The 106,513-nt window shown below is 40.9% G+C and overlaps 4 protein-coding genes and 1 pseudogene across 11 annotated transcripts; 4 read left to right on the forward strand and 1 right to left on the reverse strand.

Annotated features, from left to right (window-relative positions):
• Positions 1-4,812: 4,812 nt before the first annotated feature.
• Bbs5 (Bardet-Biedl syndrome 5) lies at positions 4,813-25,926 on the forward strand. 3 transcript variants are annotated; one of them, XM_052182630.1, is made up of 12 exons: positions 4,813-4,920; positions 6,451-6,533; positions 10,873-10,938; positions 12,244-12,293; positions 12,425-12,552; positions 13,865-14,000; positions 16,118-16,213; positions 20,074-20,136; positions 21,355-21,489; positions 23,213-23,296; positions 25,347-25,370; positions 25,509-25,926. In XM_052182630.1, the coding sequence occupies exons 1-12, from the start codon at positions 4,862-4,864 to the stop codon at positions 25,608-25,610; spliced, it is 1,026 nt and encodes a 341-aa protein (XP_052038590.1). In that variant the 5' UTR covers positions 4,813-4,861; the 3' UTR covers positions 25,611-25,926. The 3 variants fall into 3 exon arrangements, with proteins under 3 accessions (XP_052038590.1, XP_052038592.1, XP_052038591.1); XM_052182632.1 differs by lacking the exon at positions 4,813-4,920 and adding an exon at positions 4,938-5,039; XM_052182631.1 differs by lacking the exon at positions 4,813-4,920 and adding an exon at positions 5,067-5,397.
• LOC127686615 (uncharacterized) lies at positions 16,021-16,227 on the forward strand (annotated as a pseudogene).
• A 2,796-nt stretch (positions 25,927-28,722) lies between the features above and the next one.
• Positions 28,723-42,117, forward strand: Klhl41 (kelch like family member 41). Its single transcript, XM_052181154.1, has 6 exons — positions 28,723-29,832; positions 32,920-33,077; positions 33,184-33,291; positions 36,149-36,334; positions 37,587-37,733; positions 41,614-42,117. Exons 1-6 carry the CDS (start codon positions 28,723-28,725, stop codon positions 41,723-41,725), a joined length of 1,821 nt encoding a protein of 606 aa, XP_052037114.1. The 3' UTR covers positions 41,726-42,117.
• Positions 42,118-44,421: 2,304 nt separating this feature from the next.
• Fastkd1 (FAST kinase domains 1) lies at positions 44,422-68,631 on the reverse strand. Its single transcript, XM_052182633.1, has 14 exons — positions 67,280-68,631; positions 66,826-66,894; positions 64,227-64,352; positions 63,411-63,809; positions 61,688-61,798; positions 60,384-60,515; positions 58,674-59,160; positions 56,866-56,980; positions 53,638-53,766; positions 52,099-52,230; positions 51,475-51,588; positions 48,840-48,969; positions 47,674-47,788; positions 44,422-44,727 (listed from the first exon to the last, which is right to left on the reverse strand). Exons 1-14 carry the CDS (start codon positions 67,612-67,614, stop codon positions 44,632-44,634), a joined length of 2,490 nt encoding a protein of 829 aa, XP_052038593.1. The 5' UTR covers positions 67,615-68,631; the 3' UTR covers positions 44,422-44,631.
• Positions 68,632-74,601: 5,970 nt separating this feature from the next.
• On the forward strand, positions 74,602-99,502 carry Ppig (peptidylprolyl isomerase G). 6 transcript variants are annotated; one of them, XM_052182636.1, is made up of 15 exons: positions 74,616-74,700; positions 76,770-76,829; positions 82,343-82,409; positions 82,795-82,872; positions 82,962-83,036; positions 83,389-83,496; positions 83,758-83,802; positions 84,600-84,687; positions 86,175-86,204; positions 86,296-86,435; positions 91,803-92,010; positions 94,086-94,253; positions 96,330-96,417; positions 97,834-97,970; positions 98,158-99,502. In XM_052182636.1, the coding sequence occupies exons 4-15, from the start codon at positions 82,812-82,814 to the stop codon at positions 99,266-99,268; spliced, it is 2,259 nt and encodes a 752-aa protein (XP_052038596.1). In that variant the 5' UTR covers positions 74,616-74,700; positions 76,770-76,829; positions 82,343-82,409; positions 82,795-82,811; the 3' UTR covers positions 99,269-99,502. The 6 variants fall into 6 exon arrangements, with proteins under 6 accessions (XP_052038594.1, XP_052038599.1, XP_052038596.1 ...); XM_052182637.1 differs by lacking the exon at positions 74,616-74,700 and adding an exon at positions 75,040-75,105; XM_052182634.1 differs by lacking the exon at positions 76,770-76,829 and having other exon boundaries at positions 74,602-74,700.
• Positions 99,503-106,513: the final 7,011 nt, after the last annotated feature.

Below are 106,513 nucleotides of genomic sequence, written 5' to 3' on the forward strand. Positions count from 1 at the left end.
GGCATGGTGCAGGAGGAGCTGAGATCCACATCTTCATCTGAAGGCTGCTAGGAGAAGACTGGCTTCCAGGCAGTTAGGATGAGGGTTTTAAATAAAACCCACCCCCACAATGACATACTTCCTCCAACAAGGCCACACCTCCTCATAGTGCCACTCCTGGAGTCAAGCATATTCAAACCACCACATTTGCTTTCCCCAAGAAACTCGGGATCTACCTCTAGTAACCATGCACCCTTAGGCTAAATCTCAGTTCACGCTGGCAAGGGCGTGTTCATGACCTTGTTCCTACACTCTTCTAAACAATGTATATCGATTGCTGATGAGTTCAGTCAAATGTTAAGATTTTTTTCTGTTTTATTCAGCAACCATTTCTTTTACTTTTTCTTTCTTTTTAAATATGAGTACACTGTCGCTATCTTCAGACACACCAGAAGAGGACATTGGATCCCATTAACAGATGGTTGTGAGCTACCATGTGGTTTCTGGGAATTGAACTTAGGACCTCTGGAAGAGCAGTCAGGGCTCTTAATCACCGAGCCACCTCTCCAGCTCCTCCTTTTACTTTTTAAAAAAATTATTATTTATTGTGTTTAAGTGTTTTGTCAGGATGTGTGTCTATGTACCACATGTGTGCTGGATGCTCTTGGAGTCCAGAAGAGGAGTTACAAACGGTTGCAAGCTGCCATGTGCATGCTGGGAATTGAACCCTGGTCTTCAGAGAACGCAGCTCCTGCTCTTAGCAACCCAGGCACATCCCCAGCTGCAGCACATTCCTTTCTTAGTGAAATAAGACATCATTTGCCAGGTGTAGTGGTACATACCTTTAATTTTGGCATCCGGGCAGGTAGGACAGGTGATCTCTGAATTTCAAGAAAAACAAAATAAAAAACTAAAAAGTCACCATCCCTTTGTCCTGCCCCCATGATACTTGGGAACACGCTCCCACAGAACCTCTTGCATAGGAACTATAATGTTTAATTTTATTTTGCGTCAATTTGATGTTATTACACGGGTACCACTGTGTGTGAGTGCACTAGTGTGATGCTATACAAAAGCTGTATCACTGACCTATGCTGTTTGTGGGTATTCACCGTAGAAGACTGCTCAGACATGGGTTTAAACCAACAGAGATCTCCATTGGCTGGCTAACAACTACACTCACTGGGTGTTCAGGATCCCAGTGTAGCACCAGATCCCATTACAGATGGTTGTGAGCCACCATGTGGTTGTTCAGGTTTGAACTCAGGACCTTCAGAAGAGCAGTCAGTGCTATTAACCCCTGAGCCATCTTTTAAGCATAAAATTCATGTTCTGGGTTCACAGACTTCAGTTATCAAGAACAGCTAGCCAGAAGCAGAATTACAGAAGCTGAAAAGCAAGGTTCGTACGTTTATAGACTTTCCTGGAACTATGGACTTTGATGGATTAGGCCTTTGTTGTAGGTTTGGCAGATGGTGCTGTCTAGGTGATGAGTTTTCCAGCCTAAATGGCACTTCCGTCATGGAGTCGGTTGTACAAAGGCCCAGGGCCCCATTACAATACCTCTAGCCTCCTATATTTTAAACCAATTTGCACTAAGGCATTACTCAGGAATCTGTGATGATTACTCAGGAATCTGTGATGTCTATTTATTGATGTCTATTTATTCCACATAGAAGTTAATGAATATATTGTAGCTAAGACACACATCAAAGACTTCTAACAGTCAAAGTATGTTCCAGAGAGCCTCTGGGCAACACATCACCTGTGCACAACAATAAAGTATCTCTCCCCTCAGACTCGCTGAAGGCATGAATCAGGTGTGCAGCACAATGGTAGCATGCCTGCTGAGCATGTACCCTGGCTCAGTGCCAGCAAGAAAAAGATTTTTGTCATACTCAGTGTTCTTAACACCAAGCAAACTAAACCCACAAAGAGAAACAAGGAAACATTTGGAGATAATGGGGTTTTATTATCTTGATTGTGGTGATGATAACACACACAAGCTCCAATTCACCAAACTGTATTTTCAAACATTATTTTCGATATTTCGATATACCATTTGTCTTAGTCAGGGTTTGTATTCGATATACCATTTGTCTTAGTCAGGTCATGTATTCATGACCAAGAAGCAAGTTGGAGAGGAAAGGGTTTATTCAACTTACACTTCCACACTGCTGTTCATCACCAAAGAAAGTCAGGACTGGAACTCAAGCAGGTCAGGAAGCAGGAGCTGATGCAGAGGCCATGGAGAGATGTTCCTTACTGGCTTGCTTCCCCTGGCTTGCTCAGCCTGCTCTCTTATAGAACCCAAGATTATATATATATATATATACCAGCCCAGGGATGGTACCACCCACAAGGTGCCCTCCCCCCTTGATCACTAATTGAGAAAATGCCTCACAGTTGGATCTCAAGGAGGCACTTCCCCAACTGAAGCTCCTTTCTCTGTGATAACACCAGCCTGTGTCAAGTTGACACAAAACCAGTCAGTACATCATTCATACTTCAATAAAACTAGAAGAAATATATTTCAATCAATATTGACTCACATTACGTTTTTAAAGATTTATTTATTATATGTAAATACACTGTAGCTGTCTTCAGACACCCCAGAAGAGGGCATCAGCTCTCATTATGGATGGTTGTGAGCCATCATGTGGTTGCTGGGATTTGAACTCACAACCTTCAGAAGAGCAGTTGGCACTCTTAACTGTTGAGCCATCTCTCCAGCCCTTGACTCACATTATTAAACAGAGTAAAAAAAAACTATTTCGAGATAGAGTCTTACTCGTAAGACTGCCTAGCCTAGCCCAGAACTTACTATGTAGACCAGGTAAGCTTTGAACTCACAAAGATCTGTCTGCCTCCTCTGCCCAAGTGCTGTATTAAAAGTGTATGCCATTAATTCTAGTAGCATACATAGCCTGTTGAATATTTATATTCTCTAAAATAATCTCAGAATAACACTGATCTACATTCTTGCAAAACTTTGAAAACTTAGCTTTATTGTGTGTGTTTTGCTTGCATGGATGTCTCTGCACCACATGTGTGCCTGGAGCCTGTGGAGCCTGTGACGTTCATAAGAGGGCATCAGATTTCCTGGAGCTGGAGTTACAGTTATGAGCAACCATGCAGATGCTGGAAACCAAACCCAGTTCCTCTGGAAGAGCAGCTATAGCTCTTAACCTCTGAGCCATTGAACTAGCCCGTTACAAAGTTTTTTCATGTCTAGCTTAGTAATAGGCAACTGCAGCCAGCACAGTCACAAGGCTGTGAATCCAGGACTTTGAAGGCAGAATCACAAGGACCATGAGGCCTGCCTAGCCTACAAAGCCAAATCCCCCCCTCTCTCTGTCTCAATCTCTCTCTCTCTCTCTCTCTCTCTCTCTCTCTCTCTCTCTCTCAAGGTGGCCATGGTAGTTCACACTGTAATCCCAGTTCGGAGGCTGAGCAGGAAGATTATCGTTAACAGGATTTGAATGATATAATAAATCCTAAAACCAAACTGCCATAGTGCATTAAACAAATAGCCGGGTAGAATGGCTCACATCTCGATTCCATCACCCCAGAGCTGAGATGGGTATGCTGAAGAGAGTTCAAAACCACTCTGCTCTATAGCAAGCTGCAGGCCGGTTTGGCCCATATGTGAAACCCTGTCTTGGCGTAGAGTGGTCTATGTGCTTACATACTGTTATACATAATGTGCACCCACGGTGCAGTTAGAGCTTAAAAGGCAAATGTTTTCATGTCATTATACTTAAGTAACCATGAGAGGCTCCTGAGTATACCCAGGAGACCCCAGATGACTCTTTGTGAAGCAGTAATTTAAGGTGTTACTCATTTATCGATAATTTTCATGTACTAAAAGAAAGCACTTTGATTCGTTTAAAAAATATAAAGCAGGCAAGATGCATGCTTACATTCCCAGTACTAGGGAAACTGAAGTTGTTCCATTTTGAGGCCAGTCTAGGACCATCTCAAAAAAAAAAAAAAGTATTGGGGGGGGGGGGAGAGAGAGAGAAAGAAAGAGAGAGGAGGAGGAGGAGGAGGAGGAGGAGGAGGAGGAGGAGGAGGAGGAGGAGGAGGAGGAGGAGAGCACGAGAGACAGAGACAGTTTATCCAGTACTCTGTGCTGCGCATTGATCATGAACTTTTTTTTTTTTTTTTTTTTTTTTTTTTTTTTTTTTTTGGTTTTTCGAGACAGGGTTTCTCTGTATAGCCCTGGCTGTCCTGGAACTCACTCTGTAGACCAGGCTGGCTTCGAACTCAGAAATCCGCCTGCCTCTGCCTTCCAGAGTGCTGGAATTAAAGGCGTGCACCTCCACTGCCTGGCTATCCGTGAACTTTAAGGATCAGGTGTCTATGTTTTGTTTGCTCACAATAGAGGGACCCCAGAGCTGATTTGTGAAATAGGACGCAAGGGCTGGCAGTGTGCAAATCTAGGGAAGCAGTGGTCCCGACCACATGGAGTCGGACCTCAACAGGTTTCAAGTCTGAGCCTCGGGCTGGAATGTAGCAGAGATCCAAGCCACCAGGGTATGAGAGGTGGGACGGGCCAGAATCCCATCAAACCAGGAATGTAATTTGATGAAGTTAAGATTTCTAGATGGTGTAGGAAAAGAACAGGAAAGCTAAAATGGCTAAAGTTCTGCTCAGAGATCAGACAGGTGACTCAGAAGTGAAGCACCTTCCCGGCCACCCGCCTCAAAGGGACCAAATGACGCAAACGAGCAGGCAAAAGAGAGCGCGCCGCCGGCAGAAAGCTTGGGCCTCGGCGCCTGCCGTAAATGTCGTGACAAAGCCGGCGCGTTGCCTTGGCGACCATAAGACGCCACAGGGCGGCCACTGTGGATTTACTCGGCGGGTTCCCTCGGTCGCCATGTCTGTGCTGGACGTGTTATGGGAGGACCGCGACGTGCGCTTCGACGTGTCCTCGCAGTGAGTCTCTGGACGCGCCGGGACCCCGTGACTATGGTCCCCTGCGGTCCTCGGCCCTGCCCTGGCTAGCGGCCTATCCAGTGTGCACCCATCAAGGCTGCGACCCTCCGCGTCCAGAGGTGGAGGGGAACATAGGGCAGGGATTCCGGAAAGCAGGGTTCTAGAACAAAATCCGGAATTGCATTGCACATTACGGTCCCCTGCACGTTTGGCGTGTCTGTAAAATGAGGGCGGTGGGAGTGAGAAGTCTCCAAAACTCCCGACCAGGCAGTGCTTGTGTCGAGGCTAAGATTTCATTTGGTCCTTATCTAAATCTTTGAGAGCTTGTTAAAAAGAAGCCCTGCTGGTGGGTGGAAGATGAAATGGTTAAAAGAGGAGGAGTTGGTTAAAAACCTCCCTGCCCGGAAGTGAGAAAGGGGGCGCAGAGATTGTGATGGAAAACATGGAAGCTGAAGTTCTAGGATCAATAACTACAAGGTGCCTCAGCTGCTCCTAATGGTGCTTTATCATGAACAATTACTCCTTAAATGAAAAAATGAAACATTGGTACATTTCTCAGTCTTTGTAGTAACTGGGTGCCAAATATAGTATTCTTTCCTTTAGGAAGTTGAGGGAGGAGGTATTTGTGAAATTACAAAGTACAGGAACTCATTACACATCTTCTATGACTTTCCCTATAGTTCTCGGGGAGGGGGGGGTGGTAACGGAGGGGGGCGTGTCTTAGTCCAAACGAATCCAGTTTTCATGAACATTTTCAGTTTGCAGACAGCTGTCTCAAAATTAAAACATGAAAATAAGAGTGAATGATTATCACACACACTTCCTTATTCTAGTGCAGGAGAGTCGTCACACAGGCAACTCAAATGATCAAAAGAGCCTGTGGAGATAGCTCATAAAGAGTGCTTTCTGTGTGCATCTTTCCTGAGTGGAGGTCAGAAGTTAACCTGGAGAAGTCGATTCTCTCCTCTGACTGTGTGGGTCCCAGGGATGACGCTCAGGTCATCAAACTTGGTGGCAACCACCGTTACCTGCTGAACCCCTCACTCTCCTCCTGCGGATACTTCTCATACAACGCATTTTAAAACCATTCTCTCCATAACTGCCTGATGTCCTTCCTCTACTTAGAAACCTCTACTACTGTCCACAGATTAAGGCCTATACCTGTCATCCTGGAATCCTGGATTCTTTTGACTTTTCTCCACACTTAGCCAACCACACTTCTCTCTCTATCCAGTGCCCTTTCTTCAGAGACACTCCTCTTCCCTTTCTTGTTCCTGTTTTTAAGTCTCTTTGCTCTTTTTCCATTTAGTCACCAGAGACTCTACTTCTGGTCCCTGCTGAGTCCCAAGTGGCCCTGGTCAGTTCAGGCCCCGCTGACTTCCAGAGTCTAGAAGTTAATCTGAAGTGCATGAGCAGACGGGGCTGTGAAGTCACCATGGCTGGCTGTCCTGCTCCTGTGTCTCTCCTCTCTAAGTAGATTGGCAGCAGATGGGGTCGAAATTACACACCTTGCATTTATTCTTATTTTAGACAGATGAAAACGAGACCTGGGGAAGTCCTTATTGATTGTTTAGATTCAATTGAAGACACAAAAGGAAACAATGGAGACAGAGGTGAGTACGTTTGGGTTTTACATTCTGATTTAATTTATAAGTGTTAGTTTGTATTCGCTGGAGAAAAGGCCTTAAATGTAAATGTAATTGTGAGGAGAGAAGAGGTAACCCACAGATTTCTCACAGACAAGAGAAAGGGTAGGTATTAAACTTACAAACAGGGTCAAAAGTGAGTTCATGACATGAGATCTTCTTGCATAATGATTAAAACTCCTGGGGCCCTGTTTGCAAGAATCATAGAATCAATCGTTCCTACCCTTGGATATGCCTCCCTCTAAAATAATACAGCATAGTGAACATTAAATACTCATAGATGTGGTATCTCCAGCCATATTTCACTGTAACCCAGAGCTACTGCACAGTCCTCTCGGGTTGGCCCCTAGAGGTTGGCTTACATGTGGAAGGGGAAAATTTAGTGCTGCACTGAGAAGTCTATTTGTCATCAATTAAGGACCAGAAAGTCCCATAGCATTTTATTAAAACTGCCATTGAGAAACAGCTGCAGCTGACGCTAGCATCCTTCCTAAATCAAATCTGCCTGAAGCTAAAACTTAAAGCAGGTGTCCGAGGAGCTGGGAGTCAGTACACAATCAACAGGGCCTGAGAGCTTCGTTGCTGTTCTTCAGAGGGTGGGGGGAGCGAAGGGAGCTTGGTGTATCCTAAAGTGTCCTTGGAGGTGTCAAGTATGAGGAACCCACCTCACTCAGAGAAGGGGATCAGTGTGTCCTGAGGGAAGAATCAGTAAGCTTACGGCAGAGCAGGCTTAATGCAGCGTTTAGGTGGCTGCTGCTTTTTTTCTGAATTGCTGTACTAAGCCCCCAGCCTCCCTCCCCCCCCCCATTTTCTGTGAGGAAACTGTCTTTACTGCTAGTCACAGGCGGATTCTTAGAGACATGCTTACATCTCTCAATGATCCAGGTGTCAGTCAAGTCAAGGGGAGGGTGACTACGAAGCCCTAGCAGCAAACAAAACGCCCTGGTTTGTCTTTGTAGGACTGAATGATTTTGCTGTTACGATGGCCAAATCTTGGAGAAAAGGGAGTGACCCTGAGGAAGTCAAGAGAAACTTAGGTTTTATATACCCTGATTGACAAGATGGTTCTTGTGACAGACCATCCATCCTCCATAACAAATAGAGACCCTTGATAAGAAAACAGTTTTTATTGAGTACTGAATCCTGTATCAGTTCTTTGGAGTATAGAGAGTGTTCTGGTTAGATTTAATTGACAGCTAGGCACAGCCTAGAGTTGTCTAAAAGGAGAAACCTCAACTGAGGAATTGCCTGAATCAGATTGGCCTGTGTGCATGTCTGTGGGGTCTGTCTGTTTGATGGAGGAGGGCTCAGACTGCTGTGAGCAGTAGCACCCTGGCAGGTGGGCCTGGGCTCTCCCGGAAAAGCCAGCTGGCTGTGAATTAGGAAACCACTGTTGCTCCGTGGTCTCTCCTCCAGGTTCCTGCCTTGGGTTCTCTCCCTGGCTTCCCTCAGTGGTGGATTGTGACCTGGAAACAGAGAGCAAATAAACCCTTTCCTCCCAGATTTCCCTGGGTTAGGGTGTTTTCTCAGAGCAACAGAACCATGGCAGCCGTCGGAGAGGCTCTCTGAGGCTGGGGATGAGCTCAACAGGAGTGTGCTTTCCCAGCCGCACGAAGCCATGAGACCAACTTAAGGTTCTGTCCTCAGCACTGCATGAATCCTCAGTCCTCAGGGCGTGTTGATTGGAAGATCAGACAGTTGAAGCCATCCAGGGTTTGGGGGTTTTGTTTTTGCTTATTTGTTTTGTTTTTCTTTCTCAAAACAAGGGTTTGGGGAAGCCTGGCTAGAAAACAAATAATCCACATTTGGACAGTACTGTTTAAATATGAAGGCTTACGGGAAAGGACAAAGTGTCTGGTTTATCTGGAGGTAGAGAGGAGTTCTGCCTTCAAACCCTCCACATCTCCTTCCAAGCAGTTTCCAAGTGACCAGCTTAAGGCCATGTCCCATTCAGGGCCCCTTGTTTTAAAGTGTTGAGTATCCCAGAAGATTAGCACATTTAATCCACTTCTAAGTACTCTGCCATGAAACCATCAGATTAGAATGGGGCATTGATGCTGTGGAAATGGGGGTACGGAGGTTCAATGATGGGGAGATTAGACGACACAGGGACAGAGGAGTCCAGGCCTGGAAGGATGGGTAGGAGCTGCAGGGAGGGGTCCCTGAGGAGAAAAGAGGCAGCACGAGACTCCTGTAATGTGTAGCAGATAAACAATGAGCAGAAAGCGGTGACGGGAGCACACGCCTCACCTCGTACCTCTCTCTGGGTATGCGAATAGAAATGTGTTAAAGACAAAATATCACCTAAGTGGGACCATTCAAGGAAATCAGCGTGCCTTTGATTTTAAGTAATAAAAATCAGTTTGTAAAGCATTAAAATACTAAGCCAGACTTGAAAATGTACACCTCAAGCCCCAGCTACATGGGTGCTAAGACAGGATCATCTGTGGAATAGCCTATGATAAAGTTACTGTCTAAGCAAGGATGGCCTTAAGGAGCCTCGTATGATAGGGTTTTTCAATCTGAAAGAGCAGGGTATGAAGGGAGGAAAGGAGTGGAGACTGGGGCTAGAGCTCTCGTCTGTCTAGTGTCATGTCCTGGATTCAACCATCAGCCGTCCCCACTTCATAGAAGAAAGGAAAAAATATAACCACTCTTAACACGTTATTAAAATGTTTTAGTTAAAATATAGTTATATTAGGCTGGAGAAATGGCTCAGCAGTTAAGAGCACTGACTACTCTTCTAGAGGTCCTGAGTTCAATTCCTAGCCACCACACGGTGGCTCACAACAATTTGTAATGGGAGCTGATGCCTTCTTCTGGTGTGTCTGAAGACAGCTACAGTGTACTCATATAAATTAAAAAAAATTAAGAAAATATATGTAGTTCTATCATTTGTCCTTCCCTGTCCTTCCTCCAAGCCTTCCGATGTTCCCTCGCTTGCTCTCAACAGTTTTTTAAAGTGTTTATGTTTTGCAACTACTTCTTTCATATTTGAATATGTAATATTATATAATAGTACAAATTTAAAGTAGACTTTCCTTCCATTCTTTTTTGGTTTTTTGGATTTGTTTGTTTGTTTGTTTTGTTTTGTTTTTGTTGTGTTTTTTTTTTTTTTTTTGAGAAAGGGTTTCTCTGTATAGCCATGGCTGTCCTGGAACTCACTCTGTAGACCAGGCTGGCCTCGAACTCAGAAATCTGCCTGCCTCTGTCTCCCAGAGTGTTGGGATCACAGGCGTGCGCCACCACCACCACCGGACTGACTTTTCTAATATTTCATAACTACATGATGAACCAAACTGCATTATGTCCTCCCTCTCTCTCTCTCTCTCCCCCCCCTCTCTCTTTTTGAGACAGGGTCTCTCTCTATGCCATAGTTGCCCTAGAACTCTCTGTATAGACCAGGCTGACCTCAGGCTCACAGAAGTCTAACTGCCTCCCACGTGCTGGGATTAAAGGCGCAGGCCGATGCCAGATCCTCTCCTTTTTTAGCTATGTCTGGTGGCCTAGAACTCATGAAGATCTACCTGCTTTGCTCTGTCCCCAGCCTCCTGAGTGTTGGGTTAATTAACAGCATGCACTACCATATCTGGCTCTTCTTAAATTTGTCCTCCCCAATTTTAAACCAACTCAACTCTATTGCTAGTAGGCCTAACTCTGAATTTCTTGTTCCAGCATCAAAGAACGTCTGCTTTGTTTACAGTCAGTCTTGCCTAGGCCTCTAGCAGAATCGGGAATATACGTCCATGGTTCACTCAAATGAGAGCCGTGGGGCTGGGAAAGTGGCTCAGCCGTTAAGAGTGCTTCCTAGGAAATTATAAGGACCAGGGTGGTCCTGTGTACATGTGGGCTTGCACTAAGGTGGGCTGGGGGCTTGCCACCTCAAAGAAATACTGTGGAGAGTATGGAGGAGGCCACTTGATGTTCTCCTCGTTCTCTGTACACACACACACACACACACACACACATACAGAGTGAGAACTGCTAAGAGAGACTCATATGACAGCATGTATCAATTGCTACCTGACAAAAGAAACTTAAGGAAGGAAGGGTTTATTTTGTCCCACAGTTCTCCAGTAGAGTCCACCACAGCAGGGAAGTCAGAGCAGAAGGAGCTACTTGCCCAGCCCACACATCCCTCAGACTCTCTGTGTAGCTATGGTCCTCCGACTCTACACCTGAACACTTGGATCCCAGGCACGGACAGACGGCAGCTCATGCAGGGCTGGGCGTCCACCCATGCATTGTTCCGGTCTGTGCTGGGAAATGGCCTCAACTAATATGTTCTTGCTTGCTTTGCTTTTAGGTAGACTTTTAGTAACGAACTTAAGAATCATCTGGCATTCCTTGGCATTACCCAGAGTCAATCTTTGTAAGTATCTTCTTAGATAAGATGCTAAGGAAAAAAATGTTCCTTTTTCAGAAAAGTTGGGTGGTGGATTTTGTATTTAAAACAAACAAAAGATCTAAAGTGCTGGGGCAGAGCTCAGTGGTAGAGCACTTACCCGACAGGCTTAAGGACCTAGATTTAACCCCAGTGATGCAAACGAACAGGATAAGCTTTATTTTGAGCAATACCATGAAGAATGTGGAAATATGAAATTGCTATTTAAGAAAACCTTGAGAAATTGAAGACTGATCACAGACTATTTGGTAATGCAAAAGAAATGATCTGTTTTTTTTTTTTCAGTTGGTCAGTTTTGTATCTCGGGCATATGTAGGATTAGTGCTTTTACACAGGATGGCTTTTGTCTTTAAATTTATTAGTGTAATGATGATGATGATGATGATGTGTGTGTGTGTGTGTGTGTGTGTGTGTGTGTGCATGTGCATGTGGCTGGGGTGGGGTTGGTATGCCAAGGGACGACTGTGTGTGTCGGTTTTATCCGTCCACCTTTGCATGCGCTCTGGAGTGGGGTCAGGTCTCCAGGCTTGTGTGGGCGCCCTACCTGTGGGGGCGCCCTACCTGTGGGCGCCCTACCTGTGGGCGCCCTACCTGCCCCGCCCTCTGCTCCTGGCTCTGCTTCTGCTTTCATTGTCTTTGAAAGCATGCCGTATAGTTTGTTGCCTTTTTTTTTTTTTTAAGTGTGACAAATCTAGCCATATTTTTCTTTTGGCATAATAGTGGAAAGGGTTTTGGTGGTCGATGGTGTTGTATGGGTTTTAGACATTTTTATTTCATTCAAAGAAGCACAACTGACCCTCAATTTCTTGAAATCATTTATATATTCTCTCTCTCTCTCTCTCTCTCTCTCTCTCTCTCTCTCTCTCTCTCTTTCTCCTTCTCCTTCTTCTTTCTTTTTTCTTTCTTGAGAGGTGGGTTCCACATATTCCAGGCCAGACTCTAATCTGCTGTGTCACTGAAAATGACTTGCACTTCTGATCTTCAGGCCTCCATCTTCTGAGTTCTGAGGTTCCAAGGGTTGTAGCACTGCTCTCTGCTAAGGCAGGGCTGAGGACCAGGCTCAGGCTCCGGCAGAGACTAAGGGACTCTGCCCTCTGAGCTCCATTCCCAGCCTCAATCTGTATTTACGTCACAAAAACTTGTGAAGAAGTTGTGTTTCTGCTCATGTTTGATTTTTAAAACATTAGCGTTCTGGGTTTTTAATTTACTTTTACAATACTATGTCTCTCAGATATGATCTCATGCTCCATGTTTCCTTTGTCTTTATTTTAGCTATTGGTTACAACTGCATATTGAATATCACCACAAGAACAGCTAACTCCGTAAGTCTGACAGTCCTGGTGAAGTAGGTGTGTCGTGAAGAAACGTTAGATACTTAAGTTAAGGCTTGCTTCCACCTTAAATGGGAACTTGCTCTTTAACTCTGGACTCTGTAATAAATTTGACTTTACAGAAACTACGAGGCCAAACAGAAGCTCTTTATATATTGACAAAATGCAACACCACCCGATTTGAGTTTATATTCACAAATCTGGTTCCCGGGAGCCCCAGACTTTTTACTTCTGTGATCGCAGTGCACAGGTACAAGGCCAAGTTTTGACTGTATCAAGTTACTTTGACGTAATGGTGTAAAGGGTAAAATTTTAGAGATGTCTGATATCACAAAGACATTTAGAATAATACGCTTCATTGTCAGATAAGAAGCACCATGGAAGAGTTTATAAAGCATACCCATAATACCACCACTCTGGAAGATAAAGCCAGGAAGATTGGGGGTCTGGGCTATCCTGGGCTACATAGCACTACCCTCTATAAAAATGTAAGAGTACTGAAAAGATTCTACTAAATATCTAAAAATTTTCAAATAATGAGTTTAAAAGAATTTTATAGCAGATAAACATTCAAATGTTTTACCTAAGTAATTTCTCTTTATAGTTATTCATATAATTGCTGGGATTATTAATACCTTTCTGAACATCTGTGTGCAGGTGTTTGTCTCAGCCTGTGCTTCGGGGGCTTGAGGTCCAGGCTGACACTGAGCGCTCGCCCAGCAGGCTTCAGGCCTTGGATTCCGCCCCAGCACTAGGGCAGCGACATTGGTTTTATTTCCCAGGGTCGTGCACCTGAACCATAGCTCTTTGGTTTGACTGAAGGAATGCTGTGACCAAAACGAGGGAGAGGGGGCACATAGTGATTTCAAGGCCAATATCTAATTTTTAAAAAATACAGTAAAGCCAGGCATGGTGGTACACAACTTTAATCTCAGCATGTGGGAGGCGGAGGCAGGCTGATCTCTGAGTTGTTTGAGGCCAGCCTGGTCTCTGTTACACTGAGAAACCCTGTCAGGGTCACACCATGTCAGATGCCTGCAGTCACCCATCCTTACTGAAAAGGAAACCAATTCTTTGGGATTTTGTTTTTGCTTTTGCTTTTTGAAGCAGTCCCACTCTATAGCCCCGGCTGGCCTAAAACTCAGTATGTTGTCCAGGATGGCCTCAAACTGTCAGCAACTCTCCTGCCTCAGCTTCCCAAGTGATGAGACTACAGGCATGTGCTACCACAATTCAATAAAGAACATTTAGAGCCAGGTGGTGGTGGCGCACACCTGTAATCCCAGCACTCTGGGAGGCAGAGGCAGGCAGATTTCTGAGTTCGAGGCCAGCCTGGTCTACAGAGTAAGTTCCAGGACAGCCAGGGCTACACAGAGAAACCTTGTCTCAGAAAAAAAAAAAAAAAAAAAAAAAAAAAGAAGAAGACATTTAAATTTACCATAACAATAGAGTGATGTCCAGAAGCATTAGCAACGTGGAGTTTAGTAGATGAGTAAACACAGCCTAACAAACCACATTTTCTGTTTCCGAGTGACTGGTGTTTCACTTATTCTTTTTTGTAGAGCATATGAAACTTCTAAAATGTACCGTGATTTTAAGTTGAGAAGTGCAGTCATTCAGAACAAGCAGCTGAGGTTATTACCACAGGAGCATGTGTATGATAAGATCAATGGTGTATGGAATTTGTCCAGCGACCAGGTATCGTATCATGTAGATACAGCCTCTCAGGGTTGTTTCAACAGCCGTTCCCTTCTCATCACTGGGGTTGTGTCATCGTTAGTGTTAGCATTGGCGATCTGAAGAAGTTAGCATTACACTTTAGACATGGATCTCTTTCTTTATTTCCTTCTCATAGTTTTCCTTTCTGGGTTACAGGGTTTACAAGCATGCACCTAGCCCCACAGAGACCATTCATTCATTCATTCATTCATCCTGTGTGTGTGTGTGTATGTGTGTGTGTGTGTGTGTGTGTGTGCTTAGCTTTGAGACAGGGCCTTAAGTAATCTAAGCTTCCCTGAAACTCAACTTTGATCTGAGCACGGGGCTTACAGAGCCCACTCAGGCAGCTCACAGGCACTACTGAGCCCAGCTCCAGGGCGTCCGATGACCTGGCCTCCATGAGCACTAACACTCCCATGTGCATAACCGCACAGAGACACTGAACCCTAATCAAGAGTAGGTGTGCCAGGTAACCCCAGCACTCAGGAGGCGGAGGGAGGCAGATCTCTGTATTTAAAGCCAGCATGGTCTACAGAGTGAGTTCCAGGGCAGCCAAAGCTACCAAATGAGACCCCGTCTCAAAATAAATAAGCTATTTTTTAAATGTTTCATTGTGGGCTGGAGATGATGGCTCAGTGGTTAAGAGCACTGACTGCTCTTCCAGAGGTCATGAGTTCAAATCCCAGCACCCACATGGTGATTCACAACCATCTGTAATGAGATCAGATGCCCTCTTCTGGTATGTCTGAAGACAACTATAGTATACTTATATATAATAAATACAAAATCTTAAAAAAAAAAATAAATGTTTCATTGTTTTTGTTGGTGGTGGTGGTTGTTTTATTTTTATGTGTATAGGTCTCTGGCCTGTGTGTATATCTGTGCACCACATGTGCCTGGTGCCCATAGAGGCCAGAAGAGGTCATTGGCTGCCCTGGGACTGGATTGGACTAGATTGTCGTGAGCTGCCTGTGGGTCTACTGAAAGAGCACCTAGTGCTCTGAACTACTGAGCCATCTCTCCAGACCCAGGGTTTTGTTGTAGCTGCTGCTTGTGTTTTGTTTTGTTTTGTTGTTGTTGACAAAAAGTCTCACTGTGTAGCCCAGGCTAGCTCTAAACTCATGGCCTTCCTGCCTTAGCCTCTCAAATCCTGAGATTATGGACCTGAATCACCACATCTGGCTGTAGTTTTGATCTTGTCAGTATTGAAGAGTCATCAAATATATCTGAGATAGATAGATGGATGGATGGATGGATGGATGGATGGATGGATGGGCAGACAGGCAGATGGACAGACAGACAGGCGGACAGACAGATAGGAGTATAAGGTTTTACTCTGTTACCATAACCCCTTTGCTCAGGCACGTCACAAGTGTTGAATGATAATGATAGAAGATCTAATACTTATAATATTCTATGTGCCAGGCTCTATACTAAAGTCTTAAGTCTGGGAATGAGGAGATTATTTATTCAAATCCCCATTTTATATTTTACAAAATACACCAAGAAGAACTCTATGGGTCAGTGAAATGGCTCAGTGAGTAGAGAGGATTGCATGCAGCCCTGACAGCCCGAGTTTGACTCCTAGATCCCCTAAGGTGGCCAAAGAAAACTCACTCCAGAGAGCTGTTCTCTGACCTCCCATTCATGCACTCGCATGCATGTACAGACACATATACACACATGCACATGCACTCTCTCTCTCTCTCTCTCCCTTCCTCCTTTCCTCTCTCGCTCGCTCTCTCTACTCTCTCTCACACACACATACACATGCACACACACACACACACACTAAATTTTTAACTATGTCCTCAGACAAATACACTAACTTTATTGTTTAACTGTTCTGATGTCCTGTCCTACTGCTTAATGACTCCAGACCCCTGCATTCAGTCATCTAGTTGTGCTAGCTTATAAACAGTGAGTCACTGCTACTCCATAAAGCTAAATTCTTGTGTTAATCTACTGTCATAATTCTGGGTCGTAGGAAACAAAGACTATCACTTCTTGGCCTTTTGGCTAAGATCAAGTGTAGGAAACAAAAACTATGGGTACCAACGAGCAACCATTGATTGACCTCTGTCTGTCTTCTGCAGGGGAATTTAGGAACGTTTTTTATTACCAATGTGAGAATTGTGTGGCATGCCAATATGAATGACAGTTTTAATGTCAGCATTCCATATCTGCAAATTGTAAGTACATGCATGTTGGCTACTTTCTTTAAATGTTGAATAAATAATACAGTTAATAACTGGATATTTGGGGTTATACGAATTTTGGCATTTTTCTTTTTTATGTGATATTAACTAAAAGCATATTCTTGGGGCCAGTAAAAGAGCTCAGCAGGTTAAGGTACTTGCCACCCATTGGATGATCTGGGTTCAATCCCCAGGACCCTCATGATGGAAGGAGAGACCCAACTCCCAAAGGTTGTTCTCTGACATCTATGTTCACTTTGACATACATATGTGTCCCTCCCCCAAATAAATAAATAAATAAATAAATAAATAAATAAATGTAACTAAAGTATACTTTAAACAAACAAATAAATAAATAATAAATAAAACATAGTTTTAAAATGTTGGTTCTGTTGTTTTAACAGAGAAAAGACTTAATGTATTTATAAGTCAGGCATAATGGTACCCACTTTTAATCCTAAAACTGGAGCAATAAAGGCAAGAGGATATATCTACCAGTTCTGGCCTAGTCTGCATAGCAAGTTTTAGACCAGCCAGCCATGGCTACATAGCTAGACTATATCTTTAAAAAAAAAAAGTATTCATAACAGTTACGGACTTGCCTGCATTCTCTCCCCTTTGTGGTGCTAGGAATTGACTTAGAATCTTGCATTTGCTAGGCAAGGAATTTGCCACTGAGCTGAATTCCAACCCTCAACTCTCCCTCAGCTCGCTAGTAAGAACTATGCAGTATGTGATGTGTGCGCATCCTGCCTTCTGCCCCCATCCCCCATCCCTCGCCCTTGCTCTGGGGAGGGCGACAGCTGGATCTTTGTAAGTCTGACACCATAGCAAGTTCCAGACCAACCAAATGTGACATAGTGAGATTATATTTCAAACAAAAAAGAAAAGAAAAAAATTAAGTATCTGAAGGCCTGAGGATGTAACTCACCAGTAGAGGGCCTTGCTGGTTTGTACTTTCCCCAACGCTGAAGGAAAAGGCTTGGCGAGATGGCTCAGTGGTTAAGAGTGCTTGCTGTTCTTCCAGAGGATCCCAGTTCAATTCCTAGCCCCGATATCAGGTAACTCACAAACTTAGGTTTGCTATGTATAGCAATCCTCCTAACTCAAAAGCTCCAGGGAATCTGACACCCTCCAAAGCAATGGTTCTAATAACCTTCCTAATAGTGCAACCCTTTAATACAGTTCCTCATGTTGTGCTGACCCCCAACTATAGAATTATTTTTGTTTCTACTTAGAAACTAATTTTGCTACTGTTATGAATCATAATGTAAATATATGTGTTTTCAGATAGTCTTAGTTGTGAAAGGGTTGTTCAACAACCCCTGAAAAGGGGTCAAACCCCACAGGTTGGGACCCACTGCTCCAAAGGCACATGTGTGGCATACACACAGATAAATAAAGATCATACACATAAATGAACATTGGGAAACAGAAGCAAGCCAGGAAGCCGCAGTCCTCCCTGGCCTCTGCTTCAGCTCCTGCCCTGCCCTCCCGTCATGATGGACTCCGATGAGGACACGTAGGCTGAAATAACCCTTTCCTCCCAAGATTACTTTTGGTCACGGTGTTATAGCAACAGAAGCTCCAAGACAGTATCACTGCACACTCGGTCAACAGTCAAGACAACTGAACCAGCGCACAGCCCTGCTGTTGAGGAGCTTCTTCTGGCAGAGGCGGCAACACATTAAAGGGAAAATCAGAGTGTGATGGGAAGGAAATCTAGGGAAATACAATCATGTGTTTTATTTATGCTATTGGAGATCGAACGCAGGGCCTTGTACAAACTAGGCAAGTACTCTACTGCTGAGCCACCTCTCCAGGCAGAAATAATAGTCTGCATGAGTATTTGACAAATTGTTGTTTATACCTATTGCTTGGTTTGTTTATTTTAGTTTAAAATGTTTTTGAGGCAGGGTCTCTATAGTCCAAACTAATATGGAACTTACCGTGTAGCCCAGACTGGGCTTCAGATTCATAGCAATCCTCTTGCCTCACCCTCCAAGTGTTGGGGTGCAGGGCTAAGCCACCATCAGTGTTCCCTGCTGCTCTGTATTCGTGTATGTGGTCATTGCTCACCCAGCCTGACCCTTGTTATGATGAATAATTACTGAGCGGTAAGCAACCTGTGCTTTCTGGTCTTCAAATAGAATATAGTTTGTTATTTAAGAATAGGGTTGCCAAATGCGGCTTCTGGAATGAATTGAGCCTGACCCAAACAGCCTGCAATGTGATACATCACGGCTTGTCGCTACAGTAGTCATGCTCCATCTTCAGCTCTAGGGTCAGCACTGCCCTGACTCCTCCACCGCCCAAGCCGGGCGTGCGTGTGTTTGTGTATTTATGTGTATATTTGTACATGTGTGTGTGTATTTGTGTCTCCACAGGCACAAACCTTGTGTGTGTGTGTGTGTGTGTGTGTGTGTGTACCCACAGGCCCAAGACAAGCCATGTGAGTGTGTGTTTATATGTGTATTTGTGCATGTGTGTGCGTATTTGTGTCTCCACAGGCATAAGCCATGTGTGTGTGTGTGTGTGTGTGGTGTTTATGTGTGTATTTGTGCATGTGTGTGTGTATTTGTGTCTCCACAGGCACAAACCACGTGTGTATGTGGTGTATGTGTGTTTGTGTGTGTGTGTGTGTGTGTGTGTGTGTGTGTGTGTCCTGACTTACTAGCTTGTGTCAGATAGATAGGTAGAGGTTGATATTTGTCTTAACTTTCTATTGCTGTAAGGGAACTCCAGGATCAAAAGTACCTCAGGAGAAAAGGGTTTATTTCTGTTACACTTCCACATCACAGTTCATCATTGAAGAGACGAATCTGGAGGTGAGAACAGAAGCAGAAGCCATGGAGAAGTGCTGTTTACTGGCTTGATCCACCAAAAAACCAGACCATTAAGCTTTGAGCGCTTAATGGCTTTTCCAACCCAAAGTTCAAAGGCCACAACATTCCTCCCAAAAATACGTGGTCAGATCTGTCCCAGCAGGACCCCATGATCTGCTACAAATTTCTTTCTTAGTTAGGGTTTCTGTTGCTGTGGTAAACATCCTGACCAAAATGGGGAGTGAAGGGTTCCCTTTCTAGGGAACAATCTATCACTGAGGGAAGTCAGGATAAGAACTGAAACTAGACAGGAACCTGGAGGCAGGAGCTGATACAGAGGCCATGGAGGGTGCTGCTGGCTTGCGCCTCATGGCTTGCTCGGCCTGCTCTCTTAGAGAACCCAGGACCACCAGCCCTAGGTAGCACCAACCACGGAACATATGTCATGGATTAAGGAAATGCCAAACAGGCTTGCCTGCAGGCCATGGGTGGAGACATTTTCTCAATTGAGGCACCCTCTTCCCAGATGACCCCAACTGCATCTATTTGACAAAAACATAACCAAGGCAAGATGTGAGAAACAGAATGGACTGCGTAACTTTCATCTTGCTTTAGGAGCCACGAAGGACACTAGTGCCTCATGACTGGAAGAGCGTCAGCCGTTTGTGTGAAAGTCAGAACCCTGATGACTATAGAGTTGGGAGTGTCTGGATATCTGTGTATGGCTCCTTCAGCTTGCCACTTTCTTCATTTTGTCGTTTACTGATTCCTGCAGGAAGAGGGTAGCTGAGCGGCTACTTTAGACTCTGAAGAGTAGCTCTGCAAAAGTGATGTGGTGACTCACACCTGTAGTCCTTACACTCAGAGGCTAAAGCAGGAGGATTGCTCAGAGTTCCAGGCCAGCCTGAGGCACAGACCCTGCTTCAAAGGCCAGGACTTCAGCACAATATGTAACTAAAGGATATATTAAAGAGTTGCCAGTATCAGATAATAAAAATGTTCATTTTCTTCCTCTTTCATTTTATACAGCGTTCAATAAAGATCAGAGATTCAAAATTTGGTTTGGCTCTTGTCATAGAAAGCTCTCAGCAGGTAAGATACTCAACATTTTTTACTAAACTGATAAATTTTTAACTATGTAACTAGGTTTTTGTTGTTCTACAGTAAGTAACCAGTTCACATGCAAGAATATCAGCTATAACATGCAGATCTATGAAGTGTTTGAAGTCTTTTTTTTTTGGGGGGGTTTTTTTTTTTTTTTTTGGATTTGTTTTTTTCGAGACAGGGTTTCTCTGTGTAGCCCTGGCTGTCCTGGAACTCACTCTGCAGACCAGGCTGGCCTCGAACTCAGTAATCCGACTGCCTCTGCTTCCCAGAGTGCTGGGATTACAGGCGTGCGCCACCACCGCCCGGCGTGTTTGAAGTCTTATAGTCACTGTCTCCATAGGAAGAGTCCTACCTACCTGTGTGTTTGCCACCACAGACTCAGGAGCCTCCTGCCTCAGCCTCCTAAGTTCTGGGGTCATAGATGTGAGTCACCACATCACACTCTGCAGTTTGCTCGTTAGATGGGTACCATCATTATCGTTATGCTATTACTGTAATTATGAGGGAGATCACTGTGCTATGTCAACACGTTTCATACATTAGGACCCCCTCCCCGGCTCAAAGCTGCTGGGAATGAGACGATTTTCACCCCTTTTGTCTGATTTGTCTGATTCACACTTGTGAGCAGCAGGGATTCGGACTGAGCGGCATCTGAGGATAACTGCTGTATGCCCAGGATGCCGTAGTGTCTTCGGACACTCGAGAAGTGGGCGTGCCTTGTGAGCCACCATGTGGTTGCTGGGAATCGAACTCAGAACCTCTGGAAGAGCAGTCAGTGCCCTTAATCACTCTCCAGCCCTAAACACTTCTTTCTGCCAGCCTATGCTCAATAATAGTCAAGATTCTTTCCAAACCTTCAGTTCCTTTGGCCATCACTCTCCACTGCGTGTTTCTCACCTGGGAAGATCAGCTTGTGCTTAAATGTGAAGTTTAACTGGACACACGTCCTACTGTGAGAGGGGCAGGGCTCAGGGACGAGTGAGAGGTGAGCTAGTCCTGCGCTCCTGCGCTCCTGTGCTCCCTGGAGGCTCGCTGTGCTCCTCTGCTCTTGTGTTTGGGATTTTCAGAGCAGAGTTCATTTCTGTGGAGCAGCTTAGGCCAGTGTTACAGAACAAGGAAAGTTAGAGTGACTCCATCAGATCCTGAGCGTATGGTTCCTCAGGCTGAGGTTTGGTTTTGGTTTTTTTTGTTTTGTTCTTGCAGAGTGGAGGATACGTTCTTGGCTTTAAAATAGACCCAGTGGAAAAGCTCCAGGAATCAGTTAAGGAGATCAACTCACTTCACAAAGTCTATTCTGCCAGTCCCATATTCGGAGTGAATTATGAAATGGAAGAAAAGGTAATTCATTCAATTGCTTTCACACTACCTGTGTAATGCAAAAGCAAACTCACCATATACAGACTTTAAACATATATGTAGAGCTTGGTCCAGTGAGCACCGCCCCAGACTGGCCATCTCTAATCAGTGGCCATCTGATTGGTTGCTTCGTCTTTCATTCCTCTGTGTCCGTGCTGGTAAGCAGCCTTCCGGTAAGTGTCCGTGTGCATGGCTGTTCTGCCACCACACCCCATTCGCTTGGACAGACCACAAAGGCCTCGTGGATACCCTCCTACTCCCTGTCCCACCCACTGCAGCAGTCCCAGAGTGTGGCCCATCTCATTTTTTGTTTTTTGGTTTGTTTAGCCAGACTGCCCTTCAAGCTCCTGCCTCCTTAGACTCAGCAGCTATAGTGCTGGGAGCTGACACATAGACTGTACCGGCTAGTTTTGCTATGTCTCAACTGTCGTGTCTTCCCATCTGCTCTGGTGGTGGAGCCACTCCCCACTCCCCAGGTAGACCAGCTTTCTGCTGGTCTGCCGCTGTCATCTGATCTGTCACTAGCCCCCACACTGTCTGCACTGGTACCCTCGCCCAGACTCTACCTCTGGTGTGCTCCCTATTTCAGGCCCATGGATGACCACATTGTCACAGGCCCCCCCTCTGCTCAGCCGCTGGGTCCCCAATGCATACCCTAATGTCAGTGTCCTCACTGTCCACCTTCATCAGTACCATGCTGGTGCGCAGATTGCCAAGCCATTTCACAGCCACTGAGTCTCCAATCTCTGCCCTCACACTTCAGCATGTAACCCGAGAAGGCCAGGAAGAAGGCAGGCCACAGGGAAGCTCATGGCCTCTGATTTCGGAGAGGCCCTTCCCCCCTTCTCTTCATCCCCCTCAGTACTAGCTCTGGCTGCCCCCAGATCACCTGTGCTTTTTACTGACTCTCTTTGTGCACGTGTACAATGGCACAGATGGAGGTCGGAGGACAATGTTCGAGAATATGTTCTCTCTTTTCATGACGGTCCAGGGACCCTCATCGGGGTTTCCCTTTCATTTTCTCAGTTATCTTATCTTGCATATTAATTTGATTTTACCAGTCTTCCTTGTGCCAATTCCTTCCTTGCCTTTCAGCCTGTGATTGCTGCTTGAGGAATAGTATAAAATCAGCATCTTTGGAACCTGACTTTGAGTCCCAGATTTCCTGTATCCTAGACACCTTTAGTTCACATTTCACGGTTCTCAGTACTAGATCCAGATAACCCCCTCCTCACCTCCACGTGGACCTGACCTCAGCTGTGTACATCAGTAGCCGCAGGGCGCACTGGCTTCTCCTGGTGGCAGCGTTCCACTTCCTGTCCTCTCCGGCTCTCATTTCTCCTCTTCCTCTTCTTCCTCTCCCCAGCTCCCACCCATCACTAGCGATGGCCACCCACTCTCTCACTTCTTGGACACCCTCTAAGTTCTTCAGGGTGCTTCTCTAACTAGCCTCTTTCTGTCTGAAAGAACAGCAATTGTGTCGAGTGATTTTCATCTAAAAACATCTCTAAATACATTAAATATATACGCATTTCCTGTTTTAATAATTTTTATAACACTAACTTCAGATTTAAAACCTGACACCTTTCCTGTGAGAATATAGGTGACAGAATTACTCGAGTGGTATTTACTGTGTTGCCCTTAACAAACACATTTTTCTAAGATAAAACTTGTTTAATATTGACTCTGACGTCTTAATTTTTAGCCACAGCCCCTTGAAGCTCTGACTGTTGAACAAATTCAAGATGATGTGGAAATAGACTCTGATGACCACACGGATGCTTTTGTGGTGAGCACCAAAAGGAGCTATTACATTTCTTATGATGTGTATCTGAGTCATGTTTAATTAATAATGCTATGACTGTGTAAAACCTGATATTTTTGACATGATTTTGAGGGAAGTTTTTTAAGTGAAAGAATTTCCTTTGTGAAAATATTTTTAAATTCCCAAATCCAGGAAATAGTTTGAGAACAGTTATTTAGAGGATTTGATTTGTGGCATGTTAAATATCAAATTAACTTAAAGTCTTTACAGAGTTCACTTTTATGAAATGATCTTTAATTTAAATTATTTTTAGAAGTATATATATTTGAGTAATATACTTTGCTGTTCCAAACAGATATTATTTAATTAGCCAACATACTAATAATGTTGGGCTGGGTGTGGTAGCTCAAGCCTTTAATCTCAGCATTCAAGTTGTAGAGGCAGGTGGATCTCTGAGTTCAAGGCCAGACAGGCAGACAGGGCTACATAGTGAGACCCCCCAAAAAACAAAAACAAAAAAAAAGCAAAAAACAAAAGAAAAGAAAAACTAATGCCTTTTTTTTTTTTTTTTTTTTTTTTTTTTTAGTTTTTTGGATTTTTGGTTTTTTCAAGACAGGGTTTCTCTGTGTAGCCCCGGCTGTCCTGGAACTCACTCTGTTGACCAGGCTTGAACTCAGAAATCCACCTGCCTCTGCCTCCCAGAGTGCTGGGATCACAGGTGCAGGACACCAAAACTAATGCCTTCCTACTGTCTCATGACTCTTAGCATAACACACACCTTCCTCCGTGTAGTTCCAAATGAAGATGTGTAATTGGCATAAAACAGCTAATTGTGAACTCCTCCCCTCCAGCTGTGTACTGACACATCAAAGTGCTGATTACTTTGGTTTGGTTTGTTTCGGGTTGGTTTTGTTGCCTCTGTTTTTTGTTGTTGTTGTTGTTGTTGTTGTGACTTGGTTTACACTTATCTGTTTTGTGGGGGTTGGTCGGGAGAAGACTTGTGGAGGTCAGAGGTCAGCTTTCAGGCCTCTGTCCTCTCCTTCCACCTTGTGGTCCTGTGGTCACCCACCAGGGGTCACATTCAGGTTGTTCCACTTGGTGGCAAGTGCCTTTTTATCCACCACCTTGGTTTTTTTTTTTAAGATTTGTTATTTTTTAGCCGTGTGTGGTGTGTGTGTGTGTTGTGTGTGTTAGTGTGTGTGGTGTGGGGGGGGGGGCGGAGGGGGGAGAAGGCGTACACAAGTGCTGGTGTTCTCGGGGCCAGAGGCTGAACTCAGATCCCCAGAGCTGGACTTAGAGTTGGTTGTGAACTGCCTGATCAGGGTTTGGGAACTGAACTCAAGGCCTCTGGAAGGACAGTACATGTTCTTGGGTACTGAGCCACCTCTCCACCCTTGAACTCTTGACCCTCCAGCCTCCGAGTGCGTGTGCTGGGTTTGCAGGCACCGTGGCAGCCCTTCATCCTGCCCTACTGTCATCTTCTAAAGCAGAAGCAGAGGAGTCATCTCACAGCGCCAAAAGCCTTCCGTCTCCTTTAGGCCAATGGTGCTCTACGTCAACTAGATGCACTGCTCAGAGCAGTGGTTCTCCACCTTTGGACAGTGACCCCCATGAGGTTGCATATCAGACATTACATTATGATTCATAACAGTAGCAAAATTACAGTTTTGAAGTAGCAGCACAATAATGTCATGGTTGGGGGTCATGCATGACCCCCACATGAGGAACAATATTTATGGGTTGTAGCATTAGGAAGGGTGAGAACCACTGGCTTAGAGCATAAAACACAACAAACATTAATACTGGCATATTTTTTTTAATTGTTGTTATTGTGTTGTGTTGTTTTGTTTAAGACCCAGTATGTAAACTACTCTGGCCCTACACTTGAAAAGTTCCAGCCTGCCTCTCCCTCCCAAGTTCTGGGATTAAGGGCCCATTGGCGGTGGCATTATAGGTAGAGAAACTATTAAACACACAGTAGCCAAATGTGAAATATACATAGTTGATAAATCTTTCTGAAAATTAATTACCTGTTCCTTAGAACATGTAAAATACCATTTTCTTTATCTTATAGGCTTATTTTGCTGATGGAAATAAGGTAAGGACATTTTACCTGTCATTTTTTGTTAAGTTTCAGTGTTCCAGCACTAACAGTCACTAACTTAGTGAAACACTTTTTTTTTCCTCTTCCTTGCCCATCTTCTGTTCCCATCTCATCTCCTTCCCTTCCCTAAAGCAACAAGATCGTGAACCTGTGTTTTCAGAAGAGCTGGGGCTTGCAATAGAGAAACTGAAGGACGGAGTCACACTACAGGGACTCTGGGAAGTGATGAGTTGATCTTGAGTTGAGCTGGATCTCTGTTTAAAGATATCTCAAGATTAAACGATACTGCTTGCCTGCTCCATAGGCATGGGATAGTTTATATATTTATAGCTTTTATATTTTATATTGTAAGAAGTTTTTAATTATTAAGGAAAAACTCCATAATTTTAGAAAACTGTTAGTTTTCTAAAAATTATTATTAAAAATTGTAACTGAAATGTACCTGGCTTATTAATGTTAATATTGTACCTAATACTTGTAAAAATATTGATTTTCAGATATTAAGTCACTGTATCATGTTGGATTTAATAAAGACTTTCATGCAGCACCACTTAATGTTTTGAAAGTATTATTTAAAAAAAAAGATCATTCTTAAAAAGTAATCAAATACTTCTTAACTAGATATCTAGTTTAAATATGTTATCACAGGACTTGAAATGTAAAACTGTAATTCAAATTGTAGTTCTATTTATTTGTTTGTTTGTTTGTCTCTTTTTGAGACAGAATCTTACTATGCAGCTCAAGCTGTCCTAGAACTCACTATTTAGACCAGGCTGGCCTTGAACTCACAAAGATATATTTCTGCCTCTGAGGCCGCCCAAATTACAGTTCTTAAATACATCATTTTTGGGGTTTATTCTTATAAAAACTAAAAATTTTAACTATGGTATATATCGCTACAGAATGTTAATTTATAAATAATGTCATGATGGTTCAGACAAGAATACATTTGCTTTATAAGGAAATTGTTTTGTCCATGTTTGTTGTTTTCCTTGATGATCTCCTTGTGTTATTCACTGAGAGTCCTTTGAAGATTTCTCAGGTAACACTGACAGATCTTTCCAACATCATTCCATTGTTCTGGCTACAGTGACAGTCTGAGGAACATTTATGGAGTCTTTCAACAAATAGTTGTACTTAGCCAAAGGCACCATTTGTCATTAGTCAGAAATGGACAAGCACGTAAATACATTTAAAATAAAATCTAATGCTGTGTCCAACCGCAGCGACAGTGCAGCCTGGTGCTGTCTGGGTTCACTAGAAATCGATGTAGAAACTGTACCTGGGTTTAGTTTCTTCATCGAACTGAGAAAGGATTTCCAATATTTAGAGATTACAAATAAAATGCCTGCTCACTGATAATGAGTGAACGGGACGAAACCATGGCCCACCCACAAGGAACCGGCAGACGACATTCCCGGCTGCTTGCATCTGACCCACTAACCTTTTCAAACATTAGGTGTTCCGTTTGGAGAGGAGTGAATCGTGTATTGTTTACACAGGGAGCCGCTGCTAGCTCCGTCCAGTGTGTTAGAACCTTTAATGGCGTCTATAAATGGAACAGAACTGTTGAGCTCTCCTTCAGCTGTCACCACGGCAGCTGGCAGGGCCATCAGCTCGCTGTGACAGAAGAGAAAAGCGCCCTTCACCCAGAGAGAACCAAAAGCTTGGAAATACACAATTCCCTGAATTTGAGGTGTTTGTTTGTTTAACACATATCTAATGGAACATCCATGAGGCATAGGGACTAAAAAGACTGAACAGAAACCCATAACACACAAGCCACGTCTTCACTGAACTTCTATTTGGGGGGCACATTTAAGAACAGTAGCCAAGGGGCTGGAGAGACGGCTCAGCAGTCATGAGCACCAACTGCTCTTCCAGAGGTCCTGAGTTCAAACCCCAGCAACCACACGGTAGCTCACAACCGTCTGTAATGAGATCGGATGCCCTCTCCTGGTGTGTCTGAAGACAGCTACAGTGTACTTAGATATAATAAATAAACCTTAAAAAAATAAAGAACATCAGTCATTGAAGTTTTAGCATCTTTGTAGCTCGACCGAGTTGAGGATGTGATCCTGGTCCTGTCACAAAGGACCTCATGAAGAAATGTATAATGCCATCTAGACGTAAATGAAGGGACAGTTGGAGAAGTGACAGGGTCTATTCACATAGCCCAGGCTGGCCTTAAACACACTGTGTAGTGGAGAATAAACTTCCTCCCTCCGCCTTACAGGCCCTGGGATTAGAGGTGTGTGCCACTCTGCCTGGCTGAGTTCTTTGAAATCACTGCTTCATTCCATAGGGTGTTCCATTATCAGCAGCATACATATGTCTCCAGAATTACATTTCCTTAAACAAGGCCTGCTGTCTAAATAATACAAATGATAGAACTGCTCACCCTGGTTTTACTGTCTCTGGGGACAGCATTTTTCTCATAGGGTTAAATGTGTTCTATTTTTTAACTTTTTATTTCTTGAAAGGTATGTTTCAGCACAAAATATTCCTAGTTTGTATGTGGGTCTTTTCTTTCCCCAAAGACTTAACTGTTTTTCTCTGGTCTTGATTCTTTTTAAACTTTTGTCTTTTTCTTTTTTGTATTATTGTCACTTCATATCCCTTGTATAGCAAGACAGAATGTAAATGAATTTGATAATTTAGTAGTTATTACAGTTTTCCTACCTAAAAAAGATGATTTAGAATACTTTAGAAAATTAAGTTTCTCTGTATTTGTTACTTCAAGTATGGCAGAGATATCATTTAAAAGATTATATAAAACTAAGAAGTATCTTTACATTTTCTACTTGAAAAAGAAAATTCTATGTACTTTTAGTAGGAAGCAACATTTTTTTTATTTTAAACCATTGGACTCATAACTTATGAGAACTGAACTCACCTCATATTCTTGACCTTGGCATCATTAATTCAGACAGCCAAGTAGCTTGCCAGTAGGTCATTTTTAGAGGAGTGACTCATTTTTATGATTCATTTTTTTTCCTGTTAGTTCAGTGAGCATTTTCTCGCGGCCACCCTTTATCACCGTATGTTTCAAGACTCTCCATGCCTCACAACTTTCTGCTTTACCTGAATGCCTTCACAGTTTCCTTAGTGACCAGAAGTTCCAGTTGTTATTTTCAATCCCAGACAGCTGAACAGCACTCCTTTCCAAACTAGCTCTCCTAAATTCCCGTTGTTAGAGCCGGTGTCTATATTTAGCCGGTGGGATTAAATTGCAAAGGCTTCAGGCTGCGCCGGGCACAGTGATCTGCCTTTTTACAGCTAGACCTGTGTGCAACCAGGAGCGAAGACCCTCAGTGTCCCCTTCCTTACCCAGGTCCCTCAAAGAATGGATTCCCAGCGGGAGCTTGCAGAGGAACTCCGGCTTTACCAATCCACCCTTCTTCAGGATGGTCTAAAAGATCTCCTGGAAGAGAAAAAATTCATCGATTGCACCCTAAAAGCAGGTGACAAAAGTTTTCCTTGCCACAGACTGATACTGTCGGCTTGTAGCCCTTACTTCCGTGAGTATTTTTTATCTGAAATTGAGGAGGAGAAAAAAAAGGAGGTAGTGCTAGATAACGTGGATCCTGCTGTACTTGATTTGATCATCAAATATCTCTACTCTGCCAGTATCGATCTCAATGACGCGAACGTACAAGACATCTTCGCCCTGTCCAGCCGCTTCCAGATCCCGTCGGTGTTCACCGTCTGCGTGTCTTATCTTCAGAAAAGACTGGCTCCCGGTAACTGTCTGGCCATCCTACGATTGGGGCTTCTCCTCGACTGCCCGAGACTTGCCATTTCTGCCCGGGAGTTTGTGTCAGATCGCTTTGTGCAGATTTGTAAGGAAGAGGACTTCATGCAACTGTCCCCACAGGAACTGATCTCCGTCATTTCAAATGACAGCCTCAACGTAGAAAAGGAGGAAGTAGTATTTGAGGCCGTGATGAAATGGGTGCGGACAGACAAAGAAAACAGGGCGAAAAATCTTAGTGAGGTGTTTGACTGTATTCGTTTTCGCCTTATGGCAGAGAAATATTTCAAAGATCATGTCGAGAAAGACGATATAATTAAAGGCAACCCAGAAGTCCAGAAAAAAATCAAAGTTCTAAAAGACGCCTTTGCAGGCAAACTTCCGGAACCCAACAAAAATGCCGAGAAGGGGGGGACAGTCGAGGTGAACGGTGATGTCGGGGATGAAGACTTACTTCCTGGTTACCTGAATGATATCCCCAGGCATGGAATGTTCGTCAAAGATCTCATCCTCTTGGTCAATGACACAGCTGCAGTGGCGTATGACCCCATGGAAAATGAGTGTTACCTCACTGCCCTAGCTGAGCAGATCCCCAGAAATCATTCCAGTATTGTTACCCAACAGAATCAGGTCTACGTGGTCGGGGGACTGTATGTGGACGAAGAGAATAAGGATCAACCCCTGCAATCGTACTTTTTCCAGGTAAGGAAGCACAGGCACCAACTTGTGAGTTATCTGGTGGGGAGGGGCTGCTTACATACTGTTCACGTGGCCATCCCACTGTGCCCTCTTACACTGGGACACTTAAGAGTGTTGGCAGAAATAATTAGACATCATATTTAATAAAAAGGTGTGGTGAAGGAAGTCCTTACACCTAACTGTCATTACTCAATGTTTTCTTCCCACCCTTTCTCCCTAACGGTGTATAGGTAGCTGATGGTCATTATAATCCTTCAAAACTCAGGGTTTGGGTAAAGACTGATTTTATAATCTTTAACACTATTACCTGATAAATAGCTTAGGATGTTGTTCTAAGCGAAGTTATTTGTCTGCACCACGAATACCTTACACACTGCAAGGGAGGGGGCTTAGTCTGATTTTCTCCTTTTAATCGGAGGTTGTGGGGAATAGCTTTTCATTTATTTCTTGTTGCTATAGAAAAGATTTTACTGAAAAAGAAAACTCTTGTGTAATTTGTACACTTTGGATCATAAAATTTAAAAAAAAAACAAGTGTCCCCAGATGTCACCTTTTGACTTAACCTGCACCTTCAGTATTGCCAATCAATGCTTTGCAGCTTGTGATTTGATCAGTAAGAATTTGTTTAGATCATAGCTAATTGTGGCCCGGGGTTTTCAGGCACTTAAACTGGAAAGGCCAGAGATAAGCAAGTGTAGAATGTCATACCACAGTCACTGAATGCTCTCAAAATACACGACATACCATGCATTCACAAAATTCTGCCCATCACCAAGTTGCTCTGTTAGAGAAATAGTCAAAATAATATATACTAATCATGTTTCTTAATTGTCTAAGTTCCCATAAAAGGCACTAGCAAAAGTACTTGAATGTGACCCAAACATTTCCTCAAGCCCTAATTTCAAATTCAGATTAACTTTAGAAAGGGCAAATCCAACGAAAAAGACTGTAAATATATCTGGGAAGTGAAAAAAATAAAATCAAATGGATAGGTAGACAGGCACAGACAGACAGACAGACAGGTCAGACAATATAATCATAGACCCAAGGAACAGTTATAGCACACAGTAATTCTACACACACACACACAGACACACACACACACACACACACACACACACACACACTTTAAAAATATACCCAGAGCCCGCACTCTCTCTATTTTCAAGTCCTCAGCTTTTCTTTATCTTCATTGTATCTCGATTTCCAAGTGAGATTTCCTGACGCTGCAGGAGCCCCCGAGACAGTTATACAGGAAGGGCATTTCCCTTGCTGCTTCCCAAGGGCACAGGTGTAGATCAAGATGCCTGAGTTGAAATAATAAAAGAGAGCTTTGTGTGAGAATTTCAGGCTCTGTATTTTTTCTGCTTGGCTGCATTGTGAGATGTATTAAATTCAGAGTGAACTGACATGTGGCATGTGCTGTAAATAGACGGTGGGAACTTGAGGCCTTATTAAGGTTGATTTCCCCTCCTCCATGGAATTCATGGGTTCATCAAGTTTTAGACCACAGTAAGCAGACCACCCTTTGTGTATTCAAAGTATGAACCCTAATTTTAACAGAGTGGGATCTTGAAGGGTTAGACAGCTTGAGAGTTCGTGCACCAAAGGTGCTGGCTGGCCATCTACTGTCACCTGGAATAGAGTCTGTATGGGAACTGGGCCCTCGGGTTTGAGATGGAGGTAGCTGTTGGTCCATTCAAAATAAAAATGCCAAAGTCACATAATGACACCCTGTCTCAAGCCACAAAATGCCTATAGATTTATTAGACGGCATGGTATTGGAAACCACCTAAAAGCCGTGTGAAGTTGGCAAACATACCTAACCGTGAAGACAAATGAGATTTCTTGTCTGAGTTATTTTGCACAGAACCTTTCAGAGTCAGACTTCCATAAATGTTTATCATTGGTTCTACTTTATCAGCTGGTATTCCCTCCCCCCACGGGTGTGCCAGGAATCAAACCCAGGGGTTTACATAGGTAATCCCAGCCTGGCTGGACTACATACTCTCAGTCCCATGATAACTTTCTTGACCGAAGATTCTTTTTCAAGAATGAAAACATTAGGGTCACAATCTAGATGCTGAAACAAAGTATCTGCAAAGCTAACCCTGCCTGTGCACAAGCTAACCCCACATCTTGGTGTGTCGTTTGGTCTCAGAACTTTAACTGACACTACTAGACCTGAAACAGAAAGGCTTGCAAAGAAGCCCCTCCACATCACCACCAGTCTCTCCCGTTCCTGGCTACACTGGCTTTGAGGTTAATGCATTTCCCTTCACCTGGAAATGCCATGCAGAGGCACAGCTGCACCTCTCAGAAAGAGTTTCCTTGGCAGTGGTGACCTAAAATGCAAAAGAGGAGTATACTAAAATTTTAGCAAGTAGGTGCCAAAATGAATCCCTAGTCAGAGCGAGACCCTGGCAGGTCCATCGTACGGCTGACTGCAAGCCAGACTACTGCTGAGCACAAGCCAGAAAGATGATATTTAAAATGACTCCACCCAAAACACAGGTATTGAAATGAGTATTTTCCTGTACCCAAAACAGTAAAACACAGGGAGCCTAGACACGTTTAAAAGATGGGAAAGCATACTGCCCACCCTCCCAGTAGTCTGTTTACTGAGGGACAAGCCCAGCTGTCCCGGGTGCTGGCTTTGGGAGTGTGTTAAATATAGCACACATGGGTCATTCGCATACTGTGACTCCAACCATAGACACACTGTCTTTCCCCAGTATCCCAAAAGTATTAAGATTCCTTGTTGGAAAACTGAATGAGGCAACTTCAGAGAAGAATTCGACAAGAAACTGCCCGGTTCTAACGATTCTATTTTAGTCTCTGCTCTCTCTTGATGTCATTTTGGGAGTTTTGTGTTTGCTTTTGTTTGAGTATTTTATTTTTATAAGCCAAGTAGATAGTCTCATTCTCTTTAGTAATTCTGAGCTAAAATATAATACTTTAGGATTACAGTCGTACAAGATCTTCATTCATTTCCATAAGTTTTAAACATTACATGAAATATTGAGAATTTCTTAGTTACACCTGGTAATGTGTTTCTACCTATCTCCTTAACTCATTTTTTTCTTCCAGCTGGATAACATAGCATCTGAGTGGGTCGGACTTCCACCTCTCCCATCAGCCCGGTGTCTCTTTGGTCTGGGAGAAGTAGAAGACAAAATCTATGTGGTCGCTGGCAAAGACCTTCAAACAGAGGCTTCCCTGGATTCTGTGCTATGCTACGATCCTGTGTAAGTTGACATAACAGTCCCATAATATTTCTGTTCCATAAGCACGCCTACAACTAATTCGTATTTTTTCAGCTGGAACATGAATTCTATTATCATTTAATTTTAGGGCCGCAAAGTGGAGTGAAGTGAAAAATCTTCCTATTAAAGTTTATGGTCATAATGTGATTTCACATAATGGGATGATATACTGTCTAGGCGGAAAGACAGATGACAAGTAAGTGCCCTAAAGTTTCCTTTTGATTTATATACAAGTGGCTATGGCAAGGGTTTCTTCTTCTTCTTCTTCTTCTTCTTCTTCTTCTTCTTCTTCTTCTTCTTCTTCTTCTTCTTCTTCTTCCTCCTCCTCCTCCTCCTCCTCCATATTGAAATGGGACTTGGGTCTCTAACATCATATTTTGCAGATAAAAACTGCAAATAAAATTTTGAAAAGTTGTGAGAAGAAATTGTAATTATTTTTGAAGAAAAAAAATGAGATTTTAAAGTCACTAGATCAAATAGAGAGGAACATAAGACGCTGCCGTATGAACACAATACCCCAACAATATGCGTTCAGATAGTGGAAGAGCAGCATCTAGGAGCACAGTCGGCCTTTGATTTATCTGCTTTTTATTTTACGGCAAAGACCAGTAAGCTTTCTTACTCAATGAACCATAAGCAGACTGACATTTAGATTTTTCGCTTTGTTATTATATAATGTGGGTGGGGGACACTGGCTGAAGCACACACGCGGATGTCGGAAGACAACAAGGATGAGCCCCTTCCGCCATGCGGGATCTAGGGACTGAACGCAGGTCACCAGGCTGAAGGGACAGGCACCAGTGGATAAAAATCTCCACTCTATTCTTTAACATAACGTCGAAATATATCCATTAGCCAAACAGTACACAGAAAATAATGTGGATTTGTACTTTATGTGCATAAGAGAGAATTATATCTGTTGGAGACTGAAAAGCACAGTAATTGTAGGAGCGCAGTCATTTCTCCAGCGACATGTCGTGACTTAGTCTAGTCCCTCTCAGGTCTCCATTTCACTACTGCTAGCTAGTCCCCTGAGAGAAAACCAGGGTACAGCTCACGTAGAAAGCCATCTTGGCTCCTAGGCCAGCAGTTCTCAGTCTGTGGGTCACCACAATCAACCTTTCACGGGGGTTTCCCAAGACCATTGGAAAACACAGACATTTCATCATGATTCATAACAGTGGTAAAATTAGTTATGAATTAGCAACAAAAATAATTTTTTGGTTGTGGGTTCACCACAACATAAGGAACTGCACGAGGAAAACTGAGATGCACAGTTCTGGGCCATCTGTAGTGAGGACAGATCTTACATCTCAGAGTGCTCCTGAGGTCAGTTACGCCGGCATCCCATCTATCAAATGGCAACCTTTCATTTTCAGTGTGAAGTCTCCCATCCTAGAGAAATATGCCTTATTGGTTATCATTTGTCCAGGCTAATTATTAATAGAGCTGTCCAATCATGGAAAGGGAATAAAATTATGAATTATAAGGGTCCAGTTGGGCACAGTAGCATGCACCCACAGTCCCAGGCTAAGGCCAGAGAATCAGCTGATCCCAGGATTTCCAGACCACCTAGACAACACAGCGAGACTCTATCTCTAAACAAACAACAAAACTCCAAAGTATTCAGGTGTAGCAGGAAGAACGTCAAATATAAACTTCTATGTCAAGTATAGAACTCTGTATTCTGGAGCTAATTAATTTTATTCAACGAAAATGATTTAAAAAATACACCACAGAAAATGCAACTGAACAAGCAATGATTCTTTTTATTCTCTCTCTCCATATTCAAAGATGGTATATCCTGAAATGAAATCCCTTTCTTAATCTTTGTTTTTTCCATCAAATGAATACTTAAGAACGGACATAGTAAATGCACTCTTAATTCGGATTTTTTTTCCTCTGAGTAAATGGAATAAACAATCTCTGTTAAGTCTGTTATGATACTGAGAACATTGGAATTCTGGAATGATTTAAATCGTTTCCTTCAGATAACATTAGAAGCCAGAAAAACCAATACATCAATAAGAAGCATTCATGTCTACCAGAAATAATATTTTAATCTTGAGAATCTTAGTTCCTGGACAGCATTGCCTAGCAAATGTCCAAGACACGAACGTTGAAACAGGGCTGGAGAGATGGCTCAGAGGTTAAGAGCACTGGCTGCTCTTCCAGAGGTCCTGAGTTCAATCACCAGTAACCACATGGTGGCTCACAACCGTCTTTAATGAGATCTGGTGCCCTCTTCTGGCCTGCAGGTGTACATGCAGATAGAACACTGTACATAATAAATAAAGAAAGAAAGGAAGGAAGGAAGGAAGGAAGGAAGGAAGGAAGGAAGGAAGGAAGGAAGGAAGGAAGAAAGAACTCTGAAATAAATCTTTAGCATAAAGTAGGGGCCTGGGGCTGAGGGTGTAACTCAAGAGCACTTTCTGACTATGACAGTCCAATCCCAGATATGGGGGTAGGGGCCGAGGGGACATAATAAAGTGCCCTAGTGAATATGACTTTCCATTCTGCTCTCAAGACCTTCCTTGCCGTAGTCCAATCATAAAGGAAATGTTTATATGACATTTTTTCATATTAAGAAAAAAACTATTCTGAAAAAGAGTTTTTGCTTGTCAGCATTACCAAGCTGGTTACTATTGGGATTCAGGACTATTGATCAGTTATGGAAAACTGTAAGAATCCCTAGGGTCCAACCTGAGAATAATTCAATGAGTCTACATGTTTCTGCTGGCATTTAGCATGTAATCATTAATCAGCCTACATGATTTCTTATATAATCTACGGGCATAATGGTTTTTTAATATAGGATCTTATTTGGACAGGGTTGGCCTCACTGAGAAAAACATCTTTTAGTGTTTGAACACAGAGACTCACACAGGCTTCGCCAGCACTCTGTCACTAAGCTCTATCCCTGGTCCCAAGCAGTTCCAGGTTACTTTAAATAAAGTGTGATGTACTCCATCACAAACAGAACGGAATTATTAAAGCAGCTTTCACCAAAAAAAAGTTCTAAAAGAAGATTTATTTTCTTTTTATGTTCACAGAAAGTGTACGAATAGGGTGTTTATATACAACCCCAAGAAAGGAGACTGGAAGGATCTGGCTCCAATGAAAACCCCTCGTTCTATGTTTGGAGTGGCAATCCATAAAGGCAAAATTGTGATCGCAGGAGGTGTCACTGAAGATGGTCTTTCAGCTTCAGTTGAAGCCTTTGACCTCAAAACCAACAAGTGAGTTGCTTTGCACGTGAATCCTGTACACTTAGTTGTTGTATTTGGGTAGCAACTACACTTTCTCAGGCTCCGGGGAGGGGTGGGGGTGGGGGCGGGGAGGGCGGGTAGCCAGAGAACCTGAGGTTAAAGGGGAAGTATTTCCCACTCCCCATGCCTTGCCATTAGGAATGTGCGACTCATGAGTTAATGTTGATACATTGTCTGCCTGACTCTGCACTAACTGTATACATCTAGTCATTTAGGAAAGTCATTATTACCTCTGAAAAACTGTATAAACTTAGATGGATATGCATGTCTTAGGAACTGGTCGTTTAAGAATTAAAAGGGTTTTTGTTTTGTTTTGTTTTGTTTTTTAGGGAGGAGGATTGTTTGTTTTTTGGTCAGTGTGGTGGTGCACACTTTTAATCCCAGAATTTGAGAGGCAGAAGCAGGCAGATTTCTGAGTTCACAGCCAGCCTGGTCCACACAGAAATACTGCCTCAAAAAACAAACAAAATTTATAAGATTTCTACCTGTTAACAGCTAGCACTCATACACTATAAATGCTTTATACATTCCTTATCTTTTTTAACTTTTGTTTTTATTGGATTAATGTGAAAAAATACTTGACTAATATTTTTGTATGAAGTTGATCTTTGTAAATTTTTAAACTAACATACCTAGGTGAGTACATATGTTTTATACATTCACATATATATTGTGTTTAATACATTATACCTGTAGCATATGTACAATAGCATATTCATTGCCTTAGCAATGATAAATTAGAGAAGTGTTATTACTTTTTTAAGAAACCAAATGTATATGATTACAAAATAATTTACTATCTGCAAATCACAAGACATTTTTACAAAACTAGATTTAAATGATTATTTAAAATGATGTTCTTGAAGACTGGATAGTAAGAGTAAATGCTCCAATGTAAAAAAAAAAAAAAAAAAAAAAAAAAAAAGCTTAAATCTGTAGGACTCGGAGGGTGGGGCATGATTTTGACTGACAGCCATAGGCAGAGGCAGGCAGATCAATGAGTTCCAGGCCAGCCAGAGCCTTGTAGCAAAACCCTGCCTAAAATAAAGACGTGTAAACCATCACACAAAACTATAAACCCTCTGTGTTTCTAGTTTTATACACGCATACAGACACACACACACACATGCACACACATCCTTTAAAAATAACAAAATTACATCAAAATGGTGTGTTTCTGTGCATTTATTGTTGACTGAATTTTTTTCAATAAAATATATAGATGGGAAGTGATGACGGAATTTCCCCAAGAAAGAAGTTCCATTAGCCTGGTCAGCCTGGCGGGATCCCTGTACGCCATTGGTGGCTTTGCAATGATTCAGCTGGAATCTAAAGAGTTCGCACCCACTGAAGTCAATGACATATGGAAGTAAGTTGTCCTCTTTTTCTTTTTTTTTTTCTTTTCTTTTCTTTTTTTTTTTTTTTTTTTTTTTTTTTTTTTTTTTTTTTGGTTTTTTCAAGACAGGGTTTCTCTGTGTAGCCCTGGCTGCCTGGCTGTCCTGGAACTCACTCTGTAGAACAGGCTGGCCTCGAACTCAGAAATCCACCTGCCTCTGCCTCCTAGAGTACGGGGATCACAGGCATGTGCCACCATACCCAGTTTGCCTAATTCTTTAAACAAGTATTAAATCAGATAATTGATAAGCAATATTGTAGTAAATAAGCCAGATTTTCCCATCACACACGATATGTCTCAGTGGTAAGCTACACACTCCAAGTCTAACTGAACTTTCAGATTCGCGACTTGCTGACCAAGTGTTTGTGATTGGCTGTGAGACTGAAGAAAGAAGTCATCCAGACTGGTTTCTTTTTTGTTATTTTAGTTTTTTAAATGTTATTTTATGTATATGGATGTTTTGCCTGCATCTAGAGGCCAGATGCATTTAGAGGCCAGAAGAGGGCACCCGAGTTACAGACATCCGTGAGTCATCATGTGGATTCTGGGAATCAAACCTGGGTCCTCTGGAAAACCAGCCAGTGGTCTTGACTGCTGAGCCACCGCCCCAGCCCTAGACAGGTTTCTTTAATTGTACAATGAGTTAGGAGAGTTAAGCTTTTCTGCCCAGTTCTAGCTTTAAGCGTATAATGCTCCAGCCACCCAGTACGGCAGAGTACTGTATTTCCCCTCAGTTCCTTTCCTAAGGAAACACAGCCCTTGGGGGCTGGAGAGATGGCTCAGTGGTTAAGAGCGCTGCCTGTTCTTCCAGAGGTCTTGGGGCACCTCCCTGGCACTCACACCTGTCTGTGACTCCAGCTCCAGAGGATCTAACACACTCACACAGACATACATGCAGGCAAACACCAATGCACATTTTTAAAAAATCATCATTTTTAAATTATTAAAAAAAAATAAACCACAGCACCGAAGAAATATTTAGCCTTTTGAGTTTTACATGAGCTCATTAAGTATAATTTATTCTTCCAATTGTCTGATGGTTTGATTAGTAAATGTTTTTTTTTTCAGTTTTTTTTCTTTCTTTCTCTTTTTTTTTTTTTAAGACTAGTTTGGGCTCAAATTCAAGAGACCCATCAGCCTCTGCCTCCTGAGTAGAGCACTGGGATTAAAGGTGTGCACCACCAGGACTGGCAGTGAATGCTTAAAAAAAAAAGAAGAAGAAGAAGTGAAAGTGGCTATCCATTTTACCACCCGACAGCTGTGGGGCAATTCTCCCAAGTCCACAGTGGTTACTCAACTGAACTATTTTAGTCCAAGAATGTTTTTTAAAGGGCAGGGAACACTTTTACCATAGTGTCAGATACAGTAAATATGTCCTGGAGGTCACAGGAGCATAAGTTCCATTTGGAGACCACGGTCTTGTTCAGAGCCTCTGGTGACTGATAGGTCTCGACAGGATACTTAGAATGAATGCTTGCTGCTACCCAGGCACTGTGCTTGACATGTGACTTAGAGGAGGGGACTCTTGGGTGCCTAAGTGAGCCCATGCTGCCCACGGCTAGAAACAGCCCCTCTCATGCTCCCCCCATCAGCTTCAACCAGCCCCGCTGCCACGGCTGGAGGTCTTGGAGTGGCGTGTTCTCAGACGGGCTGATGCCCGGCTCCCCAGAGTATGGCTTATAGAACAGCTGCCGCATTAGCATCCCTTGGGGCTGCCTGAAGCCGCAGGATCCCAGGCCCCTCCTCAGAGCTCCTGAATCAGAGGTGGAATTTTAACAAGATTCCTACTTGATTCATTGGCACATTTCATTTATGGCCAATCAGTGATAGCAGGGCATCGCCCCTGAGACCAAACAGTGAATGTTATTCGTTCTGGACCCAAACTTGCAGACGCTTCTTCCCTGCTGCTGAGCCGCAGGGCTCGATACTTCTTGATAGGTAGACGGTTCATGGCAGGGCACAGGGCACCTGGAGCTCTATAATTTAATCCCCCACACATATACAATACACACACACAAGCTTTTAAAAAATCCTTATGTTGTAATAAGTAGTTGTGTTGAGGGAAACGAGACTATAAAACATAGTTCATTGGAATTTCTCTTTCCCTCAAAAAAGTTAAAAACAAAACAAAACAACCCCTAGAAATTTACAAGTACCATGAAGGCTAGAATCGAATCGGCAAGAGGGTGACATACAAAAATATTGGGCTTAACAGAATCAGAATGAATAATGGAACCATTAGAGGTTGTGGAGAACAGGTGCAAGGGTGAGTAGGTAATGAACTCTGACTGCACAGCAATCCCCTGTGACACCTCTAAACTACACCAGAGCCAGGCCTTCACACACAGACTGATTAGGCCCAGATTCTGGAGATGAGACCCGAGCAGCACAATTTCCTAAAACCTCAGGCGATCAGGTGTGCAGATGAATTTGAGAAACACAGATGGGAAGAAACCGTGCCCACAACTAACTGACCTTCACATGAGCCACGAGATTCTGATGTAGTCTGTGCTGCCCCAGCAAGAGGAAGCAGCAGGCAGTAAGGAAAAGGAAAGTGAAAAGTGCAGGGGTTTCTGCTGAACGAACCTCTTCTCGTGGCTACGGAAACCTCAGAGGGGATCCCCTGCCTGGGACTCATCTTCCTGTCTGTGTTCCCAAACTTGCCAGCACGGTGGGATCACGACAGGGCCCCTTGCCTACCCTTGCTGATGGGGTTAGCTGGGTTGGGCTGTGGGCTGGGCTTTGGAGACTTGACCGATCTCCCAAATGCTTTTACATGTGCAGAAGAACTTGAAAACCACTAGATTAGGGTTTGGGGTAGGGCACTGCATCCCTGTCTTGCTTAGTAATGGCAATGCTAATTTGTATGACTCTGTTGTTTTCTAACTTTGGGGTAAGATCTAAAGTGATAATCCTCAAGTTGTATCACAGTACTTTCTGAGGCTTGTTTTTTTTTTTTAAATCCTCAGCCCCAGGTTACATGTCAGACCACACTCTAAACCTCTCAACCCTTCTACTGTGATGTGCAAAATAAATCCCCGTTGTATTTTGAGACAGGATCTCATCCAATATCCCAGGCTGGCCTCCAACTCATTATATACAGGCCAGGAGACCTGAAATTACAGTCAGATATCAAGCACACATTTTTTAAAAGAATTATTTATTTTTATTTATTTTAAGATTTATTTATTATTATATCTAAGTACACTGTAGCTGTCTTCAGATGCACCAGAAGAGGGCATCAGATCTCATTACAGATGGTTGTGAGCCACCATGTGGTTGCTGGGATTTGAACTCAGGACCTTCGGAAGAACAGCAAGTGCTCTTAACCACTGAGCCATCTCTCCAGTCCCAAGCACACATTTTAAGACAATGGAAATTTTACCTTTGTAATTTTGAGTATTCAAATACAAAGACCCCAGTTGGTTCTTAATGAGCGGCAAGGGCATAGTCTAAAAGCAGTCCTCAAAGAACAGAGGGAAAGGGGAACATTTTAGAGTCAGTACTGCATCAGACGCCGCACGAGGCACTAGCAGATAGGCACTATTGAAACTGCAGGCTGAGTCCAGTTTCCTGACTTCTCCCTCTTAAGAGTCTGCTTCCCCTGACATCACCAGCAATCTTCACCAGTCCCAGGGTGGGTGATGAACGGCTCAGCTGTCCACCTCTGGACAGCCCAGTTCCAATACAATAGTTAATTCCAATTCAAGAGCTATTTACTAAGCAGGCACTTTGGGCAGGAAGCAGTGGGACTCCCCCCCCCCAAGATCCTATTTTTATACTAAACACAAACAAATGTACAAAACTCTCTCATTAAAGGCTGTTTATTGTTTTTTGTCTTTTCTTCCATCAGGTATGAAGATGATAAAAAAGAGTGGGCTGGGATGCTGAAGGAAATCCGTTATGCTTCAGGAGCTAGTTGCCTAGCAACACGCTTAAATCTGTTCAAACTGTCTAAACTATAAAGGAGGTGACAAAGACACAGTTTGAGAGGTGTCTTGTTGGGACAAGAGGGCTTTAATTTATTGTCATTCTTTAAGCCTATACAATGATTCATGTAGGGTTACAGGGATTCATGCAGTTTCTATGAGGTAAAACAGTGTAACCGAATCCCAGAGTTTTTCAGTGTGCTGAGTATAAAACCATTTGCTAGGAAGTTTAGTGTTCAGTTGAACAATATATTTTGTTAAACCTTTCTCAAAGAAGCGAGCTTTCTACATCTGAGCTGTTTACTAATCCTTTATATTCTTAAGGTACATTTACACTTGTTTTCTATTATAAATGAAATGCATATGTCTACATTCTTAAGAAGTGTTTGAACAATGGAAACCTTTCCTCATTTTGAGCTACGACAGGAATCTTGTGCATTATAATGAAGATGACTGGAAATGCTGTTTAAGAAGTATAATAAATGTGTCTCCAGTCCTTTCTCCCATTCTTCTTGTGACCCTTGCATATTAGTTATTTCCAATAAAAACTGTATACAATGCTTGCATGTGCCAGTGTGTGTGGAGAGGTCCGAAGACAACATCTGGCGTCCACTTTCATGTTCCACCTTATTAGAGACAGATGTTCTGCTGCTTCTCCACTGTTCAGGATAGTTTGCCTGTCAGCTTCCCTGTGAGTTCCTGTCTGCCGCCCATTTCCCTGTAGGAACCTTCATGCTACATGCCACTGGGGGGTGGGGGTGGGGTGATTCTAGAGATTTCAACTTGGGTTCACAGCTTCTGAGGCAAACATGTTTCCCTGCTGATCCATCTCTCTGGCCACAAATATAAAAGTCTTACATTTAAAACCCAATAAATCGTCATTTTTCACAACATAAAGCACAGCCACAAAAATGAGGCGTGATCTTTAAACTTCCAAGGCAGAAGGTGATATGAAGGAGGGTAGATAGTCACTGGTTCAATTATTTTTAGCTTTAATTCCTTAAAAGGGCCACTTATTTACTAAATTTCCAACAGCAAGGTGTTGCTGAGCCAGGCATGGTAGCCGATGTCTGAAGTCACACTCTTGAGGGGCTTCCCCAATGCACAAGTTGGAGGCCAGCTTGGATAACACAGTAAGACACCAGATGGAGGTATGTAAGGCTCTACACCCAGGTTTTCTTGGTGTATAGACTCTTCAGTCTACCCTGATCACCAGATTCAACCATGTAGGCCATGACCTAGGGACAGTGTGGATCCTGTCATACATCTGTGTATGGATGGAGTGTCACAGCCTCCTCTGCTGGCTCTTTCTTCTGCTTCTTAATGCCAGAGTGCCTGGGGGGACAGCCCCACATCTCCCCTCCATTCACACTCTTCTCCAATTGCACCTGAAGTGATGCCATGTAGTCACATAATATTAAATACCAATGACAAGTTCCACATCTCTTTCTGGAGCTGGGACTTCCCCGTCATCTGCAAACTCACTGAGTGGACTTCCTAGGTGCTGGGAAAGTGTTCCAACACGTCTGAACAAATCCAGGATTGTCATCACACCAGCCCACCACCTACCTTTCTCTTCCCATAGACTCTAATCTTGGTGAAAGGAATATATTTGTGTTATATCCTCTCATCCAAGATTCAGAGAGCATCCCAGATGAGGGGACAGGCTGGAAGAGCCAGAGACTGTCTTCTGGAGCAGCAGGCACTTGCACTCATGAACTCTCAACAGCAACATCTGCCCACACAAGATCAAGCCAGTCAATACTCAAGCATGGATACCGGGGACCCACAAGGCCCAATCCTAGTCCAGAAGCCACAGCACTTGCAGGGGGAGCAAGTGAGCCTTCTTCAGGCCCAGGCCAGGCTACAGTGGACAGCCCTACACCCATGAGTATGCAGCAATGCTACACGGACTCACTTGGGTTACATATTCAAACATTTATAGAGAGAAGAGGAAGGACACAATAGAGAAGGGGGAAGGACCCAGGAGGAGTTAGAGAGGGGAGTGAGAGGTAGATGTGAATTAATCAAAATAAAATCTTCATGCATGAAGGAAAAATATAGGAAAATTATAAATTTTCTTCTTCTTCTTCTTCTTCTTCTTCTTCTTCTTCTTCTTCTTCTTCTTCTTCTTCTTCTTCTTCTTTCTTCTTCTTCTTTCTTCTTCTTCTTTCTTCTTCTTCTTCTTCCTTCTTTTTCCTCCTCTTCTTGGTCAGGTGTTTTGAGACAATGACTCACACCGTTGTCTAGTCTGGCCTAGAACTCACATTGATCTCGGTCTCTCAGCAAGTCTCCTATCACCTCCAGAGTGTGGGGATTAACTCGCTTATTAAAAGGGTGCTTAGCTGGGCATGATGCCATGTACCTCATTGCCTGTAACCCCAGTATTTAGGAGGCAGAGACAGGAGGAATGCCACACGTTTAGACCAGCCAGGTCTACTTAGGATTTAAAAATTAAAATATATAAAATATATGCATACTTAGCATTCCCTGCTAAAACTCTACTATAGCTTCTTGTCTCACTGGGAGGAACCATGAGGTCATATACACGCTACTGGCTTTTTACTGAGCTTCCAACCCACTTCCTACTTGATTTCTTTAACCACAATAGAGCTCTCAATATTCCCCAATACATCAGGCTTTTCTAACTCAGAATATGTACCCTTAGCATTTCTTAATTGAGCTAAGCACCTTAAGTAAATACATACATGATGTGCCATAGTCATTTTATTTTTAAAAAAGATTTATTTACTATGTACACAGTGTTCTGCCTTCATGTATGCCTGCAGGCCAGAAGAGGGTCCCAGATTTCATTACAGATGGTTATGAGCCACCATGTGGGTGCTAGGAATTGAACTTAGGACCCCTGGAAGAGCAGCCAGCGCTCTTATCTTCTGAGCCACCCATCCAGCCCACCGGTCATTTAAAATGAAAACTACAGTTCATGATTTGCCTGCTCCAAATATATGTTCTCTCAGGTAATCCATCCGTGTATCCTTCGTTGACAATGCCATAGAGTTCCATTCAAAGTAGGGGACCTGCAAAGTAAGTGATTCATTTGAATAAAAGTTCCAAAGCAACTAAAGGCTGCTTTTAAAGGTGCTTTTAATTTGATTTTCCCACCATCAGATGGCACTCCCTACTGAGTTAGGGGATATATAAGCTTTTCAATCATAGTTCCAGAGATTTATAAAATGTAAACAGAGCTGTAAAATAAAAATAATCTGAGTAGTCTCTGAGGATCTGCACTGAGAGTGTATAGATGATTTGCTGCTTAGTGTATGTGTGCTAAAACGTGAAGAAAGGTGGACATGGAGGAGGCACCGACTACAGACGGAAACAGGCTCTCCAAAAACAGCACATCTCCTTGGCCTGAGATCTGAAGCTTCTCAGTCTCCAGAGATGTTATAAATAAAAGCATGTTACTGATGAGCGTTCTGACTCACCATCCCCCAAATAGGGAAGAACGCAGGTGTGGCAGTTCACGGCTGTGTCACCAGCACTCCAGAAACCGAGCCAAGAAAAGCACCAAAAGGTGAAGGCCAGACTGGGCTAAACCATGGTGAGTTCTAGACCAGCATGGCTAGAGCATGCTACCATGTCTCAGCCTCACTACATCTCTCCCATTAAAAAAGAAGTGGAGAGACAGATGGGAATAGAGAGATGAATTAGAGGTAAAAACCACTGGCTGTTCTTCCAGTATACCTGGGTCTGATTCCCCTCACCCACATGGTGGCTCACTGCTGTCTACAACTCCAGCTCCAGGAGGCCCAGTGCTGTCTTCTGGCCTCTTTAGGCATCAGACAGGCGTGTGGTATATAGACACACACACAGGCAAGCATCCATATACATAAAATAACATTTAAAGCAAAAGCAAACCAACCAACCAGCCAAGAAACCAGCGTCAACATTTCCTTAACCTCCCAGCTAATCGTAAGCAGTACTTGAGCTAACCTCCCTAGACCCTGGGCATGCATGTGATGTACAGGCCTATAAATAGGCCAAACACTCACTCATAGAAAATAAAAATAAATTAAAAATTTTAAAAGTGAAAGAAGAAAGCCACAGCTTTTATCGCAGACCTGTGACTGGCAAGGGTTTGGGCATTTCTGTTGGGCTCTAACTTGTGAAAGTTTTGTATACTGTGTGCGCATGCATGGGGAGGTAGGGGCTATATAAACATGGAATAAGTGCACTATGTCATTTCTTAGGCTGTCATGCTTTAATGCCTAAGAGGGTAGCCTATTTACACAGTGTTGGTGGGTTGCTCCCCAAACAGTAATGAAATCATTCTGTTGCTGTCTTATAATAAAAGCTGAAAAAAAAATTTTTTTTTTGGTTTTGGTTTTGGTTTTTTCGAAACAGGGTTTCTCTGTGTAGCCCTGGCTGTCCTGGAACTCACTCTGTAAACCAGGTTGGCCTCGAACTCAGAAATCCGCTTGTTTCTGCCTCCCAAGTGCTGGGATTAAAGGTGTGTGCCACCACTGCCCAGCAAAAGCTAAAATTTTGCCATTTCAACTCACTTAAAAAAAAATGCTTTTCTGGGGCTGGAGAGATGGATCAGCAGTTAAGAGTACTGACTGCTCTTCCAGAGGTCCTGAGTTCAAATCCCAGCAACCACATGGTGGCTCACAACCATCTGTAAAGGGATCTGATGCCCTATTCTGGTGTGTCTGAAGAAAGAGACAGAGCTCACATACATAAAATAAATAAAATTTTTTAAAAAATGCTTTTCTATATACCCTTGGTAACAGATTTTGAAGAAATCATATAAGGTGACAAAGGATTTAAATGGTACAATAATATAGAAGAAAATAGCTTTAAAAACATTTTTATATTGAATGTTTATTTGAAATCAAGTGATTTTATACATAAAGTTCAGTAATATATATGTGGGCCGGAGAGATAGTTCGGCAGCTAAGATCGCACACTGCCCTTGCAGAGGATCTGAGTTAGGTTCCCAGCACCCGTGTCAGGTGGCTCACACCCACCTGTAACTCCAGCTCCTGAGGGATTCAACTCCTCCACCCCCACAGGAGGGCGCTCACAAGCACACACTCACACTCATACCCACACACATCAATGAATTTTTAAAATCTTTAAAAATAGAGCAGCTTTATAAACCACAGGGCAGGCTGTGATCTTTCCCAGCAAGGCTGGAGCCTTCTGAAACACGGCCTCTCAACTCTCAGAAGCCAGTGGAGTGTTCCTCCTGCACCGCCTCGAAAACGTGTTCTGCCCCACAGCGCCCATCTCCCCGAATCCACAGCACCCACGGAAGGATCTCCTACTACACTACACATCCTATATATGACACTTTAGCCTTTTCCTTTTAAAGCCCTGTCCACAATGCCTAACATGCAAAAAAATAAATATGCAAATCAGTACAGTTATTTTATGGGGTTTTTTTTTTTTGAGACAAGGTCTCACTGTGTATCCCTGACTGGCCTGGAACACAATATATAGACAAGACTAGTCTCAAACTCAGAGATCCATCTGCCTCTGCCTCTCAAGAACTGAAAATATGAGCCGCCACCATGAGCCTTTCATTGTTTGAGACAAGGTCTCACTAGGTAATTGATCCTAGCCTTGAACTTGCTCTGTGGTACAGGCTAGCCTCAAACTTGAGAACCTTCTGCCTCAGACTTACAAGTGCTGGGATTACAAGCCTGTCCACCATGCCTTTAAAAACTGTGTGTGAGAGTGTGTGTGTGTGTGTGTGTGTGTGTGTGTTGTGCACATGGGAGCAGATGCACATGCCCATGTGTGCAGGACAACCAGACAGTGTCTGGCTCCATCACTCCCTGCCTTATTCCCTTAAGACAAGGTCTCACTGAGCCCAGAGCTAGGCTGGTAGAGCATGCCCCAGCAGTCCTCCCATCTCTGCCCACACAGCACTGGGATTACAGATGCGCCCGGCCATGCCCAGCTATGCCCACCCAGGCATGCCCTTTTAGAGCCTAAGTTATGTGACTGTTTCATACCTGAATAACTCGATAGCCCAAGATTTCCAAATGCCGCTTTTTCATAGCAGATTTTCCTTTTAAGTGAGGAATGTTTGAACAAAAGGCTCTCACATCCAAAAATTCTATAGCAATCCTACAAAAAAAATAAAAATACTTATTTCCAAAGTCAAAATGAGGATTGAAGTAACCAGCAGCCATAGGCCTTTCGGGAGAAAGAATATATCTGTATAAAGTAACAAAAGTAGACGACTATAAATCAGCATAATACCAAGGCTTTTATTGTGTTCATTCTCTGGGACACAGCATCAAGTAGCCCAGTGAGGTGGTTTGAATGATTGTCCTCCCAACCCCCACTTCTCCAATTTGAATATTGGTCCCTTGGTGTTGCAAAGGAAGTATGTCACTAAGGCTGGGATCAGAGATCTCAAAAGCCACGTGCTATTCGCAGTTTGCTCGCTCTGCGTCCTGCCTGTGGTTCAAGATGTGAGCTCTCAGCTGCTCCAGCCGCCACACCACCTGCTGCCCTGCTCCCCTGCCTTGAGAGTGATGGACTCTTACCCCTCAACAATAAGCCTTCTCTAAGTAGGCTTACCCATAGTGTCTTGTCACAGCAACAGAAAAGTAAGTGATTAATACAAGCCAGCCTTGAACTACTGATCGCCTTTCATCGCCCCCAAGTACTGGGGTGACAGGCACCCACCACACCCAGCTCCAAATTACTTTTTCCACTGAAGAAATTAGTAACCGTCAAACCTTTCCATCTATAGAAATTATAGAAAAACATCTATCTCTCATGGGTTTCTTTTCCCAACACACACTGTGAGACAGCTTCTTCCAGAAAGAACTTCACCCATGACGTCAAAGCAGCACAGCCATGGTCTAAGAGGATGGGTGACGAGGGAGGCAATGCGGAAGCGGCTGAGCGCTCTCACAGTAGAGAAGGGGTGGATACAAAGAAGAAAATCCTCTCCTCCTGGATAAGGGCAACCAGGCCATCACTTAGTTACCCAGACTGCTAACCAGAGACAGCTGAAGGAAAGTTACAAAGGTAGACTGCAGAAGTATAGAGGCTGACAGATGGTGCGGGATGTCTGAACAGCAGGTGCTATCCCCAACCCTTAATAAAAGAGGCTACAGTGTAATGCCGAATATAATGGTTCAAAATTATCGTAAAACTAAATTACCTCTCAGCTTCTGGGGGAAGCCTTGACTCAACGCTTGAATCCCAATGCATTCCCAGGGATCTTCCAGGACTTATGCTATGGCTTTCATAAGGCAGAGGTTTTTTTCGTTTATCCAAAATGCATTCAAAATCTTATTTAAAATAGGAAAAAGAATCAACAGTATAAATTAGATACATTCTAACAGCCGGAAGTTTAATATTTACATGACTATGTATATACAAACATGTATTTCAAAGAGCAAATAGAGCAATACAGCTCCCTAATTATCCAACTGACTTTGTAAGGTATTATCCAATGGTACTTTTCTTTGAAAATCGATAAATACCAATCAAGTATTAGCAACACACAAAGAACTGATCTAAGCCAAATCGTATCAAAGAGTTTTGCTTTAAGCCAGGCATGATGGCACATGCCTGTAGTCTCAGCACCTGGGAGGCTAAGGGGGAAGGATGGGACATTGGGAGCAGCTGAGCAGCAGACAGCCAGACTGTCTCAGCAACAACAGCAACAAGGTTTATTTTAAGATCTTTCAAGTTTCTTGGTCATGTTCAAAGGATGCTAAGACAACCCATCTGAAAACCAGGGAAAGCAAGGGCAAGCCTTCCTATAGGAACTGCATGTTCCGGAACTACGCTGACACAGACATGTTCTTAGACAAAGTGGAGCAATCAATGCGGAAGGAATGGAACACGTAGAAGTATGCTACGCTGGCCTCCCGTGGGAAGCCCAGATTTAGGCAAGGAGCTACAGGTAACGGCTACTCAAGCCAGCAGGGCAAATATTCATGAGGGAACTAGCAGATGAATTGGCCTGAAGAACATTATAAACCCCCTGAGGAGTGGTGACTTTTAGAACGGTGCAATGAGAAATAGCCATCTGTGAGACAGTGTGGCCGAAGACAAAGCAAAGCTACAATTCATTAAGCATCTACCCCTCACTGCCGGTTTACAGCTCGAGCACATTAAACAATACCACGGGGTACAATCAGATAAGGAAAGCATTTTCCAATAAGTTATAAGAGGGAAAAAAAAAGAAAAATTAAGAACTTAAGAAAAAGAAAAGGCAAATTAACCAAATGTTTGGATCCCAACTTGAACAAATAAGTCATAACATATATAAGAAACAACCATGAAGGCTATATAATACTATGAAATTAATATTATTCTACCTTTTTGCTTTTGAGAATGGGGTCCTGCTATGTTGCTTAGCTGGTCAGGAATCCCCAGGCTCAAGTCATGTTTGTGCCTCACTTCTACCTGGCCTATAACACAAGCCACATCTCAGCGCTGCTCTGTGAATGAGATGCTCCCCATAGTCTCAGGCATCTGAGTACAGGTTCCCAGGTGCACTGTTTGAGGGTGAGGATGCCTTGCTGGATGAAGTGCATCACTGGGCACCAGCCTTTGAGGTTTCAAAGCCTCCTCCTATCCTCCACGGACCCTGCATCACTTCCTGCCTCTAAGTCCCTGCTTTGAGTTCCTGCCCTGACTTTCTATAAGCTGTAAGATGAAATAAACCTTTTCCCCAAGCTGGTTTTGGTCACAGTGTTTATTACAGCAACAGAAAGTCTGCAGTGTGAACTCTAGGATGGCCAGGGCTATACAGAGAAACCCTGTCTCCAAAAAAACAAAAAAAAAAAAAACCCAACAAAAATAAAACAAACTAGGAAAGATGGTCTTACCTATTTTACACAATGGAATCATTAGTACGATGGCGTTAAGGGAAGAGCCTTCAGGAGGTGATAGACTCATGTGGGCATACCTTATAAGACACAGTGCCCCCTCCCCCCAACAAGAAAACTAGGGGCGTAGAAACAGCTGGAGAAGAGCAGCAAAGTCCTACACTTTCCCCAAAGTCCTTCGGTGGGTTTTGGTTTTCTTTCTCTCTTTGTTTTTGAGACAGGGTCTTCCTCCATTACCCAGGCTCACCTAAACCTCCTGAGCAGCTGGGATTACAGGCCTGTGCCATGGCCAAGTAGGACAGAATCTTTTGAAGATTCAGAAATGTCTAGTGAATCTGAATCTGGGTTTTATTTAGCTCTGGTGAAGACTAACTTTTTTTCCCCCTGAATAACAGAAATATTGATGGTTATCAAAACTGGGCCATAGGAGTGAACCTGAGAATTTTTTTTTTTTTTTGTCTAAAGGATTGATCTAGCATTGGAGGGGAATATAAGGACAGAGAAAAAGGAGGGAGGTGATTGGAGAATGGATGGAGAGAGGAAGGTTTATGGGACATATGGGGAGGGGGGATCTGGGAAAGGGGAAATCATTTGGAATGTAAACAAAGAATATAGAAAATAAAAATATTTAAAAAAAATTCAAAAAGAAATTATAAACCTGGGGCTTGAGAGATGACTCAGTGCAGAGCACTTCGGGCCCCTGTAGAGGACCTGGGTTGGGTCTCCAGCACCCAGTGTGGCTTGTCACCATCAGGTAACTCCAGCGCCACAGGCTACGGCTCCCTCTTATGTGGGTATTAAGGCTACACTTAGTGCACTTTCAAGCAGGTAAAATGCTTATTATACATGTGAATCTTTACAAGCAAGTGCAAACCTTTCTAAAGATCCAGCCTATTAAAGACTCCATTAAAGTGAGTTTGGTCGGAAAGGACCAGACGTCTGCAGGTGACTCACCCATTGTGTGGTAATACGGTGAAAGGGCCGAAGGCCTCACACAGCGGTGTCCTCCCAGGACCTCTGCTAACATCTTATAGATCTGTTGTTGTGCTCCGTTCATAACACCGGTATCTTAGGAAAAGTGAAAAGAATTAAAAGGCATCCTAATGTGACAAAGTGAGAAATGGACATTTTTATGCAGAGCCTCGGGGCTGGCAAGTGGCTCAGAGAATTCGTAAAAGTGCTCGCTTCCCCAATCCTGAGGACCTGAGTTTGACCCCAGAGCCCAGATGAAGGGGGAGGGGGAGAAGCAACCCTAGAAAGTTACCCTCTGGCCCTCCACACACACCCGTGTGAGTAACCACAGACACACACAAGAAGTACATAAACACAGCGCGAGCCTCGGGCTATCCACGTGGTGGAACACTAAATTCAACAGGAGACAAGGGCTTACTCAAGGGCTCCAGTGTCCCAGCTAAATTCCTGTAAAATGAATTCCACGTACAAAAGTATTTAACAAGCCATAGGCCCTCTTGAAAACTGTAGATATATTTAGACTTCATGGTGATCATAATAATAATATATTATCTAACAATCTGTTCTGGAATTAAGTGTACTCTCTTACCAAAAGAAAACTCAAACCTTTGTTAAACTGTTGCTGACAAAAGCGGTCATGAAACCACGGAACCTGCAGCTCTGGGCACTCCAAGCAGACGGCTCTATTTAACTCCATAAGGCGAAACTGGATCCTTGCACTGAGTCTTGAGGGTAAAACTGAAATTAAGAACACATTACTAACGGGTGTGGAGAAACAAGTCACTTCTTCATATCATGACCCGCTCTCTGGCCTGACACTTTAACTCTTATATGAGAAAGTCACTCCACTGGTACGCAAATGCTTCCCATGTTTAAGCTGATATGTTTGGTAACATGATTAAGACCAATTGCTATGCTTTGTTAATTTTAAAGCTACATTTTTAAAAATGCTACCAAGAATTTTCATTGACATCCTTTATGATATTCCATATTTTGGAATTGATCCTAAGGAAACAATCCATGGTTATTTGTAATGAATGAGAAACAACCTAAAACAAGAAATAAGGGTCCTGAGATATAAAGGGACGTTCCTGCGGTGCATGCAGAGGCCCTGGGTCCAATCCCCAGCACGGCCTTTTTGAGAAAGGGGGGTCCTAGTTTCAGATAATAAAGTTCTTCTATAGTAATATAATGGTATGATATGAATCTAGTAAAAATATCACATTGAAAATATTTTACGGCATGGAAAGCTGTTCATAATATAGTTCAATGAGAACGGCAACATAAAGAGCAATTTAAGGGCTGGAGAGATGGCTCAGCGGTTAAGAGCACCGACTGCTGTTCCAGAGGTCCTGAGTTCAATTCCCAGCAACCACATGGTGGCTCATAACCATCTGTAATCAGATCCGATGCCCTCTTCTGCTGTGTCTGAAAATAGCTACAGTGTATTTATATATAATAAAGAAATAAAATCTTAAAAATAAAAACCACGTTGATTCACGTGAGTATTTATATGAGACCAAAGGAAATACTCAAAGCACATGGGGACACCTGGGGCTCAGTCCTCTCCACACAAAATAAAAAGAAGGAAAGGCAAGCACCACCCCAAAGGCAGCAGCTGTACTTAGAGGTAGAATTAGGGATATTATTGAACTTTGATGTTGTTTAATGTGTTTTCCAAAGTTTCTATAATATTCATAATTTTTTTAAAGCTAGGATCTCAATACAAGGCCCTGGCTGGCCTGGACAGCTTCAAACTTTCAGCTGTCCTCTTGCTTCAGCAATGCTAAAATCATAGTTTTACATGTGTGTGTGTGTATGTGTGTGTGTATGTTTGTGTGTAAGTGTGTGTATGTGTGTGTGTATTATGTGCCTATTATATATTTTATATATTAAAATTATATTCACTTACATATATATGTATACACATACATCCCTACCCTCCAAGTCCTAGATGACGAAACTCAGAGCTTAACAAATGCTAAGCAAGCATTCTATCATTAATCTATTCCCCAGTCAATCAGAAAATTCCTTTATTAACAGGATTTAATGTCACTAGCCTTTAAATGCTTCATTATGGACGCAACTGACACTTCTGTATGAAGTGCATATAATAAATTCTAAAAGTAAAATGTAGACACGTACTTTCAAGCTGGGAATCTAATCTGGCTAGGAACTCGATGTTAAAGATTTTCTTTAGCAGATCTTCTGGAAAATATTCAAGTGTGGCCAAAGAAAATCCAAGAAACACTAACGTACCAGGATCCAATGTACCTAAAAAATAAGTTTAAAATTGTAATGTACAGATGTTTCACATATTCATATAGACAGGTAAGCTGTTTAGATATAGTCAAGTTTTTTTAATGATATAAAAGAAAAAATATCAACACAGAATTAATCTATATCATTACAAGTCAACAGAAATTTAGGTGCAGAGAAAGAAAGTTGGACAAAAGAAAGTACTGTTGTCCCAGCACGGTGGATTGCACCTTTGATCCCAGCACTCAGGAGGCAGAGGAAGAGGCAGGGAGATCTCTGTGAGTTCTCTGTAGACCACTGTGATCTACAGAGCAAGTTCTAGAAAAGCCAGGGCTGCTCAGAGAAACCCTGCCTCAAAAAGCCAGGAGAGACAGACAGACAGAAACAGAGAGACAGACAGAGACAGACAGAGAAACAGAGACAGACAGAGAGACAAACAGAGACAGACAGAGAGACAGACAGAAACAGAGAGACAGAGACAGAGTCTTCTTACATAGAAGGGACAAGCGGACATAATCCACTGGCATGATAATTCTTATAAAGGACAGAAAAGACAAACTCAAAATGTTTACATGTGTGGTGGCACACAGCTAGAATCCTGGCACTTGGGAGGCCAAGGCAAGGGGACTACACAAGTTCGAGACCAGCCTGGCTGCATTACAGTCGTAGGTCTATCTTGGCGAATGTGAGACCTTGTCTTCAAAACCAGACAAACAAAAATCTTTCCATTTGAATTTCTTTGCTGTATTAATTTTGTAAAAGACCAAATCATGAATGAGGCAAATAGCTATGCACACTAGATGTAACCTCAGTGCTTGAAAGGGGAAGACAGGAGGATCAGGAGTTCAGAGCTAACCTCACATACATGCTACATACCAAGTTTGAGGCTACCCTGTACTACATGAAACCCTGTATAAAGCACACACACACACACACACAGTTCTCAATCTGTGGGTCTCAATCCCTTTGGGGTTGAATGACTGTTTCTCAGGGGTCTCCTAATACAATAGGAAAACACAGACATTTACATTACAGTTCATAACAGTATCAAAATTACGGTTATGAAGCAGCAATGAAAATAATTTTATGGTTGGGGTCAGCCCAACATGAGGAACTGTATTAAAGCACTGCGCATCAGGAAGGTTGAGAAACACTGCTCTAGGGGATCCTACTTGGATTCCCAACACCCACATGGCAGCTTATAGCCATCTGTTAACAAGTTCCAGAGGGCCCAATGCTCTCTTCTGGCCTCCATGGGGACCAAGTATGTAAGTGGTACATAGACTTGTGTATGCAAAATATTATACACATAAAATTACAAATAAATATTTCAAATGGGTCTAAACCATAATATATTGTATGTACCACAGCAAGGTACGTATACAATGTGTAATTCAGCCACCACTAGTAACCAGACAATCTGTAATATGACACATCTTCAACAACACAGCCAATCTTTATTATTTAAAAACAAAAGAAGAAACAGGAAGGAGGTGATAACATTAAACAAAGCTCATTTTCAAAGAAAAGACAAATCAGAGGCTCGTCACTCAAGCACTAAGGAAGCTGCACACAGGGTCAAGACTTCAAGCTGGGTCTCGGGAGATGGCTCGGTGGGTAAAGTGCTCGCTATACAAAGCATGAAGGCCTGAGTCCAGTGCGCCTGAACCCACATAAAAAGTCGTCATGGCCACTCGCACCATAAGTCTGCCAGGGATGGAGGCAGAAGGAGCCCAGCAGCTCACGAGACCAGCCAACCTAACCCCGTCCGTGAGCATTGGATTCAGTGCTGACCATGCCACAAAAAAAATGAGATAGAGGGGCTGCGGTGTCTCAGTGGCCAAGACAGAGCTTCCCGAGCAAGGCCGAGAACCTGGGTTCAGCTCCTCAGATGGGAACCACATAAGCCTGGGGAGATGGGAGGCAGAATGAGATCACACTGGGAAGCTAAGTCCAACCAAGACTACACAGCGACAAACAAAAGACGCTCAACAAGAGTCAAGGACCAACACCTGAGACTGTCTTCTACTCACTCTAGGAAGTGACACACACACACACACACACACACACACACACACACACACATGAGTCTAGCCTGAGCTACAGATTGAGAACCTCCCTGTGTGGGAAACAAAAGGGAAACTTTGATAATGGTCTAAGTAGTAGATGACACTGTCCATTATCCTGGTTATAGTGCTGGCATTATGGTTACAGAGGAGGATGTCCCCTTTCTCCGAAGCATACAGAACAGATCTTTCAAAGGCTCATCATATGCAACAAATGACAGGACTCAAGCTAGACTTGGGATATACTACACAGATGTCTGTCCCTTCAACTTCAATAGGTTTTTGAAAACCTTAATAACAGAAAGGGAAAAAAACACCATCTTTTCCCCAGGTGTGTGGGGGTGGTATTTTACATTACAAGACATGAAACACATAACAACCAAAAGCAACAAGTAAGTATCACAGTGGTTATTTGGGGTATAAGTCAGGAGACTTTAAACACTGGACTCTATTAGGTACTCAGGGACTACTGAAGTTTTTTAGTGTGCTAACACTATGTGCTGATACAACAGAGTTCCATCATCCTGGGCAGGTGTATGTTTCAGTACCACAGTAAAATATCCTTTGAAATGGGGCATGGGGGGGGGGGGGAGTTAAGCAAGAGATAAGGTAAATATGACAAAATACTAACATTATCAAGTCCACCCTGTGAATATATTCATGTTCGTTGTTCAATGCTTACATAAATCTGACAGGTTCCTATTTTAAAGAGTCTTAGAGAAGTGGATACTTTTCTTCTTTTGAGTCAGGTTCTTTCAAGACACAATAGGTAGGGAAGTAGTTGGATAGAGAGACAGATGATAGACAGATAGATGTCTATCCAGGTAGACTTGAACTTCCCCACATCTCAAGCTGCTATCAAGAAATCAACTTTTCTGCTTCACCAAGTGCTGGGATTTCAAAAACACACCATCGCACCCAGTAGTCCAGAATTTCCAGCTATTTTGAATACCCAATATTGAAGGCAACAGTGGCAGCTTTTGGCTGATATTTACAGTAAGAATCTACTGGTCCACTCATCCATTATATCATCACACACTTTACCTACCTACATAAGAATTACAGCACTGGACACACGCTCCAAAAAATTCATCCTTTTGAGGTGGATCATAGTTCAAAGTGCTGAATGGGAGAATAATAGCAAAGACTGAAAAGGGATGGATCTGTAAAAATGAAACAAAATTTAATATAAGCTTCAGAAAAAATAATTTTAAGCTATCATTTCAGAGAAAGTCTGACATGCCCATAATGAAAGCAGAGATGTACTACTTACTAACTTTTGCATCCTGTGATGATTTAGAGTTATGACTATCAGTAACCATAAAAATGTTAGTATTAAAAAAAAAGTCAGCCAATCTACAACTTAATTCTGCACGGTGTAAAGGCCTGTTCTAGGCCCCATCACTCACTGAAAATGAACAGGAAGCAGCCCCTGTCATTTCCAAGCCTTCAGTGCCTGGAACAGAGTAGCACCATTCCACAGCCACTGAACTCCTGAGAGCCATCAGCACTTTTCTTGCACACATTCTTTACCTTTGATGTTTTTGAGTCGGGGTCTCCACAGCCTGAGCTGGCCTCAAACTCAAGGTGGGTGGCTAGGACCATGGGTGTGAGCTCAGGTGCCTGGCAGCCCTGGGGGTTGGACCTAAGGGCATGTGTGTCTACACAAGCACTCTTCCACTGAACCACGCCCGCTCCATTTTCTCAGCTCACTCCCTCATCTAAGTACCTGCGGGGCACGAAGCTAAGCAAGCAAGGCATCTTGTTCAGTTGTGACAAACACTAGCTTATAAATAAAGACCTTATCCTAATACATACTCCACAGCCACTTTGTAAGTAAACATCTTCTCACATGATCCATAAAGGAGCTTTTCCAGCGTAATTTCAGAAGACAGCCATACACCGACAACTCCGGAATGGAGTGTGCCACTCCCTCGTGTAGTGGTATACACTTTTAATGCCAGGACTTGGGTGACAGAAGCAGATAGATGATTTTGAGTTCAAGGCCAGCCTGGTCTATGGAGTGAGTTCTAGAGCATCCAGGGCTGTTACACAGAGAAATGCTGTCTCAGACAAAAATCAATCAATCAACCAAACAATCAATCTGACCTGTGATCTTAGCTGGGCTTAGTGGCATATTCCTTTAATCCCAGCACTAGGAGGCAAAGGCAGGAAGATCTCTGTGAGTACAAGGTGAGCTTGGTCTATATAGTGAGTGCCAGGTCAGCCAGAGAGCTACATCATGAGATCCTGCCTCAGAAACAAAACAACTCCTCCCTCCCCCGCCCGACCTCCAATCAATCGTAAGGGCTGAAGGATTAAAGAACGACCACTCATCTCTCCAGATCTGTGGCCAGAGGAGCAAAGTGACCACTGGCTTGTTTTGTTTGAGACAAGGTTTCTGTGTCTGTCCACTTTGACCTTAAACTATTGGCAATCCTCCTGCTTTAGCCTCCAAAATGCTGAGGCTATAAGTGCAACATCACGCCCTGATCCAAAGTGGTGAGAAAAAGAACAAGCTGATAAATTAGAAGCCAGAGATGAGTTTTTAAGCTTCACACTGTAATCTAAGTTCAGAAAGTAATTAAGGATCTACAAGTATAAAAAGGTATGTTTCAGTCGGGCTGGGGTGGCGCATGCCTGTAATCTCAGCACTCTGGGTGGCAGAGGCAGGCGGATTTCCGAGTTCGAGGTCAACCTGGTCTACAGACAGAGTTCCAGGACAACCAGAGCTATATTGAGAAACCCTGTATCAATATAAAAAAACCAAATCCAAAAAAAAAAAAAAAAAAAAAAAAGGTATGTTTCTAGGAGCTGACAACGGGGTGAAAGTAACGTCGAACACTGAAGTTTCACCTTTTCAATCTGCTGAACAACCACTGAAGCTATCCGATCAAGCAGCAGAGGGCTGAGGTAGTTAGTTTTGGAAAGAAAAGAGGCGATCTTGGCAACATTGCTGTAATCTATTTCATCCATAAAATGCTGCAGAGCAGCGACTGATTCTTCAACTAAGGATTCCTGAAGCCATTCTCCCTTCAAAGACTTCAGCTCCTCCCACAGAAGATCCAAGTTGGTGCTCTGTCGTAGCCGCTGATGGCCCCAGTGATCTAGTTTTTGAAGGAGGCCCAGTTGCTTTCCAGTTGTGCTAGCCAAGCATTTGTGATCATTCTGAATCCAGCGCAGGAGACATACTACCAAATCGCTCAGTTCCCTGAAGTCACACTGCGGTACAACTGCTTCGATTCGGGAGACTGCGACTTCGTTGAGGTGAGTGTTTGGAAGCATGGAAAGAGCAGAGGCCAGAACAGAAATCTCACTGGGTGTGACACTCGCTTCCAAACGACTATCAGGTAAAGGAAAGAGGAGGAAAAACAAAAACAAAAAAGGACATAATCAAAACACCAACAACAAGAAAAAAAACACCCAAAATACATGAATTAAAATAGTGTTACACAACTGTTTTCCGTGTCTGCATAACCATCAGGAGCTGCTTCAATCGTGAGTAGTCCCTGGCATGGGGAATCCTCAGTAATACCAGCTCAATTCCCTTCTTATTTATGTGCCCAGGACATTCAGCTGTAAGTCACTGGCAGACAGACACACACTCACTGGCAGACAGACAGGCATACACCTGACCTCACTCTCTAATCTTCCCTCTCTAAATCTGCACAGTAACTATCTCACCATGAGAACAGTGATTCATTTTTGTTTTGATTTTGTTTTTTGAGACAAGGTTTCTTTGTGTAGCCCTGGCTGTCCCAGAGCTTGCTTTGTAGACAAGGCTGGCCTTGAACTCACAGAGACCCACCTGCCTCTACCTCCTGATTAAAGGCATGTGTGTGTGTGTGTGTGTGTGTGTATGTGTGTGTGTGTGCCCCCACTTCAAGAACAGTAACTGTAAACAACAAATTAAGAACTAGCCACTTTAAGGCACCTGTATGTTTAAAAGTGTAGAAGAAATGATTCAATCATATTAAATTAAAAAACTGAGTTGCTATGATTTCATTATTTTTTGGTTTTGGAGTTCTGAAATTTTATCAAAAATAAGCAAAGAAAGAATGCACACATATATGTGCACACACACAAACACACTCATGATTGCTTGGAAAATAAATTAATCATAATATTCCATATAATCACAGTGCATTGGCAAAGACATTGTCATTCATCTTGGTAATAATAAAACATTATTGGTAAGCTTAGAGATTAAAGTTAGCAATACTACACTTTACCCAATCAAATCAATGGAAAACTGTGTGTGACTTCCAAATTAGAACACAGTGTTACATATCCAGAGAAAATAAGGTAATTTTCTGCTATTAATGTAAATGGAAACTATATGAAAAATGCTTTTTTATTAACATTACTCTTATATGTTTGTTTAGTTGTTTAGTGGGGATCACTCTCAGGGTTCATATATGCTAATATAGCATGCTAGGTATAACCCAGACCTTAGAAATTCAGTAATAGGCCATTCCATTTTATCCAGAGAATTCCAGCTACATGGACAGATTTTGAAATGAAATACTAACTTAATAATTTATTTTTTAAATACTTAAATCTTACCTGAGAAGCAATTCTCTGAGTTTCATAAAAAGCTCCTTACTTTGAAATTGTAGAAAAGTCAATGCTTGAATTATCTTCAATAGCTCTATTGATTTATAGTTATCCAAATGTTTGTACAGAACAGAAACAATCCTAAAATGAACACACATTATAAACGAGCTATCCACTTATTTATTAAGCAATCACTACCCAGGCTTCATGCCACACACTCTATGTTGGGGATCGGTAAAATTATCTCATTTTCTGTTTTTACAGAACTTTCTCAAGATGTTGATAGAAACACAAATAACTAAAATAAAAGACACTCATGAAGTATAAATTTGAAAAAGGGGAGAAAAGCATTCTGTAGGAGTCGAAAGATCACTCGGTAGTTAAGAGCACTAGTATTTAGTAAGACCTGGGTTTAGTTCCCAGTGCCCACATGGTGGCTCACGATCATCTGTTAACTCCAGTTTCAGGGCATCCAACAGCTTCTTCTGGCCTTCGCCAGCACCAGGCATGCACATGATCCAAATATATATGCAAGACAAACAGTCATACACATAATTTTTTATATAGTATTTCTTTTTAAAAAAGAGCATAGCTTTAAGAGAGACAGAGAGACAGACAGAGAGAGAGAAAGAGAGAGAGAGAGAGAAATGTCTCACAGAGCAGGCATCAAATTCCAACCCCTGCTGCCAAGAACAGTTTTATTGTAAGTTGCTAACAATTAGCAACACTAATCTCATTTTCTTCCATAATCTTCTGGCCCTCCCTCTTGTGCACATGCTAATATTGATTGAGGGAGGAGGATGGGTAGGGGATGAGAAGGAGGAGGAGGAGGAGGAGGAGGAGGAGGAGGAGGGGGAGGAGGGGGAGGAGGGGGAGGGGGAGGAGGAGGAAAAAGTGATGATAAATGAGATGGAGTAGCCTTCAGTAAAAAGACATATGATAAAGACAAATTAAACGTATGCAATTTGAATGTCTTTTTTCCTTCTTAACTCTCACGTTACCAATAAGCTACTGTACATATTATAGGCAGCAGTGAGCCAAGTCCACACAGAAGCTTCCAGAGACACAGAGCCCTTGCTCCACGCACTGTGAGGCTCTGCCCCAGTCTAACAGCAGCAGTAAAGGAAATTAAAAACTGCTGTAAACAACTTTGTCTCTGTTCTGAAATCCCCAACAGGAACATAAGCTATGCCTTAAGCAGTCGTCCCTTATTACTTCAAAACAACCAAACACAAGTATTTCTGTCAGGGAAAAAAAAAAGACACTTATGAGTGACAGCTAAACTTCGCACCATGAACTTCAGGAAAGACTACCTCTTAATCAAGTGTGAATTTCTGCTTTCCATATCTTCCACCGCTCCCAACACGGTCAGCGCCTGCTGGCCGCTCAGCTCCCCTGACAGCAGTAGGAGAGTTGATTTAAGCCTAGAAGCAAAAACAAATATTTTAAAAATGTTAGAAAACCAGCATTCAGTTTGTTTTAATGAACAGCTTTGGGGTACCAAATAGAAAATTACAAATCCCTCTTCTGTGGAGGGCTTGGAAGCCCTGCGTAAAGGAAAGAGCCCATCACACTTATCTACAGATTACTGCCGTTCCTGGACTGGGAAATGGCTCAGATGAGTGTGTACTGCTTTTGCAAAAGACTCAAGTTTGGTTCCCAGCATCCATTTCAGGTGGATCACAATCACTTGTAACTCCAGCTCCAGGGAGTTACAATACTATAGGACATTGGGGGCTTATGCATTCACACATGCTGATACCCATAGACACATATAATTAAAAATATTTTAAAAGACCCCTATAATTCTAAGCCTTCCCTATACTTCTGCTGAGTAGGGGAATCTTATACACTGCATAAGTCTAGACTCAGAGCCTAGGAAGGCTCTGATATCTAATGATATTTGTGTATTCATTTACTCATTAATATCGACTCATCTTCTACCAATATCTCAGTGTTTTAAATAGAATAAGATCTGACCAAAGTATCATAAATATTCTTATATGTTTATCACATCCAACCAAATGTCGCCCATAGACCTAAATTCCAGATATTTGGGAGGCTGAAACAGAACTGCAAGTGTTCAAGACTTGCCTGAGCAACTTAGCGAAATGGTCTCCAAATGTAAATAGGTAAGAGTGCTGGTCTAGTATGTGGAGGATCCTAAGGCTCAACTCATAGCACAACAAAAAAAAATCCAACTAAATATTCCAAATATTTATATCTGTCCCAATGTCCTATGAAAACAGGAATTCTTAAGAGATGAGTCAGATCAAACTCATTCAAGTCTGGTACTGCTGGGGCACTGTAACTACGCACCTAAGTACTTTTGTTTTATACTGTGTGTGTGTGTGTGTGTGCATATGCACAAGATGGGATTCTACTTTGCAGTCCTGGCTGGCCTGGGACTTCCTCTGTAACCCAGGGTGGCCTCAAACTCACAATACTTCTCCCAAGGACTGGGATTACAGCCAGGCACTACTATACCCAAAGATGTGCTTCCTTAATTTTTTTTTTTTAATTACTGCTAAGTTTCCTGTTTCAATATACCTAGGTTATATATTCTTTCATAAAATCATTTCTAATAACAGAGCTACTTGTTCTGTAATTGGAATAAATATCTGTAACATATGTTACACTAACATTGCCTTAGTTAGGGTTTCTATTTTGGTGATAAAACACCATGGCCTAAAGCAACCTGGGGACTTTGATGGTACATATGACAAAGTGACGCTGTGGCATGATGCACTGTTTAGACTACTATGGCCTAAATAGCCCACTCTCTTCTGCTGGGTCACAAGTATATTTCTGTGAAACTCCAGGAAGAGCTCATCAAAATTCTGAGGTGGCGCTCCCCCCCCCCCATCTTTTATGCCGGTCCACTATAGAACACACTAGTAGTCTAAAGGTGGAAATGCAAATGAAAGTCAGAGGAATCAGAGAACAGAGGGTCACAGGTCATCTCCCCTTGCGTAGCAGAACCAGGTGACCCGCAGAATCCACCGTGAGAAGTAAAACATTTAAAAGCGAGCTTACTGTTTCTTTATCTCAGGTGTGGCCACAGGCCCCAGCGCGGCAAACAACCGGACGAAGCTTTCGGGTTGATCAGAAGAGACGATCATCTCAGCCAGCCTCCTTCGAGCTGCTTCAACAAACTCAAAGCTGTGGAACTGCAGGAACTGATACAGGCTAAAAATTCGACTGATGAACTCCAAATCAAGGTCGCTCATATTTCTTATGAACACTTGATTACACTTCTCCAGCAGTGGGTAATGACTGCATTTGACATTTCGAAGAAACAGTAATATCCTTTTTGCAATGTTGGCCTTGGAAGAATCTACAGTGTCAAAAAGAAGTTCTGCCCTGGTCACCAGTCGTTTCTGGAAACATGGTGATATTAATGAAGAAATGCTGACCATCAAGACAGACAAGGCCCTGAAGGAGAAAAAAGATACATATTTTGATATCACTAACAAAAAAATGACCAATTCTAAATTAAATAACTAGATAGGGCAAGAAACTGGCAAGCATATTGTTCTATGCCATAAATTGTCTCATTCATTTATTCATTTCTTTTTCCTAGCACCATGAGAAACAATCCTCTGGCTCTGACCTGGGAATATCATGTTTTCTGCTGCTACATGCAAAGACTTGAGAGATGGTTGGGGACATGGCAGGCAAACTTGGTGAGTTAAAAATCTTAGATGTGCCAGAGAGCGCAACAATACCCAGTTTTGCCATCACTGTTTTATAGATGCGGATGATAAGCTCACACAAGATGAAGTTGCAGTGATGACGGACAGATCATTATCTGCATCTGCGCGCCCACACAATGCTCCCAAATAGAGGTACCTTAAGTCCTGTATGGTTTCCAGTTTCCTATTTACAATGTCAGCTATATTTCCCATCAGTGGACTAAAATACAGATGCTGATCGGCCAGGCAAGTGGAAAATATGGACAGCACATTAGTATCAAACCTGTTAAAAGAAACACAAGTGAGATAGTTAGCATCAAGAAGAACACATGATGCAGTTGTGAAATAAAAAAAAGCAACAAAAATGCTAACACTGTTCCTACAAGATGAACAGCAAGTACCCAGCATGTGCAAGGAAGGCTCTGTGTTTGGGTTTGAATCTCAACATTACAAAGAAAAAGAACAGATGTGGTGTACATTTAGGAGGAGTGAGGGGCATGTTTTGGGGGAGGGGGTATATTTTGAATATGCTTAAAACACATTGTTTGAAATTCTTGAAGAATACAAAGATTATATTTAAATAAAACATCAAATTTTCCAAGGAGTTGATTATTTATTATTCTAAAATTACCAAATGATGATACTTTTAAAGTCCAGTACTTTAGAAAGATCTAAAAGAGAAATCACTCAAAACTATTTTAGTTTTACTTCTAAACTTTTTTTTTAGGAGATATGGAATGCTGACTCATTTGCATATTAGCAAATAAAAGTTCTGTGATGTTTTTTAGAATTTAAGCATAGGGAAAAGGATCCAATCTCTTCCAGTGAACGACAAGAAAAATGAAGTATTATATGTTTCACTGTTTTCCCTGTTCGGTGAGTTCTGGAGAGTGAACCCTGGGGCTTACACACACTTTGGCAAGCATGCTAACACTCAGTTACATTCTCAGTGACTGGGCTTTAACGTGGTGCCGCTGTTTCTTTTGGTTTTTTTGGATTTGGTTTTTTCGAAACAGGGTTTCTCTGTATAGCTCTGGCTGTCCTGGAACTCACTCTGTAGACCAGGCTGGCCTCGAACTCAGAAATCCACCTGCCTCTGCCTTCCAGAGTGTTGGGATTACAGGCATGCACCACCACTGCCCGGCTTTTCTTTTGTTTATTAAAAGCACCAGTGTTGGGGTGAGAGAGATGGCTCAGTGGTAGATACTGCTCTTCCAGGGAAGCCAAGTTGGCTTTCTAGCATTCACACCAGCTAGTTAACTAGCTGTTAACTCCAGCTCCAGGAGATCCAACACCCTCCTCTGGCCTCTGCAGGCACCTGCACACAAGTGTACATAACTCCCCCACCCAACACACATATACAAATAACTTTTTAAAAAAATAAAGCAAAAAAAAATCTACTTTTCAGCATACAGAAGTTCATAGCAGCGCAACACATAACCCAAACTGCAGATAATCCACATATTCATTACCAGTACAATGGAGATGTATCCAACAGCAGTGGACCTGAAGCTTACTTTCTGTTCTTTCCCTTTTTGGGTGAAGACAAAACTTACTGACAGCATTATAAAACAAGCTAAGATGGAAAGATACCATTTAGCAGGAACAGAGAGTGGTGTAGATGCTTGCTTTAGGAAGCTTTGAAGTGGACTATAATCTGGTCACTGCCCACTCACAGAAACAGAGTGGCAGAAAACCCGGCATGCTCAACAGTGGCATGCACTCTCCCGTGCCACCAGACGGCTGCCTTTCTTTTTTGCTTCTTCTATAGCCCTGCAATCTAGGGATATTCTGTTTTTGTTGATATTTATTCCATGTGTTTGGGTATTTTGTCTGTGCACCACATGTGGGGGTTGTGCCCGTGGAAGCCAGAGGAAGCCTCTCAGGAACTGGAGTAACAGATAACAATCTGTAACCTACCACATGGGTGCTAGGATTCACCTGCCAGGCCACCTTTTCTACTGCGATATTTAAGTTGTCTGTCTGTTTCATGTAGAGTCAACCAGTATCTTCTGTTTCTGAAGCAGAACTCTTCAAGAGTTGAAGCAACCAGTTCATGAATGCCTGTGGCACCACCTCAGTTACATGTTATTAATATGCATGTGGAAAAGTATACTGAAGCCTGCTAAGTGAAAGGGAGACACCTGAAATACTTGCCTTTCTTTACTAAGTAAACATAATTCTTGACACAATTAGAAACCCTCCTCAAACAGGCCAGGTATGGTGTTTGAAGCCAGCACTGGGAGGCAGATGCAGGCCGATCTCTGATTTTTGAAGCCAGCCTGGTCTACATAGTTCCGCGAAGGCGTGCCTCAGGGTAAACAAAACAAGCGCCTTTCACACCTCTTAGGCCTTCTAGAATCATCAAAAAGAATATTTTGTGGTGTGCTGCGTTACAAATAGGTCAGTGCTTCAGGAACTGGGAAACATCTTCATAGTATGCACTTCATAGTATGTCCTTCAAGATGCACTTAAGGGTCCTGAGTGTCCGCCAATCACTAAGAACGCTTCAGTCTAGAAAGAAACTACAAAGCCCAGAATTCCCTGCGCGCATATGACCACAGCAAGTTTAAAGAGGTGCTAGGGATGGAATCCTGGGCCTCAAGTATACAAGCACACATTCTAACAAAGCTACATTCCCAGGCCCAGTAAATTTTTTTTGCCTGTAAAATTTCATTCTTTTCCTATATTCCATTTTGATAATCTCCCACAGAATAGCCCTGCTCTTCTACGAGAAGCCCAGCGCACGCACTTGCCTTTCCAGTCTTTTCCATGCTTCCGTAACCAGTGCTTCAGTTAGTGGGTGATGCGATTCAACTGCAAACCTCAATAAAAACAGGGAAAAGACCCTCTTAGTCATCAAAGCCAAGAGACTGCAAATAGATCAACAAAAAGAGAACTCTGGCTTGCTACCAAGCATTAATCTCAAGTGTGACTACTTACCTATTATAATATCATGGCTTTTAACCAACCAACATATCTCCAACATCCATAATCAACCATTCTCATGTACCGAAAGCTAGCCATGTCTACATCCCTAATTTTCAAAAACTAAATTAGTATCAAAGAATACCTTTCAAAAAAATCCTTAAAATATAACATTATCAGAAAAACTATCTCCTGGAAGAATGGCTTTTCCGTTTTTAAAGGATTCTAAGAAAATTAAAATATAAACTGTGATTCTTTCCATAAAATTGAGAAGCAACTTACTGCTTTATGCTGTATAACACACCCACCAGGGTAGCATCACTCATTGCTGGGATGTGATTTGTCGTAACACTGCAAAGAGTAAGAAACTGAGGATGGTTTCTAACACGTTCAACATTTTTTTCCAAGATGTTCTTCTGCTTCTGAAACTGCCAAAGTACATTAAATGCACAGCCCACTTGCTGTTCTGAGAGAGTTGCCATATTTCTCTCAATAAGATCAAACACTTGCTCTTCGTCTGTACAGTTCTGCATCTGAGTAATTAATGACTCACAACTGAAGGGGCGGAATGGAAACGCTCTCCAAGAGAGTAGAGAGATGCCTCGTAGACGGAACATACTTATAACGGACAGGTCTCCAAAATAGAGGTTTCTTTTCCTTTCTTTGCACAATTTTAATTTGGTTTAGAAAAAAAAAAAAGCATCTGCGCTAGAAGTCAGGTATAATGTGACAGTATAAAAACTGGCATTCATTCATGTGTTTTAGTTCCATCCTGGCGGCTCTAAATCCTTTCCAATATAATTCATAAAACAACAGGTTAACCTTGGTTACTCTTATCTCATTATTATCAACGTAATCCCCCAAATTCAAATTTCAAGTAACGAGGATTTTTCTTTTTGTTTGCACTGCAGACTTTGTTCTTGGTCTGAACCTGCTAGATTTGATCCAAAATGAAACAAGGCGAGGGTGGGGAGGGATGGGGGGGGGATGTCTCTTCTTGCCCCTAATTTTAAAATGTTTCTTTTTCAATTCTGACCACAAAGCAGCATTAGAAAACAAAATCAAAACCGTTTTGTCTGTTTGCTTATTTGTTATTTGTTTTTAAGAGTATTTGCTTGCTTGTTTGTGAAGAAAGTGTCTCATCCTGTAGCCCAATTTACGACGATTACAAAAAGGTGACCTTGGGGAAACCATTAAACTAAAGGAGACGCCTTTGGAGTGTGACTCAATTGGAACTGCGGAGATCTGTCTTCGAGTGTCGCAAAAGGCACACGGTTCACAGAGGACAGGTATCCCGAGCACCTGGCCCGCGGGAGAACTGGCCTCCACCTGACCAGATGGCAATGATGCTCTGAGTCGCGGAGAACCCAAACAGGTAACAAACCCTGCGGGGTACGGAAGGCAGAGCCACCGACCAACCGGCGAGTCCTTCCCACGCCCGCAGAGGCCCTACGGGGCTGCTCCGGACGGCTCAGAAGACAGGGATCATCCAAGGCTTGGCAGCAGCAGCTGGAAGCTGGCGTCTCTCGCTCACCAGTAGCGTCCAAGGGTTTTTACCCTTTCCTGGAGAAACTTCTCCCTGGTAACAGAGCGTGTCCCAGAGCGGAAGAAAAGCAGTCCCACAGCGGCGTGCACCACGGAAGCTCGCACTACAAGTCCCAGAAAGCACCACGAGAGGCATAGGCGGGCCATATGCACTCAGGGAATTCTGGCCTTTGTAGTTTCTTTCTCATAGACTGAAGCGTTTTTAGTGATTGGTGGAGACTCAGGTCCCTTAAGTGTATCTGTATTATAAAGATGTTTCCCAGTTCCTGAAGCACTGACCTATTTGAGGCAGACAGAACAAAATATTCTTTTTGATGATTCTAGAAGGCCTATGAGGTGGCAAAGGCGCTTCCCCTCCAAGCCTGAGAATGTGAGTTCTATCCCAGAGCCCCACAGGGAGGAAGAAGGTAGCCAATTCCTTCCCGCTGTTCTCTGACCACATGCATACGCATATACAGATGAACATACATGATTTTAAATTTTTATCAAAGATTTTTAGGTGGAAATTGTATGTTTTACCTCTCTAAATACTTAAAATTAATAATTATTTTATTATTTTATGTACCTAGTGAGTAAGTGCATTTAATATCGGTGATTTTACAAAATACATTCTTTGTCCAATAGATGTACATGTTTTTTGAAAGAATCAAAGAGAATGGCATGCCATGAAACGTTGTGTAAATCTGTTTTAAAAAAAAAAATGTTTCAGCAATTAAGAGCACTGGCTGCCCTTCCAAAGAATCAGAATTCAATTCCCAGCATTTACATTGCCCCTTACAACCACTTGTCAGTCTGGTTCCAGGTGATCTGATGCCCTCTTTTGGCCTAACAGGCAGCAGGCGAGTCTTAAGTGCAATGAGAGAGCTGTCGGTACGCCAAGCTGACTGTCCTCGTAACTCACAGGAATCAGAGTCATGTAGGACTTGGTTGAGTCCTTCCTTTGCTTTTGGAGGCCAGCCTGGGACCTTCTGGTACCGTGAAAGCTGGGTTCATCAGTAGTGTGTATGCCTGGAGCCATGCTCTTAGCTGCTATCCCTGCCACTGCAGCCACAGCACCCCTTTAAAAAATAAATAAATCTGTTCTACTGATCTGAAGAGACATCGTGACTAAGGCAACTAACTCTTATTAAAGAAAGCATTTAACTGGTGGTTTGCTTACAGATTCAGAGGGATAGTCCATTATCTTTTTGTTATTTATTTATTTTTGGATTTGGTTTTTTGTTTTGAGATTTATTTATTTATTTATTTGGGTTTCTCTGTGTAGCCCTGGCTGTCCTGGAACTCACTCTGTAGACCAGGCTGACCTTGAACTCAGAAATCTGCCTGCCTCTGCCTCCCAGAGTGCTGGGATTACAGGTGTGCACCACCACCGCCTGGCGGGTTAGTCCATTATCATGGAAGGGAGTATGAGAGTAGGCAGGAAGGCAAGGTGCTGGAACAGTAGCTGAGAGCCTTACATCCTAATCCCCATGGAGTTGGGGTGGGGAGGGAGAGAGGAAGGGAGGGAGGGAGGGAGGTAAGTCCACCTGCAGTGACAGACACACTTCCTCCAACAAAGCTACACCTCCACTAGGGACTTAAGTGTACAAACAAACAAACCTAGGGGGCCCCACAATGAGGATGGATGTTTTGCCTGAATGTATATCTGTGCATCCTAGTACTTACAGAAGAGTGTGCTAGCTCTCCTGGGACTGGAGGCAGAGCTGGCTGTGACCTGCCATGTGGGTGTTAGAAATAAAACCCAGGTCCTCCAGAAAAGCAGCATGTGCTCCTAACCACTGGGCTATCTCTCCAACCCTATATTCCCCACTTCTGATAGGCTCCATGCTGGCACTATGGGTGTCTCTCCAGAGGCTCTCACCCAGGCAAACAACGTCCTTTCCCTGTGTGCACTCTTACAGGGGATGAATACAAACAGCATATTCTGGTGTGATTCTGGGTCATCTCTAAAAGCTTGACCCTGATCACCTTACTCCTGTCTCCCACTCCTTCTTACATTCTTTTGGTAGACTGCTGTTTGCATTTTGAATCATCCATTGCTCCTAATCCCTGAATTTGGCTACTTGTCACGCTTTTCCCTAGGAACTACAGCTAAAACCAGATTTTGCCACATTGCTTTTGAGTCACTCAGACAGGCCCCATTAACTGTTTTCCACCCCTTCTCTTCCCTCATTCTCTTCTGGATTCTTTAGCACTTCAGGAGCCCAAAATAATCGCTGGTCTAAACTGCTCAGATCTGACACAGGCTCTTCTACGCCAACAGATCATGTCCCACTATGGGTTTGGGAAAGGATCTCATTCAATTTCCAATGTTCTTCCTGAAATATTTTTTCAGCTTGTCTGTGAATGTAGACTGATCTGACCTGGTGAACTGCATAGCAAGCACACTCTCTCTCAGCTCAATTTCCTTAGCAATGCCTGTCCTTTCCCTATCGCTTCTCAGTCCCTGGCATTCATGGTAACCACTGCCAAGGACAATTGTCTCCAGTGATTCATATGAGCTAGTCTACCAAGGACTGATTTCCCTCTGGTGGCTTCAGGTTGTACAGCTTTGGCCTCAAAGAGGGATGAGTAACTATGTTTCTCAGTTTCTCCTCCCTCACAGGACTCAGACAGGTCCCAGTCAGCCTGATGTCCCACTACTGCCTCACAGCCAGGTTGCAAAAGGCTCTTTCACTACTTCTTTGAAAGTCTTTCTCAATTCAAGAAGTTCAGAGGCAGTGTGTGCTCTGCTACTCATAGTTTCCTCTACTCAGCGATTATTAAGGCTTCAGACTACATGTCAAATCATGGATTTCCCCTCCTTCTGTATTGAAGGCCAGACTTCAAATACTATTATTTTTTTCTGTCTGATTCTCCCATGGATTCCATGTTGGGTCCTAGGAAGGGCTCTTGAGAATAGATATGGTTTATAATGTCTTTTCCCTTGTTCTTCAAGCTGTGTCTCTGTCTCATTTTCCCCTTTTCTTGCCAAATCAGATACTGACATAGAGAACAACACTCGTCTCTTTTTCCTGTGGTCATTTCTCCTTTAAATGTGCACTTCTTTCTGAACACTCAACTCACCCACAGCTGCCTGTCATATCACCCAGAACAGAAGCTATTCCATGCCTCCATAGCTTTATTGTTAGGTTCTGTATATGTTAATATCCAAGACTGCAATGTATTTTTTAATCTATCAGCTGTTTGGATGCATCCATGCGCTAGCCAGGATTTGTATTGAAGTGACAAACACCATAACCAAGAGCAACTCAGAGGGAAGGGATTTATTTCATCTTACAACTTTCAAGTCATAATCTATCAGCAGGGTAAGACAGGGCAGGAACCTTGAGGCAAGAACGGAAGCAGAGGCTATGGAGATATACTGCATATGGTTCTCATACAACCCAGGACAACCTTTCTGAGAATGTCACCACTCATGGTGAGCTAATCCCTTCTTTATCAATTATTAACCAAAAAAACCCCTCCCAAACAAACAAAAACAAAAATAAAAAACCCTGACCTACAGACAATCTGACAACTCTTGATTTGTGTCAAATTAACAACAACAACAACAACAACAACAACAACAACAACAAGAAGACCTAACCAGCACAAATCACATGGTCTATGGTAAGCACTATTTATCAGGGAGACATGTCACTCCATACCACATAAGAGCCATTATGGAAGTCCCTGCACAGATGCATCACCCTCAGATGTCTGATCATCCAGAGCAGGGACCATGCAGCTGCCCCTCTCAAATGCATCTTTGGTTTTTTCAAAACCCTGTTCAGACTCCTAGAGTGGTGTGTTCCTTTCCTGGGAAGACATGAACAAAAGTCTATTCATGTTTAGTGAGGACACTGATGACAGACCAAAGGAACGATTTCACTCAAGTCTATCTTAGTGAACTCATAAAGTACTGGGGTTTCCTCTACAAACACAGGTGAGGGTTACTTAAAGGATGATGAGAAGCTACATCACCAAACAATTCCCTCAGCCTAGGTGACAACTTAACAAGAGCTGCTTCCGGGCATCCCAGCAAACAGTCCCCTCTCTCCAGCAACTGTTTAGCTTATCTAACATCAGAGAGGGTTCTGAGAGTTTCATAACTTTCTTATCGATTCGTGCCCACCCTAAAGAGGGGTTCTCTGTATGGCCCTGGCTGTTCCAAAACTCAACTCTGTAGACCAGACTGCCCTCAAGTTCACAGAGATCTGCCTGCCCCTGCTGGGATTACAGGTGTGCACAACTGTTACCTGGTAGAATTTGCAATTTTTTTGTTTTGTTTTGATTTGGTTTTTTTGAGACAGGGTTTCTCTGTATAGCCCTGGCTATGCTGGAACTCACTCTGTTGATTGGGCTGGTCTCGAACTCAGAAATCTGCCTGCCTCTGCCTCCCAGAGTGCTCAGATTACAGGCGTGTGCCACCACTGCCCTGCTTAGAATTTGCAATTTTAAAAAGATATATCTGTTCCTTTATTTGTGTATGTCTATGTCCATGTGGGTAAGTTTGAACATGTGTCTTCAAAAGCATGTGCATAGCAGCCAGAGGAGGACACTGAGTGGCCTTGTCTATTGTTCTCTATCTAATCATTTGAGTCAAGTGTTCTCCTTGAATCTGGAGATTTTCTCAGCTAGGCTGGAAGTTCTGGGACCTTCCTACCCTACCCACTTCTCTTGGCTGGGATTACAGGCTTGCACAAGAAGCCTCTCTTGTTATGTGGGTGCAAGGATCCAAACTCTGGACCTCACAGTTGCCCAGCAAGAGCTCCAATTTGCTATGTTTCTAGCCCGAGTTCTTGAAACTTGCCTGTGAGTTTTGGGAGTCTCATCCTGATTTCCCTCCAGGAGGAAACATTTCCGTCCAGGTGAAATAACTATACAACACTCTCCCTTACTTTAATCTTCTAAATTTTATATAAGTCTCTGTAGCCTCAATCTTAGAGATCCGACTACCTCTGCCTCCCAAGTGCTGGGATCAAAGGTGTCCGCCGCCATTGTGTGGCATCCTAGATTTACAGTTTACACTGGAATTCCTTTTTTGTTTGTTTGTTTCTGGTATTATGGCTTTAAAAAGATCTATTTCTCTAACAAAATAACATCTTAGGTGAATGAACCTGATAAGAAGCATCTCTGTTTGGGATCTGAATTCCTTCCATCATGTTATTCTAATGCCTGTCAGTTCCTTGTCGGTAGATGATCAGAATATATTTCTTTGGGTAATAGATGGTAGATGAAGAAAATAAGAGGCAATGTCTTAAAGCCTAAAGTAGCATGCCACTTTTGTCTTAAAAATTTCATCCTCGAAAATTAAATCACATGGGCCAGGGGCTAGCAAGATGGCTCAGCCATTAAGATCACTTGTGGCTCTTGAAGGAAGACCCACATTGGGTGTATCATAACTGCTTTTAACTCTAGTTCCAGGGGGTGGGGAGATCTGACACCCTGTTTTGGCCTCTGCCAGCAGGTATACACATAAAGTGCCTACACACAGCCTCAAATACAACCATATATAAATTGGACCAGGCATGGTGGTGCACACCTTTAATCCCAGCATTTGGGATAAGAGGCAGAGGCAGGGTAATCTCTAAGAGTTTGAAGTAACTCTGATCTACGTAGAGAGCTCCAGGCCAGCCAAGGTATATAATATAATAAGACCCTGTCTCAATAAAATATGACAAGATATGAAATCCCTGAGTACTGGGATTAAAGGCATGCGCTACCACGCCCCGAAAGTAACTCATCTTTGTTACTAGTTTTTCAGCTTTTACAGAAGGTTCCTCGGAGGCAGAACATCTCTCTTAATACCTTGACAGAGCATGTCAATGTTTATAAAGTGATGCGTCTCATTTCGAGAGCGCTGTGACATTCCGACGGATCCACACTGATCCAATCAACTCTCAGAAAACATTAAGCGACCTGTCAGGGATGTATTTAAAAGGCAGAAAGATCCTACAATCTTAAGGAGAAGATGCTGACGTAAGCCCGGGAACGCCGGGAGTCGCCGGCACCCAGCCCTGACGTACTTCCGGCGCGACACTTTCCCTCCACGCCTGGACTGGGCTGTGGGGGAGGGAGGCGGTTAGTGGGCTTTAGCGCCTTTCCTGACGGCGGTAGATTTGAAGCGCTTTTACAGGACCCGGCCCGGAGAAGAGAAGCCCGTGGCGGTGCAGGTGAGGGACGCGAAGGCGTCTGTCGGCGTGGCGTCATTTTCTGCGGGCCTCGGGTACGAGAGCGGGAAGGGCCCAGGGCGAGGGGCGGAGCCGCGGCGGGCTTCTGGGCCGCGGTAACCGTCTCTCCGTCGAGGTCTCTAGGCTGCACGGGCTGGGAGGGGCGACCCCGGGGACCGCGGCGCGGCCGGTGGCACCGTGGTGGTCCGGCGGCTTGCAGCCGAGCCCCGGGGCGAAGGAAGCCGCTCTTCCTCTCCAGCCCCCGCCCTCCCCGCTCGGCGCACACCTCCTCCCTGACGCATTTTGCCGCACAAGCTGTAATATGGCGGCAGCGACCGAGGCCTCGGCTCCCGGGAGCTAGGTTCCTTTTGGATGCTTCCAAACCGTGAGACCGAGCGCTGCTGCGTGGTAGGTGGGACGTTTGGATGGGGAAGGGGGAGGCGCAGCGCGAGGGCCTGTCAGGTTAGGGTTAGGGAGGGACGGGCGCAGAGCCAGAATCACCGGGAATAAAAATCGACAACGAGCTCTCCTCCTCCGACCTTTTCCTCCGGTAGGACAGCGGCTGTCGTGCTTGCCTGAGTGACACAGGCCCTTGGTCTTAAGGATATTCCTAAAGCTCAAGTTCGAGATGTTACCTTAGGTCTCTAGAAGTTTTCTCATGCTCCTGAGCAACTGGAAGCAGCCGGGCCTTTGGGGGTAGAGGATTCTGTTTAGGAGAAGATGGTTTCTGAACCCCGTTCGCCTTTAGGAGAACGTACTGATTTGTTCCGTATTTACTCTGATATTCGAACAAAGTCAACCTTAGCCGGCAACCATGTCTAATTGTTTTGGAAAGCATTATGAAAGCCTCCCCTTGTGCTAGCACGAATACATTACTTGCGCCACAAGACTCTTTTTTTTTTTTTTTTGATCACCAGTACATTTGAGAAATAATAACAATGTTTTGAAAATTTGGAGATTCCTTATTAACTTTCAGAACCGAAATCCAGAAAAGATAAGATACATATTTGTGTTCGTGTCCCTTCCGTTGTATAAAGAATATGATTACTAGTAATTGCTATTTTGTAACAGATACTGGGCAGTTCCGAGTAAACGTTTTTAATAAGTTTTAAAAGATCGCCATAAAGTTCAGGAGCTGCACAGATACTTAGAAAGGCTGCTTCATTTTTTTTTTTAAACATACCTAAAAGTGTAACTCCTGATCTGGTATTACAATGTCTATAATCCCAGGCTGAAGAGAAAGGGTCACCAATCAAGGCCATCCTGAACAACTTGATAAGACAAACAGAAACACCTTAGGGACCCCACTCTTTAAATTTAATAAGGTGGAGTATAATTAGTCATGTAATCGTTTACAGTCCTCTCTGCTTAAAGGAAGCTAATTGCTTAAGTTTCTTTAAGCTTCATTGAATTGATTGGATTTCCTTGCTTGCTCACCTCAGTAAGTTGGGATGTATGTGCATCTTTCACAAAAATTGTATTTTTATTTCTACAGGCCAAAATTTGGACCTTGAGATTTTCAGGCAGTAGTACTTCAGATATTCAGAGAAGACTGCTCTGCTTGGACCTTTGTGTTTTACTCATAGGGAATGTGTTCTGCTTTGTTTTAGATCGTTGGTGTTGTTAGGGCAAGTACCACTGAGCTATATCCGTAGCCCTTGTTCTCCACTTGTGCTTGTGTGTATGGATTCAAGACTTCACAACTGGGGGGCAAGTGCTAGACCACTGGACCACAAACTAATTTTTCCCAATACCTGTGAAGTGTTGTTTTCCCACCAGCTCAGTTTGTGTATACTACCAGTAGTTTGTGTTTATCAAAAACATTCAAGAAAAAGATTCTATTTGGAAGAGCATAGGTGTCTTTTTCTGACCACTCAAAATGATGGCTTGTTTTACTTAATTCATCAGCAGTGTATACATTTGTAAATGTATGAAAATGTTCCTAATTAATTAATTTTAACTTCTTGATCCATGTGCATACTTCGAGTGAGCTGATGAAGTCCATTGGAATGTTAAAGTGCTTCCCTAGCAGGTCATTTTTTTTTAAAGGAGAGATATATTTTTACCCACAGTTTTGGAGGTCTCAGTCCTGTTGGCCTGTTCCTTTGGATCCTGTGACAAGACATTACATGGTGAGGAACACACAATAGAGCAAAATGTCTTCTTGTAGAGTCCAGGAAGCAGAAGATGGAGGAAGGGGGCTGTCCCAATACTACCTTCAAGGACTTAACCTTCAATGAGTCAACTTCATTCCATTAGTCCCCGTCTCCTAAAAGATCCACCATCTCCCAGTAGTGCCAGAGTCGGACAACCAAACCTTTACTATCCTACCTTTGGGGGACAGTTAATGTCTAAACTTGAAGAACGTGTCTTCTAAACCTGACAGAAAACAAATCTTAAGACTTGCTTAATGACAAATATCAATTGGCATGCCAGTATGGATTGAGAAAATTTCAGAAGACCCTAACTCTAGATGAAGAGTTATTATCAATTGATGACTGCTAAAAAGAAGAAGATTTTTAAGTTCTCTTCAGAGATGAGATCCTGATAGGTTATCCAGTCCCAAATAGTTCTTAAACACATGTATATCTGAGCAACATTAAATGGACCCAGTTGGTTTAATGTATGTGTATAAAACAAGTCATGAATTTAAGAGGACTTTTGGGAGGATGTAGGAGAGGGGGTGTTAGAAGCAATTTAAATAATAATACTCATGTATGGAATTAAGTTTGTTTTTTTTTTTTAAAAAATCCAAATATAACAAAGGTTCAGTTCTCTTTGTATTCAAAACTTAGTTTTCCTTGGGAGTAAAATTAGAAGTAATATAGAAGGCTGAAAAGTGACTCAGCAGGTAAAAGCACTTAACCCCAAGTCTGAGGATCTGAATTCTCTCCCTGGAAGCCACATAGTAGAAGGAGAAAATCGGTTCCTCTAAGTTGTCCTCTGACCTACACATATGTACATTACATATGTCTCCCTGCTCAAAAAAATAAATGTAAAAAAATGTTTAAGCTAATGTGGAGAAAACAAAATAATGATACTTATTAGATGTTAATGTTTCTGAGAACTGCTTATCAGTGTAGCATTAATCAACAGTTAGAATATTGGCTTTATGTTTATATGCACATTTTTCTTTTTTTGGAATTTTATGTATGCATTGAGTGTTTTACCTACATGTATATATGTGTAGCACATATATGCCTGCTATCTGTGGAGGTCAGAAGAGTATGTCAGATTCCCTGTGGCTGGAGTTATGGATGATTGTGAACCACTGTGTGGGTTCTGGGACTTGAACCTCAGCAAGAGGGACAAGTGACGTTAATGGCTGAGTCAGCTCACCAGGCTGTACAGATTTTCACAATTATCTTTATATATACTGTAGATGAATAAGCCAATCTTTTCTAAAGATACTATAGTTAAAAAATTGTTCAAATTTTTAGTGAACATATTTAATAAACTTATTTTAAACATTTCTCTTTTTAGATTATCAAAGAATGGAGATAGCAATTTGAGTATGCCAGTTTAAATGTAATGTTTTATGCAATTAATGGCTTATAGAACATGTTGGAGTTCTTTTATTGGTAATAAGGAACATTTGCACTTCCTCAATTATATTATTTTTGAAAGTGAAATAACTGAAAAGAAAAGAGTTAGTAGGGGCTAGAGAGATCGCTTGGAGGTTAAGAGCACAGGCTGCTCTTCCAAAGGTCCTGAGTTCAATTTCCAGCAAACACAACCGTCTGTAATGGGATTTGAGGCCCTCTTCTGGCATGTAAGTATACATGCAGATAGAGCACTCATATACATAAAATAAATAAATCTTTTTTAAAAAGAAATATGTTTTTTGTTTATGAAATACCATAATTCAAAAAAGCAAAGTACATATATAAAAAAGTTAATTTAAAGATCCAATATAGCTTAAATTAATTTAACTTACTTGAGTCCTATACAAAACTGTTTTGTTAACAAACCTATCAAATCAGATGCTGGTTGTGCTATTACTCCTTTAATCCAGCAGAGGCATGTAGATCTCTCTGTCCTAGGGCAGCCCAATTTTCAGGATAACCAGGACTATATAACAATACCCTGTCTCAAGACGGCAACAACAAATAGGAAATTTTTAAAAATAAGCCTCTCTGATAAAAAACATATTACCTTTCTTTTGGGAGAGTCAATAATAACAATACCTCATGTGAAAAGCATACATAATAGGGAAGAAAAAACACAGGTTATGATAGGAAACGCAAGTTCTCTGTGGGTGTTTGGTACACAGTTGTCACCCCAGCAGTTAGGAGGTGGATGCAAGAGGATCAGGAGTTTAATGTCATTCTCAATGACAGTCAATTACATAGTAATGTCAGTCTCTTACATAGTAAGTTAGATGACAGCCCAGGTTTCTTAAAACTTATCTGTTTAAAAAAGAAAGAAAGAAAACAAAAAATAAAAGCCAACAACAGAATACTATCTGCTTCCAGACATATTTGCGTTAACTAGCATTCTTTCTGTTTGATGATGAAGTCCCTGGGGGTGGCGCTGTGCTTTGGGTAAAAGACAAAGTTTTAGAAGGGACTTGTGACACAGGCCTATAATTCCAAATACTTGAAAAACTGGGACAGGAGGATGTTAAGTTCATGGCTTGCCTGGGACACAGGGTGTGTTTAGGGCCATCTTTGACAGCTGTGGAAGATCTTGGTTTTGTTGTTGTTTGGTTGATTGATTTTGTTTTTTGTTTTTAAAAAACAACCCAAAAAGCCAGAAAGATTTTGGCTGGTGGAATTTATAAATGAGTTTATAATTTTCACCCAGGGAGGATCATTGAGCCTGGAGAAAGAAGTTTCTAGAGTACAGCTGAACTGATTCTTCAGGGACACATAGCCAGAGGAATTAGAAGGATCAAAGAAGGAAAGCACTGGTTGTCATCCTAATCACTTTAAAGAATTCACTGTCTCTTCCTTTAAGTGGTGAGACTCTAGAGTCAATGTATTGCTGACTCTACTCTTTAATGTGATAGTCACTACATTACTATCTAATTACAAATACTCCATTTAATAATTAGCTGCCTATATACTTGCTTTCCCCTGGCATCTTAAAGACCCGTTAGGGCGAATATGGAAATCATTTTACATATGACACCACAAAATGAATTTCTGACCACTCACTGATGTTTCTGAAACATTAGAAGAAGTTTAGCATTTTGTTTATAAATATTATTTTATTGTTAGCATGCAAAGTGATTAATAACCATTTAAAACAAGATCAATGAAGTATTTTCCTGCCAAACATCATGACGTACTCTTGTAATCACAGTACTTAGGAGGCAGAAGCAGGGGGATGGAAAGTTGAAGTTCAGCCTGAGCTACAGTGGGAGACCCTGTTTCAAAAAAACATACTTCTAATATGAAAAAAAAAATTCAGTGTCACTTATTTCTAAGGAAGTCAACTAGGTAAATTGAGTTTATAACATCAAGTAGATGATAATGATTACAGTTCATAAGCAGTAATGGAAACAAGGTCAAACTAGAGCATGCATTCCATCATCATAATGGGAGCAGCATATGCTGATTGCTGTACGAAATGGGGCACTGTGCCATGTGTGGTAATTCTCAAAAAATTCAAAATCTGGGTTTTATGATATTAGCTATAACTCATTCAGGCTAAATGAATTTGTGGCTAACAAATATTCACAGATAATCCCAAAAGATTTGATTATATTCTAAGACAACTAGTGGCTAATTTTTTCCCTCCTGAAATGAGTCTTGCTACATAGCCCACATTTGTTTTAAAAGCTGACTGTCTGGAATGCTGGGAATACAGGATTGTATAGCCGTCTTTTGAAAATTTTATGAGTTTAATTTTTCTTTGAATTAAATTTTCTATATCTTAGTAATGTAATCTTGGTAATCTTCTTTTTCTTGGATAAATGAGAAATTGATTAGATGTTTGTCTTATTGTTTCAGATTAAGTAATATTTGAGTCATAAAAACAGAGGAAATATGTCCTAATTATGACTAGTAATTTTTTTTTCTTTTTTTTTTCTTGTTTTTGGTGTTTTGAGACAGGGTTTCTCTATGTAGCCCTGGCTGTCCTAGAACTCACTCTGTAGACCAGGCTGGCCTCGAACTCAGAAATCCGCCTGCCTCTGCCTCCCAAGTGCTGGCATTAAAGGTGTGCAGCCAACTAGTAATTGTTAAGTCTCTAGTAATAATTAATAATAGCATTTTAGCAATTTTATTTACTTTGAACATTATTATTTTATGTGTGGGGGTGTTTTGCCTGCATGTATGTGTGTTCATGTGTGTGCATTATCTGTAAAGGTCACAAGAGGACATTAGATACCCTGGAACTGGAGTATTACAGGTGGCTATGAGAGACCATTGGGTGCTGGGACTCAAACTTTGGTTTTCTTGAAGAGTAGCTAATTGTTCTTAACTGCTGTACCACCTTGCTGGTCCCTTTTAGTTAACTTTAATAGTATCTAAGTCATCTTTTGTGTCACCATTGTTCATAAGTTTTTTTGTTTTATTTTGAGACAGGGTCTCTATAAATGTAGCTCTGCCTCCTGTGACTCTCTATGTACATAGACTACGATACCTCTAGATCCATGTAGATAGACTAGGATAGCCTCTAGATCCACATGCTTTTGTTCTCAAGTGCTGGGATTAAAGGTGTGGGCATGGTAGTTTTTGTTTTGTTTTAAGACAGAATATCACTGTTAACCTGATTTTAGTTCCCCAGTGTTTGGATTTAGAGAGGTGCACCACCAGGTCCATCCTTCAGTTATTTTCTATAACTGGATATAAAACTATAATTGCCTCAAAATTTCAGCTAAGCTGTGCAAAGGTATAACTTAGTGGTAGAACACAAGTACCATGTGTGAGTGAAGCCAGCATCAAAAAAAAAAAAAAAAAAAAAAAAGGAAGACTCAGAGTGAAGAATATATCAGAGGGTAGAATATAGACCTTTCAGGTGTTTTTTACTCTGTGTAATATACCACAGGCTGTTTGCTAAGGCACCTTAGTAAAAGTAAAAGCATGTGTATTTCAGTCTCTTCTGAGCAAATGAAATGGCTATTTTTGTAGTCTGTTAGTTTGGCTGTTATTTAATACTTGCCAGTTTTGCTTTATCAGCTCTTCGCCTTACTGTATCATTCCCTACCAAGTATTATAATTAGACATTATAAATTCTTAAATGATTTACAAAAGGAATATCAAGCAAAAGGCACCTGCCATGTCAATAAGCTACCTACCTACATAGTATTTCACACATGAGTATGTGCCTGCCATAGGCTGTTAGTTGCTCATGACCAGAAGTAACCTCATGTAAAGTTGAATATGCTTTTGATCAGAATTCTATCTACTTTATATTAGTATCATTAAAATACTCACCTCTCATGTCAGGTGTAGTAATATACATCTGTCATCCCAGCATTCGGAGGCTGAGGCAGGAGGATTGCCACAAATTGTAGGCCAGCCTAGGCCACATAGTGGATACAAAGTTAGCCAGAGATACATGGTAAGATTTTGTCTCAGAAACAAAACCTCTTCCTTTTCTTCATAGATGATTTATTTTTGTTTTTGTTCGGAAACATGAGTGTTTTCCTTTAATATCTTATATTTTACTTAGAACTGTCATTTTTCTTTCCTAGGAGCAAAACAATTGGCTCAATCATCTTTGCTGGGTTTTTGTTTTTTATTGTTTCCCTCAACTTAAAGGTAATGTTTTGTTCTCTAGTTTTACAGACTTAATACAGTATTCTGTATGGGGTAGTAATCTGGTTTTGGTTGATAAAATAGGAATTTATTATATGATAATGACTGCTCTCTTTAGGAGCACATTTACTAAAATTGGAATAATAGAAGATTAGCTTAACTCCTGCCCTGTAATTACTATGTTTTAATTTTTAAAGTCTTTTCTATTTTCCTCAAAGTGTAGTCCAATTTCTAAGAATCATAATAAGTTTACCCCAAGGAAACAAATGTAAAATAAATTCAACAACACTTGTAGTTTATGTGCAATAGATTTTGCTTTTAGACATTAATAGAAAGTCTTTGCCATTTTAGTTGGCTAGCCTAAAACTGTTCCATATTACACTCACAGATTGAAGTGTTGGAACCATGGGAATAAAGGTCCAGCGTCCTCGATGTTTTTTTGACATTGCCATTAATAATCAACCTGGTAAGAATATTATTGTTTCTAATTAACATTTTTATACTAGAATATAAAATTGTACTCGAGAAATTTAAACCAGTTACCTTCTTTTTCAGCTGGAAGAGTTGTCTTTGAATTATTTTCTGATGTATGTCCCAAAACATGTGAGAACTTTCGTTGCCTTTGTACAGGTTTGTGTTTTCAGTTGTCCTAATTTCTAGAAATATTAGCTGTGAGCCCTGCATGGGGGTGGAGACATGTAATGCCAAAACTCAGGCTGAGGCAAGAGCATCCATTCAAGACCAAGGTTTGACGTCCCTATAATCCCCACCCTTGGGAAGCTGAGATGAAGATTGTGAGGGTAATGGCAGCTTGAGTTACATACGTAGACAGGTTCAAACAATTCAAGTTAATAATCAATTAAAAATAAATACTAGTTATAATAAAATTTTATCTGAGATTGATTTCTATGTTCTCTAGAAAAATGGGGGCTTTACTAATAGTTCAGTCTTTTCATTGATCTATGACTGTTTCTTTCTCTAGGTGAAAAGGGGACAGGAAAATCAACTCAGAAGCCATTACATTATAAAAGCTGTCTCTTTCATAGAGTTGTCAAGGATTTCATGGTTCAGGGTGGTGACTTCAGTGAAGGTGAGCCTTGGAGTCCCATAAAAGACTAGACTTTTATATTTTTTTGCTAAACATAAAGGTTTTGGGTAGTGTGTGTTGTACGGGGAAGTGGAGATCAGAGGACAATTTACAAGAGTCCTCTTGTTATTGAAATTATTTTGATGTCTTATAATTTGTTGTGTCCCTTTGAGTGTTATTGATGCAGAATCATTTGTATACATACTTGATAAGTATCTGACTGAGTTTCCTATCCTGAATTCTAAGAGTGTTTTTCATAACTAGGGAATGGAAGAGGAGGAGAATCTATTTATGGAGGATTCTTTGAAGGTAACATTTTTACTTTTTTTTTTTTTTTTTAGTATTTTTTTTACTCATTTCATTTTAAGTTATAGTAGGTCTGGAACTTAAGTTTTCATACAACTATAAGGATATGAATATAGAAATAACTTAATGGTTTCATATTTTACTTTTGGTATTCAAGATAATATTGTTTCAAATTTCTCATACTTTTTTCTCTAATCAAAGACTAAAAGTTCTTATCCTTGAAGTAAATAATGCTCTGATGGAGGTTAAGTTAATAAGTCTAGACTATGATGTTTATCTCTCCGTGCTCTTGAATGAAAGGGATAAAATGTAAAGAAATACATCTGGACTCTTACAATATTGCCATTTATTTTTAGTACAGTGCTGGGATCAAATCCAGGGCATTGTTCATGGTAGGCAAGAATTTTTAAGTATTTTAGACTCAGAGTGCTTGATAGCATGCATGGGGCTCTGAGTTCAGTCCTTTACACCAGGGAGGAAAAATTAGTGATAAATCTAAAATTACAGAGGTAAAAATTGGTTTATAATAGGTTCTTTCTTCCTTCATAACCTGACTTTGTTTATGTTGTGTTTGACAGTAAAGAGCACATGCAGCCAGGTGTGGTCGCCCTGATCTGTAATGCTAGCACTGGGGAGGTTCAGGAAGGATTTGGAGGCCAACTTAGTTTAAATGACAAGACCCTGACTCAGACAGGAAAATATCCAGTGTAAATGAGAATGGAAAATAAATTTTTATGAGTGTGCTGTATATGCACATGTGTGAGCAAATGTAACTGAAAGTTTTTCTTCTCTTTATATAGATGAGAGTTTTGCTGTTAAACACAACAAAGAGTTTCTCTTATCAATGGCCAACCGAGGGAAGGATACAAATGGCTCTCAGTTCTTTATGTATGTATTTAAGGTCTCAAATATCCCTGCTAACCTTCTCCATTGCCTTTATAAGAGAGAGATTGTAAAATTATAGGAGAGGTGAAACAATTACTGAGGGTTTAGTAGAATGGTTACTAAAGTCTCAGGTGACAGCTTGCTGAAAAAGTAATAGGTGGCTTAAGGCATTCTATTGTCAGAGAACAAAATTGGAAATCCATCCACCACATCAGGTACCATCCATATACATACATAGATAGAATGTACCCAGCATTCTATGTAGATTCTAGGGATCAAACTCAAGCTTGTACACCAAGTAATTTATCTAGCTGTGAGACACTTTATGTACCAGTATGTCTCTACATAACCAAATACCAGGCTCCTAATTACATAATTTTAAGCTTGACGTTGAGAATAAAAGGGGGAAGGGGTGGTTACAAAAAATGCTTTGAACAATAAGTGCATTCTTTAGATTCAGGTGAGTTTATTTTGAAAGTCTCTTGAACCCCATCTTAGCTTACCCAGTACATGTAACCATTATGTTCTTGTTTGGAGTTGACCCAGTTTAATTCAACTTTTCTTCAACACAAAATTTTATTCAATATCACAGATAACAAGCTCAAAAGTCTAGAGAAGTTGAATAACATAAGTCTGTTGGAACATGGAATCTCAGCTATTAGAACTTGTATTGAAGAAAACAGGAGCACTAAGTACTGGTTGCTTAGTCGATGTGCTGAGTACTATAATTTTCAGATATTCAGAGAGATCTGGAACTTGCATTTTCATGAGGAAGTACCTACAATTAAACGTTGGTAGTTAATTTTTAAAATATGAAACTAAGTGAACTATTTCTATTCATGTTCAGCAAATACATCTCAGAGCCATCAATGATTGACTGTTCCCACCTCTATCAATTCCTCTAAAACCTTCCACTTCAACTGTTTAAAAGGTTAGGGTGGGGCTGGAGAGATTGCTCAGTGGTTAAGAGCTATGACTGCTCTTCCAGAGGTCCTGAGTTCAATTCCCACCAACTACATGGGAACCAGCTGTCAACCATCTGTAATGGGATACGATGCCCTCTTTTGGTGTGTCTGAAGATTGCTACAGTGTAGTCATATACATAAAATAAATAAGATCTTAGAAAAAAAGGTTAGGGTGAAAAGCACCATTGTTAAACCCATAAGTAAGTAGAATAGTTTGGTAAGTTTGGCAGTGTCAATACAACAGAACATCATACAACTAGGAATATTTAATAAAAACCTAGTTACAAGTAGAAATACAAGTGGATAAAAATAACTCTAAATGTCAGCTACATACCTTTACTGTCAATAGATATGGCTTTAATATTCAGAACAAGCTTTTTTTTAATCTTGTATGGGAAACCCTTTGCACTCATGAGGTTCTGCTATGTAAAGGTAGCACATGTTTTCTTATTTTCAATGCATGCTTTATAGAAGCTAACTTTGTTTTTCTGTTTTTATTTTATCTGATCTGATGAATTCCGAAAGAACAACAAAGCCAACTCCTCATTTAGATGGGTAAAGATTATTTTAATATCTTATAGCATACTTTACTTTGTTGTATTGAAGTAAGAAGCTTTTATTTAGTAATTTTTACTTGACATTTTAGGCATCATGTTGTTTTTGGGCAAGTGATCTCTGGTCAGGAAGTTGTGAGAGAGATTGAAAACCAGAAAACGGACGCTGCTAGCAAACCATTTGCTGAGGTTCGGATACTCAGTTGTGGAGAGCTGATTCCCAAGTCTAAGGGTAAGAATGGGTGCACAGTTACAGGAGCGCTTGTTGGATAAGCAGAGATTACAAGCATGAGGTTTTGTGGATTTCAATGTATTCTATGCTATCAGTTTTTTCTAATTTGTGTGTGCTCCTGCATGTATGTGTTTGTGTTAGAGCACAGCCTTATTTATGGTTCTTCAGAAGTCATGGACAATATACTGTAAATGTGATATACAATAAGTAAATTATTCTTGTAAAGAACGTTGCACAATGTTTAGCATTTGGATGTCCTCTGCAGATAATCACTACTTTCTTCAACCTCTTTTGAGGTGTGTGTGTGACAAGGTCTCTTTGTGTAGCCCTACACACACACACACACCCCTACACCTCTACCTCCCAAGTAGTGGGTTTAAAGGTATGCATCAACATGTCCTGCTCAACCTCTGTTTCAAATTGTAATATAGGTCACATCTGCTAGGATGTTTGTTTTGAAAACATGCCTTTATTCCAATCCAGTTGTTGTATTAGAAAATTTTACTTATGCGTAATCTTGTCTACATATAAAGTAAATGCAAAAAACCTAACTTGAATAAAAGTGTACTTTCAAGAGCAAACTCCTGGTAATTTTCAGTGTCAGACTTTTTTTTTCTTTTTTACAGTAATTTAGTCCAAGTAAAACTGAATCACCATGTTTGTTTTGTTTTCTGTCATTTTAAAATATGTCACCACAAAAGGTTATTTTCTTGTAGTCCATTTTTTGTTTTGTTTTGTTTTTTAAAGCAGGGTTTCTCTGTGTAGCCTTGGCTGATCTGGCTCTGTAGACAACACTGGCCTGAAACTCACAGAGCTCCACCTGCCTCTGCCTCCCAAGTGCTGGGGCTAAAGGTGCGTCTCTACACCTGGCTAACTGCAGTCAGGCTGGCCTCAAATTTGTTACCTTTTAATCCTCATTCTGCCTCTGCTTTCCAAGTGCTAGAATTACAGATAAGTATCACCACACCAAAGCCATTTGTTCTTAGTTTTTCTTAATGTATTGTTTTATAGGAACATGTATGTGGTGTTATACTAGAATTGATTGTATCTCTCCCAAATCTTTCTGCTTTTTGTTTTTATTAACTAATTTCCAAATCCATACAAACTTTACAGTCAGATTGTCTATAAACCCGTCATATAAGTAGAGTATCTGTTTGCTGTTAACCTTATTTTCTGAAATAATGTGTAAGATCTTCGAGGCAGATTAGGTTAACAATATTAGCTCATATCTAAATTTCTTCCAGAACTTTTCAATATACTTTATAATACATCATCTCCATTTCCTGGCATGGTATTTAGTACATATTGTATACTGCTCATTTAAATGTATTGGTAGACTTTAAGGATTATATATCCTTGTTGTAATCATAATATGCCTTAATCATATTTTTAAATTTTGATTAATACACAATTTGAAACTTAGCTACTATCTACTGGGCTACTAGAAAAATATTGATATTAAAACATCTTTTTTTTTTTCTTTATTCTTTTTCTTTTTGCCTTTTTACTCTTTGGTCTTTAACTGACACTTCTCAATCAATCCTCTCCAGCCTTCCCCTGCCCCACAAAGATTGCTGTGAAAAGGGCGTGCATATCAGTTAGGTTTTATTCAAAACAACATTAATGAACTTAAAAAAGAAGGGACTTTTCTTTTAAAAGCTTAAAGTTTTCAAAGCTCAAATTGAAGGTACTTTCCCTAAAACAATTTATTTTTTTATATTGAACAAATTACATTACTATAAAAAACAGATGTCAGTCTCTTTCTGGTTTCTTCAAAAGTAATGTATAAGGCCATTTAAGATATATTTCATAGACTTGGTAGGAAGAATGAGCTTTTAAATCATCTTCTGAGTCAGCAAGGTGTCTTAGCAGGTACACAAGTCTGGCAGCCCGAACTCAGACTGGAAACCACATACATAGGAGAGAAAGAACTGACTTCATGACTCCACACAAGTACTGTGACAAGTGTTTGCACACCCTGTAATAAACAAAATCAGTTGTGGTATGCTTTTTTTTTTTTTTTTTTTTTTTTTTTGAGAAAGAATTCCAGTGCAAAATAAAAGTGGGAGCTGGTGAATCAAAGTTTCTTAATTATGGGATAAAGTATTTGACAAAGTCAGATTACTTTGATGGATATATTACTATTACTTTCATTTTGCTTAGAAAGTATATAGATCTGGTATTTCTTTGACTTATCTTCATTGTGAATTAATTTTCTTTTAAAAACATCTTTAAAAGTTTAATATCTCCCACCCTTTGGTTATTAAAAGTTTATATAGTAGATTTTTCAGTTTTTGTGTTAGCATACCCTCTCTGTTTTAATATTTTAACAGCTGCAGTGGTCTTAGGTTCAGATTAATAATTGGATTAATGAGACAATATAGGCTTCATACCACACAAAGTTCACTAAACTTTAAGAAAGGAGATAAAGGACAGGAAATAGCATGGCTGGTATAACAGTAGCTTTTTGGAGATTTCCTGATTTCTGTACACAGCTTGATTATGCCCCACAAACCTTATATTTGATATGTTTGTGACCTAGAGGAACAGGACTAGGTAGGCATGGGCTGCCTTAGTTTGTTGAAACTTTTGCTCTGGAGGTCTCTTCAGCTTTTATACCTTGTTCCCACAAGCTGGTATAGTGCTACTGCATAATGACCATGAGTCATGGTCAGTGGTCAAGGTTCTTGGTCAAGAACTTAGTAACTTCAGAGAGATACTTATCTTATTTTGGATTTAATATGCTCCAATAGATACCGAGTTAAGAAATATCAGTCCAGTAACAAAGCCAGTGGAATCCAAAGATGCAGATTTTTTTCCTTTAACTTTGTTGAATTATAGAGAATATTAATACATATAAGTAAGTATAATGGGCATATTCATCACCCAGCTTCAACAGTTCACACATGGACAGTTTTGTTTTACCTACCTCCAGATATTTCTCCCCTCAGCAACCTTTACTTGGAAGGCAGGGTTTGACTATATTGCCAGCTTGACTCAACTTTCTGGATGTGTATAAGTCATTGCACTCAGCTGTTTTCCTATTCGAAGCAAATTGCAGATACACTTTTTAAATTTTTTTATTTCATGTGCATTGGTGTAAGGGTGTCAGATCCCCTGGAACTGGAGTTTCCGACAGTTGTAAGGTACTGTATGGATGCCAGGGATTGAACCTGGTACCTCTGGACGAGCAGTCAATGCTCTTAACCACTAAGCCTACTCTCCAGTACTCCAGATACACATTTTATCTACATATATTTTACTTTCCCCCCAAGATCTGACTTTTAAAAGATAGTACCATTATGTACTCCTATTGATCAAAAACTTAGCAGGGTTCTGATTTCTAATTTTTGCTTGAGTCTGGACTTAAGGTTTAAACATTGAAATTAGTATTAAAGTTGTTTTTGTTAGTGCCAGGCATAACTATAGTCCCAGCTACTTAGGAAGTTGAAGCATAGAATTGTTTGAGGCCAGGAACTTGCCAGACAACTAGGTTATTTGTGATACATCGTTTTTTCATAATTCTACTTTTCATAGTTTTGCCCTTCTGCTTCAAATAACTTAGTAAAGCGATTTAGAAAACTGAAGAGAATCAGCTTTGTTTTGTTCAATCCCCCAGTCCCCTCCTCCTACCGCCCCCCCACTTTTTTTTTTTTTTTTTTTTTTTTTTTTTTTTGAGAATAGGAGTCACACAGTGCTGGTTGCTTTTTCTCTGCTCTGCAGTTGGTTTCCAAGATACTCCAATAGTAGGCCCTTCTTTAGTTATTGCTGGAACTCTTCTGATAAGAAGCAGCAGCCCTGGGGGCTGGAGAGATGGCTCAGTGGTTAAGAGCACTGACTACTCCCAAAGTCCCAAGTTCAAATCCCAGCAACCACATGGTGGCTCACAACCATCTATCATGCAATCTGACGCCTCTTCTGGTGTCTGAAGACAGCTACAGTGTACCTATATATCATAATAAATATCATAAATAAATAGACTTTCTTTTTTAAAAAAAAAAAAGCAGCAGCCCTTTGTTTAATGATAAAAATCATATGTAGGAAAGGTGGAATGGTTTATTTATATTTTCATTTAATAATACAATCATGACCTGATGGATATGTCTATTTATTGTTTGCTAATTTATTGAAATTTCTTTTTTCTATATATGCATGACAGTCAATTTTTGGCTGAAAAAGTATTTTCAAATCCATCCTGGTTTGAGTTAGAACAGCTAAGTGGCTCAGGTTCTACCTTTTGAAAAATTCATATGCCCTATGTGTGATAATTTTACTTATGTTAATATGTTCTTTAAAGCATCCAAGTTTCAAGACATTTTAGAAGATTATTTCCATAGCTAAGGTGGCTCAGTGGTAAATGTGCTTGCCAGGGAAGTTTGATGACGTTAGTTCAGTCCCTGACCCTACCAAAAAGTGGAACTCTACGAAACTGTCCTCTACCCAAGGTATACACGTCATAGCACATGATAGTAACAACAAAATATTCAAGAAATAATTGATTGCCTAGCTAGGTTTAGTGGCACATACCTTTAATCCCAGTACTCAGGAGGCAGAAGCAGGTGGATATCCAAGTTTGAGGCCAAGCTGGTCTACAGAGTGAGACCAAAAGAAAAACATTGATTTCTTTAACTCAATAAAATTTCAACTTGAGACTTTTTTGTAGACTTTTCGAAAAAGACTTATCTATGTATCTAAGAGGACCTCAGGTCCCATTATAGATGGTTTGTGAGCCTCTATGTGGTTGTTGGGAAATGACTTAGGACCTCTGGAAGAGCGGTCAGTGCTTTTAACCGCTGAGCCATCTCTTCACTCCTTTTTAGAGACTTTTAAACATGGTTATTATTGATAAATGACTTCTGATTATAAGACAGTGCTTTAAGCTGTGTTTCTGATCATTAGAGGAATGCTTGTTCAGTCATGGAAGTTGAAGCCTGCTGCCAATGAAATACTTCTTCCTGTGTTGACACAGCAATGTGTTTTGTTTTTTGTTTGGTTGCTTTTTTTGTGTTTTTATTTGTTTTTACCTTCAGTTTTGATACAGGAGAAGAAATGGAAAACTATAATACTAGAAGCTGTGGAATCTTAGATGTTATTCTTTGCTTAAACAATTTCTATTCAAATATTCCTTGAATTAACATGGATAGAATTTGGAGCTTGCTTATTTTCAGAAATACTTTGGCTTAATAGAATTCTGGCTCATGAACCTGGAAATAAGGTTCTAACCCCAAGCCTGACTGTTGTGTTCTGAGTTGAGATGACTGAATGAACAAAATATCTACTACTGGGCTTAAAAATTTATAGAAAAAGTTAAGTTTTTACCTCATAAGTTTGCCTGAAATTACTGAGTAGAATCTTTTGTTTTTAAAGTTAAGAAAGAAGAAAAGAAAAGGCATAAGTCCTCCTCCTCATCATCATCCAGTGATTCAGATAGCTCAAGCGATTCTCAGTCCTCCTCTGAGTCTTCTGATTCTGAAAGTGCTTCTGAAGAAAAATCCAGGAAAAGGAAAAAGAAACATAGGAAAAATTCCCGAAAGCATAAGAAGGAGAAGAAGAAGCGAAAGAAAAGCAAAAAAAGGTCTTTAATACTAGTGTTGTCTGTTAAGATTTTTCTTTTTAATCAGTTATGTAAGAACATTAAAATAGAAAGGTTTTATAACAGTGGCGAGATCATGCAACAGAAGCTCTTAGTTAATTTTATGTTCTTCCAGTGAAGTGATGCTTTTGGTTTTATGTTACAGGGCTTTTACTTTGCTTTCATTGAGGCATTCCCAGTTCTTCAGGCTGCCTCAAATTCATAGTTTTTCTGCCTTATCCCATGTTGTGTAACAAAACTCTTCCTGGGGAGATGCAACAAACAGGGCTACTACTTGCCCCATGTAGGAATCCATGACAGAATAAAGTATGGATACCAAATGTCCAACTTGGTGAACCAGTGAGTTTTATTGGGGTTATTCACAAGAGCAGAAATTTTTCAGTCACGTCACCAAAAGCCCATCCCAACATAGATGACAGCGATAAAAGGTAGGAACCTGAAGCACACATTACACACCTACAGGCAGTTTAACAGGTTGAATCATGTCCTTTCCAGGTGCCAGAACTGGTCTAAACCTCTTCCACGTAACTTGGTCAGTTTTGGCTTCTAGGCAGCTGTTCTGGTCTGAGAATCATTTGCAGTTTGTCTTGTCACTTTCAGGGACTTCCTGAAGCTGATTTGAGTTGGTTAATTTTCTGCTTAAGTAGCTTCCTGAAGGATAGAATGTTTTAATCTCAGAGGAAACTGTTATACCACATCCAAATAGCAATGATTGCAGTGATAAACATCACTCTCGTTTCTGATTTTTTTTTAATTTTTATTTAATTTTTTTAAAAAAAATCTTAAAGATTTATTTATTTATTTCATTTTTGTGAGTGCACTGTCGCTGTCTTCAGACACACCAGAAGAGGGTATCGGATCCTCATTACAGATGGTTGTGAGCCACCATGTGGTTGCTGGGAATTGAACTCAGGACCTCTGGAAGAGTAGTCAGTGCTCTTAACTGCTGAGACATCTCTCCAGCCCAGATTTTTTTTTTTATTTTGAACAGATTTGTAAGATAGATTTGAATTAAGCAAACCAACAGTTATGTCCCTTACTTTGTACCAGTATATGTCCCCTTTTCTCTCTTGCTTTGATAGTATATGAATTGAGAGTATATGATTCTGTCACTGTTTTCTGCTTGTGTTTGAAATTTGTTTATATTAAAACTTAAGTATATGCCTATTACCTCAAAAGCAACTAATTTCTTTTTTGTTGTTGTTTGGTTTTTTTTTTTTTTTTTTTTTTTTTTTTTGAGACAAGGTTTCTCTGTGTAGCCCAGACTATCCTGGAACTCACTCTGTAGACCAGGCTGGCCTCGAACTCAGAAATTTGTCTGCCTCTGCCTCCCAAGTGCTGGGATTAAAGGCGTGCACCACCACCGCCCGGCAACTAATTTCTCTAGTCTATATTTGTACAAAAGTTTGTTTGTATGTACATAGGTGCTTGCATACTCAGCCCAAGGAGGTCAGAAGAGGCCATCAGATCCCCTTAAGCTAGAGTTAGAGATGGTTGTGAACTGCCATGTGGGTGTCCTCTGGAAGAGCCACCAGGGCTTTTCACTACTGTGCCGTCTTTCTAGCCCCATTCTGTATTTTAATTTTATCTGACTGTGTTACCCACAGAGTTTCATATTTTAGATGTTATCTTATAGAAAAGTATTTTTGAGTTTGATGGCAAATGGTTTTTTTGTTTGGTTGAGTTGGTTGGTTGGTTGGTTGGTTATTTATGGAGAATGGAGGAAGAGTTTTACTACATGATCACATCTTTGAAAAGGACAGGTTAATATATTATTTTGATACTGAAGAAATGTTGGGTTGATGAGATGAGTCAGCATGTAAAGGCACTAGCCATCAAGCCTGCTGACCTGAATTTACCTGGACTGAGATAGTGAAAGGGGAAAGATGCTTCCTGCAGGTTGTTGTTCTCTGACCTCTCATGTGTACCACAGCATGTATGATTATGCACATATTAACGGAAAATGTAATTTAAAGAGAAAAGAAATGCTAACAATTGGAAATTTTAGGTAGATACATAAGAGCCAAATGTAACTTACTTTGATTTTACCTGTTAAGCCCATCTAGTGAAAGTGAAGCAGAAAATGTTGATGCACAGCCCCAGTCTACTGTCCGTCCAGAAGAGATCCCTCCTATACCTGAAAATAGATTTCTAATGAGAAAAAGTCCTCCTAAAGCCGATGACAAGGAAAGGAAAAACAGAGAGAGAGAAAGAGAAAGAGAGTGGTATGTGAATGTGTGTATTTTATAGTTCTGTTATGTATTACCATACATGTTCTCTTATTTTTTAAACTGTATTTGTTTTTGACAGTATTAAACTGGTGATCGTATCCCAATGAAACCCTCTTTTAATTAGAAAAAAAAGATGCTAGCAAAGCTCCTTTTTTGCTAAACACATAAATTACAAAAAAATGACTTCACTTACCAGAGATTTTGAGGAAATAAGTTCTGTGGTATAAATAGTATGTTAGGTAGCATTCCAAATGGCATTCGTAACAAGATAACTTTAGACCAATAAAACAAGATAGTATTTTGGAATGTTGCTCACATAATTTTTAAAAGACTCATTTTGCTGTTTCTTTTAATTTTTTTGTATGTGTGCACACGTAGTTATATACATGTGTTCATATGAGTGTGTGTATATGTACATGAGTGCATGATCCCTCCTGTACTAGAAATAGATTCCTAATGAGTGAGCATCCTCTGAAGCTAGTAACCAAACAGGAAAAAGAGTGATATGAAAATGTGTGTATTTCCTCTGGACCCTATGGCTTAAGGAGAGACTTGACTCCTACAGGTTGTCCAAACATTTGAAGTGTAGTTTCATTGCTGAAATCTCTGTTTAAAAAAGGATGGATGCAGTGGCATGCTTGTGATCCCAGTTCTGGGGAAGGTGGGTGAACCCTTGGGCTTTTCTGACCAATGAGCTTTGCCTACCCAGTAAACTCAAGGCTAGTTAGAGATCCTGTTTCAAAAAACAAGTTGAATGGCTCCTAAGAAATGACACCCAAGGTTGACCTCCGATCTACCCTACCCACACAAATAGGTACACCTGAATTTACATACACTTGCATTCACAAACACCAAAAAAAGAAAATGAACCTTGTTTTATACATTTGTATAAAAGTCTTGCTCTCTAAACCTGATTTTATACTGTAATGAAATTTGGGATGTTCAGTTACTTTGAATATTTTTTACATAAGTTTATTTTATTAATGTTACCAACTGTATTGTTTTTTATGAGTCATTTTAATAATGAGATGGCAGGGCTGGGGAGGTTAAGAGCCCTGGTACCTCTTGGCAGAGATCCTGTGTTCAATTCCCAGCAGCCACATGGTGGCTCATAACAATCTGTAATGAGATCTGGTGCCCTCTTCTGGCCTGTAGGCATACATGCAGGCCGAACACTATACATAATAAATAAATCTTTTTAAAAAACGATATGGAAAAAGTTTCAAATTTTTCAAATATTTTGTAGTTGTGATGAGAAATATAATTGTAAAATGAAAAATTTATAAGCATGGTATGATGAAAATATGCCATGCTTTGCATAATACATAAAAAATAAAAGCTTTAAAATTGGAATGACTTTGTTTCATTGAGTGTAAAACAAAGAGTAAAGGAAAACTAATTGACTACTAAAGTTAAATTTTTCAAATATAGCCAGGCGGTGGTGGTGTACGCCTGTAATCCCAGCACTCTGGGAGGCAGAGGCAGAGGCAGGTAGATTTCTGAGTTTGAGACCAGCCAGGTCTACAGAGTGAGTTCCAGGACAGCCAGGGCTATACAGAGAAATCCTGTCTCCAAAAAACCAAAAAAATAAAAATAAAAGTCAACTATCACTTATATTAATATTATTAATGATTTTATGTATAATTTAAAGTTTCACTTTTTAGATATGAGTAGTATTTGGATAATTCAGACCAACTTGTCTTTGCCTAATATATATTGCTTAGTTTGTCCATAATTTTCTTACAAATGCACAACTGTTCATGGGAGATAAAACATTTTGTAATTTTCCTTTCATTCGGAAGCCTTCTGGGCTGTATTATATTTTGGTTTTCTTATTAGCACTATTAAATTAGATTCACCTTACTAATAAGTGTTTCTTTCCAAGATCAGTTGCATTCAAGCTGGTACAGCCATAGGCATAATGCCTACTGGGATCTGATAGACTTTTTGGGCTAAAAACTAATTATGTAAAGGAATTTAAATGTATTAATTTAGATCAATAAAGGTATAGTTTCAAGATTCTTCTTTATAAAAGTAATATGTTTAAACTTTCCATTTGCTTGCTTCTAGTAATCCACCTAACTCCCAGCCTGCTTCATACCAGCGACGATTCTTAGTTACTAGGTCTGGCAGGAAAATTAAAGGAAGAGGACCGAGGGTAGGTGATTCTTTGTTAGAAATGTTAATGAACTACATTTGTCATTCTTAAAGAGCTCAGAGTGCTGGGTTGTGACTCAGTGCTAGAGTGCTTGCAGAACATGTAAACAGCTCTGAATTTATGATCCTCAGCACTATAAGGAAAAATTTTAATGCTTTTAAAAATATTTTTACATGTCATTTTACTATTAAATTTACTAAAACCTCAGGGTATGCATATTTTAAAATATATACCCTTTAGATTATATATTTACTTGGTTTAAAATGGAATTAAGATGGATATGGTGGCTCATACCTTAGGAGACTAAGGCAGGAAGATTGCTGTGAATTTGAGGCCAGCCTAGTCTATATAATGAGTTTCAGACCAACTTGGGCAATAAAATCGGGATATAAACGGTATTGAAGCCTTTTGACTTTTGGTAATTTTCTACCCATCATAGCTCTATTCTGACCAAGAACTAAATAAAAATTAATGACCTTGTTTCTCTCTTTCTCCTCTCCCTCCCCCCCCCTAAGTTTTCCCTTCAGAAACTTTTTTCAAAGCTTCAAAATCTATTCTGTTTATTTCATCAATATGATCAAGTTTTGCTTTCTCTTGGGATTTTTTAACTTTAGCTATACTTGACCTGCCTTGTGATCATTTCTAAAATAATGCTGTTTCTGTCCCAGAATTTTCAATGCAAAGCTTTCGTATATCTTCCATGTTTTGCTTCATCTTTGCTTAGGTAACTTTTAAACATTATTTTTAGCTTTTATTATTTTACATGATCACATTCCTATACTAAGATCTCTCTTTGATTCTTTTACCACCATTTCTCCTTCTGTAATCATTCATTCTATTGTAGTTTAATGTATGTGATAATATATCCATTCATTTTTTTCCTTTAACTTTGTAGAATATTAAGTTCTAATAGATCAAAATCTACTATATCTTACCTTACTGGTATTTCTTCAATAAAATGGTTAGTTATCCATCTGAAAACTGAGTAAATTTTGGTTGAACAAAAGACTTCTGTGAGTTTATTCTATTTCTCATGATATTTGCCTTGGAAAGTGATTTATATGTAACATTCAAATGAGAACTTGAGAATTTGTAGCAGTTAATATACATAATGTTCCAGTACCAGTGTAGCAAGCTATTCTGTGGATATTGTTTCTTACTTGGAATTTAGGGTAAGACTGCTCATGTTCTACCTGAAAGCCAAGACATTTTAATTATGTGGAGGATTAGATTCTAGAGTCTGATGTATGCTAATCATGCATTCTTATCTCTTATTATTCTCATTCATAATTTTGGCAAGTTCAGAAAGCATAGAAACATCATTTTATTTCAACCTAGAAATAAGTATGTATCTCAGTTATGATATTGCTTTTAAATTTTTATATGGTCTTTTTTTCCCCTTTTTATTTTCTTAAGCGTTATCGAACTCCTTCCAGATCCAGATCGAGGGATCGATTCAGACGAAGTGAGACTCCTCCACATTGGAGACAAGAGATGCAGAGAGCTCAGAGAATGAGGGTGTCAAGTGGTGAAAGATGGATCAAAGGGGATAAGTAAGATTTAATTGTTATTTAAAATTAGTGATACTTTTTTTTTTTTTACTGTAGAGCATAATGATTTTATTAGGAGCCAGTTTATTTCTGTATACCTTAGAGAAAACACAGTAGCATTGTAGCTTATAATTAAGCTATTCTTTTCCTAATAATACTTCCAAATATATTTTCTCCCTTTGCTTTTTAGGAGTGAGTTAAATGAAATAAAAGAAAATCAAAGGAGCCCAGTTAGGGTAAAAGAGAAAAAAATAACAGATCACAGACACATGTCTGAGAGCCCAAACAGAAAAATAGAAAAGGAAAAGAAACTTAAAGACCATAAATCTGAAAGCAAAGAGAGAGACATCAGAAGAAATTCAGAAAAAGATGATAAATATAACAAAAACAAAGTGAAGAAAAGAGGCAAATCCAAGAGTAGGAGCAAGAGCAAGGAGCGATCCCGGAGTAAGGATCGAGACTCGAAGCACAATAGACACGAAGACAAGAGGGTGAGGTCAAGAAGTAAAGAAAGGGATCATGAGGCCACTAAAGACAAAGAAAAGCAATTGGATTCTAAAGGGAAAGATCAGGAAAGGAGTAGAAGCAAAGAGAACTCCAAACAGGTAGAATCAAAAAGTAATGAACATGATCATAGCAAAAGTAAAGAGAAGGATAGGCGTGCACAGTCCAGGAGTAGAGAGCGGGATCTGACCAAGAGTAAACACAGTTACAACAGTAGAACAAGGGAGCGGAGCAGAAGTAGGGACAGGAGCAGAAGAGTGCGGTCCAGAAGCCATGACAGAGACCGCAGCAGAAGCAAGGAGTACCATAGACACAGAGAACAGGAGTACAGGAGAAGAGGAAGGTCACGAAGCCGGGATCGAAGAACACCAGGACGATCTCGAAGTAAAGACAGGAGGAGGAGGAGGAGGGATTCCCGGAGCTCAGAGAGAGAAGAAAGTCAAAGTAGAAACAAAGACAAATATAGAAGCCAAGAAAGTAAGAGTTCACACAGAAAAGAAACTTCTGAGGGCGAGAAAAGAACGTACTCTAAGAGTCGTGATCATAATAGCTCAAATAATAACAGGGAGAAAAAGGCTGATAGAGATCAAAGTCCAGTGTCAAAAACAAAGCAAAGCAGTCAGGACAGTGAAGTAAAGTCCTCCACATTAAAAAGTCAAGAGGATGAGAAGACCAGATCCCCGGTGGAAAAAGAAAACCAAAAATCAAAGGGTCAAGAAAATGACCATGTACATGACAAAGATAAAAAATGTGATCATGAATCAAGCCCTGGAACAGATGAAGACAAAAGTGGATGAGTGAGTTGTGTACACTTAATTCCTCCCTGTCTCAAATTTTAAGTTTTTAAGACTTTGTTGAACCTTCCTTTTTTGTTGTTTTCATTGTTTTGGAGTTATTTTATGTTTGTGTCCCCCTTCTCCCCCCCTTTTTTTCTAAATGTGGACTTCATTGAGTTGATCTTTTGATAATCTGCTACCTGGATAATTTGTACTGCTAAAGTTTTAATAAACTTGAAATGAAAAGAAAAACAACACTTTGGTGTAATACTGTGTGCTATGTTAAACTCTTATGTATTCATTTTTGTGTTGCAACAGTCAATAGCAGGCAACTGCTTAGTCAGCCATTTGGAAACAAGCTTAACTGTTGTTGGTTGCAGTACATTGTTATACAGGCTTGTGTTTCTTTTGATACAAATCCCTTTAGAAACTACTTGAAGTTTTGTATAGCATTTTGGGCTTTGGTTTTTCATTTATAATTCATAGGCTTACAGCAGTTTCCTTAATTAACAGAAGCAGGATCTTTATGTGATCTTAAATCTTCACTTGATTTTACGGTTATTTATACTTTAGTTATTTTTTTTTGTGTGCTTTATACCTTATACTTTACAATTCCAGATGTAGCTTGTTTCTTAATATTGTCCATGTTGCTCTGTGAGCTCTAAAAACGAGATGAATGAGTGCTGTGTTCAGTTCACATGCTGATTGAGCTTGAGTTGCTGTTATACAGCATTTGACAGAAATTAGACCTTGGAAGACCAGACTGTAATTTTCAATTCTTTGTTGCTTTTGGTGTGAAGAGCTGAAATTGTTGCTTTTTAAGAACATGTTATTACCTTTTTCTACAATTTAAAAAATGCATTTCTCATTAAAACATACTACTTGTTTAGATCCTTCTTAAGCTAGACAAGATTCTAAAAAGCATTAGTATTGGAAATAAGATTTTCCTATTTTGGCTATTAGCCTATATCACATTGAGTGTTAATTCTGCATGACTTGGATTTTTTTTTTTTAAAAAACTTGGACTAACTTCTCTAATTCTCATAGCTGTGAATATAAAATGTCAGAAGATGCATCTTTCTATATATGTACCATGATAGGCTGTAGCATGTTTTGTGACTCTGGTTTCTTTCTGTTCAGATGGCTTTAGACCAGTTTACTGTTAACATTATTTTAACTTGGCATGTATAACATTGCCATATAGAGTAGAATAGAAAGTTGCAAACTATGATACCGTACAGAGTTAAACACTAAACATATCCAAAGTCCATTCAGAATTTTGTGTGTTGTATTTTGCTATTTTTGTGATGTGTAGCCTTTTATTCTGTAATATCCTTCTAAATAAAACATTGAACATCCAGCAAACACAAAAGCTGCCTCATTTGAGAAGTATTTGAAAAATCCAATTAATAGTAGCCTTTAGAAAGTTTTGTACTCTGATATTTGTCAGTATAGTGTCAACTCTTATCAAGGTAGCTTCTTGTTAAACCCAGTAGCTTTTCAATGATATTTGTACTGAATAAAGTGATGCTTAATATACTTCCCATTATTGATTATATGGTAAGATATATTTGGCATTGTAGCTGGTACAGAATGAAGAGTGCAGTGATTATAAAGCTATTTGGAACATCCTAAAGCAAATACCCACAATGGATTCTTTCCAAATTGTTTTTCTTGATGGGAATGGTTAAAATATACATGATCTGTTACATGTCTTAAAAAGTTGATTATGTCTTAAATTCAGTTGTGTTTTAAAATATATTCCAAACTACCTGATCTTTAAGAAAGGAATTTCAATGAACATTTTAAAATCCATACTTTTTAAGTAAAATTGCTTTTTTTTCCTGATCTAGAGCTTTTAGCTGTTAAGATATACATTATAAACAAGGACTTTCCAGTTCTTTAGGAAAGTAAGCAACGGAGAAAATTAGTAATATCTGTAATATCCTCCCAAGAGAGCAGCTCGGTGCTGAGCATTTATAGGCTCCCCCACTCTGCTTGGTTAGGGTTGGGGGTGTTTTTTGGGTTTTTTTTTTTTTTTTTTTTTTGTATTTTTGGGTTTTTGTTTGGTTTTTTCAGTATAACAAGTATAACAGATAATGGGTAAAGAGTTGAGAGAAGACAATCATCTAGATTTTTTTTTTCAGAAAAAAAAAAAAACACAAAAAACTAACAGCATTAATACCCCAAGATTCACAGTTATCAATTGCACAAAGCTCGAGTTCTTGTTTTAGTAGTTACACTAGTAGATTTTTAGTTATTTGCACATCATATTTTCAAAACTATTTCCCATTTCAATTTTCTCATCACATTGGCTTTCTAGGAATATCTAAATTTACAGTTCATTTATAATTTTTCTTAATACCCCTTAAAAGTACTTTTACTTGTTTTTATTGCTTGATTCCAAAGCTGAGGAAATTATTTCAATATGTAAGACTTTAATGATTATTGTATGAATTATTTTTCTGAGTAAGTTGTCCACCACAGAAATTGACACTACAAAGAGATCCTTAGAGAAAGTAAAGCTACTCTTGTATTGTAGCTGACACAGAAGGGATAAGTGCTATATAGACAAGACTTTGTCTTGGAACAGGTATCCACAGTGAATTTTGACAATAAGGAAGCCACTGCTTGTTTTAAAGCACTCGTTGACTTACAGTTATACTATCATAGAACTAGTTTTACTAAATTGCTTTATTGGATCCCTTAGAATTTTGTCCAGAATTAATTGCTAGCTCTCTTTGCCCCAGTGTGCTCCAGCTGCTCACTGGCTTTGCTTGCATCCAGTGGTAGGTGTCAAACTAAGGCACCTGATGGGTTTCTGGTATTTCTGGTATTAACTGCTGCTCCTACTTTATTTTCTATTGCCAATTTAGAGCAGTTAGTATAATTGATACTTTATTCCATGTGGTAATAGCTTTCCTCATGAAATATTTTACAGCAAATTTCTGTAAATTTCCCAGAAGGAACTTAGATGTAACTGATTGGTATAAAAAAACTAAATGAGCATTTTCATTCCTTTGTTTCTACTTACTGTAATTATTCCTTGTAGGTTTTATACATTTCCAGTTGACAAACTCCCTGTGTAGTTTGATAAACTTTAATTGTAAGAATATATTTTTAAACTAATTGTTTTAAAAAAATAAAGTATATCCCAAGGAAATACAGTGTTCATTGCCATTACTGCCTGCAATGGGCTTCTCTTCTGTCTTGAAGGGATTCACCTGCTATGTGACAAATAATCAACAAATCACATTTTTTTTTTTAATGGCTGTCCATGTCTGAGGGGAAGCATTACGGTTTTGTTCATTTGCTCTCCTGACTCAGCTCTAGTGCTGGAGGATGTAAGAGCATTCATTGATTTGTGTTTCTGTCTGGTTTTGGTTTTCTTTAATTGACAATTCCATGTTTCTGAAAGCACATGCTCTGTATTTTCTGCTCCCACCCTCTGTGTGTTTATAGTATTTTTGAAAGATTGATACATAAATTGGGTATTTCTATGGGATCTTACAGCGTGGCTGCTCTCTGTGGAAGGGGAAAGCATACTTAAGTTAATGCACTTCTTTTCCTAGCTCCAAAGTCACTGTGATGTATATTTTTTTAATGGAATTTAGAAAACTTGTTTTCTCAATTGTAAAATTAGTTTTAAAATGCTGCTTCTCTTATCATTAGTCTAGTAAATGTTGAACTGTTTTCTGCAAATTGCATTTTACAAAATTTAAACTTCAAAACTGTATTAACTTTTATAGTTAAACATTGTATTAAATAAAGTATACTATAATAAACAATTTGGGATTGTACTTTTTATTTGTCTTATTAAAAATTAGATAACCAATAAAATATTTTGTTATATAATAGAAATGTAAATTCATTTGTATTTTGAGAAAAACGGGTAGTTGACAAAAATGGACCTAAGCATTTACTGGTTGTGGTGGCTTACACCTTTAAATCCAGTACTTTGGAGGCAAAAGCAAGTGGATTTCTGAATTCAAAGCCAGGCCTGAGTACTGAGACCCTGAGAATTCCAGGGCTGGTAAACTGCTGTGGTGAGCAGAGGTGGTTGGCTGCCTAGCCTGGTGATTGGTGCTGAGTCAGGACCCACAAGATGCAGAGAGAACTGACCCCAGCAAGTCATCCTTTGAGCACATGTGCTTTGACAAAAGGTAAACAAACAATGAATTTAAGCAGCAGTGATGACTTCCAAGTTTAGAAGTAAATTCTTGTTCAAATGTTTTAGCATAATACTTACAGCTTGGTAGCTTTTTTTGGTTTGGTTTGGTTTGGTTTTTTGGTTTTTTGGATTTGGTTTTTTTCGAGATAGGGTTTCTCAGTATAGCCCTGACTGTCCTGGAACTCGCAAAGTAGACCAGGCTGGCCTTGAACTCCGAGATCCGCCTACCTCTGCCTCCCAGAGTGCTGGGATTACAGGCGTGCACCACCACTGCCTGGCATGGTAGCTTTTTTTTAATCTCAGAAGATTTTAAAACTAAATTTGGGATTTGTGCTACTACATTAAAATTCTCTACTTTTTAATTACTCTTAAATTTCCTGGTACTAGAAATAATGCAGTTTTCCTGGTTTTGTTTTTTTGGGTTTTGTTTTTTTGTTTTTTCTGTGATGGCTTTTGAGTTTTATTTTTGTTCCAGACTGGCTCAAAATCAATAGGTAGCCACCAAATTAAAGATGAGCTATCACACCCAGTTTATATGATGCAGACAGTTGAACCTGGGGCTTCATACATGTTAGGTAGGCAAATATTCCAACAGTGATGTCCCTACGTACCTGTAAATTTTAGTACTAGTTGTAAAGCCATTTTCACTCTTTTTCTTTTGAGACAATATCCTGTTTCATTGACCAGGCTGCTTTTGGACCCACAAGAAGTCCACCTGCCTCTGCCTTTCTAGTACTTAGCCTAAAACTATATTTTTAAGATTTGTAAGACATAATATTTTGGTTTTAGAATAATTTAGATAATGTTTAGGTGAAATGCCCACAGTTGAGAGTTAACCATTAAAAATGTGTTTATTTTCTAATATATAGGTAAAAACATCCTGAGTGTTCTATGGTTTGTATTATGTTAATGAGCATAAATTACCTTGCCTTTGCATTTCAATAATTGTAGCATAATTATCCTTAAGTCAAAAGAATACCTAGAAGCTATGCTTATACTGTAGCAGTTCATAGAGCTAAAGTATCCTAAGAATGTTTTGAGGTTTTGATAATTGGTTTTTGTTCTGTAGCCCAGGCTGGCCTGAGGGGTGGGGAGCTGTACACCTGAAGTCAGAATAGGAATTGTTCTCTTCCTCCACCGTGTGGATCTCAGGGCCAAACTCAGGTTGACAAGCACTTTTACCTGCTGAGCATCACATATAAGCTGTCACAACTGGCCTTTTATTTCATTTTATTATTCATTTGCAGTTCATTGCTGAAATATGTCTTATGCGAGTATTGGTTGTAGAACAATTTTTCAAGCCTTGGAATCAGACTGGACCCCCAACTCTTTGCTCTATTATATTTGCATGTGTGCGCTTTGAGTTTTATTCTAGTAAATGTGGCCTTACAGGGAGAGAATCTCATCAAAGAAATGCTTCACTCAACATAAACTGCCCTAAGCTAGTATATTAATCTTGCAGGTGATAAATACTGTGTATTTCCTTCAAGCTTTAAAAGATCCCATCTGTCCCTTTCAGTTCATTATGGTCTCAGAACATCTTTGCACACAATTTAGGAATCTTACAGTGTTCTTTTTAAATGGCTGATGCTTTGTTCCTAATTAAGGAAGAGTTTAATTTTTATTTTATTTAGTTATAAGGTCTGGTCTCTCTTATGCAGCTCTGGCTGTCCTGGAAGTTTTCCGATGGTGTGTGCCAACACATCCAGCTGAGTTTTGGAATACATGAAACTTCACAGTGATTTGAGCTGAATGATATCTTCCAAAGTATAGATGACTATTATCTCACATATACAGAACTTTTGTCTTGAGTGTGGGAGTCACTGTACTGTGTACTCTGGGTGTTATGAAGTCCTGATATATACAAATGTTCCTGTTTATATTTTACTGGTGAAAGAGACGTAATTTTTTTCTCAGTGGATTGTGACATCAAGTGTTGCTGTAGGGCTTTTGAAAAGATAGCTCAGCAGTTTAGATCAATATCTGACTGCTATGCCAGAGGGCTTGAGCATAGTTCCCAACACCTGGGTGTGTACCTTCCAACCCCAGGGGTTACAACTCTCTTCTGGCACCAAGGGTTTCAGACACCCAAGTGTTACACACATACAGACAAGACTGCCATACACACAAACTGAAACATTTTTTCCAAAAATTTTTATCTCTGGTGTATGGCTTACACCTTTGATATTCTCAGAATCAGTACACTGGCAAAAGTATGAAACATTCAAAAAGCTTTTAGAGATTTGTAATAGCAAAGGGCAAGAAACTACCCAAATATGCCTTTGCCAGCTGTTGAATGAACTAGCACACGGTGCTAGAAAGAGTTCAATCTGTAAAGTACTTTGTTGTGCAAGCATGAGGACCTGCATTAGATCCCCACCACCCATTTAAAAGCTGGCCATGGTGACATGTATTTGTGATCCAAGCACCAGGAGAAGGAGGAATGGAGACAGAAGGATGAGCCCTTGCTTTAAAAAAAAAAAAAGCTTTTGAGGAACATATCTAAGGTTCACCTTTGGCACACAGAAAGGGTCATCAGTGTGGTGATGCCTGAATATAATCCAAGTGGTTAGGGAAACGTGATTGGGTTTAAAACCAACCTGAGCTACATAAGATCTTGACTCAAAAAGAAAAAAAACCACCCATGCAATAACAAGCACCAAGGTTAAATCCCAGCACAAACTAATCAGAGACACAACTTCACAGTCACAATACAGGTTTGTTTGTTTTATTGTTAGAATATGGATCTTTAATGGGGATGCAAAATGGTGCTAAGCTTTAGAAAGTAAGGCAGCAGGTGAGCTAGCCCACACTTGCAAGACATGAGACAGATGGGTGGCAGAGAGTAAAGAGCTTGAGAGCCACCTGGTCTACAGAGACATGTCTCAAGAAGACTAAGAAAAATGATAGACATACTGGGATTGTAGAGATGGCTCTTGCAAAGGATCAAGGTTTTGTTTCCAGTACCCACATGGTAGTTCATTAACTATCACTAACTCCAGGGTATTCAACACCCTTTTCTGGCCTTTGTTGACACAAGTCATGTACATGGTGCATTTACATACTTGCAGGTAAAACATACACATGAAAATCTT

Source organism: Apodemus sylvaticus, chromosome 5 (genome assembly GCF_947179515.1).
Source record: "Apodemus sylvaticus chromosome 5, mApoSyl1.1, whole genome shotgun sequence".
NCBI classification, from domain to species: Eukaryota; Metazoa; Chordata; class Mammalia; order Rodentia; family Muridae; genus Apodemus; species Apodemus sylvaticus.

Excerpts from the sequence above, each read along its gene's own strand:
- Fastkd1 (XM_052182633.1), bottom strand. The coding sequence starts at position 67,614 with ATGTTCCGTCTACGAGGCATCTCTCTACTCTCTTGGAGAGCGTTTCCA. Across the intron at positions 66,895-67,279 it reads GTGTTATACAGCATAAAGCA|GTTTGCAGTTGAATCGCATC; the intron begins GTAAGTTGCTTC and ends GTTTTTATTGAG. Across the intron at positions 48,970-51,474 it reads ACCGTATTACCACACAATGG|ATTTTGAATGCATTTTGGAT; the intron begins GTGAGTCACCTG and ends ATTTTAAATAAG.
- Klhl41 (XM_052181154.1), top strand. The coding sequence starts at position 28,723 with ATGGATTCCCAGCGGGAGCTTGCAGAGGAACTCCGGCTTTACCAATCC. Across the intron at positions 29,833-32,919 it reads TGCAATCGTACTTTTTCCAG|CTGGATAACATAGCATCTGA; the intron begins GTAAGGAAGCAC and ends TTTTTCTTCCAG. Across the intron at positions 33,292-36,148 it reads GGCGGAAAGACAGATGACAA|AAAGTGTACGAATAGGGTGT; the intron begins GTAAGTGCCCTA and ends TTATGTTCACAG.
- Bbs5 (XM_052182630.1), top strand. The coding sequence starts at position 4,862 with ATGTCTGTGCTGGACGTGTTATGGGAGGACCGCGACGTGCGCTTCGAC. Across the intron at positions 4,921-6,450 it reads CGCTTCGACGTGTCCTCGCA|ACAGATGAAAACGAGACCTG; the intron begins GTGAGTCTCTGG and ends TTCTTATTTTAG. Across the intron at positions 12,553-13,864 it reads TCTGTGATCGCAGTGCACAG|AGCATATGAAACTTCTAAAA; the intron begins GTACAAGGCCAA and ends TCTTTTTTGTAG.
- Ppig (XM_052182634.1), top strand. The coding sequence starts at position 82,812 with ATGGGAATAAAGGTCCAGCGTCCTCGATGTTTTTTTGACATTGCCATT. Across the intron at positions 96,418-97,833 it reads TTAAAGGAAGAGGACCGAGG|CGTTATCGAACTCCTTCCAG; the intron begins GTAGGTGATTCT and ends TATTTTCTTAAG. Across the intron at positions 97,971-98,157 it reads AGATGGATCAAAGGGGATAA|GAGTGAGTTAAATGAAATAA; the intron begins GTAAGATTTAAT and ends TTTGCTTTTTAG.